The sequence below is a fragment of the Myripristis murdjan genome, chromosome 7, assembly GCF_902150065.1.
Source record: "Myripristis murdjan chromosome 7, fMyrMur1.1, whole genome shotgun sequence".
Classification (NCBI taxonomy): Eukaryota; Metazoa; Chordata; class Actinopteri; order Holocentriformes; family Holocentridae; genus Myripristis; species Myripristis murdjan.
Genome location: NC_043986.1, coordinates 20,570,460 through 20,692,791, shown reverse-complemented (window position 1 = coordinate 20,692,791; position 122,332 = coordinate 20,570,460). Strand labels below are relative to the sequence as shown.

The window sequence follows — 122,332 nt, the reverse complement described above, 5'->3', positions numbered from 1 at the left end:
AACAGCGGCTGTACAAGCTGTTGTTTAAGAGTGCAGAAGTGAAGGGAGAGCTGATCTCCAATAGGTGCAGATCAGATCTCAAAAAATCCACAGGCATCTCCTCCTCTGAGTGATTTTTTTCCCCCAATTCTAGGTATTACATTTCTCATTGTCTTCGACATCAATGGCAATAGAGACTGATTGTCATGGCTGAGGTCAGCCACAGTAGCTCTAAAAGAAAGTGTTCTTGGCTTAAGAACAGGACTGGTAACCTATTTGTCATTACTAGAGCTGAGCTGAACAGCCATGGATGCTGATGAGTCCACCGACAAAAACACTTCAGGAATTCAAATGGCCGGTTTCCCAGCTGAATCAATAACCTGTGGCCTTTGGACAATACAGGAGTAAACAGTGTCATTGTGCACTGCCCTTTGTCTAGTTTGCCATGTCAGGTCATCACTGTTTGGTAACTTGAATAAAGATGGAGTCAAAGTGCTGGCCAAGGGTTTATTTTATTCATTCTGTTAAATTCCAAATGCAGCTGTGAGCATGTCAGCTCCACTGTGAAATAAAAGAGAAAGATGTTTCAATTATGCTGATAAAGTTAACAAAACAGATGAACCCGCACTGACAATGAGGCATTGTAAAGTTCAGTATTGTAAAGTAGGGTGATCTGCAATACAATCTTAACACAGCCCATAAAAAAAGGAATTCAGACATTTCTTTCACAGACTCCAAACCATGCACCTTGAAGTCTTAAGTAGATGCAAGGAAGGAAGTTGATGAAGACTACAAAGGCTGTAAATCAGTTGACCATGGCAAGGCTCCAAAAGAAACTGCACTGTGTGGGGAACAGAAATGAGGAAAGAAGTTGAGAGGCCAAAGAAATTATTGCTATAATCCATCACATTCTAAATACTATCCTGGGGAGATACAATTCTGAGACAACAATACAGCTGGGAAATCGTGACACAGTCAATTATCTTACACCAGTTATCTTGCAGTGTGTGTGTGTGTGTGTGTGTGACTTTTATCAGTGCCCAGTTATCGCTGCTGCTCTAAAACAATGCTGCAGTTATGTGCAATGTCACTGAATGCCGATGCAACTAAAATCACTTAAACCGTAGAACTGAATCTGTGTAAAGCAAGAACACTGCGCCCAGTCCGGTGTACACATCCTATTCCTCTGGTGCTCCGACTGTATACTGCCTTCTCCGTCTCCCAGCACACACAATAGGCCTCTGTGTGCCGGGCCTGCGGAATGCTGTGAGATGGCAAGGCGGTGGGATAGCTGCATGGTGAGGATGAGGGGGTGGGGAGGGGGTCATGAGGAAGGGTGTGGAAGGTAGGAGGATGAAGTGGGGGGATGGTTAGAGGGTAGGGGAAGGGGAAGAGATGGTGGTGATGGAAGGAGGGGAGAGGGGTGGGTGAGCTGATCTTTCACAACTGTACGAGTGCACAGAGGCTCCAGGGGTCTAGAGGGTGTCTAGGTTTCGGCACAGTGACCGCAGCGGAGGGGTGGCTGTGGTCTTCTGGGTACACAGGCTGGTGACGGGGAGGCGTCTGCCCCCACCTGGGCAAGAGGAGGGGATGGACGGGCCCTGAGGGCTGACAGTGTCTCACTATGTATTCTGTCTCTCTTTTAAAACTGATTACAATATACCAGGTCAAGACAGGGTTATAATTACCAAAAGTGCATTATTAGATATGGCACCTGTGGATACAATTCTATCGCTATGAACTGCTGAAAAAAGACACTTGATACTGTGGGAAATAAAAATGCTACTGTGATACATTCTGCTAGTTTTAAAATCAATATTCAGACAGGGAACTTTTCATACAAAGTTCTGTAAGTACCTGGAAATCAATCCCAATGCAAAGGTGCACAGTTGAAAAATCTCCCTCTAGTGGATGTCTGGCAGCATTGGTAATTATGAACAGTCATCAAGCACTCACTGTCCAGATAGTAACTTCACTCAAGATCATGAATATCTAGCTCTACATGCACATTTTCAGCATAGTTCATTTGCAAAAACAGGTATTTCCAATTGTAGTCATTTCTGTAGACCATTTCCCCAGATAATATCACAACCATACTTGTAGACTAAGCATAAGGAAAATTGGCTTTGCAACAAAATTATGGATTTTGGATTCAGACAGTATGCTATGTGCAGCATTACACTGATCAGCCATTTTTTGTTCCTCCCAGGCATGGCATTTATCTCTTTTGAAGTTGCATTTATCTGTTTGTGAAAGTGCTGCCTGATAAACATTAATCATTATCTTAAAAATAGAAGATTGCATCAGCAAAACTGTGGCTACTGCATACGTAAAAGGTCCCGACATGAATAATAATTTCAGTATAGGCCTACTTTTTAGTTTTCAGCATAGGCCTAATTTTATTTTCCATATCTCTTTGCTACAGTAAGTCGTACATTTTTCCAATGAACATGTACACAGTATTTTATTTTAAAGTGAAGCAAGTGAAAACTTCTTTCACACAGCAAAATGGTGGAATGGTTGGCTAGGAAATGCTTCATGCCTTTTACATGGCCTCTATAATGTTGAGATCCCTTTCTCTTTCTGTCTGTCTTTCTGTCTGTCTGCCTGCCTGCCTGTCTGTCTGTCTGTCTCTGCCCCCCACCCCCTCTAGTCCTGTATGAGTGTCACTATGTGGAGGAATGTGGGTGAGAGTCAATTTGGCAAAGTGATGGAATTCCATTCACCCTGGGTGGCACACGGGTAATGGCCCTTATCCTTTAATTTGAGAGATGCATTAAATGATGCATTAAATCTCTACAAGCATTTAACAGTTCCTAATAAGGAGCTTCATTTCACCACACAATCCTTAATACATGGCCTCTACTTAATATCAAATGATTACCATGCAAGCAATCTAAAGTTTGATCGAGAAGCAGGCTTTGGCTTCAGCCGAAATTGGAAACTGAGCAGCATTAAATTAAAATGTTTTAGGCACTTGATTTCAGTGGTAATAAAACAATCACTCCTACATGCTGCGGTGTGTGGTAACCCAAGTGGAGGTTGTATTTCAGGATCAAGGGGGTTGAGGTAATTCCGGAAAACAAGCAAGCGTCACTCCTCAGAGAATGCCAGTGTAATTGGAAAAATGTGGCAAAGGCCATGCTGATAACAAGGGTAAGTGACATGCATCATTGCTCTGACTACTGCAACTTTGGAGTTTTTGTTACCTTTTCCAATTTTGCCACACATACCCTAGTATACACTTGTAGGTAATAAATTAACTTGAAAATTTATTTGAAAATCTGTGCCCATATTTAGCAGTCTCTTTGAAGTTTTTAGATGCAATTAACAAGCTTATCTTTTTGATTTATTCTATGATCCCACTTTTTTTTTTTTTTTTTAAATCAGATCAGCCATAACACTGCCTCAGTCACATTTCAGCAGCCACTAGATCTTGTTGGCTGTTCAGAGTGGACTCTAAGCCAGGGCTTCATCAGGACCCCCAGATTACTGAGCCTGAATCAAAGCACCAGACCCGTTATGTTTCTTTTCCTGTGTGAGACGGAGATGGGGGGAGAGGTTAAGTTTGTGCAGGCTTGGCGAGTGCAGCAAGGGGGGCTTTCTCACACAAGATGGAGGCTGAGGGGACAAAGCTGGCATTCATTGACCAAGGAATGGAAAACATTTTCTCCTGAAAACAGAGAAGCTACAACTGGCCGAGGTAGTGCAGAGAGGCCATGGGTTAGCATGCACCTCTTTGGAGAAGTCACACACCAGCAACTGCTGAGGGAACCACCAGAACCTAACAAGGTCTCATTTATTCAGTAATGAAGGTGATATCATGTCACCTCTAAGATGTTGCTTGGAAGTTGATATAACACAGTCTACAAGGATGATGACAGACAGACAGAGCAGGGATGGTTAGCATCTGTATGTTCTGAAATGGGACACAGGGGCTCTTCACCGGCTGTATCAAAATCCTGTCTCCTGCAGACTTTAAAACTCTGCCTTTCCCATTGGTGGATTCATTATTACAAATGTATTGCGTATGGACAAGCTTTGCTCAAATCCACAGAACTTTATTTTAAATTCCAGCGGAGATCACAAGGTTTCCAAAGATATCAAATATGCACTGCTGAATTACAGTGTCAATTCATAAAATGATGCACAAAACATCTAGTGTTTTTCTATTTGGTGTAATGGTGCAGCCATAAAACAATGGCATCAGGGGCTTGAATATTTCACTCAGTATAAGCATGATGTAGATTCAAGGAAGTATTGCAACCAGCAGATACAAAATATATATCTGCGACTGTTGTAAGATATGGGAAAAAAAGGTTCTCTAACTTTGATGCCACTAAAGAGGAAATTTAATGGATAATCATAGGTCAGGGGTTTGTTTTGAAAGAAATCCCCGGATTGGCAGAGGAACAGAAAAGACGCCAAGATATAGAGATAGACAGACATGCAGTCAGAGAGGCAAAATACAGATTTAGGTTTCAAAGTTAGGTTTCAGGTTTGCAAAATGTCATGTCCCTGTGCATTTTGTACCCAAACTATACGGATTAGGTGGTCAGCACAGAGTGTCTGAAACAGTAACTGTAATTTAGGAGAGGAAACCGGCAGCAAACTCCACAAGTCACCAAGTCCTGCTGTTGGGGATTGGGTGGGGTGGGGTGGGGTGGTGGGGACAGTCTGACAGTGGCTGTCCGACCTGAGCAGAAGGTTCTGGAGTGAGTGTGCCATCTACAGGCAGAAGGTAGTAAGGTTTCAGTGCTTGTGTGGTAAACGTACCATAGGGTGTCGCTATGCAATAACAGTAACAGTGATTCTCAGACTTGCAGGCTGGCAGTGGCATCCCGACATGACTTCTCACCCACCTTGTCTGGCCAACAACAAAGGCCTGCAGGCTCATTTGCACCAGACCAAACTGGTCTGGTTCAAACTGGTTAAACAGGTTAAACCTGAGTCAAATCACAATTTTAGACCATCTAAATTATGAATATCATTATGACTTGTGCTCCCCATGTGAATTTTATGCACCCTGTTGGCCTGGTGCTGCCACAGTTGCTGCAGCATTGAAAGATGAGGTCTGTTGTTTGGCAATATGAGCTCCTCTCACCCTGTCATCCCATTAAACACAGTGTAGAGCCAAATATGGGCCCATGGATGCAACTGTACTCACATATCATGATTACTGTGCACATCTGTAAAAGTTCAGTAGAATAACAGTGCAGTGATAGTGTCCAAAGAGTAATAATATCTGTCCTTCTGTGTGCCCCATGCAAGCAAACAAACAATTTGAAGAACTTTCCAGGCCCCTGCCTGTCCCAGGCACTCAGAAAATAGGTCAGCTTCCCCTATGACGGGAGAACTAGGGTAACCTTGTCATGAATTTTAAGATGCAACGCACATAATAAAGGAATTTTTAGATCCCAGCAGGTATACAGTTGGAATATTATTGTGTTACCATAGGAGAAAAAACAATACTAATAAAAAAAAAAACAAAACACTAAGGTCACTGTACAGTCACAATGTACCACATACATACCACACCACAACTGTAAGTGTAAAATTCCCTATAGCAATAATAGGCATATTAGAGTTGTTTTTCATTTTGAATTTCACTAGCCCTTTCAACACATTCATACCTATGTGGTAAATCAAACTATTCCCCAGTTGGATTGAGTTGCCATTGGTCACTGACCCCTTCATTCTGTCAACTCACGTGTCACGGCCCCTCCTCCAAGCAGCAGCCCTCACTTCAGCTTGGCTGCGGGACAGCTGGTATTAAAACCTCCAAGGAGCAGGAGGCACTTGTCACAAATATTCCTCCAGATGAACTAGTAGGACTTCTTTTTTAGTCTATTGAGTTTTTAAAGTTACAGACCTACTTATCACAATGCATTGCCTGAAAAGTCTGCGGACAGCCAACCCAGGAATTCTCCAAGTGCTTAAAAATGCAGCGGCCTCTGCCAGAGCTGGAGCTGACAGCACTGTCTTATCCCGAACACAGCAACCTGTTCAACTCCCCTACTGGGGCGCAGCATCACCGCACATCCATAGATCCTTTCATCACGACTCTGGCTCTGATGTGGACCAAGGACGCTACAAGTAGGTTACAGCAGTCTGTCCGTAACAATAACAACAACAACAAACAACAACAACAAATGAAAAATCACTGAAATATTCCTGAGATATTCATCACAATGTTCCTAGAATATTGTTACATATTATTCCTAGAGGGAAAAAATGCCAAAATGCCACTCTCCCTCTCTCTCTCCCTCCCTCTCTCCCTCTTTTTCTCTCTCCCGCTTTCTCTCTCTCTCTCTCACTCACACACACACACACATACACACACACAAACGCACATATAGAGAACTAGGTCATTACTTGCCCAGCATGTTTGGCAGTGTTTCCACTACAGGCTATACTGTTGACATAGCAGGTTAACACCATTTATGCTTTTGTTTTGATATTTACACTGAGCCTGTTGCAGGCTTGAAAATCATAACACAGTATGAGAGTCTGTGCTTTGTTTTGGCAGAAATAGGTTGATTTCTGGGCTGGAGGACCTACTTTTCTACACCATCACTGAAGGCAAAGAGATGATCCCTCTCTCCCAGTTCATCTCTGTGAGTCACCAGCACATTCATCCTTTCACTGTCACGCCAAGGACTGTTTTGACTTTTCCATGGCGCACTCGAACATGCACACAGATACATTCTGTCCTGTGACACATTCTATTTCCTAAAAGGACCTTTGACTTTAGCTCAGCCACCTCTTGGTAAGATGAGCTGCAACAGGGACCCATCGTAAAGTTTCTCCTGCCGTACAGGGGGTCAGGTTTTAAAGGCATTTTGGGAATTCCTTATGTAATACGACTAAATATATAGTTGTAATACTGATGTAACCATCCTTGAAAATGACAACATTCATCTTCACAAACTAATAACTGTTAAATTGTGGAATCTTAATCAATATTTGATCATTTATGAGGCTGTACAAGCACACGCGCACGCACACGTACATATCCAAGGAGACAGTATTTAAGAGGCATAAAGGCGTTAGGAGTTCAGAGCCTTGCCAGGGCCCCTTCACGTTCATGCACAGATGGATGGAAAAAGTATCTATTAAAAGACTGAGTGGAGTTTGAGCGTGCTGTGATATTTACCAAGATATGGCTTTAAACTTTCGAGTCGTCACGCCCTCACAGCTTCTTTATCTTCATGTGGCACGTGAGAGACATCCAAAAGTCAAGAAGGGCCATGCTGTTGCCATGGCATCTATGGCAACTCAGCCATTTGGTTGTGAGGGCACGTCTCGGAGAACAGGAGTGTGTCAACACAGGTGGCTTCGTGTTACATCACGGGTGAATGAACGTGTTTGGAGATAGAGGCATGGGCAAGACAGGGACCGTGAAACTATTATTCAGTGGCGCGGTAAAATTGCCATGATTATGTTACTCGGAGGATGTGACGTGCGTGCTTAGAGGTTTTATGGCAGATGGATCATTTTTCCCAAACATAAATTTAGCCTGGCCATAATAGGTTTAAAGGAGCACTACAGCATGCAGAATTGCCTAGGGTCGATTGAAGTGAGGACCCTTTAGAGTCAACTGGGAAAAATGTGGGATACTAAGCATATAATTTGATGGTTGAGTTTGAATGAGTCTCATCGTCAGACCAACTTAGTGACGCTTGTTCCGCCTTTTTGTCAGTTGAGTCTAAAGAGTCCCTGTTTCATTCAATCCCAGGCCATTCTGCGTAGAGCTCCTTTAAACTGGTGGGGGAAAATCTTCATATCTCTATAGGAAATTTTAATTTAACATATCAAGGTGGGAATCGTGAAATATTGCACCATAGCTCATACATTCAGCCCTCAGCAGCAACTGTCAACCCTGTGAAGGCAAGATGACATTGTACAATAAATACTGTAACACCATGAATGCTTTCACAAGTTAGTATTTACTTCCCTGAGGCTACAGTCAGTGACTCATGTGTCCTGCTGACATAATACAACAGCAACAGCGAGCTCCCAGCAACGCGTTTGTACTGGGAGTTCATTGAATCAGTTATCAGACGAGATGAGCTTGAAAATAACCGGGAGCCTCTCTGGTCTGGAGGCTTGTGCACATGATGTCCCCCAAAATAGCCACACGCTTCATACTGTTGCTGTCAGCATGGCCACAGTTTGGCTTGCAAGAGGCATTCCAGAGATCCAGCCTGCACCCGTATTTCCTCCAGGGTCACATGCAGGGACGCTTTGAGCCTTTGAAGTACAGTAACTTAATAGTTCATCTGCACAAATTTTGATATCCTGTTAATTGACACTACATGCAGTTTGTTGCACCTTTGATCTAAAAGCAGGAGTGCTGCATAGAGTGACATTTCTGACCACATCTCTGCACATGTTTCTGTATTCTTCTCGCTTCTTTTTTCATGCTTTCAAAAATTCCCTTATCTCTGTCCTCCGCAGGCTTTGAAAAAAACAGGTTTGTTGATGTCTGATCCCCGGCTGCACGATTGTTTCCGTCAGATGCGTAAATCAACACGTGACTCCTCCGGGGTGGTCATGGTGGACCAGAAGCTCTTCAGAAGGTGAGAAAAGCTTTGTTTATTTATGTATGCAATTCTTCAAATGGACATATCAACCACTGCCTGCATGTCCAAAGCACAGTGGACACACACTTGACTTAAATAAACATTATTTTTCTCACTGCTGCAAATCCACAATATTGCAAACAGTGAGGTATATCTGGTATGAGTTCTAGTTTTGTCTAGACTCCCTCCTGCTTGAAGCTCACATGGGCAGAGTAACTTGTGAAAACTGCAAATTAATCTGAGGAGGTTCCTAAAAATAAAGCAGGGGCATAGGGCAGAGGGGGGCGCAGGGTTAGGCCAGGTGAAGGTTAAGTAATACTTGATTAGGGTCGTATAAAACCGGTGATCTGCAGTCAGGGCTATTTGATTCCCAGAGACCTGGAAAGCAGACAGGTGTTTTATGGCTAACAGCTGCTGCAAGTCAAATTCACGTGTATGCATGCTGAAGCCAAAAGAAAAAAAATAAAAGAGGGTGGAGACGGACAGGTGTCCAGTTGAGTTAATAAAAGGGCATCGCTCTGGTTGGACTCCTGACAGACAGAGTCATATTAAAGGATTTATCAGCAAGCTCTGAACCATCCAGACTACAGCCTGCCTATAATTTGTTAATCGGCAGGGACCACTTACTGAATGCAGCTGTGATTCAAAGCTTGTAACAGCAGCTCATTACATAATCCAGCAAATTTTTGAGGGCATAATTAGTCACATCTTATTCATTTTTTTTGTTGTTGTCTCAAATTTGCAAGGTGACACCGTTATCCATTCCTGAAGAACACTCAAGAGCTCACTATAAATAGGCTACTGGAAATAGAGAGCGCTATCTCCTATTTTTTGAGAAAATGTCCTGTATGAATAATGCAGTCTCTCTCCACTCTCCTCCCTTGTGTCCCAAAGCCTCACGCTAGCATCGCCTTGGATTAGTTAGGGCTGCGGGCCAGATATTTCAGTTTAGCCCAGCAGTTACAGAAGTCACTTTCCTTTCTTTGAGATCCTAAACTTACAAATGTTACTTATAATACTGTGCATAGGAAAGTGTAATCATTGTTGTGGTTGTTTACTAAGCACTATTGGTTCTTATTAGCTGGAAGTAGGTCACTGTGAGCCCATTATAAATCATGGGGAAATAATTTAGATTACAAATTCACCTGTTACTCTATTGATAGTTTCCCAACACAATGGCAAAGGAGCACTAAATAAGGAGAATGCAGCTTCTCATTAGTAGAAAAGGCGTCACAGTATTGGAAGTACACAACCTTTTCTTGCATTTTTCAGTCATCAGCCAGAAATGTTGCGGTTCTTTTGCTCCTCCCACCGAGGAGACTGAAGCAGACACACCAATGAGATTATCTCTGCCTCTGAGAAATGTTCATACAACTAAAACTCCAGACTCCGACTGAACTGAATCTTAAACAGTCGAATCTTATACATTTCCAAGTTCGCTAGTAAACCTGAGTGACCTTCCACGTTCAAACCTGCCAGGCTTGCCGATTTCTTTCTGCTACCTGCTGACCTTCCAAAAGCACGAATGCTGTGGCCATGCATGAATTAAAAAGAAGCCCTTGCTATTTTTATGTAACTTGTGTCATCATGGTAGTGTCTGTCTGACTGTCTTTCTGCGTGCAGACATTCTTAAGAACACATTGACTCAAAAAAACAATACATGACTGAAACTTCATACTTACAACACAGGTTCTCCCTGTAAATGATCTGATTAGGCTTTGGAGCACCTTGTTGCAACATTAGAATATTAATGAGAAAAAATGCTCTATAATTTTAGTATTTATAACACAGAAAGCATATTTACATGGAAATATTTGCATTTTTGTAGTAATTAGCTTAATAATGACCTTTGTCCAAAGTTTCTTCCTTGTCATTCAAGTTTACCTACGGGCTAGAAGACTGAGTCCCCCTGAGAAATGCCCATATAACTAAAATTGTAACCCGGATATGTGCTTTGTTCAATGTTTTAATTTAATTGGAGAAACTGTGAGAAATCCACAACTAAACCCTCTGCATCATCACACATGTTTGACGTGGTGTGGTATGTCCTTCTCTTTATGACGGCACATTTTTATATGTTGTCCTTCAGGTGTGTGGGCAACAATGTCATTTTGCTGACTCAGGCCTTCAGGAAAAAGTTCATCATCCCAGACTTTGAAGAGTTTATCCTGCACATCGACAGGATATATGATCTCGCACAACGAGAGGAAGGAGGACAAGTAAGTAAGGGAGGAATACCAGCACACACACATGCAGTACATGCACTTTGCTCATTGCAGTACATTCACAAGTTCTCTCTTAATCTCTGTCTGTGTCCAGGTAGCGGATTACATTCCTCAGCTGGCTAAGTTCAGTCCTGATCTTTGGGGTGTATCTCTGTGCACAATCGATGGACAGAGGTAACATCACGACTTCACTCAAATACTTCGTCTCCAAGCAAAAACCATCCATCGTGCTCACTCTCTGCTAAACTCTCCTCTCGTTTTCTTCCTGGCTCTCCATTGCGGCCTCTTGAAGACACTCTGTGGGCGACACCAAGGTTCCTTTCTGTCTGCAGTCATGTGTGAAGCCCCTGGGGTATGCCATGGCTGTGCACGAGCTGGGCACCGAGCGAGTGCACCAGTTTGTCGGCAAAGAGCCCAGTGGACTCAGGTTCAACAAGCTGTCACTTGATGAGGAGGGTAAGAGATGGGTCTAATATGGACTTTCATTTGACATGTGGTCTCTTGATATCTGTCCTGATTTCAAAGTTTTTTGTTTTGGACTGCAGTTGACTAAGTGCTGATGGGAAATATTTTATTACCCAATGACAAACTGAAATCAATAATGTAAGGTATGATTAATCCTGACCTTGGTTAATGATTGTGTTAAGCAAAAATAAATAATCCCCCCTCTTCACCTGCAGGTCATTGAGAAACATTGGAAACATTGGCTGTTTAATAAGCAGCAAAGACACTACCATGATTTTACTAGCAGAACAGCATATTGTCAGGTTGCCTCACAGATGGACTGTGGGCAAGACCATGCATGCATGTGTTCAATTTTACCATCCAGTGTTGTTTTAGGTCCCGCTGTTTAAACTCCTTTGCAGTCTCAGTAGTTTATTGCCCTCGTGGCTGTAGCTGCAAGCCTGTGATAACATGCTTTCATTTCTCATGCAGATAAACCACACAACCCCATGGTGAATGCTGGAGCCATAGTCATCAGTTCTTTAATAAAGGTAAAATCTAAAGGCTTTTCAATAGTGAATAGATCAATAGGAGAGCAGACATGCAGAATCAACAAAACACTGTGGGTTTGTGTATGCTGACATTTTCATTATAGAACACACACTATTGGATCTTATTAATGAGGGTGGTCAGCGGGGCAAAACGTTGTGTGGCATCCCTGGAACAACTAAAAGTTCACTGCCATGCTGTGACAGATATAGAGCACATTGAATTTATTACATTAACTCTTATACATACATCACATAACTTGTAAACTTAAGTCCTGCAAGGTATTGTTCCAATGCAGAGTGACTTATAAAGGTACAATGTCAGGAGCAGCTGTCATATTGACCTAACTAATCAATCAGCCGCTTGTTGATCATGTAGTGACCTTAGTAGCTGGACTATGGTCAGCCACACCATTTGATTGACTTGCCAGTCAGGCCATCCTTCAGCTTTGGCCTTAGTGTGACATGTGTAGGTGGATGGCACCCATATATGGGTGTGTGTATCTCCTCTGCTGAGTTTGTCTTCTTTCTGACCGCGTGCGTTCGACAGACAGGCCTCTTATCAAAAATGGGTCAGGTTCAACGGTGGGGGAGGGGCTTGAATATGGGGGTGTGCGCGTTTGTCTGACCAATTGCAACTCAGGAAATAGTGGATGTGTAAGCCACCCTTGTTTGTTTGAGCATGTAGTTTTGCGTGCAGGAGTATATGGGCGTGAACACATTCGCGTCTTGTTTGCATAATCAGTGATAAGGTTGTATGCATACACACATGGGAGTTCAGGGTTTTATCCGCAAGGAAGAAGATGGAGAATAGAAGGAAAAGTTGAACGGTGTTTTGATTTTCTGCAGCATTTATGCCCTGATGGGAGCTGTTACACCTGCGATGTATAAATGTCACAAGTTTATGAGTTTTCTTGAAAAAGCCGTTGGCATATCAGGGAGAAACCGCTGGGAGACACATAAAGCCAGCTTCATTATTGACCATGAAATTTAATCTAAGGTCATCCTTTCAGCTCAAAACAATATTTGATATCATCTTTAACCTTTGCAGAGAGCACCAGTAAAAGCAATAAGGGAAAAACAATACCTTCCATGTGTGGTGACTTTACAACTTGGCAACTATCTTTCACCAGACCTTGAAATTCAACCTGCCCCCGAGCTCTCAGCCCATGCCAGCAGTCCTCACATTGCCTCATGGTCTGACCGGCAGAGAGGCACCCTCCACACGTCACACCAAACATCAGACTGTTAACCATGCCCTAATGTCAAAGTACTCAAACACTGCCACCTATAGGGCCTCAGTGACCCTTAATGTGCTCATAAAAAGCGCATCTAAACTGAATTTTCCCCTCTTTTGACAGCCTGTTTCAAACAAGGCCGAGAGATTTGACTATGTAAGTACCATCATTTTTCACTTTCAAACTTTAATATCCTAAGACCCATTTGTTGCATCGCCCAACTGAAACAAATGGTATTATTGTAGGTAATGGACTTCTTGAAGAGCATGGCTGGCAATGAGTATTTGGGCTTCAGCAATGCAACGTGAGTGTGGCGCTGTTAAAGAAAATGCATCCTAATTTGCCCGCAGCACATGAAATACAGTTTCTCATCACTGTTACATTCTTGCAGCTTCCAGTCAGAGAAGGAGACCGGTGATCGGAATTATGCGATTGGTTATTATCTCAAAGAGAAGAAAGTGAGTCTTGCGGAGCTTTGTGTGGTGTTTCACTGATATTTTCAAGTGTTGGTTAAATTTTTCAGAATGGCATTTTAGCAGAACTGAATATCTGTGCTATGTACTGATTGAAGTTATTGTCTTTTTAGTGCTTTCCCAGTAACTCAGATATGATTGCGGCCCTCGACTTCTACTTTCAGGTGAGACTGTGCACCACTGAGATCATGTTTTGCAGATGGAAATGGATGAAACTCCTCTCCAGGTCTCTCTGGCGTAGCAAAGGTCTCATTGTTTTTTTTTTGTTTTTTGTTTTTTTTTAATCATACTAGTTGTGTTCCATCGAAGTGACCTGCGAGTCAGGAAGTGTCATTGCTGCCACCCTGGCCAACGGGGGCATCTGTCCAATCACAGGCGAGCGTGTGCTGAGTGCTGAGGCGGTGCGCAACACCCTGAGCCTCATGCACTCCTGTGGGATGTACGACTTCTCGGGACAGTTCGCCTTCCACGTGAGTTGCTGGGAATTTGATGATCAGTTTGAAAGGGCGGGTTGCTCGTTTTCTGATTTTGCTGTTCGTCCTTTCATTCGTGCTTTGCCTGCTTGTTTGTCTGTTCCTGTTTATCAGGTCTGCAATAATCTGTTCTGGATTAGATTTGTTTTTATTTGATTTCTCTTGATTTAAACTAATAATTGCCATCACTGCACCTATTGCACTCCTGGCTGGCCTAGAAGAGACTTCCCTCTCTCTGTGATCCTTGCCAAGATTTCTTACATTTTGTCCCTTTTTGGCTTTGGGCTTTTTTTTTCTTGCTCTCCAGGAGGGCTCAGATCAGGGTGTGTGTGTAAATATCTTTAGTGATATCTATAAATATTGTTGCTTGTCATATAGGTGGGCCTGCCTGCCAAATCAGGCGTTTCAGGAGCTGTGCTGTTGGTGGTCCCCAATGTGATGGGGATGATGTGCTGGTCCCCACCGTTGGACCGGACAGGAAACAGTGTTCGTGGAATTCACTTTTGTCAGGTGTGTGTTCGCCCTATCACTTTGTCATTATTCATTCTTGAATATAACGAATTGTCCAGTGTGGGCCCATGGATATCATATTTCATCTTGATAGATTATATAAACAAAGGGCTATTTTATGCTCCAAGTATTTCATCTCATTCAACCTTTGATTGATTAGAACCTGGTGTCCAACTTCAACTTTCACAACTACGACAACCTGAGGCACTTCACTAAGAAGAATGACCCCAGAAGAGTATATGACGACCTAGTAAGAGCTGCCTTCACTTGCACATCTATATCCTGTATTTTATAGCTTTCATCCAGGCTGTAAGAGCTATTGCTGCCTTTATGGGCTGAGTCTTCTCCCCAGAGTTGAACTGCAGGCCCTGTGCTTCCCGTGCTTCCCAGTATAATAGGTGGTCACATGATCAATCAGACAGCGTTCTCTCTGTGCCATTTTTAGAAACAATCCACTATCATAACAATTGCCTTTTCCCTTGTCAGAACAAGTCAGTGGTGAACCTGATGTTTGCAGCCTACAGCGGCGACGTCGGTGCTCTGAGGAGGCAAGTAAAAAGAGGAACTGTGCCTTTCCTTTTTTCATCACAAGGCTCTTGTGCCAGACCAGTGGACGACAGTCAGATGATACAATCTTAATTATTCATTCACAGGCTTTTGAATATTTCTCCTTTCATATTTATGCACCACAATTTCTTTTCTTTCACAATTTGAGGGCTATTCAGCAAGACGCAGAAAATGACAGTTAACCATCTACCATTTAAGTCAACCTTTCCATATGCATTCTCTCTCTCTCTCTCTCTCTCTCTCTCTCTCTCTCTCTCTCTCTCTCTCTCTCTCTCTCTCACTCTCTCTTTGTGCTCCTGCGTCTGCTCTTCATGGTCATCCCTTCAGGTTTGCCCTTTCAGCTGTGAACATGGAGCAGAGAGACTATGACTCTCGCACGGCACTCCACATTGCTGCCGCCGAAGGTGACACTTCATCATTAGTTAATTCATTCTTCAATAATGTCTGCTAGATATTAAAAATAGAATAAATGAAGTATGACATTTGCATAACAATGCATTGAGCTGGTTTTGGAAATATGGTCTCACTGAAATAATGACTTGCACTGACATGGGACTGCTCACTTTTTTATTTTAGGCCATGTGGAAGCTGTCATCTTCCTTACAGAAGTGTGTAAAGTGAATCCCAATGTGAAAGACAGGTATGTATGCACATATGTTCACATTATCAAATGTAGGAATATTATTAATTATGACAATGTACCCATCTCCATATCACCTTGTCTTCCTCATCAGATGGGGTAACACCCCCCTCGATGATGCCATGCAGTTTAGCCACAGCGCTGTGGTGTCGGTCCTGGAGGAGTACCAGCGTGTGTACTCTGACATCGATTCACAATCGGACACAGAGGAGCAGAAGGCCACAATGGAAACACTGAAGAGTGTTGTTTGAGCCATAGTGAGGATTGTCATGGAAATATAGGCCGTGTGTTCTGTTTAATACCAAAAACCTTATGCGCACAAAAGAAAGCAGACAGCATCATTGAAACAATAAATGAGTGTATCTTTACTCATGTGATACGTGCTGTGATCCAAGCTTAGAGATTGTCCATTGCAGAATTAAAAGCCTTTTTGTTGCATTTCTGTACACTGGGGGAACGGTTCAAGGATGTAAACTTTCAACATAGCGCTATAAAAGGCAGCAACATGCCAAATGTTGCTTATCTGGAGCAAGGTGGATTTTATTTTGTCTGTAACCAAATGTCATGATGTTGTTACAGTCGCCACCTTAACAGTAAACAGCATTTTGTGCTCGGCTGCTGCTGGAAAATGCCACTGTGATGTAAATATGTATATGCTTATTATTTATTTTTTTCTAACGTACCGAATCACGTTTTGCTTCACCAGAGCCAATATCACTATTTAGTCAGTGCATTTTATGCTCCAGTGTAATGAAGGCACAATTCCATAACTTTGGCTTGGTTAGTGACGTTATTGGCGGACTTGAGCTCCGCTGTGTTAATTATTCTACCTCAAAAGGAAGTAATTCAGTGGCGATCGTGTGTGTGCACATTGGAAAGAGAGTTTCATTTCAGCAGATGCTGTGGGTTCATTGCGTTTTATAAGCCAGCTCAACATATTCTGATGTATCCACTGCTACGCTTGTCATGTTGATTGAGATGTATAATATGATTAGGTTGTAATTTCTTTTTTTTTTTTTTTTTTTTTGAGAAATTGCTTCTTGTGAGTTCTATTTCACCTTATGCCTGTGAGAGTGAAGTGTGACATTAGTTGCACGGACTGACCAGTTGCTTGTACTGACTATTTGTTCTCTAATGGAAAAGGCAGGCCTCTTCCGCTTCAAACAAATCCAAGTCACACTGTAGCCATTTTTTTCTTTTCTTTTACATTTGAGAAGTAGTCAATACATGCAACTGGTCGTCTACACGTCATGAAGCACCTGATCCATGCAAAGAGCACTTGTAATGTCAACTGCCTTCCTGTTATTTATGTAAATTATTTAGTCTTCAGTGTTTGAGACAAATCACATTTGTGTCACTCTTCAGCACAAAGTTAAAATATGTTGAAGGAAAGAAAACTGCAAACTGCAGTTGCAAAGCAGACACAGTTTGGGTTGAAAACAACGGCATTTCAGGAAAGCTATGGTTTGCTTTCTATTGCGCCGCACACTTTAAGGTCAAAGTCACACCATTGTGGAGTGACAGTCTGCTCGGTGTAAATGCTCAGTTAAGTTGTGTGATATAAGATGGGTTTTCTGCAATTAAATCACATCAAGTGAATGATTTTATTTGGTTGTTAACTTTTGCTCTTCAGTCAAATGATTCCTCTGGTGTGACTTCAAAGCTAAGCTTTATTCTGTCAGTCTAAAAAATGTGTCACCTTGCTGTAAATAAAAGAAACATGAAAAGCACTTCGATGATGTCATTTTATTAAACAATACATAGTATGAACATGAGACTACAAAAAAAGGTTTTGTTTTAAGCATGATGGCAGCATTGATAATGCCAGAGCAATGGCAAAAGCAGTTAATGTTCCCCTCAAAAAGATACTCTATAATCAAACTTGCATTTCACATTAGTCTGACTGAGACATGATGGACATAGAAAAACACAGAGATAAATCTGCCTGAGGTTGTGTGACATACATAAAGTATGAACTTGCATTGTTAAGAGTCATGGTTATGAACTGACCAGACCATGGATAATGGACCAACACCAGAAATTAAGCTTTAGCTGAATTCTGACAGAGATACCGTTTTCTTTCCTGGACAGATATTAAAGATACCGTTACAATAAATGTTGCCAAGGTACCAAATCACTGCATATCCAAGCCCCAAGGCCCCTCGCAGCAAGCAGCAGGATCACCCACAGCTGCCCTTGTGCTTCACTTCAAGCCCGCAGGTTGCTCCAGGCCAGAGTGTGTTAGCAACTCCCCGTCCCAAAGTCCAAACGCTGGGCAGAGGGGACCCCTGAACTGGGCCTTGATGGTGTGGATGACCTTGGGTTTCTGGACGTCCACCAGCCCCAGCAGGCCAGCCTCGTAGTCCAGCAGGATGCCTACACGGTCCGGCTTGCCGACCAGCGTCACAGGGACAATCTTGTTGTTGGTCATGGCAAACCATTTGCGCTGGGCATAGCCAAACACCCAGGAGGAGCTGTTGGTGCCCACGCAGTCATCCCGGGACATCAGAGCCTCGGCCACACCCAGTCGAAACTCTTGGGACTTTTTGACTGTAACCTCCCAGTAATGGCTCCCGCCTGTGATCTTCTCATCGCCAAACACGACTGCCCAGTCGCGGAAGCGCTCGGGGTTGTCTTGGACGTGGCTGGGGTCCAGACCCAGCATGCGGTAGATCACACCAGTGTCTTTCTTGAAGAGGTCCAGACTGCTGTGTGCTGTCCTCTCATCAAGTCTGAACTGCAGGTCTACCAAGAACAACATCATCAGAAAATTAAGTCTAAGTGTAAAAATGCTTGTTTATTTTTTCAACACTGTATATATACTGAACTGTGATAATAACCCAAACAACTAGAGATTATTCCTGGCAAGAAGATGTAATGTGGCTGTCTTATATAACCAATTTACACACAACTGATAGTGCAGCTCAGAGATCAGGTCAGACAAGCCCGACCTTGTCTGTCAACAATGACTAAGCTTTAGACACTGCAACCTGAGTACATACGACACGAAAGTAAATTTAACTTGCATGCAAACCGGTTAAGCTCATCAATTACTTGCAATATCATCATCCGCTAGAGAACACCTCAGGTACTGACTATCACAATGTGTGCGAAAATTTGGGGGGTAAACACTTGGAGGAAATCCAGTGTAAATGCGCCCATCCACCCCCAGCTAGCCTTGACACATGCATTATCGGACACAACTTTGTCTGTCAGGTTGCTTTCCGTTTCAAGCTGAGACGATAAAACCTCATATACTGTCATCAGTATATGAGCTTATTTAACAAATCATGTGTAAACATTTGCAATAACACAACAACATTTCAGAGTTTGATTTTTTTTTTTTTTTTTTTTTTTTTTTTTAAATCTCAGAGGGGATGGGCGCTGTCAGTCCAAGGTAACAGCAAAACACAGTTAGCTACATGTTTTCTGGTAAGTCCGCTTGTGTCAGTGTGTATTGTTCAAACAAATGGGACAGGGTGACAGTGTTGTGCAGGCCGGGGGAAAAGCCACAACAACAGGTGACGTTATTAGCAAAGTTTGGATTTAGTTGCGTGTCCGATAATAGACGTCCTGACGGTGGGCTAACTATCAGCACTGACCTCTGAGCTGAAACTACAGCCACAGGCCTCGTATTTCAACAAGTTTTACGAAACGGTTCACTCACTATTTACCGGCGACCTCGATGTGTACCATCTTCTCGCTGACACGGGTATCTGCCGCCTGTTTCGGCCAGGCAGAGAGACCAGAGTCCGTCCCGACAGGCGACAAAAACGTGCTAAGCTAGCGGGTATCGCCATCTTCACCCCTCTCGCATGTTTGTGTTTCCTTCGCCTGTGATGAAAATGAGCTCTCGCTGCGCTCTGGTGCCACCTACCGGCGCGGAGAGGAATACAGCGCCCAAACGCCAAACATCACATCATCAGCACCACGGACAGCGGCCAGCGCTGCCGGGAGGTGTTGGTTTGGCGAACTTGCCTCATTATTGGTCAAGACATACTGTTGGTTTGCGTATTGGCTGCACTTTTCATTGGACCTCATTGTTACATACCAAACATTGTTGCGTGTGTCCTCTCTAACCCCCAAAATTCAGGAAAACTCAGTTAATACTCTTGAATGATCAGAGAAAGTGCAGTGAATTCAAGTGTTTTTGTCAGCCATTGTGCCAGTGTACATTCTCCAGCTGAGAGGGCTGTGGGTTGGGATATCATTTTTGGATAATTCAATTATTAATGCAATGGTAATAGCAATTTGTCTCACTGCTAGTCACTGGGAAAACTAATATCATTCGTGTTCATGTTACCGTTCATGTCCGCAGGCTGTTTGGAAATTGTGCACCCTTTGGGAAGGAAAAAAAAAAACTTTTAGTCGAGATTTAGCTAAAGGTTTGTCACATTTGTTCGATTGTGTGTGTGTGTGTGTGTGTGTGTGTGTGTGTGTGTGTGTGTTGGATTTGAGATATGCAACGAAATGCCCGGGGTTAAGGGAAACACTTGTCTCACACAGGATTTTGATTTTATTCATTTATTTATATATTTATTGATTTATTTATGACATGTTGATGATTTAAGTTGGCCCCTGCATCTTTCATGAAGTCTAATAAATATTTTGTTGTATTAACTGAGGTTGAGTCAGTCTTGTTACCCAGCCAGATTCATTTTTTCACCCCCCACTCCCTGTATCCCGTTGGGGACTAAGTATCATGGTTTATTCATGTTCAGATATATAGGCTACACTGCGCTTGTCACTGTTGCTTTTTTGCTTTCTTGGTAATAACATTTGGCCACAGAAGCGGATTTGTGGTGAGGTTAATAGCTGACATCCGGGTGGTTCAGACCAGATCCGAGGTAATTTGGGGAATAAAGTAAATAAAATAAGTTAGAGATAAATAAGACGATTCTCTCTCTCTCTCTCTCGCTCGATCTCTCGGTTTCTCTCTCTCTCTCTCTCTCTCTCTCACACACACACACACATACACACACACACACACACACGGTGTCTCGGTTATATGCGCGTGCACACTGTGTGGGTTGTGGTCTTGAGGACTTAAAACTAATTAACTCGGAGCTCACGAGTGAATAGCAGCGAGTCAGTCCACTTAAAGCAGCTCTCTCCTCTGGGCTCTGCTCCGTCCATCGCTGCCGCCAGACACAAATGCAGGAGATGGGAAAGCTCACGACTCACAACCGACCAGAATAGGCTTCTTACTCTATAAAAGACGTTTTCAGGTCCCAGAGAAGATTTCCAGCCCCGATCCAGCGGATTGGAGGGTGCATGCAACAAAAACAAAAAATTGGCCACAGGGGAACTCTTAATAAATGAGCTGAAGTGTCAAAAGGATTTTTTCTTTTCAGGCTCCGGGATTCCTCTTCTTGGCATGCTGGGATGATATGCTTCAATGCACTAATAATCGACCAGGCTGATAAAACACTTTGTTAGACCTTTTCTCAGCTTCTTTGCCTTAAGCCAATGAGAAAACTGCAAAACAACACTGCCAGCATGCAGCAGCGCCGTGGTGATGGACAATAATTTATTAAGGGTATGCATGCCTTTGAGTCATCTTGGTTATGCATGCTCTTCCTCTTGCTGAAATGCTTAACTCCTGCTCCCAATTCGTGCTCGTCTGACTTTGAGGAGCAGCGGATGCTCGATATGTTTTTCCATCAGTCCGTGTGAGGGATGGCGACCACGCCGCAGCAAGTCCAAGGGTGGTTTTCTGCACGCTTGCCACTGCTTGGATGGATAATGACGGTGTATGCCACAGGTGTACACAGGCTCCGATTTTAATGACCGCTTTTAATTCAAAACACCACGTCAACTATGGTTGCGCACACCTCTCTCGCCAGCGCAGTGAATAACACTTGTACTATGTAGTTAAAGACAGTTCGCTGTCAGCGGAACCGCGAGTGTTTTGAATCTGTTTTCCGACTTTTGCATTCCGACTCGGTCACAATGGATCTCAAAGTAGAAACCGAGGAGATGGACACGAATCAACCTCCGCCCATACAAGTTTTTGCGCACAATTCAACCCTGCACGGAATCTCGCACATCTTCACCTACGAGCGGGTTTGCATCAAGCGCTGCCTGTGGGTCGTGTTCTTCCTCGGCTCCCTGACCTTCTTGCTCTACGTGTGCGTGGATCGCATCCACTTCTACTTGGAGTATCCCCACGTCACCAAACTGGACGAGGTCACGAGCCCGGCGATGGTGTTCCCCGCTGTCACATTTTGCAACCTGAACGCGTTCCGCTTCAGTCGGGTGACGCGCAACGACTTGTACCACGCAGGGGAGCTGCTGGCCTTGCTCAACCAGAGGTATGGGTAAGCAACCTTCACCAAAACTCCAAGCTACAGAGTTCAATCTCCCTCGCAAACAATTACCTTGGAGTTTGAATTTTCTCTGGTGTGCCTCAGGTCATTTACATTATACTTTCATATCAGGGAAACTCTCTGCAAGGTATCCCACCATTTCCCCTTCTTATATGAGCCACTGGTTCTGTCAGAATCTGGAAAGTTCATTCACATTCTGCAAGTGCGCCTAACACTTTCACAAGAGCCTTTATTGACTCTAATAGTTTCTTTCTTGTTGTTGAGTCATTCAGTGCTTGGAGAGCAGGCCTTGGTTTGTCAGGCTTGAATGAACGGAGGCATTAAACTCCAGCAGTGTTGTCGGTGCCACTGAAGGCTCTGGATTCTGAGGCTGGCACAGCGTGTATGCACAGGAGGAAATTTCTTGAGAGTCTGCTGTCTTCTGATGGCACAAGTGAAATGGCAGCTGCTCTGGGTAATATGATTTATAGATTCAAATCCTCATGGAAGTTGAACAAAGCTAAAAAAAAAAAAAAAAAAAAAAAAAATCTACTGCCACACATTGAGTATCTTTGCCTCAGAACTGTCAGAGAATTTGGTGGCTGGAGAGTTTTCGTGTTGAAAATGAAGAGCTTTGAATAACATTTTTCAATGATTAAGATCATACGCTGGGCTTTCCAAGAAGCACAGGGGAGGTGGAGTGAGAAGATCTCACACAGAGACAGACCGTGACTAATCCCTGCCTTGGAAATAGTGCGATAAATGTGTTGCTATATCCCCAAAGGTGTTGTAATATTCCTTCAAATGTCAGCTAAGGCGTGATAATGAAACAATCAGCGTGGGATGTGAGTGTCCACATTTTGTGGTGGACATTTAGAGTGTTTCCTCAGTGTCTCAGATGTGGCAGACACAGGAGGAGGGAGGGCAGAGCGCTTGAAGAAATGGGAGGTCAGAGAAAGCGTGTAGCTAAAACAGGGGTTCTGAACTGGTGACAGGCTGTCAGTTAAAGAGATAGAGGACAGGACTCAGCAGACAGCGCTAAATGCCTCTGGTGGCTTTCCTTTTATGTGGGGTATACAGACAGTCACTATCCTAAATCTTTAATCATAATCCCAGGCTGAACACTAAAATTAGCATTTTCTCTGTGATGCTGGTGTGACTGATGATCGGTGCTTGCCATCTGGATGCTGTTTCTTCAGTGGGAATGGTAAATTCACATGCCATACTAACTTTTATGTATGCATTCTTTAATCCCACTGTTCAGGTGATGGAGCATAAGGAGGAATGCCAAAACTCGGGCACCAAGTTTTCTTATTAATGTTATCATCTCGGCTTGTACACACTGTGGATTGTTTCTGTGAAGCAGGTTTAGTGCTCATTATCCTGCCTCCCTAGGCAAGGTAGACAGGCACTGCAGCTACACACTTAGCTGTTATACCCTCAGCCATAAATGAAAGTGCCTGTGGCATGAAATCCAATTGAGAACTTTCTCCTCCCACTTCCTGTGTTCAGAGTCATTGGTCTGGGAAATGTCTTGTGGCATGATATTAAAGCTTCACACACACACACACACACTGAAGTGTCAGCCATTGCTGATCCTGTTGGCTTGTGTGCTTGTGGGATTTTATCTCATAAGTGCCTTCTTGGCAGGTTTGTCCACTACACAAACAGTGGGGAGTAACAGCGTTGCCTCAATTAAGCTCTCTTTTAATCAAACAGAGGCACAGTGTCTGCACGGGGGAGCATGCATCTCACCTCTGCCACTGTGAGGCCTCCTTTCATCCTAATGACACAGACAATCTATCAACCAAATATTTAACCTGAATGAGGCAATTCATGATCAGTTGTTTGGGCGCTTTTGTTTGATATGTCTGGCTTTGAACACACATTTTTAATTACTCTGAATGTTAAATGCCCCTTCACCCTCACAAAAAAGGAAATTGTGTGTGATTTTATATCTGTGCATGGATCTTATGGTAGTGCATTCTTGTGTTCTAGTCAATAAGAACCAAAATAGATTTGTGGTATGGTTTGTTTGGAAATTCATACATAATCAGCTTTTATTTACATTGTAATTTCTGGTAGGTAAGCCAAGGAATTCCTGAAAGGATAGAAAGCACTCGGAGGTATAGCCTACAGTATGTGATGCAAAAAATCAATTTAAGTTCATATTCAGATGAAGATCTCTGAAAGTGGCCACATTCATATGAGAATTTCAAACGGCTTTTATTTGAGCTAGTTTTCTCTGAAAAATCCTCGCAAGCTGCTTTTTGGTGAGTCCATTAAAATGGTGACATTTTTAATAATAGCTCCGTGGGAGATCACAGAGAGGGTAGAGAGTGTGTGCATTTACAGCTATTCTGCTCTCTCCTAATGCTGGGCAGCATGGTCAGATTTAGTGAGCTCCACTAAATGAAAGGAAATATCCCAGCACCACTGATAATACTGTGTACTATGTGGGATGGCAGGCTCCCCACTCAGTGAGTCACGGGTCTTTTTATTCTCAGTGTATTTGAAATAAGGACACACATGCACATGCACATACTCATCCACATGTGCACCCTCACAGAAGTAACATATCTGACATAGAGATGGCATGAATGCAAAATAAAGGGCACCCAGCTGCTTATGAATAATCAAAATCAGAGAGTACCATCAGTTTACAGCGTGTGAAAAAGAACAACAATTTGAAAGTGCACACGGCATCATGCACACATCTTATTTAACGTGTGATTCTGATCAAAGTAAAGATTGCTTTGGTTCATGGAAATTTGGTTTTCTTGTGCGGAAGGAAGCAACAGGAAGACAGGAATCAATTCATTCAGTAAAAGGCTCAGGTAACAAGCTTGCACTAAAATAGCCTCATCAGTTCCCTTTCTTCTTGTGACGCCTTTGTCTTGCCTTTAATACTTCATTTCTGTGCTTATTATTAAAGGGAAATGTCAACCATTTTAAGAATTCAGACAAGAATTGCTTGAGTTTTTCATATGGCCTAGGAGAATCCAATCAACATTTATGAATATAAACAATTTTTCCTCCAACTCTGAAAGCAGAAAACCGAGGCTCTAGTTATCTCACTGTACAGCCTGAAGGTACAACACTGACAATGAATGGAAGACCGACTTTATGGACTCGTTGCTGTCCAGGTTTTATATACATTCAGGGTTTACTTTATGTTTGGTTCTAAGCCAGAAAATAGAGCAAAAATTATGCTTTTCTTGCCATTTTTTGTTCTGTTTTCCATCTCTTTTGACTCATTCTGAATCATATTATTTTTAGCAATGGGTGAGCAGTGAAAGTTCACAAGGAGAGGCTGGTAAACTTTCCTGTGACAGATGAAGAGCATTTCAAGGTTGAAAATTCACTTTTTATGAAGTCTACTTTATGTTCCGGCAAAGATTATTCAGTGTGAAGAGGTGCGGTATAAGAAATTCTATCAGTCCATACCAAATGGAATAAAGTTTGCCACTTGAAATGAATGGAGTATCATCTTACAAGTCTCTCTCAGTTTCTTTCTCTGTGTTGTCTGTGTGTGTGTGTGTGTGTGTGTGTGTGTGTGTGTGTTCAGGTATGAGATCCGGGACGTGCACCTTGTGGAGGAGAGCGTCCTGGAGACCCTGAAGGTCAAAGCGGACTTCCACAATTTCAAGCCACGTCCCTTCAACATGCGGGAATTCTACGACCGCACCGGTCACGACATCAACGACATGCTGCTGTCCTGTCACTTCCACGGGTCAGAGTGCAGAGCGGAGGACTTCAAAGTTGTAAGTCGCAAGAAGATCAGATCAGGCAGTGACTGAAACACTTGATTTTGATTTTTAATGCATACACTAGCTAATTGCTGTGTGCACAACATCAAAATATGTGCATACTACACGCATCATAGAAGTGGTTGTTTCTGTGAATGCTTAGCAACCGCTTTTGGTGAAATTTAAATCTACTGTGTGGTAATCGACTATATGGGACTCTATTTATAGTGGGTTAACATATGATGCGAGGTGACATCGCATCATACTGCAGTTGCAGCCAGAAACCCTGGGTCAGCCAGCATCTGTCAGGGTTGGGGCGATGTAGGATCTATACATACACACAGTGCAGTGTGACATATCCTGAGAGTAATCAAAGGCCCGACCTCCCCCAAGTGCGGAGCTGCAGCTGGCTGCTGTGGGAGCGCGAGCCGTTGAGTGAGCCATGCGGAGAAACAAACATGTGCTCCTCTGACCTGAGGGTGTTTGCTGTGTCTCCCTGTGGCTACTGCTGGTTTGAATCCTCGCTCACTCTGGTGATAAGTAATGGTTACAGTAAATGTAGATGTGTGTGTGCGCCTGTGTGTGCTAACTATGCTATGCAAAATGCTTTCATACATAATTATGTTGTGAATGTAGCTGTTTATGTGGGGCGACACATCTCTCTCTCTCTCTCTCTCTCTCTCTCTCTCTCTCTCTCTCTCAATGCGCACACACACACACACTGTATACACACACACACACACACACACACACACACACACTGTATATATACACATAAGTGCACATATATGCAGACATATATATAAGATCATCGCACAGAGAGTATCTTCCGTCAGATTTTCATTTTGTTAAGACAGAAGTGGAATTTCAATTGTTTTTTTTTTCCTGTTAGTTCCTGTTAGTACTATGCAAAATGGCCCAGGGTATATTCAAGTGAGGACTGGTATGACTCAGCTGATAAAACTGTGGAATAAGCATGTAAACATGTAGACTCGGCCATCAAATGATGTGTTTTGATGGGCGAGTGTGTTTTTTGGTCAGCTGAGTGTAAAGGGTCTTCACTTCAATCAATGGCAGTTCGGTATCGTGCACCTTTAAGTCAGTTTTGTCACTCCAGAAGTGTGTGCTGTATGATGATGAAGCAGGGATGTATTATTTATTTTGAAAACATTCCATGCATACAGGGACGGCGGCGTCCTCGGCTGACATACCGTCTTCCAGAGGCTGCAGCATGTTTTCAAGCCAGAGTGAAGATACTGTTTGTCAGCAAGGGGGCTAAATGTTGCTCTGAGGTTAAGCTAAAGTAGGGTTAAGCCTAAGGGGTCCCTTGACCTCTGACCTCAAGATATCTAAATGAAAATGGGCTCTCTGGGCACCTATGGGTCTCCTCTTTGCAGACATGCCCACCTTATTCTAAACCATGCAAAAACCATGCAGTTATTTGCATACAGTACTAATGTGTTGTTGTTTTTTTGCTTATTGTAAAATGGTGTATTTCCTCTTGTTGGGGCCTAAACACTCTTGGAGTTGCATAAATTGAGTTTGACGATGATGAGCCCAATTTTATTCATGTGTGATGATTTTAGCCCCCATAGTAGCCATTTTATTGTAGCGAGATGTTTTTTGAAACTTGATATCATTGTATAAAACGACCTATTGTGATCTCTATGATAATCACAGCTGAAACTTTACAAACTAGAGACCCAGGCCATTCAGAGAATGTATGGTTTTACAGTAAAGGGGTGTGTCTGAGCATTTTCCAGACTGAAGTGATCACCATCCATTCGCTGAAAATGCAATTCTTACAGAAATCTCCAAATGTCAAAAGATTTTGATATCAAAACAAAACAGCATTTTTTTCTGTGATGTTTCTCAAAGAAAAAATTTCTCTCCAAAACACCACATTAGGACAATGTGGTGTTTTGGAGAGAACATTTTTCTTCAGAATCCCAGCTTTCAGGTGATTAACACCACTTCTACACTGCATCTACTGCTGACCCTTTTCTGGTGAAGAGTAGAAGAGTAGGAATAGAGACGTTACAAAGATGTGGAAACAAGTCCGTCTTGAAAGAGATTCATAATCAAATATTGTTTTGAGCTTTTTTTGATCCTCACAGGTCTCAGGAAATGTTTGAGTCTTCCTTTTCATCTTTTTATTGTTATCATTTTCTACTTCAAAGCAGGGGAATGGCATTGTATGCTATACAGCACTGTCCTTTGAGATTAAATACCAGTAGAGAAGGGATGTGAAATAATATTATGGAGCTGTTCAAAGGAATATGTTAAATGTAAACAGTGAAACCTTGACAGATAATGCATCTTTGCTGTCTGGTGAAAACCTTGTAAGTCCAATTTTGGTGGTTTTCATGGTTTCACTTTAGTTGAAGTGCTACAGGCTCGTCTGTGGGCTGAGAAAATTCTTGGGTTTGTGACAACTTTTGAAAACCAATTAAACACACTAAAAAACATACACATTAAGTTAAGCAGAAGGTTTGTTTTTCTTAATGCTCTTGTTTCATGTTGTTCTTGAAAAAAAAAGAGAGAGACACATGGTTTCCGCCTGATATGCACCAAACTCATGCACAGAGTAGTTTCCTCCCGTGGCGTCTGCAGCAGCAGCCGCGCTGGCTTCTCCTTGGCTAACAGATCTCTCCGCCATAAAGCCCTGCTGTTTTTGTCAGCTCACCCAGCAGTTGCCAGTCGTCGCTGGCATCCCTTCTGGTTTTTAATCTGGAGTTTAACATTGATCATTTTAAACTGCTCACAACCACACTGAGCAGATTGGATCAGATTTAATGAAGCTCTTCTGAGGCGCTGGCTGCACCTCATCAGTTGACGGCGGTGGCGTGGGAAAAGCTGCCTGGTCAGCTGCTCCTTCCATGGGGCTATCATCACCGCTGTGACTGCTGAGAATTATTCATTACGTGGCAACTTCTTACAGGGAAGGAATATCAACAACCTGCATAGTAGCATATGGTTTCTGAGCCTTATTTAACAATGAACAAGCTTATTTACAGCAAGGCTCTAAGGTTCACGTTATCACTTAATGCTGCAGGGTCACATTAAGTTTAGGCAACTAAACCATAACGCAAGAAGTCTTGTACCAGTGGTTTTCAGAGAGTGGTGAGATTTTAGCATCTTGGTCTATGGCACTTGGGTAGTATTTATTTATTTTTTCTGTCTGTCTATTTGCTTGTTTAGTAGGGCTTGTGCAATTCAAATAATTGCATTTCATCAGCTGAAACATAGCTAGTTTGTAGCTATTGCTATTTTCCAACTCCTGTCCACTGTAACAAAAAAGAGCCGTCTGAAGTGTGATAGGGTTGTATTACAAAAAGATACAGAGATGGAAAAATACATTAAATCATGCATCATCTCAATGGTGCGTTGTAATTCACATTACAGAGACCAGCAAAACATAAGAATAGCCCTGCATAGATTTCAGACTATTGCAGTAAAAAGTTTAATGTCCTGGATTAGTTTTATTTCATTTGATGGTTTGGAAGCTTTTGCAGAGCGTGCCGGCTGCTCCAAAGCGGTCGTGAGGCGCGGCTCCCAAGAACTACACCCTCTTTCCTGCTGATACATCTGCTTAGTTTCTCTGGTGTTTACTTATTTAGACATTTTAGGGAGACATTTTGAGGAGAGCCATTCTCATACACCTCACGGCGATTTTTCCCCGAGCATTTAGACCGTTTGGTTTGTGCTACCTACATAATTAATTCACGCATTGGAGTATAAACATATTAAGTTTGCATAACATGTTGTCTGCGACTGGTGATGTTTGCTGTTGGTTGTGGGTGTCTGTGTAGGTGTGTAGTCCTAACGCCAACTCACACGTCTTATTGACCTTTCCATGTTTTCTCCTAATTTGAGGGGGGCGGATAATTGATGCTGCTGATTCACTAGTTGGAGCTCATGAAACCAAGACAGTTTTTCAACTCCTCCGTCCTCGCGGCTCTCCACTGTGATAGAGCAATTTCTCCTCTCTTTGAAGAGCAGTGTGGTTCTCAGGAAATTACACCCGGCCAGAACATAGTGGCAGCAGTGAGGTGTTTCCCCTGGAGAGGTTTAAGGCCTTTATTTCTCCCCTCTCCACTTCCTTTGTTATCTACATCAGCGCACAGCTCCAGAACACTGGAAAATACATTTCCTTTGAAGACGGTCTTTGATGCATTGCATTGTTAATCTTTTCGTTGTTTCATTGTAACGTGCTTGATGAATGGAGACAGAGGGTATCCCAACTGACTGCTCTTTCTAAGATCAAAAGAAAAAATAATCCATTTAAAGGCTTTTTGCAATAAGAATACTTACTCAGTGCTCAATTAAACTGATGTGATCATTTGTTTTTTTTTTTTTTGTTGTTGTTTTTTTTTTTTTTGATCAGTCATGAGAAAATAAAAAACAAAACAAAAAACAAGTGACTGTGTATATTTAGACAGAGATCTATGTCCTACTTGGTGGCACTTTCAAAAAGTTCACTATGTGACACATAATTATGATTTTTCCTAGTTATTTTCCACATCTCACCAGCTACTATCTCCTCTTCCAATACTGAGGAAGCTATCAGTGGTGTGCCAGTGTGATGAACAGTATTAAGGAATTATTAATTTAGTTATGTGCCATTCACTGGGCTGAAGAGAATATATTGTCTAATGTGCCAGCAAAAATGTACAGCAGTCTTTCTTGCATGAGAAAAGCATGAAAAATAAAATCCAGCTAAAAATATACTAACTTTTACAGTCACCAAATTGTCTCTCTTGTGATTTTAAATGCAGCTTTTCCAACTCAACTGATAAAGTTTTCTTTTCTTTTTCGAAAGCGTGTCCCTTTACCAAATTGTTCTTTTAAAAGATTATTCACCACTAGAGCCACAAGAGGTTTCTTTTTAGGTTGTGCTTCCCCATCATTTGCTGTACAGTGGCCATTTGGTAATAAGGCCAGGCAGTAACGAGGAAAACCAAACGGGCACATACGCACAACTCATCGTGTTCATTCACTCACTGAAGTGTTTTCAGAAAAGAATAAATGGTTTAGGCAGTTTTTGTGGAGTTATTGAATGAACCCAGTACTCCCTCTTTTCGCTTCTCAATAACAGTTGAAGAGAATCATCACTGCTAATTGGACTCTGAGGCATTAGCGTAGTAGACAGGAGCTGAGCCTGTTTAAAAACCCACACACCAATGATCGTCAGCAAAGGAGAATGGAGAGAGATGCAAAGCGAGAAAGGAGTCCCACTCTGAGGAGCGCTTGGTCTGACGCTTGGCCTTTTTTTGTTTGTCAGACTTTGGCTTTGACAGGTCTACCCGGGGAGTAGATATGCGTGTGTGTGAGTGTTTGCAAACTCCCAGCACACTGCCATCGTGACAGTCATGTTACAGTTTCAGCACCGGGATCACTGCCGTCATGTCTCAAAAAGGCAACATGCATTTGTAGAATTCATGGTTTTCTGATACACAAAGTGTAAGACATGCTGTTCTGGAGGAACAACGAGACGGCATGCTGGTATGAGAGTCACTGCCCTTTTTGAAACTTAGCAGTGTGATGTGCAAATGGGCAACTGCACATGTATAAAGATGTTTTAAAAGTAGGGTGTAATATAAGCCTCAAAATCTCCAGATACAGTCTTATTTTTGGGACGCTGCTATCTCTGGTGGAGTGCTGTGGCTGTAGTGCAAACACACCCAGCACACAGGTTGAAGTACTTTATTTAGTGGAGGTCCTTAGTGGAGGTCTTTAACTCCAACCTGAACTCCCTAAAAGCAACCCTGGGGGTGACAATGAGCTCAGATGTCCCGGACGACACCAGCCGTGCTGGTTGCTGGGAAGCAACCAGACACTGGGGGGGGAACAGCCCATCTTTCCTTTGGCAAGAATAGACAGAGGCTTGCATTCCCTCAGGGTCCCACGGCCTGAAGCGACAGATGGGCAGCAGAGCCGCCCCCTCCCGCAGACGGTGCTTTGTGGGTCAGCCCAGCCCTGCCCCACATCCTGGCTCTCAAAGTGGCTACATCATCCCATGTTGAACTCGCAGAGTTGTGTCACCTTTCAGTCACAACTCACAACGGATGTTTGTCCTCAGCCCCTCCCCCATCTCTCCCACCCTTCTTTAGTAATTTTCCGCATCCCTCATTCATCTCAACCCCTGCACAGTGCATTCCTCACATCACCCCCATGGGCATGACAATCCTCATTATGTTTTCATGCCATGCTCTCTCCTTCTCTTACTCTCACTCTCACTCACTCTCTCTCTCTCGCTCTCTCTCTCTCTCTCTCTCCCTCTCCCTCTCTCTCTCCCTCACCAACTCCTATGCCCTTTCCTTTGTTCTTCTTGTTCCCATGGCATCCTTTTTATTTCCTATTTCATGAGCACATTTTTTTTTTTTTAACAAAAAAAAGGAGGAAAATCTATCTTGGTGGAGAGCTGTTACACAGAAATATTACGAGCACATGAAATCACTTAAATGGGCTCTGAAATGTGTTCCCGCCACAGCACTGTGATGAACATCTAATGCTTACAGGATTAAATTAATATTTGTCCCACAGTGCTGAACGCGGTGTATTTAATGCTGACCACCTCCAAAGATTGATTGATGGGCAGGGTAACCACATTACTCGGATCAGCAGGTGAATACACAGAGCTCATAATAGAGAGAGTAATCCTGTACGTGAAAGCCATCTGTCAGCAGTGGGACTGCCAAACGCAGCAGGAGGGTTCAAGTGCAACTTTATTGAGCATATGCTTTAAAACAGGAACTTTAATAAACATTCGCCTCCCTCTCACCCCACAACGGTCGGTAACAGCAGATTCAACTCTCACCTATCAACATGCATGCAAAGTGAAGTCTGCCGGCCTCCATCGCCTCACTTAACTATTTGTATAGCACCCCAAACCCTTTTTCTCTCACTTTATCTCTCTCTCTTGCTCACTCACTCTCTATTTGTCTCTAGTGCAGAGAAACACAGCAGCATAGCTCACCTCTGCCATTACATGTTATTAGTGAAACCAACCCTCTGAGACCATGGAAACTGGCCCACAGAGTGTGTGTGTGTGTGTGTGTGTGTTTTGTTTTTTTTTTCTTACAGCAGCAGAAGTGGTAAAGGAAAGCTGACCCCACTATTAAGAGCAGGTAGAGGAGGTAAGATGGTGGGAAGTGTGTGGTTTTCATGTGTGTATTTGTGTGTGTGTATGTACAGAGGTACCCAACACTTTTGCCACCAGGGAGCCGGAGGCTAGAGGCAGCCTTGATTGGGTGGAGGAACAGCTCCGATTCACCATCTGCGATCACCGCTGAGCATCAAAAACAACAGCAGCGACTTAACATCTTAATTGCCTAATCACTCTTTTCAATGTCCTTTCATCATAACGCCCACGCCAGTAACCCCTAAAACAAAACTGTTCGCTACAAAGCCAGACTGTGCCTGCGGATGGGATATCTCGTCCCCTGTTGTTTCAGGACGGACGGCCACAGAGCGTCTCCATGACTCCAGCTGGTTTCTAGACGGATCAGTAGTGCCGCTCAAGCACGCTCTATTTGCCTAGACCTGAGAGGGGAAAACGCTTTTTATGAAGACATTTCGGACCGGGGAAGAAGAGAGGGAAAAAAGCACAGCGGGGCTGAAAATAGCCTGGGTTGGCTGCACTGCTCTGCACATGGTTTATTTATCCTGAGGATTAGTGCAGGTGACTTGAGGGCCGGGTTGTGTGTGGGCTGGAGGCAAGCTGGCAAAGGGCTCGCTCTGACTCAGACTGCTGGATGGAGTTTAGGAGGAGGAGACTGAGGAGGAATGATGCCGCAGTTCAGAGCTGCTGTGCTCCTCTGTGCTCGCCTGACCCCGAATGTAGCTGCTGTAATTGTATGTTTACAGAGGTCGTTTGGGCGATGCAAAGGTCTCCGGGAAATGTGACAGAGATGCTGGGTCTTGCTGTGTGTTTTGTGTCAGCCGGGTCAGATGAAATAGGCTCTGAGAAAGCCAGTCTGGGAAGAAATAGTCGAAGAAAAACACACCACAAACATCACTGCCGCCACCTGCATTCACATACATGCTAGAGCTCGGTTTACTTTGGGTTTGTTTATATGTCTAGACACACAAACAAACAGCCGACCACAATCCTGTGTTGTTGTCAGGGAAGATGGACTGTAAACAGAGCTGAATGATGGCAGACAATGTCTAAACCTGTAAAAAGTGAAATAATCCGACCACAGCACAAATAGGGCTGGAATACTGATAAGAAAAAGAGAGAAAAGGAATGAGAGAGATAATGAGGCAGGTGCTGTGTTTTTAACTCCTTTGTCTTGTGAAAGGAGCTGCTTTTAGGTCTTTTTATGTAAACTCGAGGAGTGTGGACAGATGGGGCTCGGTGTCGGCTGAGGTCAGAGAAATGGACGCAGGGCAGGATGAAGTGAGAAAAGACAGATGGGTGCAGTAGTAGTGACAGGTGAGGATGTAGACTTGTAGCCACCGGAGGTGTCAGACACGCCGACACCCAGCACAGAAATGAACCCAGGCTGAACTAGTCAAGGACAAATGGATGAAAGCAAAGGGGAGGAGAAGAAACGAAAATGAGCTGCAGGCGCATTATTTAGAACAAAAATGAAGGTTATAATGGGGCGGTTTGCAGTGGGAAAGAGAAAGCCAGCGGAGATGGAGACAAGTAGGGAAGGGGAAAGCTCTCTCTGCCTGTTGTAAGATAGTATTCAGGGGGAAGTTTAATGGGCCATTTATTTTAATTTGATATGCAAGAAGATGCTGCCCAAATTTATTCTGCTCATAATAACATTTTGTCATAGAGAGAAAACTGTTTGGAACGCAGGAGATAGTCGTTTTCGAAACAGTAAGATCAGACAGAGGCACACATGTGCACACATGTATAGTAAACACACACACACACACACACACACGCACTCATACACAGATAAAGTGCCGTTGCAGGAGGCAGTGGCATTCACAGCAACAACAGCAGTCCCCTGGGAGAACAGCCTGGAAGACTGATTAGTATTTCCAGGATGTGCCTTTGCACTTCTATATCAACCTCAGTGTGGCATTTCCACCATTACTGAGCTAATCAGTTAACCAGCGATGGCTCCGCACCGGCCTGCCGCCCGACTTTAAGTAGCATTTCTCTCTGTTGTTCTTCCCTTTTAATGTATCTGTTGAGAATAACAGCATGTCTGCAGAAATAAGAGGCAGCAGCCAGACTTTCGTGGCTGAATGGTTGTTATGTGTGTGTGTGTGTGTGTGTGTACTATATTTGCTGATTCGCTAGGACTCAGGCTACTTTCTTGGAAGATTATTATTATTATGACATTTCTGTTTACCACATAGAATACAATGGAGACGGACAGGAGAGTCAGAAAGAGTCAGGGAAAAGACTTATAAGGAGGCAGGAAGAGAGGAGGAGAGGAAAAGGAGAAACGACCTGCCTGAGTGCTTTTGGAGACTGCAAGCCATGCCCAGAATTGACTTTTGTGACTCACCTGACAAGAGATGGAAAAACTATTGTTCAGGCCAAAATAATTATATACATTTTTCACTGAAATGTTTCCCCATACACATTTGCAGTGCAGTTTGATGTATAAAATCAGGTACTGTGTGTTAATTTAAAACGCGCTCACTCACTTCTGTAGATCTAGTTGAGCAGGGAGTATAACAGATTGCAAATTAAAGGATGGCAAATTCCATTCATATTAGGGCTGAGCAATTATTCAAAATGTTATCAAAATCATGTGGGCATTGTATTTTGATAAAGGCAAAATGTGTGATAAAACACCATTATACGCCCTGCCCAGCCAATCATATTCTTCAGATGTAAAATCAGGTTTGTTTGGCACAGACCCCTGCAAAAATCACATCACCATCATTTCGATATTTTTCTTTCAGTGAAAATGAAAATTATGATGCAAAAACTTGCATTCCCACTAAAACTGTGGGATAATATTTCATATGTGGTTCGGAGGGATATGCAAATACAATGGATTCCTGATTATACTTTCTGTAATTTGGTGATCGAGGCACTTAAAGCCCCATAAAAGGTCATTACTCTACCAGGTGGTTACTCATACTAACACAAGTGTGTGTGTGCGTGCGTGTGCGCGTATGTGTTTCATGTTAAACTGTGTTACAAACAATTTAGTCTAGTTGACCTTTTTCTGTGAACCCACATTTGTATGAGCTAGTACCCTTTACTTTTTTATGACTTTGTACTGCACTATACATTCCAGTGGCAGATGTGAAGAGCCAAAATAGCTCAGGAGTGGTATGACAATGAGATTTTAATTACCGTCTGATTCAGTCCTGATGAGTAGACCCTTGAGCCCATCAGAGATGTAAATTGATCACCACTGTTAGCGAGGTGAGACAAACAAAGCGAGTGTTAGAAGGATCTAATCCTCTAATCTGCTCATTCTTCCTCTAACACATTTACATCCCACACACTCACAGCAAAATATGATGCAACGCTTCTCTTTACATAATGAAATGAAATTAAACTCATCACTCAGACTGCTATGCATTGACATTAGGTAAAGCAGGCATTACCACTCAGTGACTGATGTCCAGACAACCACCCAAAATAGAGGACATCAGTCACCGCAGCATGCGGCCAACGTTGGGAATGACAGGTATATCTGAAACAGCAAATTGGCTTTTCTTTTGTTGTTTACTCTCTGCTGGTCATTGTTTTTCTGCTGCTCTGATAAATAGAGCGGAGCTGAAGTTGAAGTCGAGGCTTTGTCAGGCTTGTTTTCTGGCCTGGCTCTCTCTCAGTGTCCTCTGCTTGACAGGGACACACCTGTTTAAGGTAGCAGCAGTAACTTATTATGCACCTCCAGTCGGCAATCTCTGCTGCCTACAGCTGCTGCTGCCTGCCCTGCAGCCCGCTGGTCCACTTTCAGCTCCTCTCCAACCTCTCCATCTCAATAACATTTTTTTGTGCTCAGCTGGGGACCAGGCAATATGTTTCCAGGAGGCACAGTAGACAGCAAGGTGGACCAGACAGCGCGTCACCCTGAGACGCCCCCAGGTCTTAATTACAGCACTATCCCATAACAGGACTCGGAGGCTGTGTCTTGTAACCTCTTAAGCAGCCTTTGACTTGACAGCACAGCAGGACTGTGTCGGCTAAATGACAGCTGCAGGAAAGCACACAAACCTCCCCAGCTGACCTGTCATCAGCAGATCTAATCTGACACTCACACCTTGCTAGTGTTAAAGATCTGAGAATTTATCCCCAAATAACTGTTAATTCACAACAGTGCGAGCGCTCTTCAGTGTATGGCATGCTGAGAGTTGTGTGTAAAATAAAAGTTAATTAAAATAATGCAATTTAAAAAGACAATAACCTACTTATGTTAGAGAGCAATCACATTATTTTTGGCTTGGCGGCCCCACTCATTATAACTCTATTGCTGCTGGGCAACAAGGAGGGCGATTGTGTGTGTGCATGTGTGTTTGAATTTACAGAGTTATCAGCAGCATACGTTATCACCTCTGACACCTTATTAAGGACAGTGTTGTTTTAATTATGCACTAATATCAGCAAGCGGAGATAATTCTGAGTGGCGCTCATTGTGCACTCTGTTGGTGTTTGAGGACTGACAAATGAGTTCATTTTGCTGGCTCTCTTATTATACAGCTTTCTTTGGCTGTACAATAAAGATGGTGACTGAGAGACAAAGAGAAAGACAAGAAGAGAGCGAGAGGCAGCCGAGTCAAGGCCAAGTGGTGTTTTAGATGTTCAGACAGCGGGATTACTGCTGCACTTGAATATGCAGGGAATGTAAATGTCTCAAAAAGCTTTAAGCCTGCAAGAATGGCAGCACCGTGAGGGTTAATATTGATTGTGAAGAGAATAATAGTGCACGATCACATTTGGTAGTGTAGCGTAGGATGGGAAAAAAGTCTCTTCTTCATTCACTTATCCATGTATATGCGTTTTGTTGAAAACTACTGGACAGCACTCTGCGGTTTGCTTTTGTTTTCTTTACCAAAAGCCTTTACAGAAAGTGAAAAAAAAAAGCCTTTTATGTGTTCCGCACATTTGACCCGGAATAGGCAGCAGAATGACTTGCAGTTAGAAGAGCTGATCCCACTCAGTGCTTTTAAATGCAGGATGAAAGAGTTGGAGGCAGATTGGGTAGGATGTCGGTGCTCGCTGTGACACGGTTTGCTGCTGTGTTCTTGGAAACTCCTGTTTGAAATGCTTGTCCCCGTGCCTTTGTCATTTATTAATGTCTTATTGGCTGTCTTTAACCACTTGTTTTAATCTCTGCTGCCTGCATTGCTCGAGTCACCTTTGCAAAAAGAGGGTTTTTTTTTTTTTATCTCAGTGGGGGTTTTATAAAGAATTAATAACATGAAACAAATAAAAAAAAAATGTCCATCCTCTTCCTTCAAGAGAACTCATTTGAAATCCAGTTCTCCAGCACTGGCCATTTAATTGACTGTGTGATCCAGCTGCTGCTGTGCCGTCATTAGTGGCCTCACTGCTTGATGCTGGTGTTTTCAGACGAGGGTGACTTCAAACATCCCCTTCATTTAACCCAGTTCAGTTTTCTTCGGGTGTCACATGTGATTTCAAAATGCTACTGTCCTGCACTGGAAAGGACAGCGTCCAGTATGTTTCCTGTTTGATGTTTCTCTCTGATTTGTGCACAAGCACGTCTCTCAATAAGCAAGCATATGAGTGCAGAATGTAATTCAAGCAAATCACATCACTGTTTTGAATGATATTACTCATCACCTGTGCTGCATAGATCTGCATAGACCTGAGCTGTTGTTGCAGGAAAAAACAATTGTTTTGTTTTGTTTTCTCTCCCTGTAGGCTACAAGAGAAATTATAATTAAAGAGGGTAAACAAACAGATGCACATTCATACTGTAGGTCTGTGGAACAAGACACCTGTGGTCAGAGCTGCGTTAGAACTGCAGCGAGGCTTGGTCTAAATGAGCTGCTGGCCAGGTCAGTCTCCTTCTCGTCCTTTGTGGGTCACCATGGCAACCACAGCTTGTTAAGAGGTTGCACAGCCCTGCCCCTCAACTTTCACACTATACTGTGATCCACTTGATGAAAGCACAGTGGGATTTTCGTCACAAACTAGTTCCTAGTTAAAAAAAAAAAAAAAAAAAAAAGGAGCTGAAAGCTTTATTTATGTGTTTAAGACCTATAACTGGAAAGAAAATAATTGAAATCAATCACAGCCATTCTAGAAAGCAAATCTGGAAAAAAAAAAATCATTTATGAGAGTCAACTATTTATAGATGCAAATCAATTTCAGATCCATTTGTCATGGAGTGGCGCACCTCGGTGTTCATAATTGCTCCCTGCTATTATGCGCTGGTAGTGAAATATTGTTCAAATGCTCTTTTGATTTCCAGAGCTCCCAATTATTTTTTAATGTGTTGCAAGCGGCACCGGCCAGTTCAGCCATTTGGTTTTACACTCAGTCTTTCACATATCCATATTCACATACGTCAGCTGTGCTTTTGCTCCCTGTCTTATTAGTGTGACTTTCACATAGAGACCATTTCCAGCTTGAAGCCACCACCTGTCACAGCTGTTTTGACATAGTTTGCTGCTGGTGTAACTGCACTCTTGTGATTTCTGGCCTCAACTCATTGCTCTCTATAAGCTACAACACTGTACTTTTTCAAAATCTGTGCATGTACAAGCATGAGTGGCTGCCTTTGTGTTTGTTTCCCTGCGTATTTGTGTCCATAAATACAGTATGTGGCCTTTGTGTGTGTGTCTGACTGTTTATATGCAGTATCTGTTCCCTGCGGTGTGTGTGTGTGTGTGTGTGTGTGTGTCATTGTCTGCTGTCCTTTTCTCTCTGGCAGCACACAGCAGGGAGGCTGAGTCTTCTGCTCTCAGTGTTCATTTCTCTGGGCGTGTTCAGATTCCTCACAACATCCACTAATGCCACCCTCTACACACACACACACACACACACACACACACACAGATAAACACATACACAAACACACACCAAAGAAACACACATGAAGTCAGTCAAATAAAAAAAATATTGATTCTTTCTTTAACTTAGTGCCTTTCCAAGACAAAAAGGATGGCAGATAGTGGCTGGTTACTCTTGAAATTTCCTCTGTAAAACATTTTTTTTCTTTAATTTCCTCTAGAATTGAATTAGTATAAAAACCTATGTGGCCAGGCTAGTGATGTAGCTTCTGTGTCTTGTAAAATGTGCAGGACTGTTCAGCAGAATAACTTTTCTGCTAATGTAATTTGAGGAGTTTGACCTGAGCTGCAGCTCTGTGTAATGCCTGATGCTGTCTTTACATGGTTTGATAGAGCTCCCCAGAACTCTCGCTCTTTTCAGTTGATGGAGGATTCACAACAGACAGAGCATATCGTTTTATCCTGTTTCATGGTCACTGCAACTGCACGAATGTATTAAAGTGCTGCCTTCTAAGTTTACCGTTCATCTAATTAGGCCCTGCGGCCTTTGAATTTGTTTGAGGGAGATGTTGCGGTTTTATCTGCGTTGTTCAGTGAACAAGATATTTTCTTAGCCAAACTGAAAAATAGTGACATGTTGACCTGTGTGTGAGTGTGTGTGCACGTGTTATCTTGCCTCCCAGCTTGAATCTTCCCTTCCTGTCGCTTTGAGATTGGGCAGGTGGTGACGGCGTGAACGCTGCATGTTTGGGAGTCGGAGTTGCTTACATCCACTATCAGGGAAATGAATTAATCTCTAGGTGTTCAGGAACAGCATGTGACAGCCTGGGAAATCTAAAGCCTCAGCGGATTTCTCTCAGTAGACTGTGAAATTTGTCACACGGAGGAGGTTCACTCTAGGGGAAGAGCTGCAGGGCCTTTTTTCCCCGTCCTGACAGTTTTTCCGCCCTCCAAACTGCACCAAAAAGTAACAGAAGTCCCTGAAATGAATGCGCTCACTAACTGAGGCTCGTCCCACCTTCCCTGGGAGTAGGTGATATTTTGGGAAAAGCAAAATGAAAGACGTTTGATGAAAGCGAGGTTCGTTAGCTGCAGAGATGCAGAGAGGTAGAGTTCTCTGGCAGAAGAGTGTGCTCCAGCCGCACCTCTAGCCATCTTTTGATGTGTTCTTATTAATGGCGGCGATGGCTTCCACCTTCTGTGTTGGCTTACAGTCTGTGGTGATCAAACTGGCCAGGGCACAAAGCTCCGGGCGGGCTGCGATGACTCCCGCTGTCCAGCCTGCAGCCCAGGGCAGATCTACTGTACGGGCTGGTCCTATCTCATACCTCAGAGGGACTTGACTGCTTTATTAGAGGCACTCATATGTTGAATCATCCAGCTATTCTTAAAATAAAACTGTGAGTACTCTATTGTGCAACTACACTGCGTATGTGTGCACGTATGTCATGCATTATCTAGGTGCATCCGGCCATATGTATACTATGTATACTACGACCCTCTGACATATTACCATATGGCCATGTATGGTTTTCATCTCACCATACTATGCACTATGCCTGACTTATTCATGTGGCCTTTTCCCAGGGAACTGTCTAAGCCTTGTAAAACACATGCAGCATTCCTTGATGTAAAGTGCACATTTTGTTGAGCTTTCACAGTCGGAGCGCAGTTCTGCACCTTGGCAACACAGAGCCTCGCGACCAGTTGTGGATCCTTTTAAATTGGATTTGATTTAACTTATTTAGACCGCTTCAAGTGGCATATAAAAAGTAATTAAAAGCCATCTAAGCATGAAACAATGAAAGCGATACACCATTTCATTAAGTGGCTGAAGACGTTATCGATTTAAGTCTGTATAAATTATTCGAAAAGCCAGGATAGACACAGAGTAATATGCAATTTCAGTATATTTTTGGGCATGGGCCTCGACTAAGTTGAGTAAGTTATTGTTATTGCAAATTGTTCAGTGACAGCCTTTTGGCTTTTGTGCATGAATTTTTTTGCCATCCTGTTGGAAGGCGATTACAGCTCATAATTATACACTGAGTATTATTAGATGTGCACACTTACACATTAAAATGCAAAAACAGACAGAGTGACTGACAATTAGACAGCCACACACACACACACACACACACACACATAACACCACTAATAAACAGCTACCAATCATTAGGCAGAAATATATCACAACCTATTATGTCTAATCACGAGCTATTGACAGGTAACCTTCATCTTGGCCTCAGCCATGTGTGAGGAAGCAGACAGACAGGCAGGTAATCATCTGACTCTAGAAACACTCAAAAATCCCACACTACAATGTGACCACCCCATTATGAAGTGCAAGATTTAAAACCATGTCCATATGCAGGGAAGAGGCTACTCATAAACACAGAAAATACAGCTGGAATACATGCTGGAAAATACAGGAAAGTTTTTAATCTATACAAGGGTCCGAACACAATTATCTGAACTGAGTTTGTCTCGTAAAGTCACATGAAGACATTTGGCATCACTTCTGCTTCTACTTTCACATTAGAGTTAGACTGATTTATTGGTTTTCTGATGTTTTGGGCCATTAGCTGCCATATCTTCCCTGTTTGATATGAAGGACTCCAGATTTTCAATATTGTTTAACAGTATCTCTCTCATCTTTTTATTTTGTAGCTGCAATACTGTCTTTGTTCATTTCATTACAGAGTGATAGGAATAAGCAATAGGAATTTCAAATTTAAGATAATGAATATCAGCTCAAAATCCCGACTATTAGCAACTTTTGCTTTCAAAAAAAAAAAAAAAAAAAACTCTGCTAGGTTTGTTTTTCTTATCACCTTTAGGTCAAACATCCTTCTGTTTATGTCCTAAAAGGTCAGACAGATTGAGAGAGGCCTCATACAAAACAAGGCTGGATTCACACATTCACACTTCACAGTACGACTTAATCCCAGAGATTGACCCTGCTGAGATTCCCTCCGCAGCTAAAAAAGCCCTCTGCTATAGTAGGGTGTACTCTTGCCTCTGTCCTGCCCTGCTGACTTGGCCCAGGGCTGTTTATCCCTTGATGTTTACTCAGCTGTGCACGAGGAGAGGGCGATGCACACTGGAGTTAGTGCAGCTATCTGCTGTGATGGCCTCTCCGCCTGGCATTTCTCTCACAGCGGAGAGCGTGGGCTCTGCTGCACATGGCCTGCACAAGCAGGCAGAGATTTAGAGGTGATGATGATGATTGAGAGATGAAGGTGGGATTGTCAGGCAGAAGAGGATTTGTTAACTATAGTATTTTAGCACAAAGGAATGAGTCTGCTGCTCTAAAAGACCTGGAGGTGGGAACAATACAACATACTACACATAAACTGCACTACTAGATTAATCTAATTTAACAGTGCAGTTATTTGTAAACATAACACCTGTCATACGATGCACATATTATTCACACTAGCCCAGATTACTGTGAATAGCAATTATTGCAGATATACCAAACAGAGTGAAATGCACTGTATAACTGCAGCGTACAACTGTCTGATAGTGAATGGCTTAGTCCTCCAAGCAGCTATTTACCGTCTCACTCAATTCTAATTTTGCTCACTTGGGGGAGAATTACAGGCTGCTTGCTGACTGAGGGAGATGCTATAGAAAACTGATCCACTCTGACTGAGTGTGAACTGGCAATCCAAACACATTTATGTCTGGGATCCTAAGCCACAAGACCATTTACATTATTCACCGAGACGGTTTTAACTATTATTTAGAGGAGTCCTACATAATTTCCTTCTCTCTCCATTGTGAGGAACAGCAGCCTCTATCAAACAGGGAGAATAGCAAGGACTTTCCCTCAAGGCTTGGGCTATTTCCTCTCGATGTGTGGTGACACTGCTGGTCCGTCTACCATAGAAACCAGGCATTGCATTAAACCAACAATTAGTTGTCCTTGGTGACAGGCCTGCAGGCTCTGCTGCCTCATCTTGATCAGCTACTCTGTTGTTGTGCTGTGAATCTCTTCTCTTTTTTCCTGAGGAAAGGTTTCTCCTTCGTCTCCACTGATTTGGGTCCCACTGTGCCACAGCATGGCAGAATTATATGAGCAACCTGGTGCAGCAATAATTTGTAAATTCTATCTATGGTGAGGTGTCCTTTTTGTTTTTGGCCATTTTAATTGGTGTGTGTTATGACAATATCATGATATGCACACCACACAGGATGTCACCAGCCCCCTCTCCCTTGGAGGGAGCTTTGCAAAGCCTACCTGGTTTCACCTTTATGTCAAATCCACTCCATCATTCTGCAGTAGCATGTACGTCAGCACAGTTGTGGACTCAGATAGAAGTCGTACACAGAGGCATATATAACTTAAGTGAATACACACCTCCGTTCCTCTTCATACGATATGCTCCCCACCCTCTTTCATTCTCTAGTGGGGTCCCACACCCGGTGCTATGATGCTATCGTCTCTGAAGGTGATAGGTACTGAGAGCCTGGACAGAGTCTGGGAATAGGATGAGAGAAGAGGACTGTCTCTACTGGCCTGTAAAATATTCATCAAACGGAGCGTGGAGGGGGGAGTGGGGGTGGAAGGAGTGGGGTGGTGCAGCAGGAGATGGAGAGGAGTCCACAGGGAAAAGAACATCATAGTTCAGGAGACACAAGGGAACAAGAAAAGAGCAATGCAGACCAGGGAGGCAGAGAATGTAAGAAGGAAGGAAATTTGTTCATTGTGTGGGAGCTGCAGGATAAAATCCCAGATATAATGGGTAAAACACCTCTCTGCAGCAGGAAAAGTTTGACATTATTTCAGCTATAAAGCAGCAGGAAGGCAGGTGATAATGTTTTGCTGGCAAGATTGCATTTTGATATTTAAATTGATTCCAGATTAATGGCAATCATTTTGCTCTGCAAGCAAGCACCTCCGGAAAAAAAGTTCGACTACTTCTGATGTCAAGTATGTTGGAGGACTTCCTGTCCTAATGCATTAGGTGATCATTACGCAGCCCTGCCCCGCGGCCTTCAATGCCTCAAGGTGTCATCAAACAGTCAATGCATTGGACATGATGTTCTTGATTTGCATGATCAATTCCCATTCATTATTCTGACTTTGACCTCCGGGGCGGAAAAAAAAAATGCGATGGTTAAGCCTCTTTATGGTTCTGCAGGATGCCAGTTAAAAAGTTTTAACTGAGAGTGATAAATTGGGAGTCTGAATCATGTCAAGATAAATATAAGTCTGTCACTTTTCATTTTCCATATTTGGGGTTTACAGAGACAGCTGATGTCCAGGCAGTCGGTATCTCAGCAGTGTTTTTCCAGTGCAGGCTGGCCTACAGTCTTCTCTCTCCAATTAAGGGACAGAGTTTCTCCACAGTAGCCTTTTATTTATCTGCCGTCCCCGTCCTTGCAGCCCTGCGGTTCTAGACTTGTTTACCTCTCTTCTTTACTTCTTTTTTATTTTGACAACCAGTGATTGAAGATCTGATTCTACATTCTGGGCATCATTAGTATACACACACACACATGCAGATGCAAACACACACACCCATACACACACGCACACACACAGAAACCACTCTGCCTCTGGTTCTCAATCCCCTACCTATGGTTTATCTTCTCTTTAGAATGGCTCTTTGTTCTGCCCAAGACTGGTTATTAGCTTAGTGACTCAGTGATTCATCCAGAACCAACCACAAGAGCAGAGACGGTCATGGCTGTGATGGTTTCATTCTTGGATTAATTTTGCCATTGTGCTTGCATGACTGATTGGACTCCAAGATCACCCATCACCAAGAGTTTAAACCGTAATCAATCACCTGCATGGGAACCTCTCACCTGCGTGGCTTTGTCAGCTTGTTGTTGGATTCATTCTGGTTTTAAGACACACACTAGTCAGTCTTATTGCTTATGCAGGCGGTGTTTTAGTGTTCGCTTGTGCGCTTCTTTTTTTTTTTTTTTTTTATAAATCCCATTCACATGTGATGTTACCTACAATGGGAAATTTTCCAGATGTCCTGGATGAAACGCTTGCCACACTGCAGTCCTAATTACACCAGCTGCACAATGGGAGGATGAAATAAATGCCAGGAACAGATTACATGGATACCTCCTAGTAGTGGTCACCGTGGGCTGCTGGCTGCTTGCTGTTGCATTTAAATAGCACTCAGTGATAGCTGTTTAAGCGAGCAGCATAATAACCGAGAAAGTGTTTGCACTTTACCGAGACGGTTTTAAAGTCTTTGAAAATATTCCCATAAAACAACAGAGTGCTAATGGATTGAACCTACCCTGCTGAGACATCTTTTAAAAGCTCGCAGATTGCAAGACTGTATTAAGACCTCTCTAAATGGATGGGAAAGTGCGGAGATTTGTGATTTATGGGTTATTTCAAACTCTGCCTTGGCTCTAAAAACAGATATACATAATTATGTGCATAATGATTAATTACAGTAGAGCACTGTTGAGTGCTTTTCACTACCTGGGAAATTCTGCCTGAGCGACAGCTTTATTGATCACAAGACTGCAAAGCTTGTAGCCCATGTGAACTCCAGTCCTGAATTAGCGTATTTGATGCTCAGCGTGAAAAAGAGGATTAATTCTTGTTGCAAAATTCTTTTAATAGTGTTAGTAGAGTCTAAAAGGTGTCTGTAACAAGTGACTTTTATACGCTCTAACCAATCTGTCTTTACTGTAATTCTTACTCTCAGCCCTCATGCTCCATATAGATTCTGCTGCAGAGAAAACTTTCAGATGTGCACAGTAATTTATTCAATCATCAAGAACACGTGGAACAAGCATGCAGATCGCAGCACGTACATAGAGCACAGAAATTGCATATCCTACATGTTTGATGTTGTTGTTCTTACTGCCTCTGTTGCAACGTTAAAGATAAGAAGTGTTGGCTTACATGACCTCACATCCTTTATTTTTTGATTGGCAGCACACAGCATCACACAGCCATGGATTCCACATCTATGTAATGATTCATTTAACGTGCAGGCTCTATTCAACCTTGTACATCAATGCTTTCAAGAGGCAGACAATCTCTGTCAATGTAATCTCTATAAGTAAACCACCAAGGTTTGCTTCGCTTTGCTTGTTGCGCTGCAAATCAATAAGTGTGAATGCAATGAACATGCGGTATGTGGGTTGGTGACAGTTGACAAGTGAAACATAGAATGACTGGGTGGTTCAGCTAAGGCTGTGTGCTTTGTGACACATAATACACTGTCAGGATTGGGCACAGTAGGAGTCCATTTCTGTCCCCCAAGGTACAATCTACACAAGCACCTCCCCAGGTGTAATTACTAAACCTTATGTGTACCATTTTCAGAGCCAAAAAAGGACATATATGTTCCCAAGCAGTGAAAGGTACACATATGTACCATTTCCTCAAAATATTAAAGTATGATATCACAAGGCACAGTTTGTTAGGCCAAATAAAAAGAAGTAATATATCACTAAAAACCTAAATAGATTAATAAATAAGGAAAAATATTAATTTATGATAGATTTCAACTTGTAGGCTATAGTTAAGTAGCCTTGAAATGAAAAGTTTGTAGATCTGTTGATATGAAAAATAGGTAATACAATTAACCAGTCAATATTGTAGTAAAATACAGGAACAAGAGTGGACTCTCTAAGGTACAGAACACAAGGGTATAAATGAGCAGCCAATGTCAAGGGTCTAAAAGCTGCACCTTCAAGTGTCCTGTCCCAGTGACAAGCCATCGTATCCCTAAAGGTACAATTATGGGCTTTATTTCCTGAGAGTGCACCATGTTTTCCTTTACATAATTAGTGTCTCTGAGGCATTTTACGCAGGGTTTTCCAATGTGTCTAAATGAGTAAAATATGTTATTTCCAATCCCCCTTTGCCCTCCTCTCACCTCACTTTGTAGGGCAGCATCTTTTGTTTTGTTGTTTTCTGTGGAGTAAACTCAGATTGATGTCTGCTCCTGTGATCAGCAGTCTCTTGCGGACTGTATGTGATAGATGGCAGAAACGTATAAGCACCCTCTCTCAACATTTATTTGCTTGGTTTGTTCCCTCTAATCACAGATTTGTCATGTTGTGCCATAACACTGAACAACAGCCTGCCCAAAGCGTCAGCAGCAGAACTCCCCCTCTCTCTGTGTCTCTTTCACTTTGCATCCCTGCTCTCTGTTGCCCCCCGCTCTCCCACTCTCCCACTCGTTTTCATGGTGTGGATAACGGGACTCGTATGACACCGAAGGCTCTAACAGAAAGAAAGATCAGCACTGGTACAATTACAGTGAATTGCAACTGGCCAGCTGTTGGTGGTTAAAACGTGCTAGATGAGCTTTGTTGGAGTCTCATGAAGCTTAAATCTAACATCTGTGTCTTGGCTTTCCTTAAAAATTAAGGCATTCTTCTTGGCTGGGATGCTTGGTCTCCATGGTAACATCAGGTCCATTATAAGTGCCATAAAGAGCATGCGAGTGAATGTTAAATCACCAGTCTGCCATTCTCCATCACCTCACTGAGCTTATTGTGTAACCTCCAAACCCATGGGAATACCCCCTTTTCTCTGTCTCTTCACCCCTTTCTCTTTCCTCTCCCTGTCTCTATCTTTCTCTCTCTGTCACACACGCTCTTTCTCCCTCTTACTCTCCCTCACACACACACACACACACACACACACACACACACCCACACACACACACAGAAATTGAGGCTAACACTGACCCCTAGTGGACAATGGTTGTTAAGCCCCCTGGTAGCCTGAAGAGTCTCCTTGTCAACAGAAGTCTCGGGTTTGGCAAGTTCTCTGATTTTTTGTTCGGATGTGTCTCTCAGGTCTTCACCCGCTATGGGAAGTGTTACACCTTTAACGCCGGGGGTGACGGGCATGCTCCACTCATCACAACCAAGGGAGGTATGGGTAATGGCCTGGAGCTCATGCTGGACATTCAGCAGGATGAATACCTACCTGTCTGGGGGGAAACAGGTGAGGACGAAGCCATTCAGTTCCTTCAGCTGCTGGCACTACAGTGCTCATGCATACGTTTCTGTCACTCTCTCGCTGTTTGTCGCAGTGTTTATGTGCTTCTAAATGTGTGTGTGCATCCTCCTCTCCAAGTGTCAGGGAGCATTAGTGTCTCTCGAAGGTGTGTCGCACTGATCTCCGCCTCGTCTCCCCTGCAGATGAGACATCATTTGAAGCCGGGGTCAAAGTTCAGATTCACAGTCAGGATGAGCCCTCCTTCATTGACCAGCTGGGGTTCGGAGTGGCACCTGGGTTTCAGACGTTCGTGTCTTGCCAGGAACAGAGGGTGTGTGACCACTGCATGCAGATGCAGAATCTGCCTCCACCATTACACATGTGCCATTTGTGGGCAAAAATCATTTAAAACCACGAAAGAAGTTGTTTTTTTGTTTGTTTGTTTTTTTCAAAGGCAGGCTAAATTTTTCTTTGACTATTTTATTCTTACATTAGCCTTATTTATTCCTCTGTACCGAGCAGCAACCTTGATTTTCATTCATGTATGGCATTTCACTTTTATTCCTTTAATTTATTTATTTGTCTCATTTGAAAAAACACCTTTTCCCTTTTTGCTATGAAAATAAAAAATGTAATCTATGTGCATATAGGAGATGTAAATATATCCATATTCAATACCAACATATGAATTGTACTTGAATTCGGCACATTTTCATATACTGTATGTGTTTAACATATTACAAATGCATGTATCCTCTCCATTGACTTTATATAAACACATATATAAATTACATATATTGGCTACACATATATAACCATATTAAGAGAGGAGCTTATATGACTGTATGTAGCATTTGGGGCATAAACAGTATATTCATGTGTTAGATTTATGTATGGCAAAATTATTATTTCATCACTGTATTATTAATATTTAATTAAAAGTATCAGCAAGTAGGTTATGGTGATGCTGTAATTATGGTAATGCTGTGAAAAACAATGTCTTGTGGAGCACCGTGTGTCTCTTGTGTAACTGTTGTGATGCGGTGCATGATGTGGCTTTGTTCCAGCTGATCTACCTCCCCCCGCCTTGGGGAGACTGTAAGGTGACTCCCATGGACTCCGACTTCTTTGACAGTTACAGCATCACGGCCTGCCGTATCGACTGTGAAACACGCTACCTAGTGGACAACTGTAACTGTCGCATGGTGCACATGCCCGGTAGGAAACTGAGCTGCTGAACTGTTACATCGCATCAGGATTATATAACATTTTAGAGCCCCTTTAAATAAAAATTATGCACATGGAAGACATGGAATATCTCTCTGATATTGCTGTTCTGTCTGCAGGCGATGCGCCCTACTGCACCCCTGAGCTGTACAAAGAATGTGCTGACCCAGCTCTTGGTAAGTAAGAGCCCTCTCTGAATCTTACAGTCACAGACACACACACACACACACACACACACACACATCAAGTCGCCGACATCCAATAAAGGAGAAGCTGTGCTGTTGCTCTCTGTCCTCAGACTTCCTGGTGGAGAGAGATAATGATTTCTGTGTGTGTGAGACACCGTGCAACATGACCAGATACAGCAAAGAGCTGTCGTTTGTCAAGATCCCCAGCAAGGCCTCTGCTAAGTACCTCGCAAAGAAATACAACAAGTCTGAGCAGTATATTGCGTGAGTCTTTATAGAGTGCAAAAAGCGACATTTCATCGGTCTAACTCCAAATATTGCTATTGTGGTCTACTGCAAAATGCATACTGTGTACTTTAAAATTACATAACAGACCCATATTTTCAATCTTTGAATTGTATACTTGACACTGCTTCTTTCCCTCTTCAGTGAGAACATCCTGGTTTTGGACATCTTCTTTGAGGCTCTCAATTATGAGACTATTGAACAGAAGAAAGCTTATGAAGTCGCTGGACTTTTAGGTATAGCTATGTCGATGAGAAATTTACAGTTTGCATTGGGAATGAATTACGGCACCTTCTCTGTTTCTCATAAACTTTCCAACATTTTCTTGTTCCAGGTGACATTGGCGGTCAAATGGGACTTTTTATCGGGGCGAGCATACTTACTATTCTGGAGTTATTTGATTACATTTATGAGGTGAGACTTCTTAGACGAGGTGGTTGGCTATATATTAAAATGTAAGTAGGGTTAGGGTCACACACTGAAGGCCTAGCTGATGAAGATTGTTTGTTTGACACTTTGGACAAAAGCATCTGCTAAATGACATATTGTGAAATACTGTGATATGTGTGATTCTCCATCTTTTTCCATTTTCCTTTTCAAAGTAAAGTTTGCAGATTGTTAAGCACTTCTTTTTTTCTTGTTTCTTTTTTTTGTCCTTTCAGGTGATGAAGTACAAGTTGTGTCGCTGCTCTGATAAGAAGCACAAGCACAACAACAACAATGACCAGGGGACTGTCCTGAGCCTGGATGATGTAAAGTGTCACGTGACTAACTTTCACTAGGCTCGTCCCGCCGTGAGAAGGGGGTAGACACGCTCCCTCGATCCCTTAAGCCGTTCCCCATGGACATCGTTCATCACCGTGAGCCAGATCGCTGGTGCAAAAGAGAATGTGTTTGAGTTTGTTGTGCCTGCTTGAGGTTTTTGCGAGACATTAAGGTCCACGTGGCGGCTAAAGGAAGAGCCGCACACACAGCAGACCAGGAGTAAGGACAACCAGTGTTGTGATGAATTTTAAAAATGTGACAGTAAGTTCATTGGTCATCTGTAAACACCTTCTCAAGACATAATGACGGATACTGAAGCTTGAACTCAGCAAAAGTTCAGACGTGTTCAGTAAAATCAGCTTTTGAAATCCCAATTACCCGGTGTTGCTTCTCATCTTTCATTCTGAGGAACAGTGATAAATTAGTGTCCCCTTCCAAAGTCTCTTTCATTATGATTTTAGCTCATTTGATGTGTTGAGAATCTGCATGTCTGTCCTGCATGTTCTTTCCTGTTCTGTCCCACTTGTTTCAATTTCTTTTAGAAGTCTAGATTTACTATTCTTTTTTTCCCACCCCTTTTTTAAGTTTCCAAACTCTGCCCCTTACTCACTAACTATCCATTTCACATTCATCCAAAAATCATCTTATCACAGGCTTCCCTTGGTCAGACTCTTGCATAGCTCCTATATTCTGCCAATATACTACCTCATTTTGCAGGGTGGCAGGACCCTGGAGAATTCATGAGCCAAATTTTCATGCTGAGAAAGAAAGGATTGAAAAAAAAAAACCTCTGGCATTACAATATACATTAAATTGTATTTATGAAGTACATAAATGAGTAATATCCATTTTTAACCAGTAAAACAGATGGATACACAACAATGAAATCTAATGCACATAAACCATATGATGAACAAATCTTAAAAAGCTCGTCTCCCTGGCCACCAGGTGCTACACAGTATTATTTGCCTAAAGTAGCCTTCAGTGACAGTCATTGTATAGCTCACGATATAATTTAAAGATATTAAGAGGAGCCTCTCATCTCCTGCCAAATGGATGAAACGCAAAGAATCTGAATCATTTTTTTTTTCTCCATGAGAATGTAACTGTACACTTCAACATGTGGGCTACATGTAGATATTCTTCATCAACCATCACATTTAAGAGATGTGACAGAGGAAGATGAACTGAATAATAATCTGTCTTATCAATGTTTTGTTGAATGTGTTTTGCCATCTTCAAGGTGCCAGCTGCTGTAGGTTGCATGTAGCACTGTAATGTAGCCTTCGGATCTGTGAGCAGTATATTGGCATGTTTGTCTGCCGTATGTCATCATTTTGTCTGTTTGTGTGGTTGTGTTTTATGAGCATGTCAAATTAGTGGGAGTGTGTGCATATGTGTGTGTGTGAGTGCCCGTGTGTGTGTGTGTGTGTGTCTGTGTGCATGTGTGAGTGCAATCTTGCCAGACGCCAATGCCATCAAAATTGAAAAAGCAAATTTCCAAAAGCTGCCCTTATATCCAAAACACTGTATCTGTTATCAGGTTTGCCGGCAGTCGGCAACCATTTGGGGATCGAGAAGTGCATGTTTATTTCTATGCTGAGGTCTCAGAGATTGTGTTTACAAAAATCAAATCATCCAACCATCGTTCTGTTGGAATGGATCTGTTTTCCACTCATGCCCATTTAGCCGAGCTGGATGTTATTCTCAAAAGAAAATGAGAATTGTATAGTATGTGGCCGTGTAGTGTTATTATCAAGCACAATCGTACCATCAGTTGTAAATAAATGTAAAATACTGCAAGGACTATGATTATTGTATTAGCATAGTCTCATCTGTTCAGTGTTGTATTTATTGTAACTACTTATTATAGACTGCCTATGTGTTCCTATTCCATTTTTTCTGTACAAATGATGCCTACCGGTTTACATGTTTCCAGATGGTTTATTTATCTAAGGCACAATAATGATTATTTATTTGGGATAATAATAAAGTATGAGGCTGTTTTGTTTCTGCTCATGTGGTTGCAATCACAACTGCTTACACTTTAAAAGCTATTTATATATCGTTCAGCAGGCGAACATGGACGACCAAGTGGTCAGGCATCCCAAAATAAGACCTCTGTCAATTATACTTCATTTTTATTATTTTTATGATTTGTTTTGTTTTGTTTTGTTTTCCTTTTTTTTTCATTTTCAACTGAAACATTAAAGGAAAGTGTCGTTGTCTGGTGATATTGCTAAGTTATGAACTTGAACCAGTTCTTACATTAAAGATTAAATGCCAACTTTACATAACTTTTATTCATCTGTCTGTTCTGTCTCATTATTTATGCTAATGCTGAAAAAAATGACTGTATAATAGAGGGGGTGAGGAGAAACAAGTGGCACTTTTTGGTCCATAGTCATCATTTGATATGAAATACAAATTAATCAGTAGAAAATAAATAAATAAATAAATAAATAGCAGCTTTGGCTCATTGCTCCAATCATAATTTTTGGTGTATATCATTAACATGCATTTCCATCATTTCTTTCAGCCTGTTTCGAGTACAATGCATATAGTGTGTGACTGTGGCCTCATTAAAGCATGCTGCATCACCAGCACATTCATATTTAACTCACCCGTGTAATCTTCAACAAGGCATGGGAGGGCAGGGCCAAAAATAACAACTTCCACATGATGAGGTGTGGAGTGACAGTAGGTGAAGGCTCGGGAACATCAGTGGGGTAAATACTCTCAGAAATGAAAATTCACTGAGGAGCTCCATGTAGCCTGCTGACAGGATTTGGGTCAAAGTGGCATGCAAGGTCACATCATATGAAGCACAGAAGGAAATACAGCTCTCAGTCAAGTGGGGGTAAACTCTTTAAATTGTGTCTACTTGTAGAAACTAGAATCTGCTGTTCAGCTGTTTTCTGTGTCCTGTTTTCTGACCACTGTCCAACTCTTCCACAAGTTCCCTTTTGTTTCAGCCCTCCAGACTGCATAATTTGCCTCACAATGATCCTTCTGTCACAGCCCTTATGACTTTTAATGTGATAATGACATTATGTACAGTGAAAACTGGACTCACAAAATACTACGTCCTGTTTGATAGTTTGCCTTAATGGAGGGAGGAGGATTTCAATGTAAATTTCATCGAAAGATCTTCGCTTTGGGGCTAAAATCAAATGAGTCACTTATTTGCTTGATCTGATGTAAATTATAAACCAGTCAGTGTAACATTTTAGACTAGGATGCAACCCCTGGACACATCTCCACTTTTACTGAGGTACAAAAATAGAAGGGTAGTGGGGAAAACCCAATTAATGAAGAGTCGTGATGACTTTGAAAATTAAGTGTAAACTGTAAAAGTAGCACCCAAACCTCTTGATGCACTGTAATTATTCCCTACTTAACTCAACAGTGGGCATGGACAAATTTACTGAAACCTGATTGTAGCCCTAATAGCCTAACACATTTTTTATGTTTTATTCTCAAGCTTAACCCACACAGACAGATCAGCTGAACAAAGTGTTGTCATGATGAAACCTGAAGCCTGCTGAGCTGACATGGAACCTTGTCCGATTTACTTTGAGCCTACTAACCTCTTGTCACTCCAATGAGTGATCAGACTTGGCAGGCAGCAGTGGGCGGGCCAGCGGTGTCAGCCCCTCCAACAAGCCAATAAAACACGAACTTTGCCCCGCTACTTTACCCAGTACCCTCTGCATAACCACACGGCCGCCGCTGTTAGGCAGGTTCACCTCACTCATCGATTTAACTCTTCACCATGGCAGCTCCGAAGAAAGTCTGCATCATTGGCTCCGGAAACTGGCAAGTCGATATCTTATTGTCAGCGTTTTAACCAGCCGGCGTCTTAATCCTGGCTGCGCTGCCCTGTGCACCGGGTCCTGGTTTGCCAGCCTCATTCACGCTGATGGGTTGCTAGCTGCTCGGCAACACTGAGCAAACAGCTAATGTCAACTTAGCCCCAGTTTCAGTAGAAAACATGTTTGCCTTGCTAAGCTGTGTACTGTTCAGTTAGCCTTTACGCTAGCCACTTTTAGCCGTGAACAGGGTCACATACTCTTAAGAAATTGGCTACATTTTACAGAATTCCAGCCGCGTGTCTCTCATTTGGGATTATCGGGATTTTGCGCTCATGTGTCGAAATTACAGTGTATCCTCGTGTGTTTGCTACAAGATGTAAAAACACAATCTCTGCATTAACGTTAGTCAGCCAGTCGCAGCTCTCCCCTGCATTACTGGACATGGTGCATGCTAGCCAGTAGTCCTCGGCACCAGCTGCTCTCAGGAGACAACACCACGCCGAACTCCATTCAAAAGTTTGGCAAAGTAGTATTTCCTTCTTTATCGGCAAAAGCGCCGTAGCACATCATCACTTCAAACCTGTTATTAATCTCAGTGGTCTTCGGGTAACTTCGGCGTGTATTTGACCAACTAAGCAGCGTGTTATTTTAATAAAAATCTCAATTTGCACATTTGCTCCACAGTGTTTCGTAACGTTAACTTAGCTGTGACTGCTAGCGACCATCGTGACTAAATGCAAAGGTTTTGTTGAAAAAATGATGTTAGATGCACGTTTTTTTATGCCGAATGAGGGAATTGCTCCTTGTGATTAGTAAAGGCCACAAATCATGTTCGACTGCTAATGCACTTGGGCTAATAAGCAAAGCACTCTTATATCTCCACATTTTTGAATACAGTCTGACTTAGTGTTGTCGCCATAAAAGATAGTGCTAAACGCAACGGGATCAGCTAGCCACTTCACGATCCTGTGAGCTATCTGCCAGGTGATTGTGTTTAAGTGATGTTTGTAGTCTACATTTAGAGACAAACATGCAAAATGAGTTGAGTGTGGTGTTTTGTTTTGACAACGTCCCTAGCCGCGTATCCGCACATGGTCACATTCCTAAGCAAACAACAGGTGTATCTTATGACCAAACAGCTGCAGCCAGTTTATAATGGTGCAGTGTTAGACATATGAATCACATAACTAGAAAGCACGGGCAGTGCCATGAATACAAATTAATTAGTGACCTGACCAGCATACTTTGCGACCACGGGCCATCATGTGATTAGTAAGAGTTGTGTTCACTACTGAGACTACAGGCCAAAGCACTGAATGTTGCCTCCTTTCTCAGAGCGTCTTTTCTGAGAATAAAAGGATCATTCTCTGTAGCCCACACTGGCAGGATGTTTCTTGTCTGTTTCAAACTGCATTTAAACTCCTTGAAGATATAGCGAGAATTGACTGAATATCATTTAATGATTACTCCAAATATTGAACTGACTAGAAACTGTTTTTACATCACAGGGGTTCTGCCATTGCCAAGATAGTGGGTGCCAATGCTGCTCAGAATGCAAAGTTTGACAACACTGTAAAGATGTGGGTGTTTGAAGAAACGGTGAATGGGCGGAAACTGACTGAAATAATCAACAGTGAGCATGAAAATGTGAAGTATCTTCCTGGGCACAAGCTGCCACACAATGTGGTAAGAAACTGTTTAAGGAAGATTTGACATTTTTACATCACTTCAGTGTATCAAGTCATCTGCCTGTTGCTTTGCCACATTTAGTCCTGAATATTAATTCTGGGATTTGGGTCCTCAGGGCACTTTGTGCTGTACTGTACACATTATGCTTTGTGCCAACAACTGTCCTTGACAGCCTAAGTAGGCCTTTCTCTTCACATCCTTCACAATAGATTTTTCAGATGTCATTTATAGTGAACTGAATGAACTACTGTGAAATCAGTCAGTGTGTAGCTGGTCCAGGAGCATGTTGTGCTCTTACACCAGTTCTCCATTTGGTTGCATCAGACTGTGGACCGTGTCCCTTGCCTTCCACTTCCCCGCACAGGTGGCTGTCCCGGACCTGGTGGAGGCTTCCAGTGATGCAGACATCCTGGTGTTTGTGATCCCCCACCAGTTTATTGGGAAAGTGTGTGACACCATGAAGGGGAAGATAAAGAGTGATGCACTGGGGATATCCCTCATCAAGGTTAGGCTAATTTCGTTCCTCTCTGTTAGTATGATTCTTAGCCTGATGTAAGCTCATGTATTCCATTATCATGCTTTGTCAACTTTTGACCTTTTGCCCTGTAAACTTAGAATGTGGCTTATTTGTGTAGCACAGTGAGTATAAAAAAAGAAAAATCTTAAGCCAGCTGTTGCAATGTGGTCTTTGTTCTTAAAGTCCTCGTAATCTGGCTGTGGCCCAGTGTAAGTATGTGTTTGTTTTTCTTCCAGGGTGTAGATGAGGGGCCTGATGGACTGAAACTGATCTCTGATGTGATCCAGGAGAAGCTGGGCATCACCATGAGCGTGCTGATGGGGGCCAACATCGCCAACGAGGTGGCCGACGAGAAGTTTTGTGAGACTACCATTGGTTAGTCTGTTTCTAGTGTTGTATGTCTGGTATGTTCACTTGCCTTGGCTTCGTTTATTTGATTGCAGCCTCTCAGAGGATTGTTGTGTAAGTAGGGCAAAGCTTGCATCTTAGTCAAGATTTAAAGCAGCATTATGCAGCTTTTCGCATCGAGGCAGAAGTGTATTATCAGTCCTGTCATTTTTCCCCTCTGATGGTCAAGTACCCGCCTCAGCACTTGTCCTTCAACTTGATGAGCTGTCTACCTTGAAACAACAGCTAGTCTGAGGCTGTGGTAGAAGTGTTGAAGGAACAGCCAGTGAATAAGACAGTTTACAACCCCACCTCTCAAAAAGGGAAAAAAGCCAGTGTTGTCCTTGTATTTGAAAGGGTCTTTGTGTGCTGAATGCTAAGCTTCACTGTCAAGTGTTTTTCACTGTCGTTGCCATGACTTTCCTGAGCTTATTGTCACACATTTCAGCTCACTGCTGGCTCTGTGCCCAGCAAACAAGTATACGCCAGGCCAAAAATTAGGGATGTTCCAATACCACTTTTCAATACCAGTACTCGGTAAAAAATTTTAAATACTGAATGATGCAGATTACCAATCCAGTCCATTTCTTTCACTGAACAATGTAGGCTTGGACAATTAGTGTGGAGTCAATGGACAAAATAACTTCTTAAAAAATCCCCTTTGCCACCACTTGAGAAACACAGGCATATGTGTGCCAAAAATTGAGAAAATGAAAAGTGATTGCTTTTATTTCTGACTTGTTGGAGCATTTGGTATCAAACTGTCCAGTATTAATACTCCATTTTAGCCTGTTATCACTACTGATGGCAATGCCAGTATCTGTGCTGGTCTATCCTACCAAAAATGTCCCAAACATCAAGTGAAAATTTCAACTGATGTTTTCAGCCATGTACACACCAGGATACAGACAAACTGATTATAATAAGTGTCTGTTTAATGTCAAATCTGTTTCAAAGGCAGAGTTTCTTTCTTTCAACTCAAGTTATTTCTGGCAGTTCCCTTTCTCGGGACTCTAATGTGCTGTCAGCATGGACATGAAATTTTTGGCTGCTTTGTAGTGACTTGGCAGTTTATATTTTCACATGCTTCATGGGAGTTAGTATCAACAGAGTGTATTCTAAAACTGGAGAAGGAGAACTTGTTATGACCGGATTAAAATATGGTGGCGCAAGACTAGCGGTACAGCACTCAACTTGTCAAAAAGATGAAAAGTCACTGTTATAACCATGACTCATGATTATCCTCTGCTCAGATATTTGAATGCAGTGACTACCAAAACAGGTAATCTTATGAGATGCCAGAGGATAAACGGCCTTTTCCTCCTGTATCCAGGATGCAAGAACAAAAATCACGGGATTCTGCTGAAGGAGCTCATGCAAACCAACAACTTCCGGGTGACTGTGGTAGAGGAGTATGATGTGGTGGAAATCTGTGGAGCCTTGAAGGTGAACATCTTCATTAACGAATAGGGCAGCATGTCATGTTTGCGTTTTCTTTTCAAACCAGCCGTGCTCACACACTTCCTCCTCTCCTGGGCTACAGAACATTGTGGCAGTCGGCGCAGGTTTCTGTGACGGGCTGGGCTTTGGGGACAACACGAAGGCCGCTGTGATCAGGTTGGGCCTGATGGAGATGATCGCCTTTGCCCGCATTTTCTGCACTGCTGGGCCCGTTTCCTCGGCAACCTTCCTGGAGAGCTGTGGTGTGGCTGACCTCATCACAACCTGCTATGGCGGCCGCAACCGCAAAGTCGCCGAAGCTTTTGCCAAGACTGGGAAGGTGAGAGCATGGATTTTTTTTTTTTTTTTTCAGTTATTCTTGATTGTATCTCAAACTTTAACAAGGCCTTGGCTTGAGCAAAATCCCAAACTTAATGTTGTGATATTCACTATTGCCACTCCTGAACAAAATCCTTACATTTAAAAATATCTATTTAATTCTTATATATTTTTTTTTATGTGCATGAATCGCACAGTAATTAAATTTGTCACTGTTACTCTGTGTAGCTGTCAGGGTTCCCACACATCCTGGAAACCCAGGAAATCCTGGAAATTTATAGAATAGTTATCCAGTCATGGAAACCACCTGGAAAATTTCAAAGTATTAAATGTTCAGGATATATCTGCAAGGTCCTGGAAAACTATGAAGGTTGTATGAGATTACATTACTCAAATGTTTTCCTGAGCTCATGTTGCACATTTTCAGCTGCTGACGCCCTGTTTCAGGGCCTGGTCATACCCAGCTGTCGTGTTTTAGTGTTCTATAGACACATGTATGGAAGCCCAAGCAGGTCAAAAACAGGTAAACCCAACCTTTTGACCAATATGGAATTGGCAACATGTTTGCACATTGTTAGTGTGTTATAATGTTATGTAATTCTCTTACAGTTGCAACATGGACATTGGAAAATATAAAAAGTTGGTAGAAAATTAAAGAAATGTGTATATACATGAGGGGACAGAATATTGCAAACACCTAAATAAAATTCAGTCCAGTGCAGCACCACCACTACAAGCTCAATGCTAAACATATAATTGAATGAACACCTCTATTACTGTGACAAAAAGAACCTGAGCATTATAGGCAGCAGAAAAGTAAACTTTATGGCAAAACAGTTGTATTGGATAGTATTAGATTGAGCAGGTGTTCCTAATAAAGTGACCACTGATTGTATATGTCCCTGAGCCTGAGCTGTCCAACTGTTCTATAGCTAAGTGACCACTAGCTGCTGCAGTGTCAACAACTGTGCTTTAATTTGTTACAAAATCCTTGGCCCGCTATTAGGGTTCAGGTCACCTGATTGTTTTTTTCCCATAAACTTTGGGCCTCAAGTCCCGAGACTGTAACAATGATCACAGGCTCTACATAAACTTGAACTTGGGCTTTTCATTAATGTAGAAACTGCCTACTGGTCCAAAGGCCTGTTATTCTGGAAAATGTCCCATTGGACAGAAAGATCCTGAAAATATCCACTCCATAAATTTGAGTGAAGTTTAGGCAGAGGTTTCCTCAGGTTAAGGTTAAAGTAAATGGGATACAAGTCTCTGCATAACACCACCAGACACTGAACTCCAGCAACTCAGTGTGTATTTTCAGAGCAACGGGCAGTTGTTTATGGGATCATGGGCTATCAGACTTATGGGCTTTCGGTCCAGTGGGACATTTTTTTTCAAACTATTGTAATTTCAGAATAATCTTGAGGGTGGTCGATGCAGCAGTCAAAGCTTCCTCACTGATGTTTTCTCTCTGCAGTCCATCGAGGAGCTGGAGAAGGAGATGCTGAATGGCCAGAAGTTGCAGGGACCAGCAACAGCAGCTGAAGTCCATGTCATCCTCAAGCACAAAAACCTGATTGACAAGTAAGGCACAGACTGTGTGTGTGTGTGTGTGTGTGTGTGTGTGTGTGTGTGTGTGTGTGTGTGTGTGTGTGTGTGTGTGTGTGTGTGTGTGTGTGTGTGTGTGTGTGTGTGTGTGTGTGTGTGTGTGTGTGTGTGTGTGTTTTCTCTTAAAAACAAGGTGATTCAGGTGTTAAATCCACTCAACAATGGCTCCTCCTCCTGCCAGGTTCCCTCTGTTCAATGCAGTGTATCAGATCTGCTACCAGGGCCATCCGGTCACAGAGTTCATAGGCTGTTTGCAGAACCACCCAGAGCACATGTAACACTCAGCTGACCAAGTGCCTTCTAGAGGATCACCACCACTTTCATCGGTGTGAAATGGATGGAAGGCCACCAGTCACTCCACCGCTGCCATGCAACAAGCTGACTCCAGCCAATGAGTGGGACTCATGTTCCTCATCCAGAGAAATTGCCTGGATGTTCAGCTGTAGTCCAACCACTTTGTCCATACATTCAGGTTTTGACTTTTTTTTTTTTTTTCTTAAGTGCTTTTATCCATTCCCTGACTTCCACACATACTTGAAGGATAATTCTTATTAATTATTTTTTCTATGTGCTAGAGGTCTTTTTGCCTGAAGAGCAGCCTCAGTCAGATCAAATTAAGCATGAATGGTTTGATTCTGTGGTTATCATGACCAGCACCAAAACTTAACCACAGCTGGTACAGAAAATTTGTATCGTAGGACACAACCATCGTAATTTAATGAATTCTTTAATTACGATTTGGCCATGAAATTTGCACCATTTAGGTTGACTCAGCTGACATTCATTGAGTTTAAACAGTGGCTGAATGATTTGTTTGTATGGTGCTTACTTTAAGGCCAGAATCATCATGCATTCTGACTTTCCCAGGGCCAACCACTCAGCTAAGACCCACTTTACCGTCATGTGCAGAGGGAATTCTCCTTAAACCTAACATTTATGTTGCCGTCCAATGAAAAGACATCTGTCCATCACTAGAAGTTATTTGATTTATCAGTGTAATACCTCACTTATGTTGACATAATTATTTTTGTGAATAGGCCTTTGTATGCTCTTAAGTGTCTTACATAATTCACTATGTTCCTGTCTTGTACTGTATGTTAACCTACTGTAGAGTTTTGCATAGCAATGGTTTAAAAAGTGCCTTACCATATCAGGTTTGCGAAAAGTCTTGGCTGTTTGTCTCATGTGTCAAACCAAAGACTTTACTCCTTATGTCCTCTCATTCAGACAGTTCTTACCATGACCCTGCCTTTGTGTTTCACTCAGTTGTGGCTACAATGTATAGAAAATTATATCCCTTTGAAATAAATTGATTCTGTCATCAAAGCATTGGTGCATTAATATCCCACTTTGTCTCTCAGCATCTCTTTTCTGGGCTTTGAACATGCACCATAGAAGGAAGACAGTCTGATACTGCTGTTTAAGGGCAGGGATAAGACAGTTTACAGAAGTAGATTGAGAAATGGAGCTGAATGAACATTACTGTGTGGTGACATCTTAGTGTGGCTGCACTTCTACAGAGCCACATAATAAACACAGCCCCAGTGTACACTAATCTGCACTTGTCATTCAATTGTCATCCAAAGCAAAAATTCCAAAATGCAACACAAAACATGAAACACTTATACAGAGCAGCGAAACAAATGTTTATTGCAGATTTTGGAAATAACATAACTATGTCAGAGCAGCCAACAACTATACATCTACAAAGAAACTATGTCTGACAACTCTTGCATACACTGCTGCTGTCTAAATATTTGAAAGTTGGAATGAATATCAGTAACTTAAATATACCTGGAAAAAATGTAAACAAAAAGGAATGAAACGCCAAAAAGGAGGCTAACAAGACAGAGCTCGCTTTTCTTGTGCTTAAGTACACTTAAGACTATTCTAGTATGAATGCTTTGAAGAGGAACAGCCTGCAAATGAAAACGCTTTCACCTTTGTAAACCACACAGCCAGTACATCTGTCTATCTTGCACAAATATGATTTCCTTGGTCCCAGGTGGGAGAGGCAAAAAGGGTACATAAGTTGCAGAAAGAAATTTCATTAATTATGACTAGTAATGCAGTCAAAGCATAGAAGTGTTACAATCATATTGGTTATAAAGTAATAGTGACAGCTGGTGGACAATCATTCCTTGTCTGTTTTTGTTCGTTGTCTTTGCTGTGTTCAGAGTTGACCAATCTTTGGTACAGAAGTAACAGTAAGTGGGCGCGACTGCTGAGTGCTCTGTACCTGCTCTCTTCTTTGATACCAGCTATTTTCCTTTTACCATCCTGATGAATTAAGACTTATGACCTGATGGGTGACAGTGACTCATGGAGCCAGTTCACCAGAAAACATTTCATCCAGATAAACTTACTTCTGTTCAGATATTCCATCTCTCACTGACTTGGTCCTCTCTTTGTGACATTCAGATGGATCCGACCACCAAAACATTATCTTAAGCCCACAATACCAATGTAAATACTTTGCATTTTAAAGATGGATCAAATGGTCTGATGAACTGGCTACAGGGAACAGAAGAGCAAATCTTGCAGTACCTGAGACTAACGCTACTCTTCCACACTGCTGTCTTTCCTACTGCTTTACTGCTGATGCATCCACACAGTGGAAACTCCTCCTGACCCAAAGACACTCCAGTACTGGAACATGACACGGCTCATGACCCTGCTGCACCCAACCCCTCTATCCATCCCTTGACTCTTCCCCTACACCCCTCTGTCATCCACACTCACAGTCTGTGAGGGTTGACCCATTTGTAAGTGCCTTCGTAGCGGAATCCAACTCTCTTCGCGAGGTCGTCCGCTTCTGTTGGGCCGCGGCTGAGGAAAAAAAAAAAAAAAAAAAAAACACACCCAGTCATGAGTTGAATATTGTCTGATAAACGTTTTTTTCCAATTAAGGGAGCAGCTGATGACATGTCCTACCTTCCATATTTGTACGGGATGGGTGTAGGTTTCTCTTTCTCGATCTGATGAAGAAGAGGTGTAAAGATCCTCCATGCTTCCCTCAGCTCGTCACTGCACAGACACAAAAAATACAAAAAGCAAATATATTTAAAATCTGGTGAAGAATGACGTCAGTTCTCCTATATAAAAATAGTCAAGCTTCTCTGTCATATTAGGGCTGAGGAAAATCAATGCATTATGGCTCCATCTAGTGGTGAGAACTATTAGTTCACATTTAGCTTTGCAGAACGCCCAACAGACAGATTTGGTTTACAGTAGGGCTAAGCAAAAGACCTTTTTCAAAGCAGTCATGTTGATATGAATAGCAAGGTAAACATAGCTGTTACCAATGATATTAATTAAGGTTTTGATCCATTTAAGTGCACCAGTGGTCCAACATTTGCAACACCAGGACTCTGGCTCCGTTAGACCTAAACAGAACAGAACCTTAATTCATGTCATTAGTAACACCCGTGTTTACCCTGCTTTTCAAGTCAAAATGGCTGCTGTGGAAAAAAATCTACATGTACAAAATCAAATATCACAGTATTTTTGACCAAATACCTCAATATTAACACTGTGACAAAACTGTAGGGACGACTGTGCTTTCATAAGATATTGACACACAAGAAATTTTTGATTAATTTTTGAGTAATATGATATGATCACCACGCAGGTAGAGGCAAATAACAGGACTATAACAGTGTTACAGTACAGAAAATGGAATAATTACTGTGATGCAGAATTTAAAGCCAAGAAAAGACAACTCTTCCTTCATACCATGATATTCCAATATCTAAAATCAAAAACTTTCTCTAATAACATCCTAATATTGATAAAACCCTGACCCATCCCTGGTTTATAAGCACTAAAAAGAGACGCCGTCAGTGCAAAACAATGACACACCTGCGCACAAAGTGCATCTGACTCCCACAGAATACATCCAGGATGAGTCGCTCATACGCGTCTGGAAGCTTCACATCCTGAAAACAGAGACAATTGTTTCAAAATAATAATTTTAAACAGGAATGCACCCAACAACAATAAAGTACAAGTCTTGAGTAAACAGAATGCGCGTCTTGCCTTGTATCTGCTCTTGTAGGTGAGATCCAGCTCAGTCTCCTCAGGGCTGAAGTATACCCCCGGTTTCTTGCTCATCATCTTGGCGTAGACCGCCTCATTTGGCTGGACACGCACCACCAGCTCATTCCTGCGGCACTGATTCCCAAAAATGTCCCCTGGAACATCTGTGAACTGGAGCCGCACTTCCGCTTTCCTCTCGTTCAGGGCTTTCCCACAGCGAAGGATGAAAGGAACACCTGAGGAAGATTTTCATGTTACTGTGTCAGTCAAAAACACGGGCCACACTAACGTCAGCACATCAGTCGATATCAGCTTTAACAAACAATAAAAGTACTAATGCAATACTATTTTTACTGCTGATATTTGGCTTATTGTGAAACTGCTACTTAACACAGCATATTGTTCCATCCCTAGTCAGCATCATTTAAAACACACATCAGTTTTGGCAATGGGAAGGTTTTTTTTTTTTGGTTTTTTTTACCATCCCAGCGTTCATTATGCACGTAGAGCACAGCTGTGGCGAAGGTGGCCTGGGTTGACCCTTTAGGAACTGTGGAGTCATCGAGATAGCCCAGCTTGGCGTCTCCTTCTCCCTCTGGATCCCCCACATACTGACCCAACACCACCTCTGACATGGACACCGGAGCGATGCACTTCAGCACCTTCACCTACAGAGGGAGCCCACGGTTACAGGGTCAATGAATGTCCATTTTTTCCTGGTGTGGAATATAACCTCCAACACATAATGTCTTTGTATCACTGGTATTACAAGTGCCAAAAGCGTCAGCATCTCTTTGAAATTATATTTTGTACCTTTTCATCCCTCACATCATCGGAGCTGGTGGAGGCTGGTTTCTCCATGGCAACCAGGCAGAGCATCTGGAGCAAGTGGTTTTGCATGACATCGCTGCCCAGGAAAAAGGGACCAGGTGGCAAAACAAAAAACACAAAGTAGACTGTGATGCCTTTGATTATGTGGATTAATACTGTAACAGATTCATTTTGTGTGATTCACGTGTGTGTACTGATGCATGTGCTAACAGGCATTGATTGCACTAATAGAAAACTTTTGTATCCCGAATAGTGACATTTATTTTGCAGCAAAGTATCAATAATAATGGTTTATTGATGATAACAAAGATCAAATTTAACACTCACTGCTGCAAATGCAAAACATAATACTTGAATATAGCAGCTTCCAATCTCCTCTATTTGTCTCTAAAATCACCTCATATTATTTCCTTTCAAAGTTGGATTACTCAAACAGTGCACTGTAAATGTCCCAATACCATTAAGACAATGGGCCAGATGGAGAAAATTTGCTTAAAAATATGCAAAGTCAGTTCAAGATTCACCAAAACTGGCCCAACGTGTAGTGAATTCTCCTCACCGGATGATGCCAAAATCGTCAAAGTAACCTCCTCGTCCCTGAGTGCCAAAGGGCTCTTTGAAGGTGAGGACGACACAGGCCACACTGTCCCTGTTCCAGATTGGCCCAAAGATACGATTCCCAAACCTGGAACACACAGAGGATCACATGGTCGTCCTCGGCTCATCAGCATGCACATGCAAGAGACAGCTGTCGATGACAACATGCATTGATAATATTCCTTCAGTCTCGTTCGTCTTTTTTTTAAATGTTTTTCCTTTTCATTTGATATTCAAATAGGCTTCCCTCAGGCCAAAAAACCAAGAACCAGCTGAACCTGGAGTTCTGGTATTTCACCCACCAAAATTAAACGACTACAAATACAAAATGAATGGTGGTAATTAAGACAATCATGACATGCAACATAATTCTTGGTCAAATTATATTAAATCAACAACAGCCCGTTTTGTTTCAAATGCAAATACAGTGTCACAAATATTTACAGGGAGACAATGCACATGAGAGTGCTACTGAGAGATGTTGATGGATGTGCTGAGGGCATTATGTGCTTTGAATTGTTGTTCACCACGATGCCACAGACATTCAAGCGCAAATTCTTGTCTATCGGGCATTAGACACTTTATCTATGCCAGAGCACCATCAACCTTCATCGTCATCCCAGTTTGCACAACTAAGAAAACCTTTTCTATTACAGTAAGCACCACACACCATGACACTGTAAGGAACTTGGCCTTCTTACCTGAGGACCATGAGGTTCTGCACCATTTCCTTGCCCAGGTAGTGATCTATACGGTAGATCTGTTCCTCAGTGAAGAGAGAGGAGAGGTGGGCAGACAGCTCTTCAGAGCTTTGCAGGTCACGTCCAAACGGCTTCTCTACAATTATCCTGTTCCAGCCTCTGCACAGTGCACACACACACACAGAGGAACATAGAAAGAGAGAGCACATATTAGCCCAGGTTCAGTTTGTCTGAGACCATGCTCATTTAAGATGATAAGCTCATTCCCTGCTGAGTGAGGGCAAGTTCAATTTGAGTACAGTCAAAGTACAAAAAGGCAAAAACATGAAAGTCCTCAAGAAATGAATCATCTTAACAGGTGACATCATCCTGCACTAATGGGTGTAAATTCAAATTCCAACCAATAAAACCCTCACAAATCTTTTAACACCCTCTCATCCACATATCCTTTACAATAAAATGGTCTTTCTCTCCCAAAGTGATATCGTGTTGGTTTAGCATTAGGGTTTGGTCCATCCTATTGGTTTACACTTGTGAATGATCCTTCCCTGCACTATGTCCCGCACAGGCATCCTGTATCAACAAGAAATTTATCTAAGCAAGAAAGTAAGAGTCCATTTCATGGAGGAGATTGTAAAATATGAATTAAACAGTTTAATGCAGTGACAGTGTCAGTGACAGAGGTGTTTGTACTGACTTGGCGCTCATACAGTGGTGTCTGATATTCTTGGTAACATCATGGTAGACAGTGGGTGGCAGTGCCAGGTAAAAGAGCCGGTTGGCCTCAGTTCCTCCAGGCAGAGATAGGAGCTCTTTGTGAAGGTTGGCAAAAGAACTCTCATCTGCGTATACCCCACTGACATACGAGTTCCTGCTGAAGAATGTCGACAGCCTATCTGCCTCCGACTCTGTCACCTGAGGTAAGAAAGTGAGAGTGTTGACGTTTAAAAAAAAAAAAAAAAAAAAAAAAACATGGATGAAGATTCTCACACCTCAGAGGTAAACAAGTTTGATCCCCATGCTATGTTTTTACCTTCAGGTAGGGCATGCATGCGGCCCGGATGGCATCCACTGTTAAGTTGGAGCGCGCAAAGCCCACAAAATATGTCTGCTCAGGGAGGAGGCCATCTCTGAACAACCACCTGGCAGAGAACAGAGCAGAGCAGAGGAACACATGGTTGGTTTATACCCAATTTCACAAGTATCAGCCCAGATTAGAAGCTTTCATCAGCCTTTGCTATGCTAATGATTGCAAAACCCTTATACGTTGACTCACCATAGAGTTGGGTAGATTTTCTTCTTAGCTAGATCCCCCTGTAGGTGTAGACACACATTCAAAATTAAAATGTAGCCTAGAGAAATACAGGCAAGGTACACAACCATTACATGCATGTTGATGCCGTGTTGTGGAGTTACTCTACTGCTGCCAAGTCAGTGCAGTCTGGCAGAAAAGTAATTATTCCAGCACACATACCTTCGTAAGTCTCAAGATGCTTCAGCACTACAGGCTAACAGGTGAGAAGGCTGCTCTGGCTTACTTAATTATTGCATAACCCTAGTAATCCCACTGGAAGCAAGTGCCAACCACAAAGGCATTCAGGAAGGTGTGGTTGTGCTTTACTAAAATACCACTTCACAACCTGTTGCTTAGTGTGAAAACTGGAGTAAAAAAATAAATAAATAACACAATCAGCCTTCTGATGATCCTCTGGTTTCAGGTGCTAGATGACTATCAAGTACAGGGATACCAGGCCTCTATCAAATATTTAGCATTAAAACCATTTGTGTTCTTGTCTGCTGGAGTAAATCAGCTTCATGACATAATCCTGCTAGGAGAGGAGACAAAGTCAACCTCCTACAAACAACTGCAGCACTACACACACACACACACTGAAAGATGCTCTGTTGAATAAAACAGATACTATTTCTGCATGGCACAACTACATCTGTGAAACAAGCAAAGACAACGTAAGCAGTGTGCACAGCCATGCCCTTGCCCTGACTTGACTCAATCGTGCTGAATAGAAAATGCTGACAGTCAGTGACACTGCAGAAATCAACAGCGCCACTCACCTCACCAAGAGCAAATAGGGCAAGAAAAGGGAGGAGGGGAAGATGGTGAAGAAATTACACTAGCTGGAAAGGAATCTTTTAAAGTAAAGCTAGAGCGAAGCCATGCATTTTTATACACCACAACAACTTTGCTCCTTTATTACAATGGGGATGACAAAATAGTTCCTTACACAATAATTTTGCAGAAACATTGTTTGGTCAGTGAAAACGCAGCTAACTAACAGCAAAATTGCGAGAACATCTAAATTGGACACTTCGTCAAGCAATGTTCCTGCACAATAATGTCTGTCTTTTTATTTTTAATCATAGCAACACATGCAAGCGATTTTCAAATTCTTTCTGCATTTTTCTATTTAAAGACAGGTAACTCTGGGCAAGTCTAAGCCCTAGCAGGAAGTAAGGTGTAGAAGGAAACAGAACACAAAAACTACAAGGAAAAGGTAGAAGGAAACAGGTGTGTAACATTTAGAATGACAGGACTGGAATGACTCACTGGATGAGATGTCTCTAAACTGTATGAGGAAACTCTAAACTGTGAAAGGAGAAACTTTTCTCAACAACATTCTTTCAGTTTATGGTGTGGATGAACCTTTTGTGACAAAGACAAGGGCCAAACATGACTGTACTGCTCTTCACAGCTGGCAAAGCAAAGAGGAACCTCGACATCTTCCTTGTCCAAACACCAGTCTGTAGAAAGCAGATGACTGCTCGATGCATATTTGCAGAAGCTTGGCGAAATCAGTTTCCACATTTCCTAAACCAGATTATGTGCAATTATTGCACTATTTTTAGAGGTTTCAACACACTCTCTCTTTGAAAATCAAACAACCTTGTATCCAAAAATCCTTATGTAAGTTGCCTGCATTGAAACTGTGCCAAAGAATAATGGTAATGGGACTTGGTGGAACATTATGTACAGTACACATTTCCCAACAGGCTAATTGCACAGTAAACTCAGTGTGTTTGATTTTGATCCTGACCCTCATCACTACTGATCATCTGTGACATGTCAGCTGTCATTTCACAGCTGTAGGCTACCTCTTCTAATAGCAGTTCCTGTTCTGTGTATCTTTCTGACACAGTCACTGACTCGACTTTCACTCCCCTCCCCCAAGCCTCACCGATGCTCCCATGATGATGAAGATGTGAGCATCTGACTGTCGGAACTCCTCATCCTCATGCAACTCCTTCCTCAGCTCCCCGAACACCTCAGAGCGAGAGAGGGGGATGTTGCTCATTTTCTCTGAGGGGAGCAAAGAGCATGGAAAAAAAAATACATAAACAGAAAATCAGATTCCATTAATTAGCTGGCCCATGATGATAATAAATGCACAGACTATAGCCAACCTTACAAAAACTTTCACAATGCACATTTAACATGGTCACTATGCATTAAAAATAAAAATTTAAAAAAAAAAAAAAAAAATGTAAAATCCCACAGTGGTGGAAAAACTGGCTGATAAAGATTATTATTATGTCTTAGGGGGGTTCAACTCTAGATATCTTGCAACCTGTCTGAGAGAAGAGAAACCCTAGATTGCAACAACTCTGGGTTTACTTCCTTGTGTGCAATTTCAGTTTAATAACAGTAAACCAAATAAGGAAGCGGGGCATTTATATTTTCAGGGAAATGTCCCATCAGTCCTGCAAGTAACACTGCACAAGTTTCCCTCATAATAAAACCTGCTGCAATCCTCTGAAGGGATGCAACACAAAAACCAATCAGCATTTACACAGCAAGAACAAAACTCATCTGTGTCATTGAACTCGTTCTTTGTGTTTGTGAAAGACAAAAGGTGCAACTCCAGCAACTAGTAAAAGGCGTAACCGGACAATGCAAAAATACCAGAAATAACCACAACTACACGTGCACGGCTGTCATATGGCTCCTCTGCAGTCGTTTACTACGGCGCCTTAACTCCCAGAAATAGCTCTGCACACACAACGCACCATTACTATAATGATATTAGCAAAATCCTCACCTCAATCCCGTATTTACAGGGCTAAATCTTACCGCTGCCACCGCGACAAAGCTGGATACGTCTGGCTAACACATCAAGACAACGCTGGCTGACATTTTGTGGCTCATTCGTTGTGTATGTTAGCTAACGTTGGCCAGGCAGTAACGTCCGGGATGATACGGCTGGGATTATGCTGCTAAACTGAGCTGCAAAGCGTTTGATCACTGACTGGAACTGGGCTAATACGAAAATCGCCCTGTCATCAAGCCCCAGCTGCCCATGCTGTTATGACAACATGACCTGACAAGCTGAAAATCCATATGGGCATCCCCTGCTAGCCGCCACAGCTAGCAGTGCAAGCAAGCTACATGAGTAAAACAGCAAAAAATAACCGACGAGCATCAACAAAACAACCGCGGCTACTTACGAGTCCTGTAACGAGAGGATAGCCGAGGAATTGGACGATGAACCTGGCCGAACCGACGGGCTAAAACAACTTTAAAACATCAACTACGCACAGCCAGAGCCCTTCATGAGTGCAGCCCTGCCTACTTCCCTGTTAAGGTGACAAAGCAAAATTGAGTGATTTTATTGGTTTGAGGGAAACTCACCAGCGCTCGCTCGAGTTCCCATCACTGTCGGCTCCAACTACGTCACCGACTCGGAGAGGCTCCACAGCGCGTGTGTGGGCGTGGCCACACTTGTAACCCCCCTCCTCCACCCACATCAATCATCACACACACACACACACACACACACACACACACACACACACACACACACACACACACAGCACAGAACTTGCATGCACATGTCTCCTTTATTATAATGTAAATTAGACAGGTGGTGTGCAACTGCCTGGTCACTTTGGTTGGCAGGCATCGGGAAACAAGGTTAACATCTCAAATCCTCTTTTTTATTTTATTTTATTTTATTTTATTTTATTCCTTTTTTAAAGCAAAAACAGTCATCAAAAAAGAAACGGTTCCTTTTCTTTTTTCTCTCTCCTTTTTAGCACCATCAATGAAAAAGAAACATTGCAAAACATAACTGCAAGTATGTCAACAATCTCTTTTATTTGTTTGTTTATTAATTTATTTGTAAGTAAACGTGTGTGTGTGTGTGTGTGTGTGTGTCAGCTGAGCACCCAGCGCTGATTACGACTGCTGGATTTACAGGTTGTCATCTTCAATCTGCCTCGCTGCACTGTCAAACATTTGCCTGACGATGGGTTCTTCAGGTGGTGCTCCTGCAAACCACACAGCACAACACAAACCAATGGGAACTTATAATAATAATGACAATACATTTTTTAGTGTGTTTTAAAGGGTTTAAAAGAGTGTCACATCTGAGAAGCTGTGAAACACACTTTGGAGAAGCGGGACCAAGATGAGGAACAGGAAATTTACAGTAAAGCAGCCTGTGATTTTTGTAGTTGGCCTGTGCATCGAGGGACATGTAGAAATGCTGGTTGCCCAAGACTGAGTTACGGTTTAGAAATACATACTGGGGTGAACTGCCACTCTTGCGCAGGAGCCACTGTTGTTCTTTTGCCCTTAAAGCGGCACAGTTTGACAGACACCGGGGTTTCTCCAGGGTCTGCCTGCAGACACAGCTGTTTGCCGGTGTTATGCCGCAGCTCTCGCCGGGATGTGTACTCAAAATACTGACAGGCACACAGATAAACTGTATGATTAGGATAAGTGCGCAAAAATAATCCCCAATCTCGATGCTATCACATTATCAAAATGAAAACCATACAGCAGCCAACTCTGTGGGTCTAATAGAAGTTAAAGTACCTGTGATCCTCCCATGTTGTGACAAGTGAGCATTTTGATTATATTTGAAGCTTTGTGAACATCCACGCACAAGTTTGAACTGGAGCTCTTCAGCTGCAGAAAATGATTGAATAGGACAGTGAGGACTATTTGTTGAGTGTAAGGTAATGAATTGTGAATGATGAATGAATGTTGATTAAAATAAAAGGAAATGTACCGCTCCAAACATGACAGGGTTGAGCTCAGGCACATAGGCCTCTGGGTAAACGTTGTTCAGGTACCAAGTAAAGTTTTTACACTTTAACTTCTCCTTAATTTTCAGACAGCCAGAAACATCTCCGAATGTATTCTGAGAGGAAAATGAGGACACAAGAAAGGAATTGTGAGAAAATGAGGAACAGGTCACACAACTCAATAGTGTTTGTATTACATGATGCTCCTCCCTCTGTGCAACTATCTCACCTCTCTGGCAATGGCAGCAGCTTTTCTGTTCATCCGATAATAGATCCATTTGTAGTCGTCCATCCAGACCTCAGCCAGGCGTACCAGGTTGCGAGTGACCACAGAATTGCCTTTGGGAAAGGTGTGGGGGCTCTTCAAGCGGAAAATATGTCCAACCACAGAACAAGGAATAATCTCCAGCTGACCCCCACACTGCCACACCTAAAGCGTGCACAAAACACAAGTTAGAGCCCATTAACTGCTCATGACCACATCAAGTTTCCCTGCTGTTGGGAAAAGGAAGTTATTTATATTTTGTGAAGTACTGCATTTGTATTAGCTGTGTTTCTATAGGAGAATACTGTAGGCCTCTTACCCTGAAGGACATCTCCAAATTTTCACCTCCCCAGAACTCCATCTGGTCATCGTAAGTCCCAATATGCTCAAAGTAAGATTTGGATACAGAAAAGAGGCCACCAGCAAAGGTAGGAGTTCTACAAAATTAGTCACAAAACAGTCACTATCAATAACTCTGTGTGTGTGTGTGCGTGCGTGTGTATGTGTGTATCAGTGTATGTGTGCACCTGATAGGATAAGTCTCATTCCTCCTTCGCATCTCCTCCTTTTCTGGAGTTGTCTCCCACCGAAAATTGAGGCTCCAGTGAAATATTCCCCGGTTATGAAAGTGAGGGTTATCGACAGGCTTGCTGAACTTCAGGTTGTTTCGGTCAATCGTGGCTATATTAGGGCTCACCACAGCAGTGGGGTTCTCTGCTATCCGAGCCAGAAGAGGCTCCAGCCATCCAGGGAAGCATTCACCTGTCCAGAAAAACACAGGGAGGATGAGTATCCAAACTACGGTGCAACATTTGTCAATCAAACATCAGAGTTACTGTGATCAAGGGCATAACCAGGAATTATGGACCTTACACACACAGCTGGTGACTCTGTGTCCTCCACAACTTTTCTGATTTACAGTTTAGAGACTTTAGGGGCCAGTCTGTATCGTACTTCTAAAACACATGGTATAGTATAGAGTATTTCATTCCTGCACTCTCATGTTGTTGTGCTCTTGCACTTAAAACCAATTTATCAAATAAACTAGCAAACCCTCTGCCGGTGGCTTGGTGCAGGAAGCGGGAATGTAAGTAACAGGAAAGTGATGCCTACATTTTAGTCTGGCACTAGAGGAAAGGTCATGAATTCACCAAAGCAAGTTCATCCTCTGAGTAGCATGAATCTGCTTCCCAAATTTCATGGCAATCTGCCCCATAGATTTCAAAAGATGATACCTTGAAGTGAAATATTTCACGGACCATAGGTGAACAGACATTTAACTTAATATCAGTGGGGAAAAAAAAAAAAAAAAAAACAATTCAACCTCAGTGAACAAAACGGAAAGTGTTGCATTATGGGGGTGCATACAGTGGGAGTCGAGGAAGGTGAGAACCTCTCCCCGTGCAGCCTGAGCCCCCAGCAGCCTGGCTGTGATCAAGCCCTTCCTCTCCCTCTGGCGTAGCACACGTACAATCTTCAGCTTCTGTACATACTTTTCCAGACGGGTCTTCAGATGATCTACAAACAGAGGCCCACAAGTAAATACACAGATGGGAAAATCCAGTCCGTCATGTTACTGTAGTTATGACAATAGCGTAGTTTTGGAGTGGCATCTGTGCTCTGTTGTGCAAATACACAAAACAGACATTCATGTAAACACATATAGATCAAGTCAAACCTCCAGGAGAGAATCTGTCCAAATGTCTGAGGAGTGTCATGGCTTTGATTGCTGTTTTATTCACTGATGCTCATATTCATGTGTAAATATGTGTCAACGAATGCCCATTATGTTACCCACAAATATATGAGCCATCAACCGTGTTATAAACTACCGTGTGTGTATCATCTATCCGAGATCGTATGAAACTTGAATCAGGGATATTTGATGTTTGAGTGGATATATGCCAGTTTATACATTCAGCTCCATCTCAACACTTGCAGCACTGTGGAGAAGTCCTGTGTGCACACCATCTGTGCTGGCATCATCCACCAGCAGGATCTCTGTGAGCAGAGCAGCAGGGGCGGTGTGTAAGACGCTGTAGACTGTCCTCAGCAGAGTGGACCACGCCTCGTTGTGAAACACTATGATCACACTGGTGGTGGGGAGACCAGGACAGCGCCAAAACCTCTGCTCCACACAACTGCCAACCAAAGACCAACCAAAAGCAGCATCAGAGTGTATGTATCTGTGCAACAGCAAGAGCCAAATCACAGCATCATGCAGGAACCTTTCCTTGAATGTACTCACTCGGGGTGCCGTGAGTCACTGCCCAGGCTGCGGTGCAATGAGATGCGGTCACTGGCAAACTGGTTGAATTGGTTTTTGGCCATCCCTGCTTCTTTCTCCAGATGTTCAGCAAAACTCAAAGTGCCTGACACGAAGGCTTTTCCGTTTGCCCCCGGTGCCCTGAGGTTTTGACGAGGCCTTTGTAGATGGGGTTTGAGCTCCTCTTTGCTGTAAAAGCCAGGTGGACAGCTGGGATCAGGGGCTTCAAGCCGGAGGCCTGAGCCACTCATCACACCCGTCACAGGCCGATGTTTCTCTCTCAAGTCTTTGAGTTCCTGGAAAGGTGTGCTCTTCCTGCTATAGTGCATGACATATCGTAGAAGAAACAAGAAGCTTGCCAAGACGGCCAGCTTAGCAGCATGAGTCAGTCGGTGGGGAAAGAAGCGCATGGCAGTAGAAGGAAGCCTTAAAAAAAAAAAAAAAAAAAAAAAAAAGATGCAGACTTATTGTTTATTCTTTTAACTATACTAAACACAGTCAGAGAAAGGGGTAATAATCTGAGGAAAAAGCCATAAATTCACAAGAAAAAAAAGTCATAAAACTATGAAAAAAAAACCCTCAAAAATTCAGAGATTATGAAGGCACAAATTTGCAAGAAAAAAAACTCAGAAATTCTGAGATTAAAGTTGTAAATTTATGAGAGAAAAAGTCATAAATTTATGAGGAAAAAACTCAAATTTATGAGAAAAAAAGCTTAAAAATTCACAAACTTACAAGAAAAAACAGGTTTAGGGTTTAGTAACAAGGAAATAGTGGTGATTTTAGTCCAGAATCATAATATTATCATCAGCATCCAGACTTTGAAGAGACACTGCTGTGACCTGGGCCTATTCAGAAGAAAACAATATTGTGATTCTGGGCTGAAACCACCAGGGTTTCAGTTTATCCTAAAATAAATAAATCTCTTATTCAAAATTATACTCACTGATTGTAGTTCTGAATGGTTATTCCTCCTGGCTTCCTTTATGCCGTCTGCGGAGACTGAACTATCAGCATTCCAGTTTTGGAAAACCCAGATTCATGCACTTATAATAAATAGGCGTGTTACAAGAACAGCGAGGAAGAAATACAATCCAAATCAAACCAGTCTAATGCTTTAAAATGAAGGTCATTTTTACTGTGATAGCAAAACACATATTGTGAGAGGTTTCAGCACATGACTAATCTATAGAGCAGACTATATACAAATTGCATCATTCTTTGTAAGGGAAAAAATGACTTCTGTGACTTCTTCCACCTAAATTTTGGCCTCTATTTAGTATTACTACACCTCCTCCTCCCTACTGCTATTACTACTATTACAACTACTACTGCTACTGATACAACTAATACTAATGTTCATGTTCCTCCTACTTTATTATTACTATATTTTACGTTTTTTTTTAATTATTATTATTATTTCTAGGCTTACATCATTTTTTTATTCATAGGCACTAGCACTGCTTCAGCCACTTTACTCACTGCTTGAAATACTTCAGTTACTCCCTGGGTTACTTCAAGTACTGTCTCAGGTACTTTAATTACTTCAGCTTTGGGGGGAGGAGCCTGTTGCCATGGTCACGTCTAAACCTAAAAGTTGTGATTTATTTACAGGCTGGTGCGGCTCGTCCTCTTGTCTCCTCTTCAGCTCTTCTCGGTGTCCAGGCGGAGTGTGGCACAGACATGGCTTTCTTCGGCTTAACAAATTTAGGCTATCAACACCCCATTAGGGATAAAATGATAGTGGCTCAGAGAGGACCGCCTCAGGCTCCGGGTAAGAGGAGGTGCTTTCACTTAGCTAGCGTCCATTCGCCTCTAATGAGGACAAGAGACAAGTTATTTTTTCTTTCCATATATTAATTTGAGATCAGTCAAGCCCACAGTATGAGCATACAATCCTGTTTTAATGACTGGGCAGGACCAAATTGCATCTAGGTAAAAAAGGACAACAACATATCTTTGTTTTGCATTCATTTATATAGGATAATTACACGGCGAGTGCAGTTAACTTCTCCACTAATTTTCATTTATTCATTCGTCATTTTTAGTCGGCCAGTTGGTTTTGTTCAACTTCTTTAGAGTTAAAAATAAAAATGTTAACTTATAACTCACAATATATTTGAAATATTTGCTTAAGAAATCCCTTTTTCCGATTTGGAGCGCTTTTTTGGGTTTGTTTCTATAGACCTGGTTGCTTGATTCTCTCGCGAGATCTGGCAACACTGCCAGTTACCCCCCTAAGATGCATAACTCTGTCCTTAAACGCACCATGAACAGATAATTTCCTTATCTCTGCTTTCCCTTCCCTTAGCCTCACAATATATTTATTTCTTCCTCGAAGAAGATAATGCAAGACACAATTTACCATTGGCTAATGTTGCCTAGCAGCTTGCTCTGGTGAGGTTTCTAACAAACAAGAGTTTAATTTCTCTGAGAAATTAAATTACAAGGCTAAATGTATGAGGATGACTCTTTTTCCATACAATCCACCGTCTCCACTATCACTTCTTTAAGTATTTTACTTTATAGACTGTCATTCTGTACCAGATTATATAGTAGACAATAATTTTACCAAAGTATGTAGTTAGTTAGACAGTACTCATGATATGTAACCTGATGATGTATTAATTTTATTAAATATACATTATTATTTTTTAGTAGGGGATGCAAACCCTAGGCACCATCGTGTAAGTCAAATGCTTTATGTCAGTCCAATGTTGATTAGGAAGTTTTAAAAGTGTAAAAGTTCATATTGACTGTAAAAATAATGGGTGTACTGGTTTCATTGCACCAGTGTAGCCTAATACAGCTAGTGATCACCATACAGTAAAATGTCTCTCCTTACAGATGGTGAGATGAAATCCAGATCAGGATTGCCCCCGCCTCTTGAACGACCACAGGGACCCCTCAGATGTACAGACATGTGCAGTGTTTACAACCAGCCTCTTCCCCACAGTAGTGAGATTCACCACGGGAGTCAGAAACTGTACAAAGATATGGTCAGAAGGGGAGGCACACCCCGATGTGAGTTATAATACTGATAGTGAACTTTATTATAGCACTACAAAGCGCTCAGAAGACATACAGGGAATGGTATAATCAAAACAAATTGAATCATAGGTAGGGATTTGATTTGATTTGATTTGATTTGATTTGATTTGATTTGATTTGATTTGATTTGGAAGTGATGATAAGAAATTGTAAGTTTGGCTCCATCTCTTCCTTAGCTCCTAACCAGCTGTACGTCATGCCTCTGACGGACAGCCAGCAGTACGGATGGCTTGTATCCAAGGACAAGAGTCCTGATTCGTGGACCCAAATCAAACGATTTCCCCTGAAGGAAAGTGAGATGACCAAGTAGGTAAAATGTAGAAGTCTTAACTCTCAATTTAATTTTTTTTTTATGTTATCAAAATTTTTGAGCTTGTTGTCTACTTGTTACTTCCACAGATTTGTAAAACAAATGTCAATGACAGACCGGGAGTTCAGCCTCTTCTAACAGCCTCTCCGGGGCTTTTTCCTCCAGTTTTCATGAGGACACACACACACAAACATTAAACTGCTAGCAGACTCAGTTTTGGACATGATCCATGCTTTGTTTTGTTGCTAATGAGTTTAAGTGAAATTAGTTTTGTTGTCTAGACCAATATACTGCTTTTGATACTATTTTTTTTTTTTTTTTTTTAGGTATTTAGCTATAAGTACCTAACCTGACACTACCTGTTGAGGTGTGAATGTGCAGACTTGTCAATGCCTGGTGGACACCAAATGATGATTTTTAACTTCCTTGGTTAAAGACTATTTTAACTGGTTATTAGAAAAGGTCTAGAAAGCCAGTATTTGCCATAAATCCTCCTGTGACCACAGAGCTGAAAAGATCAAGATGTGCTGCTTTATTGTGGGATTTTACTGTTTCTTAGAGGATTAATAGTGATGAAACCTTCTGTATTTCAGATGGTATTGGATGTCATGTCTGATATCATTGCACAAATGTATTTACATTTACTTTTTTACTTGTGCAATTATTTGTGGATTTCCATGAGTTCAGTGAATCAGTGTGAGTGTGTGTGTTGGTCTGCGTGAGAGACACTCTACCCACTTCTGAAGCAGGGGTGTTGTTTCCAGTTACAGGGTCATTGAGTAAGTCAGTCAACACACACTGTAATCTCAATGGATGCTTTAAAAAATTCAGAGGATGGAGCTGTAGCTTTAAAGCACAGTACACATGAAGTATACATTGAGGACTCCTTGCTGATGCTGTAAGGGGATGGAAAAATATGTTGTATTACTGTTGTATGATGTAATTACATCATCAAACTAAAGATATGATGAAGCGCTGTGGCTATCAGTTGCTGGGAATGCATGTAGGAAGCACATCACCACACACAAGAGCCATTGATTTTTTTTTTTTTAATTCTTTTTCTTCAAGGGGAAATGTTATTTTTCTCTTTGTCATAGTCCTCAGCTCTTCTTGTCCTTCACCCCTGCAAAACACTCCCCTTTCAACTCCTTCAACTCAGGGAAAATACAAATAAAACAAAACAAATACGGAAGGATTCATCAGGCCTGAGCAAAAACACTGTTTCAGTAGTATGGGGACCACCTTCCTCCCCTCTCCTGTTCCCCGAAAACATCCGAAGAATTAACAATCAACACAAGTCTATGGACAGCCAGTAGAAATAGAATACATACAATGCACATGTTAATAAACTCATGTCCATTCTTTAAACTCTCTCTTCATATGAATCACTCCTCATTGGTCACAGTTCACTTGATAAGTTTGTGATCTACAAGCTGCACTGTTCTCTGGTGCTCCTGCTATGCCCCGAAGCCAAATATCATTGCACAGGAGGGACCGATAGCACAAGGCTGCATGAGCTGGCTTTGGTACAAACATGATCAACTGTTAGTGGCCATTGTTGAGAGTGGCAGAAGAGTCAGGGCTGATTCTTTCCAGAAAGACGAGCGGAGTTAAGGGCATCCCTTTTGACAAACCAAGATCACTGTAATGATGCGAATGCTTACTGAAAATTATATTTTGACAAGCCCTCATCCCTTTCTGTCCCTCCATATATCCAGATAGGGTGAACAGGCACAATTCCTGCTCAGTCTTCTACTATGATTTGTTTTCTATTAACTTAAGGCAATTAAACTCAGCAGTAAGTCCTTCCAGTGTTGCTAAAAGACTGACTGGTGGGGGGAAATTAAAACAAATATCTGTGCTAATCTTGCCATGTCCTTTTCACTACGTAGTGTAATTCCAGAGATTATGTGCTGCCATTTGTTATGTCTAATTAAGGAGAGGTTTAAGGCGTGGAAGAGAGAGGTCATCTTAAAGCCTGTCTGAGATTTACAATACTGCAGTAGTGGAATAAAAAAAAAAAAAAAAAAAGTACAGTGAATTACCTGTATATGTGTGTTTACTGCTATGCTTTTGTGAGCATACACCACTTGGGTTCTGCTGCAAAGGCAGCTCATGGTTATTACTATACATGATCATGTCTACCGCCAGTTTAAATACTGTATTGTACATTAGGATTTAACAGCAGAGTAGGTTGGCTGCAGTTGATCAGTTGGTACCAGTGAGCTTGAGCTTTACGTCTGGCATTTTACAAGAAAGCGTGCTGGTCTTTGATCCTTTCATTGGAATGGAATCATCATAATAAGCATAATAATTAATCAGAATCATCATAATAACAACATTAAGAATATACAAATGATGGATACAGAAGTGATACAAAATACTCAACGTTAAAACAAACAAAAATGAAAACAAGATACCACAATCAGACATGCTTCAGAGCGGTTATGTTTGGCAAGAAAGCAGTTTTGTTGTATCATAAAAACCTCACAGTGAAAATAGTTATGCCCCTTCAAGATTACAAAGCACAGTATTCAGTCAAATTCAATATATATCTCTTTCTTTCTTTTTCTTCATCTTCATGGAAGAATCAAACTGTGTGGTACCATTGCATTCAAATCCAATGTTTTCCCCCTGATGGCTCTGGAACGTCTTGATCTAAGTTCCTTCATTTCCTTTTGCACCAAAAATACTTCTTTGAAAGGGAAGGAGCAGTTAATGACAATATACTGTTATGGCTGAAACCAGCTGTCTGTTGGCTGCTCAAGCTCTGAGGAACCAATCTGACGTGGAATGAGGATGAAGAGGATCCTAATCCTAGAATGGAGCTACTCCTACTCTTCCAAGGCAGGACTAAGATAAAAATACAGATTTCCGATTTAACTCTTCATTAATTTTGTCTAGAGGTTGAGGGCAGCAACATCTTCCAGATTGTTGATGGGGTGAGCTCACGCTGTCCGAGTGACAGACGAAATGAAAGTAATTGTACATATTTCATGAAAAACATGAAGCAGCCTTTACTGCAAGAAGTGGGGTGAAAAGACTGAGGGTAGGCCTACTGCCAACAACAGAGTTAGTGATCATTGCTGACTTTAGCGAGAACATATCATGTCTTGCCTTGTTTTTAGTAAATACTTTAGTCTTTGGTCAATATTTTCCTCCTCAATTTATACATATATTCATACACACACAAATATGCATGTACATACACACTTATAAACGTGTAATAAACTGGATATTTGTGCACGTATGTATTCACACTTTTCATAAAGGACCTTTTGCACAAAACATCAAGATTGAAATAAATAATTAATCCAGAAACAAAATATGAGTACCTGTTCATAATTCTTGTAAAATAAAAATGACTGAAAAAACAAAAACAAAACAAAACACACAAAATAAAGAAAAATAAAAAGTAGCCTTATGTACAGCGTTTATCTTCTTTTGACACAGGCTAAAAGGCGTTGTTTTAAATAAACAGACTTTGCATCTTTCAAGAAGCCTGAGAGAGAGGCTAGACATGAGAAAAAACACGTTGTCCTTCAATGTGTACGTGGGCCAAAATGGCTGTCAAACAAGAACATCTTCCTCTCATCGAGAACACTTTTCCCTCTGAAGTCCTAAAGTCTCAAAGTCTCTTCCTCTTTGCTTGGAATTCAAGTGATGGCATTGCTAGTTATTAGCCATTAGCTCACGATGGGAGTCCTCACTCAGTGGTGCTGTGTCCTTGCAGCGGGGATTATCCCAACATCTGCCGCTGTGATGGCTGCTAACTGTTGGGTGGTCCATCATTCAGGAAGTAGGTTGTCATTTCGCCTTTACCTTTGACCTTAACGACTCCGCGACACTCGAGCACGTACCCTTTGCTTGCAAGCACCTGGTAGAGGTCTGTAGTCACCTGTGGGCCAAAGTCCAAAATTACTATGTTGCTGTATTTCGAACTTCACTATATCAAATATGACTATTGTCACTGTTTAATTACAATATATTAGTGCATGAATCCCACCTGTATGCGGTCAGGTACTCCTGTGCTGTCCATACGACTGGCCACATTAACTGTGTTTCCCCAAATGTCATATTGTGGCTTTCGTGCCCCAATAACCCCTGCTACCACTGGTCCAATGTTCAGACCTGGAAAGCACACAGAACAATACATTTATAGTAGTAAATCTGACATACATAGCACACAATGGAGTGCTCTACACAAATCACAGATTAAAAGAAGTAATATGAGGAACACAGTAAAATGATAGTGATTTAAGAGAATAGTGTTTTTGGAACGAAATATAGGCACTATTTCATTATTCAACATTGGCAAAGTGGTTCTTTAACCTGTTTTAGTTATTTAACCTGTTTACTAAGTTACAAGCCTTTGGATCAGTGGGATTCACAAATGATTTGAACATCACCTTTCCTGTCCCTTACCTATCTTCATCTGGAAATTGTTGAAGGAATGCTCATTGATATATTTCATCTGTTCTCTCAGTCTCATTGCGTAGTCCGCCAGTGCAGTAATATGGGAACGGCCCTCCTTGTCGTAGGTGGAGTCGTTGAGACCAGAGGCCGCCATGTAGGTGGAGCCAATAGTCTTGATCTTCTCTAGCTGCCTGTACTTCTCTTCGCTGATGATCTGAGACGAGGACAAAAACAGGCCACGGTTACATTTTGGAAATTACAAATTATAATACATTCTTTGTAAGAGAAGGTCAAATGAGGTGCAAAAACATAAAGAGGAGCACAAATTACAAATGCACACAAAGACCGATGATCCCAACCCTCACCTCATCGAAGTCAGCGATGATCTCGTTGAGCAGCCGGAGACACTCGACTCCCTCGTTGTTGGCCTCCAGCTCCACGTAGAACTCAGAGAAATTGCTGATGGAGGCGAACATGACGGCCACGCACTCACACGACTGGTAGTACAGCTCGTCGTTCCGCCGCTCACGTGCCAGGAAGTGGGCCGCCACGTCCTTGGGCAGGATATTATGGAGGAGGCGACGGTTGTAGGCCTGCAGCTCCTCCATCTCCTCCTTCTCCTCTGTGGCCTGATAGAGGAAGACAGGGAGAAAGAACAGGTTGTTGGAAAACATCTGACAACATCCATAGCTGCTTTTATCACAGATATTCAGTGTGTGTGAATGCAATTTACTGTATGGTATGGTGAGGATATAGAAAAGGCTGCAAATATTTACCTTCGAATAAGCAAAAGCGTTAATTACCTATATCAGTGTGAGACAATTTCATCAATTTGTTGGTCAAATTTGAGTCATTTTACCAGCATGAAGCAGAAATTCTGCCTGGAGATCAGAGACCTGCAGGAGTTTTAACACAGTGGGATGGAGCCCCCTTGTGGATGCTGTATATACCTGTAGTTTCCACAGGAAGTCGAGGCGTGCGGTGGATTCAACCTGCTGGGCGTGCAGGTACAGTGCCAGGACAAAGACGGTGAGGATCACTGGAGTCATGACCCTCAGGGACACTTTGGTCACAACAAATGGGCTGCAAAGTCACGGAGAGGACAGATTCGATACAGATTTTGTGAACTGGAAACAAAAACAAACTGTGAGGTGAAGAAATGTGGGCCTGATAGAGCGTGATCTTGAATGTAATCTTACCACTGGTCTGTAGTTTCATTGAAACTGGACCTACGTGTAAAAACAAGAATTTAAATAGCTGTCAGACTTTTAAAGGTGTGGGAATGTAACAAAATGGTTTGTGGTACAACAAACATTTTGATTCTTACCATTGAGCAGTAGTTTCATTTAAATCACTAGAAAGGAAAATAATGGTATTAGAACAGGGAAAACTCCATAGTGTAAGTAAAATAAAGAGCAGGGACACCAAGACATGCAAACATTTTAAAAGCAGGACAGAGACTTCGATATTGTATTCTGAGAGTGATTCAGCGCATCATAATCCCATGACAAACCCTCTGGAAAAAAACCCTAAGCGTTCATATCTGCAAAAACAAACCATGCACGTCAAGAAAAATGTCTCTTTGCTGTCTACAAGGATCCAGTCGGTGGCACTTACAGGGCATTGGAGGTGACGAAGAGGTCTGCATTGTCCAGCAGGGCTACTTGTGGCCACTCGACCAGTAGCAGAAAGGTGAGCTGGATGAGCAGCATGAGGGCCAGCTTCCCAATGCTGCTGATCTGCAGGAACACTGAGCAGGCCAGCAGCGTCAGCAGCACACTATAGCTGAAATACTGACACACACACACACACACAGCAGAGCAAGAGATCAGAGCTTTATCTAAGACTGATCTTAAGAAACGGGAGGAAAAATCATATCATATTTGGTAGTCATTTTGAAACGGTAGTTGAATGGTAACATGCAGCGCTCTCAGGCTGTCAGGCCAGAGGCTCACCTCAGGAAAGGGACAGGAGGGGCCTTGGCTAGGACAGATCTCCAGACCCCCTTCCACCGACACATTCAAGCTGCGGATCAGACAGGGCGTCACCATGGCAGCAGAAGTGTTCAGCTTCTCGGCAACGCAATCCGCTAAGCTCTTGGTGTCACAGGCAAACTGCAGTCCAGGCAAGGAGAAAAATACACATGCAAGGATAATATAATCAGAACACATGGGACTTGTTTTGCGAGGTTTACAGTATGGCATTGCTGGTGTATGTTCATAGTAAGTGTGTGTCTTTTTATGTGTGTGTGTGTGTAGGGGGGGCTTCTGTTTCTTTGTTTATTTTACCATATTGACAAAGGCAGAGATGAAAACGAGGATTATGGTAAATACTCCAACTAGGGTGCTGTTGGTGCGAGACTGGACTATTTTCTTGGAGACGGTCTGCATTGCAGCTGGAAAGAGCTACAAGTGGGATGAGAGCAATGAAAAATATTCAAACGTTATATATATATGTATATACTGTGAACACATATACGCATTAGTAAAAGCTGTATTTCTGTTTGTCAAGCTCTGTTACCTTGATGCAAGAGTATATGGCACAGATGAAGAGGATGTTGGCGAGTATGATGAAGATACTGATGTAAATTCCCAGCATCACTGGGGTGCTGCAAGGAGAAACGTAAAGAAACATTATACAATCCACACATTATTATTTATAAACTGTTGGGCACATACTGGAGGATCTATGATTCAGTATTTATATTGTTTTCATGTGCATATAAGTGTGTGCACATGTGTGAATTATTACTCACTGTGGAAAGATAACAATCTGTATGAAGGATATGAAGCAGAATACTAGTAGAGTACAGGCAACATAACCTCCGAAACGATCGTCCACTTTCTTTGAATACTGCAAGAAAACAAGAATTAGAGAGTTACATGCTACATATTCCAAGAGAAACCGGCTCCATCTCCCTGCATAAACTACATTTAAGCTGAGGCTTTATACAAATCCAACCTTTTTCTCTAAGCTGGAGGTCTGGAAGGTGAGTAGGAACTTCTTAACATGATCCTTCCTTAGCTGGTCAATGCTGCGGGCGTCAATAGCTCGTCCAAGAAATTCATCTACTTCATCCTCCGGGTTCATGGCCTCCTGAACGCCACGGCTGCAAAAAAGAATGGGAGACAGAGAGAAATCAAGCAAAAGGAGAGAAAAAGACAGAGGAAAAGGGTTAAAAAAAAAAAATCCAGTAAAGCGCTCTGCAACAAAGAAATAGCTAACACTCACGTGTCTTTACTGGACGTCTCATCAATCCCCTGAAGAGGAGAAAGGAAGAGGTGGTCAGAGGGTCAGACACGACAGAGCTCATTATTGCAAAAAATAATAAAAAAAAAAAAAGCTTGCACAGAAGTCTGACGGAAGCTGTTCGGCAGAAGTCTCACCATTTGCCTGAAGACTTTGGAGTCTTTGGTCCTGGAGAAGGTTCTGTCGGGAACCCAGCGCGGCATCAGACCCTCGTTGGAGTTGGCCCTCGTTCGCTGCATCTTAGCCATCATCGCCTTCTCCTCTTTCTGCTCAGAGAGAGCAACATGTTAGCTCGACCAGTGTCTTCTCATTAGACACAAAGTACTTGATCAGAAATACTGGAAAATATTGGGAGTGTCAGTAGTAAAGGACACTAGGACAGGTCTGTATCATTCTAGTTTTTAATTACGATCTGATCACCAGTGCACAGCTCTGAGTGCAGCGGTGAACGGGGCTCAGCGCTTCTTGACTCATCATCTGATCATTCAAACCACCTTCAGAGGTTGTCAGGGTTGATTTGGGCCACATAGCAATTGTAGTGTGAATGATAATGCAGCGGTTTTCAACCTGGGGTCCCCAAGGAGTCCTTCAGAGGGTTCCCAGCAGGTCCCCAGAAAAATGGGGAATATTTTAATTTTCCAAGTATGACACTGACTAGAAGCTAACCCAGTGTGAGAATGTGTAAGAATGACTATTCAGTTCATATGTTTCAGACTCTTCACTGTTAATCTGCCAACTGCAGTATAGACAGGTATGAAATAACAGCACCATATCAGATTGGGATCCCTGAAACTACATCTTATCAAATGCAGGTCAGTGGCCTGATGTGTTTCAGTTTGGGTGTCTTTCCCAAAGCATCCCCAACAACAAGGGAAGACCAAATAGTATTTTGATAGAACAGCTTATTGGCAGTGGCATTTTCACCAGTTAATCTGTAAAGAGAGGCTGGGCTTGTAAATGGACCAGAGGTGGGGAACAGGATGGGTGGGAAATATTGGAGGATAGTGAAAGCACAGAATATAAAGTCGAGGAGGAAAAAGGGATGGGAGACAGTTGGAGTAAGGTACAGAGGAATGAAAGTGAGAAAAGAAAGGAGAGTCGTATTTCTGAGTGTCTGAAGCTGATCACAAATGAAATCACAAGTGATTACTGGAGAGACATTAACTCTACTTGTGATCTGGCTGTTCAAGATGTATGTTAACGCCGAGTGTGAACAATGTTGGTGTGTTTTTGAGCGCTGACCCTTTTCTGGCTGCAGCCGAGGACCAGGAAGGTCTCGATGCTGTTCTCCTTCAGGTACGCGTTCCTTTCCCCCCCGAAACCCGGCTCCACCTCGTAGTCTCCGTTCAAATACTGCAGCGTGGCCTTGGTGATGTGGATCCGCCTGGCAGGAAGGTAAACAGGACTTCTATGTAAGAGTACCTGTGTGTTTGTTTGTATGCATGCTAGATGTGCATGTGTGTGTGTGTGTGTGTGTGTGCACCCGAGGTGTTTTCCCTCACCCTGCTTTGCCGCCTGCCTCCATGTGGTTGGCCAGTGTGACATCATTGGACCACACATCAAACTGCCACTTCCTGAGTCCCAGCACCCCGCAGTGCACGCGCCCGCTGTGAATGCCCACACGCATGTTCACGTTAACCCCCGTCACCTCGCGCACGAGCCTGCGGAGACACAACAAACAACAAAACTTTGCAAAACAAAGACAATAAAATGGAGAAAGTAAGGCTGGGTGATATATATGAACCAAAATGATTAATGTTCATCCATCTGAACCGAAAGGTAACGTTAGGTGGGACATCAAACAAGACACAAAAACTTTAAAATCATAGCCCTTAAAATATTTTATGCTTAATTTTGTCAGTTTTTGAACAAAAAGTTGTCAGTTATCATCCGTTTGAACGGCAAAACAGTGTGACTTGATCATAAAATCACTGGCAGACCCCTACTGACAGACCCCATACACACACACACACACACACACACACTACTGCTACTCACGAGATGGCCTCTATCATGTCGACACCCATCTCCACGCAGCAGTGGGCGTGGTCAGCCCGTGGCTCAGGTAGTCCAGACACACAATAATAACAATCACCTAAAATTTTAATACGTAGACAGTGGTTCTCCTGGAAGCGGAAAATACAGAGCAAGAGAGGACGACAGGGAGAGATTGAGAAGAAAAGGGAAAAGGGAAAACGGGGTTGTTGGGTTAGTCCGAGAAGCAAAACTAAAAACAACTCAAGTGATGGAAGGATTCAGTGAGAGAGGAAAAGAGGCTGCGGCGGCACCTTACCGACGCCAGCTTGTCGAAGCGAGCAAAGAGTTCGTTGAGTGTCATGACCAGCTCCTGAGCCGTGCACTGAGACGCCAAGCTGGTAAAACCCTCAATGTCTGCAAACAGAATACTGAGGAGGAGAAGAAGAAGAGAGGAGAGAGAGAAAGAAAGAGGGAGACACCATTAACCCCTGGCTCGTATTGGAGGAGGTTTACATGGAGACGGCAAGACTCGCTACCGCTGCACCACAGTGCTATCAGTACTGCTGACCTTGAGAGAGGCAGTTAGTTCGTCCTGTATGCCCTATGAAGGAGACTAGTGCAATGTGTGTGTGTGTGAGTGTGTGTGTGTGTGTGAGAGAGAGGGAGCGAGGGACTGTGCAGTGTGTTTGCTCAGTGCTGTAATTGAATGTGTGCTGAAGCTCTCCATCTTTGGGGATTATCTTATCTTGGCTGCTGGTGATTAAGTATTCCCTCACTAGTGTTAATTAGCCTCCACTCTGCCAAACCACTCTACCCTCTTCTGACTCTGTGTGTGTGTGTGTGTGTGTGTGTGTGTGTGTGTGTGTGTGTGTGTGTGTGTGTGTGTGTGTGTGTGTGTGTGTGTAAGCGTGTGCAAGTGTGTAGGTGTGTGCATGAATGTGTGCGAATAATAATTAGGGATGAATCAAGGGAAGATGTTCGTGGTATGTTATGTTTGATTAGTTAAAATATAATATTGTAGCTTTAAAATGCAAAGCTGATCAGTACAGTGTTTACCTCATATAGTTTCCAATTAGAGTGTCTGATATGAAACCTAAACCTACTTTTCAGCAAAACAACAAAACAAAGATCTAACCCCGTGATAAAGACGGTTCAGTTACTGCAAATGTTTTTGTTGACGGGTCATGCTACTGTTGCGCTGGAAAAGTGACTGTGTCCAGGCTGACCTGACATTGTCATGTTTCTGGATATAAATCTTATGGAACATCATGTCTTCTTTCTTGGCATTGATGTCAGCCTTCATCTCCATGGCAACGTGCCTTGGTAACACAGAAAGCAACAGGCGTTCCTGGAAAACAAAAACAACACAGCTATTGTCATTCACAATAATGTCTTCCATCTGCAATATGTCAAGTTGGTGTGTGTGTACGTGTGTGTGTGTATGTGTGTGTGTGTGTGTGTGTGTGTGAGAGAGAGAGAGAGAGAGAGAGAGAGAGAGAGAGCTGTTGCAGTTTTATCACTGTAACAACAGAGTTTTAGACCTGACGGGTGACGGCAATTTGGTTGGTCCTCATTTCTTCAAAGGTCTAGTTTATGTTCAGATTTAGATTTAGGGTTAAGGCTAGAATTAGGATTAGATTAGGATTAGGTTCAAGTGATGTGCAGTTTCTTGTCCCAATCTGACATTTTTGTTTTCCCCACTGAGAGATTCCCAGCAGTGAGTTGGATAACAGGAAAAAAAAAAAAAAAGATGCAGCAGTGTCCTCACCATTTTGCACCAATGTTCAACAACCACACAGGGAGAAATCCTTCATAAAACAGTCAAATGTATCTACTGACAAAAGCCTCTATAGACCAGAATGCAATGCAGCCACAAGGCAAATAAAGGGGCACAGCTCAAGTCAACCTTTTTCACCAGAAAAAAAAAAAATCTTATTTGGACAAACATTCAAAACTGAATTGTGCCAATGACCTTAAACATTGTGTTGTCCCTTAAAATGTTATTTTGGGGGATTTGATTAAACAGTGTCCTCTGATAATTAATAGATTTTTACTTTTAAGGAAAACATTCATGGTTAAAGCCTGAACAAAAATGACCCTGGATCTAAATCAAAGTTTGTTTAAGAACATATTAAAAATGAGTTTCCTCTGGAAATAATAGTGAACACAAACCGAGGCAAAGCAGCTGAACATTTCTTGAAATGACTCGAGCGGTCTGTAAATTTTGGCTGTTTGGTGAAATAGTTTGCTATTTGGAATTGTTATTTTCAAAAAATAAAATACACTGATATTACATAATGCAACATGCAAGCACAGAGGAAAAAAGTAAATAGAGAGTAAACAAATAAATAACAAAATTTTGGACATATATTACAAAAGATAAAAAACGCATATATAGACAGAAGTAGAGAGCAGATGTCAAGAACTTTCCATCTTCATTTTATTGTGGATTTTTGCTGTGTACAACTTCAGGTTCATTATTGTTGTTATTTTTGTTGTAATCATTTTGCTCATGTCCTCGTTTCAAATGTGTCTGAGAAAAACCTCTCTGTTCACTACCACTATTGCTCTCTCCACCTACACGTATAAACCCTCTGCTGCATGCAACAGGTTCACACCTCTTCAGTGGGGGATGTCACAAGTCATGCTGGGAAATGTAGGAAATCGCCAGGCGAAGGAAAAGCAGACTAAGCAGGTTGTGGGAAAGTGGGGCTTCCCAAAACATAAATAAATTTCTGGTTCACAAAATACCTCCTGGAATGCAACGTGGATTAATGATATATACCAACGTGTGAGAGAGAGAATATCCGAGGAGGAAAGTTTATCCAAGATGTATACGTGTGTGTGTGTGTGTGTGTGTGTGTGTGTGTCCAGGCCTACCTGCTGCTGATTCTCCCTCTGCAGGTGTAGTCGAGCCTGGATGTATCCTCTGGTCTCTTGGAAGGCTTGTCTCTGGGAAACCTCGGCAGGGTAGTGGGTGCAGATGCCGATGATGTTGGTGCAGAGGAAGATCAGGACGTTGGCGCTCACCTGGAGAGAGGAGGACAAGGAGAGAGAGGTGGGAAGCAGAAGGATAGCAGCGGCTATGTAGGGAGAAACTTTACATATGAGGTCAAAAATCATGATGATAGCAGTGGAAAAGTAGCAGCACCATAAAAGTCAAATGCATCTCAGATTTTTTTTTCCTGTAGCTGTTTTGTTTTTCTGCTTCTTGTACAAAAATGTTTCATAAATCACAAAATTAAAAGCACACAGGATGAGGTAGACAAGTTTTAAATGTGTTGACCAAAATCACTGGCAGAGGGAGATGTTTACAATCCTATTAATTTTCTCACAGAGGAAAGAAGCTGGGATCCAGATGTCATTTTTGTGGATTTAAGCTTATGAAACATAGCATGCATTAACCGCACGCTGTCTGCACTTGCCCAATATTTATTGTAAATGCAATGTTTCGGTCAAAGACCTTCCTCTGGCATGTGGATTTAAGCTTAAATCATGGTAAAACTGTCCTCTGCTTGACTCATACAGTATCATTAGAGAGTGGTGGAGATATATGGCATGTTTTTAGATGTTTTACAGGAAAATGCCGCCTCAAAGGGGGATACAAAAACACAACTGTGACAATGACAAATTTGTAACGCAAAGTTTGTAAATATTCATTTATGATATCAGTGGTATGAAATTCATTCTCCTCTTTGCATGTATTGTCCAGCATTTCTTTCCCTTATCTCCCCTGATAGCACAGACTTAGACAAATATGCAGTATGTGCCATGTCGCTGTGATTGAAAGACGGAAATATATTCAGTTATGAATCAGCTCATGGAATGACAAGGAGTAGGATGTCCAGCAGAAACCTGGATATTCTCTACCAAAGCTCGTTATATGCATGAAATATATTCTGAAATGCTCTATACAGCCTTAGATGCACATACAGGCAACAAAATATTAACATGTTACATGCAGTATGTTTTCCCCTGGCAATTATTTTCCATACTTTTTAATTTATTGATCTAATTTATGCATTCTTGCTATAAATACTCTTTGATTAGACCTGACCAAGGTTCCACAACACTCTCCCACACACTTCCACATCAACAAGCACTCCCACAGACACACAAACACAAGATTTCCAACATGTTCTCTCATTTCCTCTGGCAGGAAATGATCCTATTCGTGGGATCACTTGTCCCCTTTGCTCCTCACAGTCCATTGACCACCTAATAATTTTTGCAGCATGCTTTTCCTCTGCTGTCAGTGTGGACGCAGCGGTGCCTCCATGGGTCCTGCTCTGCAATGATATCCCCCCAGTGTACCGAAAGGGTCCCCGGCTACATCGTGGGAAATGCTGTTGGTGCTTGACCCGTCACGGAGCCATTTCCTTTAAAGATGTGCTCCTGTTTATAGCACGAAAGTGGAGCTCAACACTCCAGAGGCTACTTATGGACACTAACAAAGGCTGAGTATGCAGCAAAAGGAAGCCCAGCAATGATACATCCTGTATCAAATACCAATAAGAGCAGAGAGGTGGTTTCACATTTAATTGCAGGACTTGGGCCGGACTTGGGTCTGATGGGGTTTTGCATATCTTACCCTACACTTATAGGATGACAGTATTGCGGCACAAATATCTTCTTTGTACATCACTGCTTATCTATCGCTGATATTCATCGTTAATAATAAAATTCAGGTGTAGGGACTGTTGTTTTTTTTTTTTTGAAGTTCAAAAGGCAGCCTAGGTCTGGTAGAAACACTGTACAGGTGAATCCTGACACCTTCTGGATGGAAATGGAAACACAAGTAATGTCATTACCATACCTCACTGTACATTCACATGTAAACACACACAATAAATAAACAACACAGGATGAGAAAAAGACATACTGTGCTATCAATATGTACTGATGGCTGGTAACGTATTTCAAGATGAATCCAAGGTTTGGATTTTGGGTTGGGTGCAAATGAATTACGTTTATGTTGTTAATTTTTCTATTTAACTATTATTGGCCGGTGACACAAGGGAGAGGGCGTGCAGACTGACAGAAGGGCAAGAATGGATGACAATGAATGAGACGATATTGCAGATAGGCAAACAAAGGGCCATAAGAATGGCAGTGGGGAATAAAGGTGACCCAAGGTGACGAGAGTCTGCCGAGCATCACGGGAACAAGAATAGAAACAGAACGGGTATGGCAGCTAAGCAGATGAGTTAAAAAAGAGAGCAAACAAGGGGTGGAGTAATAAAAATAGAACAGCGGCATAATGGACAACGCAGATAAAATGAGAGACTGACAGATGTTAAAGGACAGGAAGGAAACTGTGGTGAAGAGAGAGCGAGAGAGGGAGAGAGAGAGAAAAGGAAGGAGACAGACAATGAGAGGATGACAGAGTAAGGAAAGCGAGTGGGGTCTGTAAAGCAGAGAGAAAGAGAGAGAGAGAGAGGGAGGGAGGGAGGGAGCTGGACAGATATGGGCCACAGTGACATTAGGCAGATGGCTCAGAGTGCTCAGCTCTGTTTACATTACTCTCACTGTTCAAGCAAAAAACAGCCATGAGACAAAAGTGAGACCTGCGGCATGATGTGTGTTTGCAGGTGAGTGCCTCCTGCAGCTTTATATGTGTGTAGCCCTGCCTCAACGTGGATCTACATGTTCTCTAGATACACAGGGCGTGTTGAATCTGCGTGTGTTTTCGGCGGAGTATTTACTGTATGTGTGGAGGTTCGTGCGACGTGTGTATCACCCTCCATGTGTCTGAGCTCACAGGCTCAAACTAATTGCTTGCTTTTCTCAAGAGGGCAAGGGCTAGTGGGTTTACAGAGTACACAGAAAGGTCCTGTGTTTACGCAACAGCACTCCACCTCTTTAGGAGCTCTGCTGTGCAGCACTTACCTGCTACCTGTACCTACTGTTGTCCCAGTGCAAGGCCACTGCACCTGTTCCACCGTTTATCTATTTCATTCACTTACTAGCCCATCCTGCTCTCCTTTTCTTTGCCGCTTTCTTTGGCCCAGCATCGGTATAATCACCCTCCGGCAGCAGGATCTTATACATCAAATTGCTCACCCACTGGCAGGGCGGACTCCTGATCAAGTTACCAGTATGATTATGGCCTACTAAAACGGGGCTATGTTCAGTTTGTAAAGACAAAAATACACCGGGAACATCGTTTTAAGTCGTAACGTTGCTCAGTTTTCTACCAGTAAAAGCAGTCCTCCTTTTTCCCCAGGGCACACATGATGGAGGCAGCCAGCTAGCCAGCCAGTCAGTGCAGGGGACCTCAGCCTAATCCCTGGATATCAAAATGGTATTATGTAAGAGCCGCCCTGATCCAGACAGGACAGGCAAAATAACAGCCGCAGCAATGACTGCTCAGCACAGCATAGATTAAAATGTATTTTGCTCCAGAAAAAAAAAAAAGCTTCCACGGCAGGTTATGCAGGTTCAATCAATATATATGATCAACATGGCTCAGTGGATGCACAGCTGAATAAAGGACCGACCAACTGGGCAGATTCATATAAGGCTGTCTCATACCGGACATGTCCATTTCCCAAATGTAACCAATTAGGGCTGCGACCAGTGCTTATTATCATTGTGGATAACTATCTTATTTTTTTTAAATGTCTTAATCAATCATTTTGAGTGTCACATATATAAAAAAGAAAGAAATAGTAATGTTACATGCCCATCACAAGTCAGCAGAGCCCTAAGTGATTTCTTCACATTGGCTCCAGCTTGAAAGTTTCATTTATGCTCATCAATAACACAGAAAAGCAAGCACATAGCAGTTTTTGTGACGATGTAACCGGCAAATGTTTGGTATATTTACCTGATAAATCTTTTAAAAGATTACTTCATTATCAACATGATAATGAATTCTTTTTGTGTCAATCAACTGATCAATTAACTGACTTTTTTTGTTCAGAGCTTGTAGATGACAGTATGTGGCATTACCTCGGGGTGTTGCAAAAGCATTTGCGCATGCAAATTGACAACAAAGGTTTTTAATTAATTGCTGCACCAGTATTGGGTACATTGTACTTATCCTTACATTTTGGCTCACATTAACCTTTTGACAACGCTCTCTGCCAAATGTATTGTTGGCCAGCTGCTTCTATTCCAAGTAAAATTTATTAACTATATGTTATGAGTTGAATTATTACTTAGTCTTCATTTTATTCTCAAACATGATCTGGGGCGTCCAAACAAACAAGCTGTGGATTCAACAATGATACCCACCCGTCCATCATCAGTAATATCTTAGCGACAAATCCTCCCCGCCCTGGCTTCGCTCCACATCCCAACACAGATGACTGCCGCTCTACACCTCCTGAAAGCTCTCCGACGGGTGCGTCTCCACACCAGAGGGCCAGGCGAGGATGAGAGAGGGCTAATGGAATATTCACCACGTTTGTTTATAATTTTTCTCCTGTTTTATGATAGATTTAGCACCGTGGCCATTTACTTAGGCAGGAAGTCTGTGGTCCTGACACCGAGTCTATAAACATTGACTTTTAAGGCCACAGAGCCCCTTTTCAATGGACCTGTTTCAGTGGGGAAGAGTGTGTTCTTTGAAGAGAAGAGAGCGCACCGATGAATGTGGACAAATTGACATTTAACAGGAAAGTGTCCTGAAAATGTTTTTTTTTTTTTTATTAACAAGGCTGGCAAAAAGGAAAACTGGCCGATAGGATTTAGTTCATATGAAGTTGTGGATATATATGAGATGAATTGTCCTGTCATAAAAGGGCCGTAGGACATCATGTGACATTCTCAGCAAGTTCCTGAGTTAGGGACAGACAACATCAGTAACAGTTAACAATTAACACTAAGTACTCATAAATCCATCCCATTTTCAAACCACAGTCCAAGTCCTGAATCATTATGTATATGGCTTCTTGCTCAGTCTTGAGTCTTTTCCTTTTTCTTTTCTCAGCATCAACACAACAGTAGGCGACCTCCCCCATCCTGCTCTCCATCCCACTTAACAATACTCAGCCGATATCCAACACCGACATGCTGATCACAGGATAGTGTCTGTGCCCATGTGTGCGTGCATGCAGCACATGTGCTAAACTAGCATGTCACGGAGGGCCTTAACATTTCCCCTCACACCTGGTATCACTATTGTAGAGCCTCATCTACTCTGACCCTTTGTGAACGGCCGTCAATTGTGAGAATGAAATGTTTGGAATGCAGAAAAACAAAACGACTAAAATGAATACTGAACTTGCAGACCAACAACTTTTCCAAAACAGGAAATGTGTATGCAAAGGCTTTTTGAAATGCAGCATAAAGTCTCATTTTCACTTTAAATCCATTTAGTTACCACGTTTAAACAATAACATACTGCAAACTGCAACAAAAAAAAAAATCTTATTTATTTTGCCTTTGACGTATTTTTCATCCATAATGCCCAATCAGTCAACCGCTCGGTTCAGAAGTCAGAGGAAAAAACAACAACATGGCTCTGCTATAGTATGACATGTTCATTTTCCAGAGTTGTAGAGTCAGAGAGAGTGTGCAGACTTTAGTGCAGAGTCACACAGGCACTTGCAAAGCTCTTGTGCAAAGGCAAAAACTGGGAAAAACAAAACAGCAGGGAAAATGGAGAAACAAAGTCAGCAGATGCACAATGACAGATGCAGATTCCACCCGTTTCACCAGCTTACAAAATCCAAACCCCTGGGTCTAGTGAAACAGCCAAGGATGTGTTTTATTGCTTAGAAACTCGACTCTTTATTTTGATATGAACGATTAACAAATCCTAACTACTACTAACTACTACTACTTTATTTTACACTCTAGTGGAGATAACAAAATGTTTCCAAAGGTACCAAAAATGTCCTGCTGAATTACAGGGAAACATGTATGAAATGACGCAAAAAATGTAGATATTTTCTATCTCATGTAATGTTACAGCCACAAAGCGATGGCATCTTGGATTTGAATATTTCACTCAATGTAAGTGTCTATGTGATGTTGCTGTACAATATGATTTTTTTTTTTTTTTTTTTTTTAAATCTTAAAAACATTGCACTGTTTATGTTAATGCTTCTGTTAAGGGGTGCACTGAAGCTAGGAGACATCACACACACCTCAGGTCTTAAACATAGATGAGGATGATGATGATGACAATGTTTTTCATACACATACAGGACATATTAACTTGATGCTGCTGAAGAGGGTGTGTGTATCTCTCTCTCACTCTCTCTTTACGTGCTGCCTTCTGACCCTCGGTTTAGGGAAAAGGTTCTGGTGAACGTCGGCCCGGGACTCACACTCACAGAGACTGCGACTGTGTCAGCGATGGCAGTGCAGCTTTCACTTAGCAGCTAGCACCCACATTCCACAGCCTCCCTCCAAAGACCGGCCGTCCCCCACTGAGGTTCAGAGCGGGTGCAGCCTGGGGAAACAGCAGGAGGAGGAGGAGGAGGAGGGGAGGCGATAGGAGTCCTGGGCTGGACCATTCCCCTACAATCAGAACATATTCTCCTACATCAAACAGAGGCTTTAAACCTCATTGCACCGCACATCCGAAAGAATCCAGCTCTACCATGCACCGCAAAGGTCGTTTCAATACATGCACTGAGACATTTAACGCTGACTAGGAAAAAAAAATCATTTCGCCGGACAGTACTGTACAGGAAGCAGTGTGGGGAGGAACATGCTGAATTTATAAGCCATTTTCCCAGTGGGAGCAATGACTGATGGGATATTGTTGATGAAATGGGGCCAGGGAGAGTGGAGTCGGAGCGCTTTGGCCTTTGAGAAGCATCTGGAACCCCTTAGAGCATCTGTGTTAGATCAGGCTCTATAAAACACACTCCGCTCACCACAAACGCAGCGACAGAGCTTTCCTCGTGACAAAAACATAAGTGTCTCTCTCGTAGGTCGTCCGCTTATCTTTGCCTTGAGTGTCAGTTATTTATTTCCAAATTCTTTTGTTTCATTAACCCCCCCCTTCCTTCCCTCTCTCTCTCTCTCTCTCTCTCTCTCTCTCTCGTCCCCTTCCAGTCTCCCGCTCTGTGTCACTTGCCCTTTGTGAGAGAGCTGGTGTGTATGTGTGCGGTGCCAGGCAGCTGCTGGCTTTGTGTACTCAGCCTGAGCTTCATGTCTACACACAGCTCGCCCTGGCCTTATCTGAAATGACCAGAACCACATCGACAGATAAAGAGTCAAGCCACGCCTGCCCGTTCGCCTCTCTCTCTCTCTCTCTCGGCCGGGTGGTCTACACAGAGTCTGGAGGTGAGCGCAGACCGGCAGGCTACTGTAGCTCTCTGAGACTCTGCCCTATTCTGGAAGGACTGCAGATAAAAAAAATGTTTATCTTGCAAGTTGTGCAGGAATAAAAAAAAAAAAAACTTTGGAGCACGAGCACCTGCATAGTCTTGTCATTTCTGCAAACAAAATTCAGTAACTTGTGAAGAACAACAGCAGGGCCTCAGCATTTTGTCTCTTTTCAAGGGAGTTATTGTCCAGGACATTTCCAGGACAACATCAATCAAACTGCATTGAGGTATTCTTAGTTCCCAAAGTCTGTCATCAGGCACCAGCGTCACTTCAATAAAAAAAAAAAAAAAAAAAATGCCACAAAAGATAATCATTTTGCTCCAGTTATTTTAACTTACTTCATAACTCAGGAAGTCCATTACAAACAATTTGGATTTTCCAACATTATTCAAGCACCGTTTTTCTCAACTTCCAAGGGGTTTCCATTAAAGAGAATTACAAATCTCGCACTTGCAATGGCATGATTTACATAAATGATGTGCGGATTCTATACATACATATTTACATGCACATTATGTCAGCTGAGCATTGGAGAAGGGAAGTTTGTTGCATTGTTGGCATCCTGTTTAAGTCTTTTGGATAGGTGTATTCTCTCTTTTTTTCTTACCGAGAATGTCCTTCTATTCTTTTACAGACACGTCCAGCACCACATGCTGATAAAATGTGACATTACTTTTCCTGTCACTCACTCGGTAGGCTACTGTTTCACTTTTTTGTCCTTTTCCAGTAGAAAATCGATAAAAAACATAAATTTAAACTGATCCCGTAGACACTTCTTTTCAAGAGGCCACCTGCTTTGGGGTTAACATGCTGATTGTGTGTTATTTAGAGATGAGTTAGGCTTGAATAGTAGATCAAAATATGGAAATATGTTGCATTGCCAACACAGACTTTTTTTTAAGTGTGAGAATTTACTGAAAGGTTGAAACAGCGCCTAAGACACACCTAAACCATGCAGTAACTCAGCCTCAGACATTAGACAGTGCAGCATACAGACACCACTGATAGCTGATGTCTTGAAACCCATGGAAGAATTAACACATCTTTGTGTATTTAAGCAAGAATTGTTACCAACAAGCTCTCAAGAACAAAATGCATTTCACCATCAGATATATTGTGATAAAATGTTTTTGGATGAGTGTAAAACCTCTTTTTTCCTCGTCTACATAAAAGCCTGACTGATCACACACAGGTTTCTAATAATAATTTCATGTTTCAGCCTCCTTCAATGTTTAGCTTCTTTAAAAACAGTTTTGAATATTTTACAGACGTTTCACACTGATATAACAAGATCATACGCCTCTACATGAATAATGCACAGCCTCGTCATGTAAAGCACAGTGATCTAATTCCTTAGTCACATTAGCGTAAATACGGGCAGGGTCAGGTTATAGGGGCGCCAACTTCACACTGAAAAACACACCAGACCCCTTCGCACTCGCAACCAACGGGATGTGATTTTTCTAGCGAGGGTGCAACTATTAAAGTTTTCTGGAATACGGGACCCCTGCAAGGACACTAATCTTCATACGCTGCTGATAGCTGATAGATTTTGTGTTATTCGCTGTGGTCTATCATAGGAGCCACATTGGAAAGATGTGTGGTAGATGTAATTAGTGATCACATTTATTATGTAAGCCAGAATTAGAAACCAAAATGTTCAAAGCAGATGAGGTCATCGGGTCAATTATTCCAGGCAGGCACCGCGCTTAACAAAACATAAATCGTATTCCACGGGGGCCTCAAGGCCTGAAAACACATCTTACACCATTTCCACTGCAGAAGGACCACAAACATGCAGCGTCACAGCGAGCTGACCAGAGATAAGCTTCCCTGAACCAGACAACTAGCAAACAACATCCTGTGCATCCCTCCCTCCTGCAACCCCCACCCCACCCTCCCGCCCACCACCTCCACTCAAATGACCTCTCCTGTGTCATCGCCATGTTTAATTATGGACTGTCCCATTTCAACAGCAGGGGGGAAGAAAACAATACAGGAGCCCGGTCCAGCAGCCAATGAGCAGGATGTCTCGAAAGCACACACACGCCCCGGGTATCCTCCAAAATCTGATTCTCAGAAAAAAAAGTAAACAGGGGGAATCAATTTTGACCTGGTTTCTGCCTCTACATGATGCAACAGTAACCAAACTGTATACCAGCTGCCTGAACTGGGTCTTGACTGCTTGAGTCGTAGTTGTTTCCGTGGCAACCACTGGACCGACTGAACAAAAGCTCTGAGGGAGACACTTGATTGGTTAGCAGTGCTGTTTTTTTCCCCATCATTCTCAGAAGTGATGCTAAACCTATAATTCCTTCCCGATGCTCTTATTGGGGCCACAGATTGGTGGGGGGTCGGGCGAATGTGCACGGGGTGGGGGGGTGGGGTGGGGGGGGGGGGGGGGTTGGTTGCACACCTTGTGGACTGCATTAAAGTAAATATAGACAATTACCAGCATCACAAATACGATGTGAAATGCATTAATACAGACAATTATGCAAATATTTGATTGCATCTGCATTCACAGGATGGTTGAGGTGATTATCTTGTTAAAAAAAAAAAAAAAAAAAAAAAAAAAAGACTTGCATCCATTGCTCATTCAAACCCATCTGGATCCTTACAGTAAGCTGCGGTGTGTTCCCCTTGTGTGTGTGTGTGTTTCTGTGTTTGTGTGAATGGGATCCCATCAGTGAGCAGCCATCCCGGTTGCGAGCCAAGTGTACATGTGACAGGTATCCTCGTTAAAATGCTGCTGCCGCGTTAAACACACAAATTATTTATCAGGGAGGCAGTGGAAGGACTGCGTGGGGAGAATATCGGATTCTCCTCCGATCACACCACTTCGCCGCTGCCTCCACCTTCCTTGTACAGGGTGTCTTATTCTATAGCTGCAGCGCCAAACAGGTGCTCTCACGGGCTGACACTTCCTCCACTGGGATGCTGTCTCCCATCAAGTGCCTGATGCATACAAGGTTACTATCCCAGCGCCGGCAGCTGCTCTGAGAGCTTTGTGCAGCAGCTGATACAGCTGATACTCTGATTTGAATGTATTTATTCTCTGTATCACATGCTGGAAGTCTGAGGCTTGAGTAACCGACCTCTTGGAAAGTTTGACGAAAGGCCCGTGTATAAACGACGCGCATACTTATTTACACTCCATTCGCTTATCTTATCTAATGAATATAAAACACACTTTAAACGCTTAGCGGGAGCTTGACAAGGAGGTCAGCGAAACATTTGGACTGACCCCTGACCCAGAGTGTGTGGCGAGGCGGGATGTGCAGTCTGTCTTGTCTAATGGGATTTTAGGGCTTAAGCCACCATCTCTGCTGCAGTTGGGGGATCAAAGATGTATCCCATCATGCATTTAGTCCCAAGTCATTAAGTAAAATGGGGGAAAAAAATGGATAAAATGTGTTAGACTTGGTGCCTCTGAATATGTGAGTGGCCTCTGTACTGCGTGTGTGTGTGTGTGTGTGTGTGTGTGTTTGAAGGCATATGTGTGTGTTTGTGTTTGTGTTTGAGTGCATGTGAAAATGGGATCCAGTGTGTATGCAGAGAAAGGGGGACAGAGCGAGCTGCCTGTTGTTCTGACGCAGACTCTGATAAGACTGTTCCCTGTGACGCAACAGTTAGCAGAAACGCCAAGGGCTGGGTATTTTTAGGACCCAGTCTTTGACCTCTCACAACACTTGTGTCAACAACATCCATACAACAATATTAGCCATTGTCAGCGGCCAATACCATAACGCCTGTGGGGTGAATAAAAAATCAACAGTTGGACATTGTTGCAGAAGTAAAGCCAAAAAAATAGATTAGCAAATGTTCTATCACACATGCAAGGTTATGTCCTACTGATTTATCCTGAATGAGGGGTCCTGAGACTCTACTAGTGTACTATTCTTTTTTGTGTGTGAGATTTATTTATTTGTGAAGAGAGAGGTAATACAGAGGACAGAGTGAGAATGGACACGTCAAAAATAAATGAAGCAATATTTATTTGACCAGGAAACACTGGTGAGAGGTGCTGGGAGGTTGGGAGGAAGTCTGGAGGGGTCAGCGGGGTACTTCTGCAGTTTTTATTATTGTCAACAAGTTTCTTTACGTATGAGTGTTTCGTCTTACTCCCAACCTTGGGCTCTGTGTACGGTGTCATGCCTACGTCTTCCAGTCAAATTTGTTTAGTCATTAGGTGGGATTATATGACCTGACTGCCTCTGCGCTGTATGAGTATAGACCAATGGAACATCTACTGCAAAGCCAGGGCCCAGGGCACACCACACACACACACACACACACACACACACACACACAAACACAGACAGACTACATGTGCATGGAGTGTGGATGGATGTGTGTGTATGTGTGAATGCGTACATATATATATCTATATCTATATCTATATATACGTATGTCTATGTCTATATCTATATCTATATAGATAAAGATAGATATAGATATATAGACACATATATAGATATATATAGATATATAGAGATATATAGACATATATATACATGTGTATGTATGAGTGTTTTCCCTTTTGTGCATGCGTGTGTGTGTGTGTGTGTGTGTGTGTTTGTTATGCCAATTTATGGGTTAGCACATGCAGGTGGCACAGTTAACTGGGTGAGAGTCATAATCCACGGCTGAAGGTAAAATACAAAGGATTAGGATACAGATTTGCAGGGACATAATCATACAGGCAACACGAGATCATTAGTGGTGATAATTATCCTGGATGTGAATAAAGGAACAAATAGCTAATTATTTTACCGAGTAAATAGACAGTGCACTAAAACAAACTACGTAAACAAACAAGCAAATAGAAATACAATTAAATAAATGCATACAAACATACATGAATAAGCAAGTGAACAAAATCAAATATTCAGCCATAACAAGAACTGAACTTTGAACTGCAACAGGGCATAATGGAGAGCAGCACACAATGACAAATTAAATAATGACTAAATAATGATAATTAGATAAGCACAGGTGTAGTTTATTCTCTTTTATTATGAATTAGTCCTAGTACTATGTGTTCTGTTGTAATTAGGTGTATTGAGAGAGTGGTGTGAAGACTAAATGAATGCAGTTATGAAGCATGTGTGTGGTGGTGATTGGCTCTCATGTTATTTTGAAAAGTTGCATTTTATTGTTCACAGAGGTGGTTATTCTTTACATTGATATGTTTTCTATAATGAGATCAGATTTTTTTTTCCTATTTTTCCCATGGTTTCCATGATGGTTTTGATAGACAAGTCTCTATCTGGAAGTGATGGTGTCAAATCTATGTAGGTGATTAATTTATACAATTTAAATACTGTTTGTTTTTTTGGGTGGGGGGGGGTTGCTGATCTTAATAATTTGTTTAGCCGTGGTGGCTGGCTGGACGTTGTTTTGTTTCAGGTTGACCTCTGAGGAAATAACAGGTTTAAGATGTGAGCACTGAAGGAATGATTCATGACCTACGCTGCACTCCTGGGCCATTTCTTCAAAAGCGAGGACGGTGAATTTTTGTATTACATCGCTGTGTAACACCCTTGTGCTCCCCTGCAGAAAAAAAAAATCACTGGAGTGCTATTAAGCAAAGCATTCTGGGTTATTCCAGATTGGTGTGTATTTGCAAATTATTTGTGTTAGGTTTGGGGTTGTGTGAGCCTTCCACCAAGCTGTCAGAGGTGGGGCACTGGCGGTAAAAACAACAACAACAAAAAAAAAACAAAAAACAAAAAATGCCATTTAATGGATGTATTAATAAATAGGAGAGTTGAGATATCTATTTCCTGACATTGTTGTTGTTCCATTTCGATCCAAAACCCATATTGTTCTATGGGGTGCATTAATTTCAATATAATTTGCAATTGACTGGCAAGGAGATAATTGTAAAATTGTGATGCTTCAAGGCCTCTTTGGTTTTTGTGTTTTTGTAAAGTGGAAAGTTTAATGATTTTCCCAGTGGAATTTGGTTAATAATGAGTCCGGAGGTTTAAACCAGGATGTGTGTGGTTGTGCCAGGTTCACTGAAAAGAGGTAGTTTATTTTTGGTTGTACTGTAATGTTAGTATCTGCAGTTCTTCCTATCAGTAATATATCACGTTGTATTGATTTAAGGAGTTTGGTGAAAGTCAGGTGTTTGAGATCTGACAACTTGGCGAAAATGTGAACAAACAGGTCGTTAATAAGTGCCTGTGGACAGTGGGATGGGTAATGTCTGGACTGCCATCAAACATAGTGGCATTTTTCTAATTTAAAGGCAGAATGAGTAGGATTTTCAAAAAAAAAAGTATAGATTCATACAAAAATGATCCCTCTCTATCATCACTTCTGAGCCACTAGAAGTGTGTGTTGGTGTGTGTATCTGCCGCGACCGTGCCATCTGCCTGGGTTTCCTTGTTTGCTGAGCTCGGGACTCTACTGGGCATCGGCCTTTTGGCAGTGTGTGTGTGTGTGTGTAGCTTCCAGCCAATAACAGCAAACAGTGCCAGATCAATGGCACGACATCCAATAGGAGGCTGTGGAAAACACAGACGCAAACCGTGGATTATGGAAGAAAGGAAAAAGCGGACAAAGCTCGCTCCACAACGAGAGTGGATCTGTTGTTGGCTTTCACCTTCTGGCGAGCACTGAAGGAGAGGATGAGGATGAAGAGCGGCGAGGTGTTTCCTTGGATGATGACGCCGTTTATTCCGTCGCTGTCCGACGACACAAAAAAAAAACTCAACGCTGGCGGTTCGCTTAGCCAGGGAGGTGGAGCCAACTTCGAATGTTGTGTTTACAAACCGCAAATGACAAATCCTACTCATCCTGCCTTTAACCCTAAACACACATACACACGCCCACATCCACACAGGAACACACGCCAATGTACACCCACATGCAAACAGGACAATGGTCTGGTGATTCCTTTCCTGAGAAAAACAAATAGCAGCACCTCTGACAGACGCGTACAGTTACAGTGTGAGGGAAGGCGTCAACCAGCAGAGAGCAGGGGATCGCGTGTGTTTGTGGAGTTGCGTGTGTGCCTTAGTGTGTGTTCTGGGGTGTGTGTGTGTGTGTGCATACATACGTGCATGTGTATATGTGGCTACGGCTAATTGATTTCAGCTGAGGAGTCTGAAGATTGCACAGGCACAGAGAGGCAGAAAAACAAAGGAGGAGTAACAGTGGGCTGTTGGCTGACTGAGTGAAGCTCCCATCAAATGTCTAACATGTGTAACAGGACAGGTTACCTCCACTGCACATCACCGCTGCAGCTTCAACACCGCTGCTTGTGTCAGTCCTGCTGCCACTGCCGGCGTATGTGTGGATGAGAAAATGCTCCAAGTAAAGCGAAGAACAGACACTCGGCCGTCCTCCTTTCAACAGCTGTAAAAACAGCATCACGCTACCAACCTGTGCCAAGAGCAATACCACTCCCAGATGGACTGCATATGTTTTTGAAAGGTCTGAAGGGATGAAGCAGCATTTATTTTGAGAGCCTTACATGTAATACTTGTCAAATAGCGGAAAGACATCATCAAGATGTCATAATCCTGGCGAAAGGGGGTCCGCTTACTCTGGTACGGCAGCAGGACTAACTGCTTAAAACAAATCAATAATTAAAAGAAATAAATAATCCATAATAATAACAATAATAATAACCTTGCATTACATCTTATGTGTATTTGTTCACATTCATTTTTGTGCAAATATATACAGTAGTCACATTCAAAGTTTTGCATTTATATTATGTACTCTATATCTCTATATTATGTGTATAATGTAAATTTGGATGCCATGTTGTATATGTGAGTGTCAATTCTGCCAAAAAAAAAAAAAAAAAAAAAAAAAAAAAAACTGACATCAGACTGGATAAATGGTTTTCAAAGTGGGGTCCAGGGAGCCTTGAGGCGTCTCCAGGGGCCCTCAGCAAAATAGGGAATAGTTTAATTATTACACTGCAATTAATTTCACTAGAAATTGTTATGATATGAAAAAATATGAGTGACTATTTCAACATGTTTTAATCTCGCTATTTTCAATCAATTTCTCAGTATTCACGTATGACATTTAAACAATTTGATACTTAACACTAACCAAAATGTCTTTTCATATCAGGGGCCTGCCGGCAAAATCACTTGAAATGAAAATTTGAGTTGGCAAAGTTTGAAAAGCCCAGTGCTGGACAATGTGAACGCATTTAGAGCTTAAAAGAATCTCCTATGTAGCTGTCAGTGCCTTTGAGATCCACACAGTGCTGCTGAGTCAGGTCTGGTAATTAGGGATACCCCGACATTGACCCCTGATCTCTGACCCTGTGGCTATGAGGCAGGTCACTCAGTTAGCTGCAAGTTTAGCCTCAGTAAAGCTGAGGAGGTTCTGCAGCCTGGGACGCCATGCAAGCCGCCATAGTAAGTAAAATCAGCTTTTGAAGTCTTCCTGGTTTTGGATTCTTTGCCTGTGACCAACAGGAAATCATACTTTTTGAGTAATCAACATAACACTTGTGTTCTCTACCCGATGATAGAGAACAGATGCATGAGAGAAACCAGATTTTAGGTTTGTGATCGCGCCACTGCGGGATCGTAACCTCGCGAGCCACCTGGATTCACAGACGCTTTTTTCAATTCACCTTTCAAATCTGCAGTGCCAGCAAAGAGAGGCCGGCAATGAAAAGATAGTCAGGCGAGAGGATCTGCATCCTAATTACAGCCCTGTGTCACTGTCCATACACAACTTCATCATTATCTGTAACCATCGACACCAACAGAAACCCGGCGAGGTTAATGAGTTATTGGAGAAAGAGGAAATACTTGCACACAAGCGTGAAGCAGTGATTGATGACACAGGATTACTGTGTCACACTGTGTGCAAAAGACCTTAGAAATACATAGCACCGCGAGGCTGCAGTATCTCATGACATTCATTCACTTAACAATGGCAAACAACGTTTGAGTGTGTGATGGATTGCACTCCGGTATATCATGCATGATAACATACGCTGGTTGCTGCGCTCCCACCACACTGTCAGAACAGGAACAGAACTCACCATGTAATGGATTTATAACAAATAAAGATCATAATAGAGAAGTGACCTATTTGGGGTTTAATAGTAAATAAATTGTAAATTCAAACCAATCTCTCTTGATAGACCTTGCCTGATGTGATTACTGAATGAAGACCACTGAACTGGTGACTGAGCATTAAGTCAACCAAACATTCCTCTATTGTTTTCGTATAATGGACTTCCCATCATTTTTCTTCCTCCATAACTCAGTAGATACCAACAGTTATGGTGGTACAGAATGCAACCAGCCACCATACTGCACCCCCACACACACCAACCTCTCACCCCCCCATCACCCCACCCTTGGAGAAAAGTACAAAGCGTCCCTTGTGCGAGAGCACAGAGACCTGAGTGATACTGCTTTATATAATCATGGTATTCTCCCTCTGTCACACAACGCACGCACGCACACACACACACACACACACACACACACACACACACACACATACAGCCGTCCAGCCGAGGCGGTTCATTCAGCCCACTGACCTTCAGCTAGCCCCTAGGTCCTTGGCGTGACGCACAAACAACATGCTGTACAGCGAGCCCCATACGCCGCCCCAATGTACACTACAGCCTCTACACTGACAGATAAAAACACACATGCAGTACGGTGACAAAACACACAGCGACATACACTGCCCCGACTGTAGTGATGCAAGTTCATATTCCAAAGTCATGCCAGTTTAAATACAACCAGACATGTATCTGTCAAATTCAAAATTTTCAATGACAACTGCATTAAAAACATACAATTTTTGAGGGTCCTAATGCCTATCATTACGTCTTAACATAGCAATTTTAAATGCCTATTTGGTAGACTTTCAAAAACATGAAAACATGATGAGTCATAGAAACTTTGTAGGACAAAATGTCCACATACAGCCTGAGTAAAAAAAAAAAAAAAAGGGAAACCAAATGAGCCAGATATCTTTGTATATATATATTCATCAGACCAGTTTCCATCAGTGTAACTTTTGGTAAAACATGGTGAGCAAAGCGAACAGGAAAACGGCCGCATGTCCAGCTTCTCTTACCTGTTTCCAGAGGAACTTGTCCTCTTGGTTGATCTGCCAGGTGGTGACCAGGTGTATGATGGACAGCACAGCTCCACTCAGCACCGCCGCTCTCATCCTCACAGGCAGCAGCGTGTAGATGATGTAGATGAAGAAGACGGACCACCAGATGCCTTCAGAGGCACTCCGTGGGGCCACCATCAGCACCCCGAACACCTGTACCGACACCAAGACCCCGATCACCAGGTAGCTGACAATCCACATGTAGTCCTGGTGGAAGCCATTGCGGTTGCACACTACCATGAGAGCCATGAAGAGGGCCATGGCCACTGATAGGGCTGAGGAGTAGGCCACGTGCGGGGGGGCGTGGACACAGTGGAAGGTCAGCATGATGCCGCACACGATCACCAGCACCCCCATTAGCATGGTCAAGGAGCTCTGGTTCAGCCTAAAGAAGTAACGCTGGTACAGGCGCTCCAGTTTACGGGACTGAAATTTTTTAGACTGGAACACCCGCACCACCCTGAGCCAGCAGTCTGCAGCTGTCACCCCCGCTGCACCGTTGGGACCCTCGTCGCCCATGTCACCACTCCCTCCATTACACCCCCCTTTTCTCCCTTTCAGGTCCCCATCCTCAAAGCCCAAGTCAACCGATTTCAGCCCCACCCCCTCCCCGGTGGTCCCTCCCCTTTTGCCGTAGTGGTCCTCCTGCCAGCCGCAACGGACGCCAAAGTTGCCCCCGCCTCCCACGGCCCCAGCCACCCCTCCGCGGTGATGCTGATGGAGGGGGGCTCCAGAAGGGGGCTCCATAGCATCTGGGTCCCGCAGGCAGCTCATGTAACGCGGGTTGCAGAGAGATGAACCTCCCTTCCGTTTGGACTTCTTGCCATTGCGCTCGCCCCACGCAGTCTTGCGGTCGTCCACTCTGGCGACTAGGAAACCACTGAACCAGGACATTCTGTATGAACAGGGAGGGCAGAGGGTGTTCAGCACAGAAACAAGTAAAACGTGGTAATCACAGGTACAATACGGATACAATCCAGTGGGACCTAAGATGACCATTTTATCCTCTAACCACCTGTAGCTGATCATTTACCTGTTGGGGTTCTGGTACATGTCCCAGCCCTTTCCTTTCTAGCCGGTTCACTCATTTATCCCAGTGGACAAAAGTTTGAAGAAGTGAGGGGGTTTTAGAGGCCACTCTGCAGGGGCGTAGGTGGGAGCGGCTGGATCGGGTCAAAAGGAGCGCCAGACACTCCGCACAACCCCAGATGTTCGTGCCAGAGCCAGTGATCAAAGACCAAGGTTAATGAGAAGACCAGTCCCCGCTGCCAGGTCTATCTCCACGGCTTCTGCTGGGTCTAGAGAACAAAATACACACAGTAGATATGAACAGGAACAGCATGTGTGCAAACAGATCTGCAACAGTGTCACGGTATTAAGGGGATCAAAATTAAGCAGTGGCTAGATCAGGCAAAATCAGATTGAGAAACTAATGCTGATCTCTTCCGCAGTCGCTGTCAGTCTCTTGCTGATGCTAACGCAACAATGAACAGGCCCACAAGTCCTGACTCATATTTACGTTAGCTCTTACAATAGACTGCTGGCAAAAGCGGACCTTCATCCTAAATCCGACTGGAAATAAAATACATCACGTCTCATTGTCAGCCAAGTGGCCATAAATCTTGTTGGCGTTGACAGTGCAGGGACACATTTCCTGGATAACCAGACACACTTGAAATTTCTTCTCATGTCTAAAACCTCAGACATAATCACGGATTAAACACTGGTCAGTGCGCGACCAGCCGTTCTTAAACTATGGGGGTCAGGCCCAAAATAGATTGCAGACTTGATTCTGGAGGGTATCCATATGACAGCGTGAGTAATGTGTTTTAGTGAGCCTGGGTCGCAGGGCAAACAGAAATTTAGTCAGTTTGAATCCCAGCCTGTAAAGTTTAAAAACCTCTGGATGCAGACATGCACAATTATACAGCAATTTAGAGTAAATTCAGCAGATGATAAGGGAAAGATACCTTGTGCTGTTGTTTAAAATCAGTGATAAATAAAGCAGATGTATGCCACTGTACTGCAGGACATTGTCAAGACTAATGCACTAAATAAAATGGTGGGTACAGCATGACAGCTCTGGGCCATTTCACTTTTCACATGATAACGTTCGAGGTCCTGCTATGAATTTATGTCCTAGACATGTAATCCATCTTGCCCTGCTGCATAAAACTCACATGTGAAGAGCCCTTATAAGGCCACACTGCAGTCATAGTTATTATAGTGTGCCCTAATGAAAATTTCCCATAATATGTCTATAATGCTTCCTAAGTACTAGTGCAGTTTGGGATGTAGTGCTCAATATAGTATTTCTGACTTCCTAAATCACATCATACTAGAGGATTCTCATAATAGTCATGTTGAAACTTGTGGTTTTAGGCTATATAAAGTGATACAATTTGGTTCACATAGTTTTACCACTGTGTGTAGTATGTGTATCTGTTCCACCACTGAGCAGCTGATCTTATCGGGCCTCTGAATGCCCTGAGCTCCACACAGCACTGACAGACACGCAAACGCAGCGCAGGCTGTTGCTGCCGTCGCCTCCACGACCTGCGTTCACACCGGGAAGGCACGCTGTGTTGTTGAGGCAAAAATAGCATTTCCTCGCTATCTTGCGCCTTCTCTGGCACGTATCCGTCCAGTCGAAGCCCTGGCAGTGGATCGACAAGATTCAAGGAGACCCCCCCTCACACACACACACACACACACACACACACACACACACACACACATACATACATACATACATACACTCCAACCCTGTCTCTCTCTACCACCACACACACACACACACACACACACACACACACACACACACACACACACACACACACACACACACACACACACACACACACACACACACACGAGACACACACCACCCTCCGGCTCACCCACAGAAACGTGCCTCCCCCCTTCCCTCCCCCGGCTCTGCGTCCCTCACTCCCCTGCACAAGGTCGACCAGTGTACCCATTCGCAAACGTCGAGGTGTTGCCAGTCGTCTGCTGTGTTTGCATGGTGCTTGGCTGTACTCACTGGTTTCCTCCACTATCGCTTGGACAGGGAAGGGAAGGAGAGGGGGGGTGCTGACTATATTCCTAGGGGACATTTTCAACCGGACAGCAGCACACTGGCGTTCCAGCCACAAAACACTGAGCATAAGGCATTCATTGTAGGCTTGTTCTACTTAATCAGATCTGTCCGAGGCTGTGCGAGGGAACGCGTCTTATGGCTCAGTTACCATCCAGATGATACAGATGCGAAAATAGATCAAGCAGGCAGGGAAATCAAAGGTATGTGACACGTCGGGACATTTGCACGGCGGCCTGTGTTGATTATGTATGGATGGTGTTTGCGATACAGTGTAAAAATCCCCATGCACAGGCCGTGTGAGGGCCCGCATTCAAACAGCGTAGGCTTCTTGTTACATAACACTATGGCCTATGTGACAACCATAGCAGGGACCATAAAACCATTTCGTTGCGTCCGGCAGCCCAACTTAGGACACAACATGCCACTTGCAGCAATTATTCCTATAAATGTCCTTCAACCGGGAGCAAAGAAATAGGCCACAAGCTCATAATGCACTGGCAAAAATGCCTCTTGAGTGAATAAACACAGATATAAACATATTATTACTATTGCACATTCCACAGCACCAGTCAGTGGATGGTGTAACCGCGAAAAGCACACCTCCCCTAATTTATATCACCAGCGTGCGTATTTTGATAAGGATAAATAAGGATTTTTACATTTGAAGCTGTGTCATTTTAAAAAAATGAAATGATGTGAGTTTGCTTGTGAATCTTTTTTTTTTTTTTTTTTTTTTTTTTTTTTTGACGAGTATCAGATGCGACCTGCAAGCAATGTGCGGGATACAAGGAGCTGTCCTTATTACCAGCCTTCAGGTTTACCAGCTGTAATGTGCAAATAAATAAATAAATAAATCAATGATAAACGCACTGATATGATGCAGCTCATCCTTCTTCAGACAGATATGTTGTTATTGGCCGCCAGTGAAAAACATGTACTGACTGTATCCTCTGCCACCTTTAAGAAGCAACGAAAGGCACGGGGCCTAAAATATTCTTGCCAGCTGCATCAGTCACCCCAGCAGAAATTGTGTCTAAACATAAAAGTGGCACAGGCCTCCAACAGTTCTGTGCAACAGCATTTCCAACGGATGTGTGACAGGAGAACATATATTATATATGTCGGCCTGCAGTGTGCAGCAGTACAGTCTGAGAGACGGACTCACCGTGATCATCTTTCTCTATTTCCCGACAAGACTGCAGGAGACAATCCGATTTCGTGTCGTTGTCGTCTGGAGCGGCCAGGGTGGAGGACCATTTGTAGCCTATCCAAGGATGATCCGGTTAAATTGGTCACCCTGTGGATCTCCTGTCGTCTTCTCGCTCCACTCCCTTGCCTCTCCTCCCCCTGACCCTCTCGGCTCCAAGCACCACTGTCAAGCCAGCCTGCATGCATAGTAGAGCACTTCCGGTTCAGCTTTCAAATTAAGACCCTTGTTGCCTGCAACGTTTTTGCGCGACGCACAATATGAAAAGAAAGAATTCGTAAAGATCTTTTTTTTTCACCCTCAAATGTCTTTTCCACAGTACACATGTCTATTAATAGTAGTGTATAAACATAATCCTGCATAGAAATAAAAAAAAAACAAAAAAAAAAAAAAAAACGAGTTTACCACAAAATATGAGCATCCATGTCTTTCTGTGTTTATAATCATATATAATTCTTTAGCCTCACCTATACTTGTATACTTTGGAAGCACAAAGGCAGGCAAACTTTAAGTAAACAACCACTAATTTGACCCATCGTGAGTCAAACATCCATCGTGATATATAATCTTTATTTCGTTTATTATTCATTAAATTTTGCTTCAAATCATAAAGATGTATGTTGGTCTAAAAAGTTGGTAAACTCTATTATGTTAATAAAAGGTACTGAAAATGAGTTTTGCCCTCTTCCACATTCCAGCATGCATTAATGAAATATTTCTAACGTTGTACCGTTTTATTATGAAGTCAGAGAGGTCTCAGTTCCGGTTTCATCCTGGCTGACTGTGGTCACTTGACACCTGTCTCTCCTCAGGCGCGCCGTCGCTCTCTCCACTCTCATTCCCACTTTTAGTAACTCGGCACTCCCTCTAGAGGTGAAGCTGAGCCTGCATCAGGCCCAGAATCAGGACCAGCACTGAACTTCAACCCGGGTAAAGTCTTCCCAGCAATAAGAAAATAGATGTAGATGAAGGTAAATCCACCTTAAGTCAGCTCAACCGCATTTTAATTTGCTGAAGTTTACCCAATGGTTCAGGCTCACATTAATTCTGTTATATATGAGATGAATTATTTAGTGAAAATGAAATTGTTTGTTTGTTTGTTTTTATTGTGGATTTGATGATCACCAACTACGGTCCATACTTCACTTCTTTATGTAAATCACATCACTGATTAAATTGTCCATTACTATGACAGACCTACTCAAGATGTCCTATTTCCTGCAGGTTACTCCACCAGGGATTTGGCACACTTGGGTTTTAATTAGTGCTTTCCATTTTTATTACAATTTAGTTTAATTAAATAGTAATACACACCAATATAAAAAGATAGATAACAAATCTATCACTACTGACATCGAGATATAAGCCTACATCCATCATTGTGGATTCATGAATTTATGAATATGTCCCAGCCTTATCAGGATTAGTCATGATGCTGAGCTGTGTGTGTGAAAGCAATAAACGATAGGAGACCACCGAATTATGACAGTTACTATGCAACTTCTCACAAACTCTTTTTTTTTTTTTTTTTCCGTGGTTCAGCATCAGCAGACAGAAATTAACAGGTTATATTGTGGAAAGCACAAAGCTCAGTGACTGATAATAGCCTGGCAGCTTTAGGCCAGGGCTACTCAACTTCAGCAAGTGGACCAAATTGGAGATTCACTTGGAGTTCATGGGCCACACAGAAAAATTTATCAGTGAATGGCTACAGGTAACTCTTATTCTCATAGTATAACACTAATAGATCTATTTCATGAAATAAAATAGTGTGTTTCTTTTCTTCCACTTTTTCGGGCATTATAATAATAAATTCCAGCCAGTCCACACAGATTAGTGCTGCAGAGAAGGCCACAAAGCTTGATACATGAGTGCAAAAGGTTACATCAAACAACAAAGGAGACATGGTGTAGCAGGTGTACATCCATAAAGATAAAAGACTGGGGTGACAGGAGAACATAGTCCAACACTATCCATCAGACTAACAGTAACCAAAAGTATGCCTGTAGCTTACATTAATTTATGTATCACAAGCCATCACTGACAGCCAGTGATAAATAGAAAAAAATTAGCAGGGCTGTATCTGTCCTGCTTTAAACAATAAACCTTTTCACTGTGAAAGCTGATTCTTCCACACGTTAACTTTTCCTCACTTTAATTACTGCACACACAGCTTATGATAGTTTCCTTTTTCTCAGGATTACTTTGTAATAAGTTCAAATTTGCAACTTTTGATTTGCATTTAGATTGATAAAAAAAAAAATGGTTGATGTGTTTATGCTGCATGCCAAGATATAACTGCAGTTTGCCAGTTAAAAAGCAACATTTATGTATTTTGTTTTTGTTTTTGTTTATACTTTATTTACCATATCTAGCCCACATACTACAAGAGTACAGCCTTCAATCTTCCACCACATATTAAGTTTAATAGATGTAGGCTTATGGTTAGGTCAAGAGTCAACTTATTATAATTTAACCCTTTGATGCATGAATTATGAAAGCCTGAGTCAAGATTTTTTTCTTATGTGTTTTTACTCTTCTTAGGGCATTAATGAGTCAATATCAGTATAGAGTGCCATTGAGACTTCCCAATGACACAAAAAAAAAGATGAGATTTTCCACTGAACTCCATATCCATTGTATAAAGTAGACCTTAAGCTGTTAGAAATGCATGTTGGTCAAGCTCCTGCACCTTTTATAAATTGACTGCAAGAATAGAAAGTACAAGTGAATTGCAAAATGTGTCCACCCTGTCATGGGACAATTTCTAAATAGAGTAAATATGTTCTAATCATATTGATTACAAAATGTACATTTTCAGAAAGGTATTTGGTCCCTCGTTCAGGAATATATTTTAGTTTCTGGAAAACATCTCTCAAAAATACAGAAATTATGGAAAAATATGTTTGTATATGTAAAATCTGTGAAAGTTGTACTTTCTTTTCTGAATAAACTCTATAAATAAAGGTATCTGGTCAAACTTTGAAATAATACTGTTTGGCCCTAATCTCTTCAGAGCAAAAATCACACAAAAGGTTTTGATAACTTGTGAAAATAATTATTTATTCACATAAAACATGAACATGACGGGGTGGACAATGACATGACGGGGTGGACAATGTTATGGTTTTGTCAACAAACGTTTTTTGTCAAAACATGACTTTTTTCACCTACTGTATTTTGAATTGTGCACAGGTAGGCTACATTTGGAAATGACACTCAACAACAGCAAAAATAAATAAATAAAACCTTCAACTAGACGAAAAAACAAGATTGATATAAACAAAACAAAAACCCTTGGTCCCTAAATGTAGGCCTACCACAAAAAGTATAAACATAGGTATCCTTTCAAATGGTTCCTTTCTCTGCATATGTTTTGTCCTCCACTTGACTTCTGGAACACTGAAAAACTTATAAAACTGTTATAAAACTAGACTTGATGACGGGGTGGACAATGACAGGGTGGACGTTTCTGGCTGAAGTTTGCATTTAATGAGCACATGTTGGGCCATTAGCTAGCAACATGTATCAGTTAGGAAGGTGACTGTGTATACTTTAACAAACATATTTTGAATTTCTGAAAAGCATTTATATAGATTCATATTTTGCAATGACAGGGTGGACACATTAAGATTGAACACATTCAAGTTCAATCGTAAAATGATGAAAATGTCAAAATATAAATATTGATATGTACTCTCTCTGCATGAGCTATTCTTCACTCCATTTGTAAAAGACAAAGCAGTGGTAGTGATGTCACTGATTACAGCAGGGGGTTTCTTTTAGTGGCAGTTACCACCTAATGACAGGGTGGACAGCAAATCCAGGGACACATGCAAAACGTTTATTATTATTATTACATTAGACCATAAATGATCCAATTGACTCATTTTATTCAAGTACTTGATGAGAGCAACAAGAGCATGTAAAAGATTTGTACACTGTATATCATTTATCTACTTATTTCACTCAGTGAAGTTAGTAGAGAGGAGTTTGGGACATGGCAAAATCACATGCATCTAATCATAGAAAATTTTTTTAAATATGAAAAACACCCTTTTAAAGATGTATCTCTGTACCAATGTGTGTTTAAATGTTTGGCCATTTATAATAAACCATCAGAGTTTTGTTATTTTGCAAATTTTTCATGAAAAGTGAGTGATTTCTGCCTGGGACACCAAATGGTACCCTATATTGATATTGACTCTAATATGTTTTCAGCAACAAGAACTGACAGTCTCTGCATAAACCTCAATGGGGGGAGCAGCAAAGAGCATTCTAACAGCTGATATGCAATTCCACCATAGAAACCATTGCATTTAGGAGAAAATGACTTTTAAACAGCAGCTGTCCACTGTAGTGACCGCTATGCGGTCACTACAGGGTGACAGGGGACAGGTGACAGGGTGACAAGGGTTAAGGATATAATAAAGATATATAGACAAATCATGTTAAGATATCAGCTGAAGTGAACACAAGAACTGGGTAAAAAGTTAATTTTGACCTGTATAAAGTAAGAAAAGAAGAGAACCTAAAATAGATCCCTGTTGAATCCCTATACAATTTATGGGAGATGCTGTAATTGAATTTCAGCATTATAATCAAGGTGTAAAAACAAACAAAAACAAAAATCTTTATTAAGATTACCTTTACTAAGATTAAGATACCTTACCTGGCATTTGAAAGTTCAGTTTTTACTCATGTTTGCTATATAAATTTTTAATCCTGTGATAAATTTGGGTTGATTTTTCCTTAAATTGTTGTTATTCATTTGTTGTGACCAAAACACTACATGGGAAAGTCTATGAATGTCACTCCCACTGAGCTGAGCTAAAGTCTGATGTGAAGTTTTGGGGAAGCCACAGAAATGTTGAACAGGGTAAAGTAAATAAGCATGTTTGCTCAGTGCTCAGCTGACTGCATTACAGCCATGTTGTGCCCTGCAGCAGCCCCACTGTCGCCTGCAGCTGGTTAGCACTGTTAGTTGTTCTGGGCTGCTGCTTAAGCCTCTTTAGCTGAGTGCCAAACCTGCACAAATAATTACAGTAGAGGTGTGCAAATATGGAAAGACCTCAGGATTTCATACTGTCTCTTTCTCTCTGTGTGTGTTAATACAGTGGTAAAGTCATGGTGTGCTGGCTTATTTAGGGCAGATCAGGAACACATTTTGTCTCAACATGTGTAACTTTTGACACTTTTCATGTTTCATATCTCAGAAAATAGGGCAAAACTGGTGTGTGTGTGTGTGTGTGTGTGTGTGTGTGTGTGAGAGAGAGAGAGAGAGAGAGAGAGAGAGAGAGAGAGAGTGAAATAACAATAAAAAATAATAATAAAAATGTTACAACTATCCCCATCCCTGCTTAATCTCATATGCTCAGTCATTTCAATGTCAGCATTCTCAGTGTTAATCAAAATATAGACTTAGACCAGAAAGAGCAGGTTACCTTCTTACCTATAAGTCTTTATTCATTTATTTATTTATTTTTGTTTGTAAAACCTGTAGCTAAAGTCATGACAGACATGAGCTTTCAAGAGATGAGTGTAACAGTGCTCACATGACTCATCTAACACATCACATGACTCGTACACTATATGGATAAAAGTATTGGACCACCTACATATTACACCTACAGGAGCTTGCATGACATCCCATTCTAAATCCATGGTCATTAATATGGAAAAAACAAGCCTATAGCATTATCCCTCCTCCACCAAACTTTACAGTTGGCACAATGCAGTCAGGCAGGGAACATTCTCCTGGCATTCACCAAACCCAGACTCATCCATCAGACCACCAGACAGAGAAGATTGGTCATTCCATAGAACATGTTTCCACCCGTCCAGAGTCCAGTAGAGGCGTGCATTACACCACTCCATCTGACACTTGGCATTGTGCTTGGTGATATAAGGCTTGCATGTGGCTGCTTGGCCATGAAGCTCCTGGTGCACAGTTTTTGTGCTGATGTTAATGCCAGAGGAGGTATGGCAGGAGGTATTGAGTCAGCAGAGCATTGGCCGCTTTTACGCACTATGTCCCTCAGCACTCAGCGACCCAGCTCTGTAACTTTACGTGGTCTGCCACTTGGTGGCTGAGTTGCTGTGGCTCCTAAATGCTTGAATATCTAGGAGAGAAGAAATTTCACCAACTGACTTGTTGCAGTGTTGACATCCTATTACATTACTATTACAGTACCACACTGGAATTCACTCAGCTCTTTAGAATGAGCCATTCTTTCACAAATGTCAGTAAGGGCAGACTGCATGGCTAGCTGCTTGATTTTACACACCTGTAGCAATGGCACTAAAGGAACCACCTGAATTCATGATTAAGAGGTGTGGCTCATTACTTTTGTCAGTATAGTGTACTTATCCGTGATTGGTGGAACAGGTGCTATTACAACTAAGTCCATGTTCCAATGACTCCCAGTTTCCTCTAGTTACATAACTTTAATTGTATAAATTTAAGATAAAAGCGTAAACTTTCCCCTTGATCAGGGAGGACTTCGATTTCCTATGTAGGTGGACAAACTTTTCAAAAGCGGTCTGTTACACTTCCTATAATTACTAAAATTACTGCTCGTTTATTTGTGCTGTCTTAGTAAACGAAGAGGCGAGTGAACCATGACATCCAGTCCGTGATGAACAGCTTAACATAAAAATCCATAAAGCCATTTTTATTTAAACTAATTTATGACATGTTACAATCTAGCACAAAGCAATTTAAGGTTTTAGGATGGATAAACTGTGTTCTGCATATAACAAGGTGACTTATCTGAGTTCTCCGTCCTCTACACCCACTGACACATGAATCAACCGAAACGCACCGATACGCAAAAAAAGGAAAAAAACTAGAGGAGGGAGAAATGTCAGCGGCTAAAAATAAAACTGCGTTAAACAATAAGCCTAGCAATTGAAAACGGCGTCGATTAAAAGTTGTGCCAATTAAGCCCACCCTCCCCTCCTTTAAACAGAGAGAGAGAGAGAGAGAGAGAGAGAGAGAGAGAGAGAGAGAGAGAGAGAGAGAGAGAGAGAGAGAGAGAGAGAGAGTTATATACTGTAGGCCTATAGGGTTGCTTGAACGACGACGCTTCAGCCTCATCGGGTGTATTAGCTCCAGTATTTCTCCTGCGCTCTCACATCTCTCCGATATTGTATATTTTTTCACGGAATATTACGCGCCGAGATGGGATATTATTAGCCTTTGCTCATTTTTTCCGCTCCTGCATGCTCCCCCCCTCGCTCCTCCACTGCATATAGATGTATTTTGTATCCCTTGTTTCTTCCAGTAACCCATGTCTGTGTGCATCCCGCCTCCCTGCGCTCTCAATAGATGGTGCAAGTCAAAATGTCCAAATCGCCTGTAGACCCTCTGTCTGCTGTGGAAACCGGCTCTCAATCACACTATTTTCAGGTAAGCCTGCCCGTGATTAGTATATTTATTTTACCATCAGCGAGCAAAGTGCAGTGTGGAAATCGGTAAATGTCTTGCTACTTGTTGTTGAAATGAAGGCGTCGCGTTGGCAGCGGAGCTACTTTTTTACCACCGCCTTCACTGAAACTGCAGATTGATGGCAATATCGGCTTGATCGGCAAAAACCAGGGAATGCGATATTAAAAGTACAGGCTGGGAATATCGGAATAAACCACACACACAAAAAAGATTAGGTCTTGTTACGCGTAACTAGATAACATATCTGCTGTTGGTGTGTGTGTCAACTCGCAGATAAGGCCTTTATGATTTTGCAATGATGTTTGATTATTTATTTCAATGCATTTCCTGCCCAGCTCCGCATACAGGCTACAATGGGTGATACAAAGGTATTGAAACCAGTGCAGATCAGTATCACGGCGGGACCTGTGTGCTGTTTTTTTCACTTATTAAAGGTGCAGGCCACTTTGATTCACCTGTAGCCCGTGTGGAGGGGCCTACCAGCGCACCCTGCAAAAAATCAGCTTGCTTTATTGGCTGTGTAGCTAGGGGGCCTGAGGAAACTAGTGCACATCATGCAGACTACAAGGTGCAGCCAGATTAGTATGGTCTTGAAATATTTTTGGTGTGGGGAAAAAATGGGCAGCAGACTGTATTTTTTTTCTGCTAGGGTGTATGGCAAATATTTTCTCCAGCTGTCATACATTGGCAACAAGTAATCTGACTTTAACATGTCAAGTTCATGTTGTTCTGTTGTGTTCTGCCACATCTATCTATCTATCTATAGATCTTTTTTACTTCTTTGTTTCCCTCTCTCGCTCTTATTCCTCACCTGTGTCTGTCTCATCGCAGCTGCCCAGGAAGTTGCCTAAACGGAAGAGTCGCTTCAAACGCTCAGATGGCAGCACTTCCTCTGACACAACGTCCAGCTTCATCAAACGGCAGGTGAGCTCTCAGAGTCCTCTCTTGATTTGAGTCGTTCCGTCTTTTACATGCATATTGCATCATGCGCCGTTACATCTCATTCACCATCTTGCAGGTTATCCCACTTATTTTGAAACGAGATGATCAAAGATGCAGCCGCCTGTTCCTTGAAAGATGTGGGCTGCGTTGTGCTTTGTGTGGCTGATACAAAAGCTACAAGGGTCTGAGGCTGCTCGTTGATCAAATTAGGCCTCTCTCTGTCTTACTTTGTTGGCTGCATTGATGTTGTGAAAACCCTCACGTTTCTGTTGGTGGGTACCACCAGTTCTTCTTTTGGCCGCACACTGTTTAGACAATGATATTTGTCATTCTGTAATTATCAACCTGAGATCCCAATCCTGTGAGAAATGCATTGCTTCACTGTTCTGTCCCACAAGTTGTAATTGTTCTTTTGCCCAATAGAGAGCAGCAACAACCTTGAAAGTGGAAATGTGTTACATCAAAATCCCAACACAGCCCAGTTTTTTAATTAATGTTTTCAGGTCAAGCAAGCGCAAAAGGCTCGGATGGAGATTTGGTGTTATTTAAGAAAATCTCTGCAACTGAAAAAAAAAAAAAACAGAAGGAGAGGTTTTCAGG

The 122,332-nt window shown here is 42.3% G+C and overlaps 8 protein-coding genes across 10 annotated transcripts in view; 4 read left to right on the top strand and 4 right to left on the bottom strand.

Moving 5' to 3' along the window:
• The first annotated feature begins 5,863 nt into the window (after positions 1-5,863).
• On the top strand, positions 5,864-15,933 carry gls2a (glutaminase 2a (liver, mitochondrial)). Its single transcript, XM_030055774.1, has 18 exons — positions 5,864-6,075; positions 6,509-6,596; positions 8,440-8,561; positions 10,654-10,783; positions 10,884-10,963; positions 11,082-11,245; positions 11,726-11,784; positions 13,143-13,175; positions 13,265-13,323; positions 13,411-13,477; positions 13,606-13,656; positions 13,786-13,962; positions 14,344-14,475; positions 14,636-14,725; positions 14,962-15,023; positions 15,370-15,446; positions 15,619-15,682; positions 15,777-15,933. The coding sequence occupies exons 1-18, from the start codon at positions 5,864-5,866 to the stop codon at positions 15,931-15,933; spliced, it is 1,824 nt and encodes a 607-aa protein (XP_029911634.1).
• A 1,475-nt stretch (positions 15,934-17,408) lies between these two features.
• spryd4 (SPRY domain containing 4) lies at positions 17,409-19,534 on the bottom strand. The gene is made up of 2 exons (XM_030054768.1): positions 19,350-19,534; positions 17,409-18,427 (listed from the first exon to the last, which is right to left on the bottom strand). Exons 1-2 carry the CDS (start codon positions 19,480-19,482, stop codon positions 17,886-17,888), a joined length of 675 nt encoding a protein of 224 aa, XP_029910628.1. The 5' UTR covers positions 19,483-19,534; the 3' UTR covers positions 17,409-17,885.
• A 2,100-nt stretch (positions 19,535-21,634) lies between these two features.
• Positions 21,635-53,323, top strand: LOC115362761 (acid-sensing ion channel 1-like). Its single transcript, XM_030056829.1, has 10 exons — positions 21,635-21,996; positions 25,559-25,754; positions 48,462-48,612; positions 48,810-48,937; positions 49,674-49,824; positions 49,953-50,009; positions 50,132-50,285; positions 50,451-50,542; positions 50,641-50,720; positions 50,969-53,323. Exons 1-10 carry the CDS (start codon positions 21,635-21,637, stop codon positions 51,086-51,088), a joined length of 1,491 nt encoding a protein of 496 aa, XP_029912689.1. The 3' UTR covers positions 51,089-53,323.
• A 1,418-nt stretch (positions 53,324-54,741) lies between these two features.
• Positions 54,742-62,192, top strand: LOC115362466 (glycerol-3-phosphate dehydrogenase [NAD(+)], cytoplasmic). The gene is made up of 8 exons (XM_030056398.1): positions 54,742-54,890; positions 56,395-56,572; positions 56,940-57,080; positions 57,329-57,467; positions 58,813-58,925; positions 59,023-59,259; positions 60,733-60,839; positions 61,045-62,192. Exons 1-8 carry the CDS (start codon positions 54,847-54,849, stop codon positions 61,139-61,141), a joined length of 1,056 nt encoding a protein of 351 aa, XP_029912258.1. The 5' UTR covers positions 54,742-54,846; the 3' UTR covers positions 61,142-62,192.
• Positions 62,193-62,488: 296 nt separating this feature from the next.
• g6pd (glucose-6-phosphate dehydrogenase) lies at positions 62,489-71,757 on the bottom strand. Of its 3 annotated transcripts, none has more exons than XM_030054948.1 (13): positions 71,676-71,757; positions 70,225-70,346; positions 68,307-68,344; positions 68,064-68,172; positions 67,728-67,945; positions 67,031-67,189; positions 66,292-66,417; positions 65,715-65,808; positions 65,383-65,569; positions 64,902-65,137; positions 64,725-64,801; positions 63,798-63,890; positions 62,489-63,692 (listed from the first exon to the last, which is right to left on the bottom strand). In XM_030054948.1, the coding sequence occupies exons 1-13, from the start codon at positions 71,695-71,697 to the stop codon at positions 63,602-63,604; spliced, it is 1,572 nt and encodes a 523-aa protein (XP_029910808.1). In that variant the 5' UTR covers positions 71,698-71,757; the 3' UTR covers positions 62,489-63,601. The 3 variants fall into 3 exon arrangements, with proteins under 3 accessions (XP_029910808.1, XP_029910809.1, XP_029910810.1); XM_030054949.1 differs by lacking the exon at positions 71,676-71,757 and adding an exon at positions 71,492-71,647; XM_030054950.1 differs by lacking the exon at positions 71,676-71,757 and adding an exon at positions 71,086-71,237.
• Positions 71,758-72,180: 423 nt separating this feature from the next.
• LOC115361539 (polypeptide N-acetylgalactosaminyltransferase 6-like) lies at positions 72,181-76,007 on the bottom strand. Its single transcript, XM_030054953.1, has 9 exons — positions 75,589-76,007; positions 75,309-75,481; positions 74,709-74,858; positions 74,038-74,102; positions 73,305-73,505; positions 73,060-73,191; positions 72,864-72,956; positions 72,572-72,730; positions 72,181-72,313 (listed from the first exon to the last, which is right to left on the bottom strand). Exons 1-9 carry the CDS (start codon positions 75,933-75,935, stop codon positions 72,200-72,202), a joined length of 1,434 nt encoding a protein of 477 aa, XP_029910813.1. The 5' UTR covers positions 75,936-76,007; the 3' UTR covers positions 72,181-72,199.
• Positions 76,008-80,002: 3,995 nt separating this feature from the next.
• On the bottom strand, positions 80,003-113,479 carry LOC115361536 (adenylate cyclase type 6). Its single transcript, XM_030054947.1, has 24 exons — positions 113,299-113,479; positions 110,067-110,331; positions 108,992-109,928; positions 91,490-91,639; positions 89,836-89,957; positions 88,926-89,037; positions 88,631-88,758; positions 88,135-88,293; positions 87,875-88,016; positions 86,770-86,898; positions 86,615-86,643; positions 86,345-86,492; positions 86,139-86,236; positions 85,904-85,991; positions 85,672-85,788; positions 85,339-85,497; positions 85,001-85,176; positions 84,711-84,737; positions 84,583-84,612; positions 84,334-84,466; positions 83,749-84,012; positions 83,393-83,597; positions 82,974-83,098; positions 80,003-82,865 (listed from the first exon to the last, which is right to left on the bottom strand). The coding sequence occupies exons 2-24, from the start codon at positions 110,084-110,086 to the stop codon at positions 82,737-82,739; spliced, it is 3,627 nt and encodes a 1,208-aa protein (XP_029910807.1). The 5' UTR covers positions 110,087-110,331; positions 113,299-113,479; the 3' UTR covers positions 80,003-82,736.
• Positions 113,480-120,635: 7,156 nt separating this feature from the next.
• Positions 120,636-122,332, top strand: part of LOC115361861 (voltage-dependent L-type calcium channel subunit beta-3-like) — a 14,170-nt gene continuing 12,473 nt past the window's right edge. The window contains exons 1-2 of the mRNA XM_030055530.1: positions 120,636-120,751; positions 121,622-121,714. Of these exons, the coding sequence (XP_029911390.1) occupies positions 120,671-120,751; positions 121,622-121,714 (174 nt within the window). The 5' untranslated portion in view covers positions 120,636-120,670. The remainder of the gene's footprint in view (positions 120,752-121,621; positions 121,715-122,332) is intronic.

Bases quoted from the DNA above. Each gene is read 5' to 3' on its own strand.
- LOC115361539 (XM_030054953.1), bottom strand. From the start codon at position 75,935: ATGCACTATAGCAGGAAGAGCACACCTTTCCAGGAACTCAAAGACTTG. The intron at 73,506-74,037 runs GTGAGCCCTAAT...TGCACGCTTTAG, and splicing joins CAGAGAACCCCACTGCTGTG to GTGTGGCAGTGTGGGGGTCA. The intron at 72,957-73,059 runs GTACATTTCCTT...CATTTTCTGCAG, and splicing joins ACCCTGTCATGTTTGGAGCG to CTGAAGAGCTCCAGTTCAAA.
- LOC115361536 (XM_030054947.1), bottom strand. From the start codon at position 110,086: ATGTACCAGAACCCCAACAG. The intron at 109,929-110,066 runs GTAAATGATCAG...CTGTTCATACAG, and splicing joins ATGTACCAGAACCCCAACAG to AATGTCCTGGTTCAGTGGTT. The intron at 86,493-86,614 runs GTGAGTGTTAGC...TCTTTTTTGCAG, and splicing joins GAGACGTCCAGTAAAGACAC to CCGTGGCGTTCAGGAGGCCA.
- g6pd (XM_030054948.1), bottom strand. From the start codon at position 71,697: ATGGGAACTCGAGCGAGCGCTG. The intron at 70,347-71,675 runs GTGAGTTTCCCT...TGCTCCCCTCAG, and splicing joins GGGAACTCGAGCGAGCGCTG to AGAAAATGAGCAACATCCCC. The intron at 68,173-68,306 runs GTGAGTCAACGT...GTTCTCTGCCAG, and splicing joins AAAATCTACCCAACTCTATG to GTGGTTGTTCAGAGATGGCC.
- gls2a (XM_030055774.1), top strand. From the start codon at position 5,864: ATGCATTGCCTGAAAAGTCTGCGGACAGCCAACCCAGGAATTCTCCAA. The intron at 11,785-13,142 runs GTAAAATCTAAA...CTCTTTTGACAG, and splicing joins TCATCAGTTCTTTAATAAAG to CCTGTTTCAAACAAGGCCGA. The intron at 14,726-14,961 runs GTAAGAGCTGCC...TTCCCTTGTCAG, and splicing joins GAAGAGTATATGACGACCTA to AACAAGTCAGTGGTGAACCT.
- LOC115362466 (XM_030056398.1), top strand. From the start codon at position 54,847: ATGGCAGCTCCGAAGAAAGTCTGCATCATTGGCTCCGGAAACTG. The intron at 56,573-56,939 runs GTAAGAAACTGT...TTCCCCGCACAG, and splicing joins ACAAGCTGCCACACAATGTG to GTGGCTGTCCCGGACCTGGT. The intron at 60,840-61,044 runs GTAAGGCACAGA...TCCTCCTGCCAG, and splicing joins CACAAAAACCTGATTGACAA to GTTCCCTCTGTTCAATGCAG.
- spryd4 (XM_030054768.1), bottom strand. From the start codon at position 19,482: ATGGCGATACCCGCTAGCTTAGCACGTTTTTGTCGCCTGTCGGGACGG. The intron at 18,428-19,349 runs GTGAGTGAACCG...TGTTCTTGGTAG, and splicing joins ATCGAGGTCGCCGGTAAATA to ACCTGCAGTTCAGACTTGAT.
- LOC115362761 (XM_030056829.1), top strand. From the start codon at position 21,635: ATGGATCTCAAAGTAGAAACCGAGGAGATGGACACGAATCAACCTCCG. The intron at 25,755-48,461 runs GTAAGTCGCAAG...TGTGTCTCTCAG, and splicing joins GAGCGGAGGACTTCAAAGTT to GTCTTCACCCGCTATGGGAA. The intron at 48,613-48,809 runs GTGAGGACGAAG...TCTCCCCTGCAG, and splicing joins ACCTGTCTGGGGGGAAACAG to ATGAGACATCATTTGAAGCC.